This window comes from Pelobates fuscus, chromosome 9 (genome assembly GCF_036172605.1).
Source record: "Pelobates fuscus isolate aPelFus1 chromosome 9, aPelFus1.pri, whole genome shotgun sequence".
Lineage (NCBI taxonomy): Eukaryota > Metazoa > Chordata > Amphibia > Anura > Pelobatidae > Pelobates > Pelobates fuscus.
Genome location: NC_086325.1, coordinates 60,597,265 through 60,741,443, shown reverse-complemented (window position 1 = coordinate 60,741,443; position 144,179 = coordinate 60,597,265).

The following is a 144,179-nucleotide window of genomic DNA, read 5'->3' as shown; positions in this document are numbered from 1 at the left end:
GCGCAGTGCAAGCAAATTTAATAACATGCTTGCGCTGTGTTTGCTTTTAAATTGTCTCTGGTGTCTCCACAAGTGGGATACCAGAGGACAAAAGGGCCAGGAAAGTGTATGGTGCATGTGTTTGGAGCCTGCTTGTGGGATTGTGTGTGTGTAGAGTGTGGTGTGGTATTGTGCAAATAGGTCAATTTCATTTGTGTTTGTGGTGTAATATGTGTGGCTAGGGGCTGTAGAGAGTGTGTGTATAGGGGGCATAGTGTTATAGGGGATGTAGCGAGTGTGTGCATACGGGCTGTAGTGTGTGTGTATAGGTGACGTAGTGTGTGTAGGGGTTATAGAGAGGGTGTGTTTAGAGAATGTTGTATGTGTTTGCTTACACGGAATGTAGTGTGTGTGTAGGTGGTGCAGTGTGTGTGTGTGTAGGAGATCTAGTGTGTAAAGGACCCAGAGTGTGTATAGGAGATTGTGTGTGTGTGTGTGTGTGTGTATAAAGGATTAAGAGTGCATATAGGGTAAGGGATCTAGCGTGTATCTGAAGCGTAATGTGTGTAGTGCTGTAGTGTGTGTGTGTATATATATATATATATATATATATATATATATATACACATATATATATTTGGATGTATTGTATGTGTGAGGGGCGCAGTGTGTGTGTATGTAAGAGGGGTGCTGTGTGTGAGGGTGTTTTTATCTGACGTCACATTCTAAATTTTTTGTCTGTTAACTCACTGAGGGTTATTTATATATATATATATATATATATATATATATATATATATATATATATATATATGCACATATATATATATATATATATATATATATATACACACACATGTGTGTGTGAGCGAGGGTGCTGTCTGTCTGAGGGTGCTGTGTGCTGTGTGTCTGAGTGTGCTGTGTGTGTCTGAGGGTGCTGTGTGTGTCTGGGGGTGCTGTGTGTGTCTGGGGGTGCTGTGTGTGTCTGGGGGTGCTGTGTGTGTCTGGGGGTGCTGTGTGTGTCTGGGGGTGCTGTGTGTGTCTGAGGGTGCTGTGTGTGTCGGAGGGTGCTGTGTGTGTCTGAGGGTGCTGTGTGTGTCTGAGGGTGCTGTGTGTGTCTGAGTGCTGTGTGTGTCTGAGTGCTGTGTGTGTCTGGGGGTGATGTGTGTGTCTGGGTGCTGTGTGTGTCTGGGTGCTGTGTGTGTCTGGGGGTGATGTGTGTGTGAGTGTGATTTTTTTATTTAAATGTAATTTTAATAATTTTTTAATAATTATTTTTTATTAATAATAATAGTAAAAAAAGTTAGATCCCCCCCTCCCTTCTTACCTTTAGCCTGGGAGGGGGGGAGCCGTTTTGCCTGGGGGGGGGAGCCGTTTTGCCTGGGAGGGGGGGGAGCCGTTTTGCCTGGGAGGAGGGGGGAGCCGTTTTGCCTGGGAGGAGGGGGGAGCCGTTCTGCCATTGGAGAGCCATGCTGCCTGATCCCTGGTGGTCCAGTGGTGAGAGCGAACTCTAGCCTGCAGGCTAGAGTTTACTCTCGCGAGATCTGAGCGTTGCCACGGTAACCGCGGCAACGCTCAGAATCCCGCGAGAGGACCCGGCGGAGCTGCTGGATAGAGCTCCGCCGGTCCTCTCCTCCCTCCCTCTGTTACACCCCAGCAAGCGGCCGCCTGGAAGTGTCTCTGGGTCGGTAAAGGGAGATCTTTGATCTCCCCACCGGCCCATGGAGGCACACAGCAGGGCTGGCGCTCGTGTAGCGCTGGCCCTGCAGGAGCCGGCCGGGGAGATCCTGTGATCTCCCTGCCGGCCTCGGCCCCACGGCCATCGCGGCCCACCGGGCATTTGCCCGGTATGCCCGATGGCCAGTCCGGGCCTGGAGCCAAGTACATATAAAATGTTCAGTTAGCAGCATGACATTTTTTTTCTAAATTATTTTTTGTGCATAGACATAGAAGCAGTAGCAAATACATTACCCAGAAATGCTTTTTACATTTTGTTAACTTGTATTCTTTTGAAAAAACAAGGGAGTTTCTCAAGGGAAACTTGAGAAACATGATTGCAGGTTTGTTCGAATCAGCTAATTCTAGCTGTACCATTCATGGGAAAATGGTTTTGCCAAATTAAGTCAACCTAAAATACAGAACAAAATGGTTTCCAACTCAATAGCAAAAGCAAAGCCCCAACCAACTCCTTTATCTGGGGTGCTTGGATCATAAAATAAAAACAGCAAAAGAGAAAAATATATATAAAAACAGTCATCGGTCCTCATTCTTTAGGTAATGTAACTTATTAGAACAGTTGTGGAAATATTTTGGAATTCACAAGGAAATCAGCATATCATATGTATGATCACGTGCCATTCTCATAACTTAACCCAAAACACAAATAATATTGAAAAAGCATATTACAGCAATACATCATCCAAAGAACCAAACCTTACAACACAATTCTAAAAGAGTATAGAAAATTTGGATACATTTTCTTTAAAACTCTATTGCTGTGACAAAATTCAAAGCAACACAATGAAAAAATATGAGCTAGGTCTCAAATGTAAGTGTCATATAGTAATACATATAGTAATACACCTACATGTATTATCTATAACATACCTTGGCTAATAGCTCAGAATTAACAAATCACTTTAAATGATGCATTAATAAAATGTTGAAGGCTAACAAAGTGATTCACAAAGTTTAAACAAGCTAACCTACTAAATACACTTGATCCAGCCTGTATACTAATATTTAAAATATAGGATATATACTTAAATAGGTAGAAACCCTGGTACCATGCTTTCATAGACACAAAGGCGTGAGTGATTGCGATGATAAAATATTGTTTGATAATCCAGTTTAGGAATACATAAACATCATAGGCCCTAGTTACAACTAATTAATTATGTGTGGTCGAGTGTGGTTTGATAATATATATATATATATATATTTTTTTATGTATATATATATAATATGTATATGTGGGTGACACAGTGGCTACCATCTTGCTCATTCGTCATTCTCCTGTGCTCTAGTGCAATGGTTTCCAATCTTCCAGGTATACCAGGAGTCCATGATTTAGTAGTTTCTAAGTTATTTTCCAATATATCCTTGGTGTGTCCTGAAGATTGGGTTGGGAATCCCTGCTCTTGGCTTTGGGATCGCTCCTTTCACCATATAACTGTCCAAGTCTCTAAATATCACACAATGGAAGCCTAATTCCCCAGACCCTGCCCCTAAAATAAAAAAAAACCCAAAAACATACGGACTGGGGCTAACAATTACTCAAGTGTTTAGTGAGAAAACATCTCTCTATGGGGTGTGACTGTATTCACTTTGACATTATGTCAAAGGGAATCTGCTCATTTATATATTTTTCAGTGGTCGGTCTGGGTTGACTAGTGGATGATCCGATTGGTCCAATATCTTAAATTTGTCAGTGGGGATATTTTTCATTAGCTAACGCTAACAGTTTACATAGCCTTGATGTAATATGCTGTAACTCCGTTACTGTTTTTTTTATTTTATTTTTATTTGCTATCATGTTTTGGACATTTTTGTGGATTAAAATATAAAGTAATTTATTTCATCTAAAAACAGCCAGGAAAGAGAAAAAATAAAGAATAATAAAAAAAAAAAAAAAAAAAACACAAGACTGATAACTTAAAAGTCATTCAATAAAAGCTCATTATTTTTCATATGAAAATTATTGGCCCTTTACAGAAGATTAATAGAAAGTAGTTGTTATCTTTTTCTGTCACCAAAATTAATACACAAAGAAACCTTTTTAGCAAACTAAAAGCAAAAAGGTGGCGTGAGCATGTATTGCTGTATAGCCTAATTAATTCCCAGAACTTATTAAGTGAAGATGAAAAAAACAAACAACTTTAATTTCTTTAATTAATTAACTACCCTGTCCTAGTTAATCAAATGATAGTTTTTGTTGAGGATGACAAATCTATATGTCATGGCTGGTATGATACAGAAGATAAAGGTCATATATTTTCACTTCCCCAAAGGTCTGACTGAAGAAACCTTAATTACACCAGGTAATGCTGAGACATTAATTAAGTTCTGTCAAAAATAATTAGGTGTACGTTAAAAATGATTTAATTAAACAGTTTTAAAGTTTTTAATTTTAAATAATGACAAGAAAATTGATATAAGTCCTATTGTAACCTTGATTTGATTTTTTTCCAAGCACCAAATCATGTATACATTATTGTATGTTTTAGTATAATTATTCAATTTTATGATATATTTTAAAATGCACAGCATTTTCAATTCAATGCTTGTTTAAATAAAAATCATTTTATAAATTGCCTTTAAGTTTCCTTTATGATCTTAAAATTATATTACAGTTTTCTTTGCTTCCATGAAATATAGGTAAGTACATATATCTAGTAGTACATATATCTAGTAGTTTCAGCATATGTAATATTTTATTAACTATTACATATAATTTAAATTTTAGCTCATGTTTCTAAGTGTTGATATTTATGTAATAACAACTAGAATTTTGCTCACTTAATACTCTGAAATGAAATATCACCAATGTCTATATATTATGTATTTTCTTCTCTTTGCAGTACTAACAATATGTTTCCATATAACAAATGCATGATTTTTAGTATTAAATACATATGTATTAACAGCTGCCTAATAAATAATAGCTTAACATAGTTTGGGTCACAGAACATTAATATTAATTGTTAGTAATGTATCTGTGTAAATAGAATGACATTTATTAATAGATATTGTACAAGGCTTATATCTCCATGATATAGTCTAAACGATGTAAAATTTAAATATTACAATTCCAAATATATATTCCATTCAGTGTTAACTATTATGATGAGTAAAACATTAAAATGTATTCGGTATTAATAAGATCAGACAAGACTTTGTTGGTTTGCAAACAATAAACAATTATTAAGATTTAAATAAATAAAATAAAAAATGTTCTTTTTGCCTAAAGCTACAAACGTTTATTATTACATTGTACTAACAAACACATATTGTATAACATAATCCCTTGTTCTGAGACATAATATATGGTTTGAACAAATAGAATAAAATATTCCGTTAAATGCATTTAACCTTTTAAAGAACATTTTTCAGAGCTTACTTTATGTTGCTGTTTTTCGTGTATGCCGTGTGCAATAATTGATCCCAATTTAATTTTATTCATAGTACTCAGACTGAATATTGATTTGAAAAAAAAAACAAAAAACGCATTGGGTCAAATTTGCATCACAAAACCAAGTTTCCTTGGCCAAAGTGCAATGCATTATGACAACTACAGTCAAGGGACAAAACACAGGTTCATCTGCTTCAAGTAATGTGTACTTACCTAGGTGTCTTGCATTAGTTAATATTTGTCCTTGGAGCTTTGGCTAGTACATTCTACAGCTTTAGTCTAATGAGAAAGATAGAATTTTTTCCCCATTATCAGTCCCTCACATTGAAGCAGAATTCTGTGCTGCACACTAGATATAACTATAAGCTCTGGGACCTTCTCATTGAGCTAAGATTGCTTCATACAAAAGTTGACAATACGCTAGTGAAATCCATTGTTGATATTCAACATTTTTTAAATAGCTCAACAGAATAGACAATAAGGCTTGCGGGAAAACTTGGTCAGGAATCTGAACTGGAGCCTGGATTATAAAAACAGAGAAAATACATGGAATGTTTGAAGTAGATTCAATAGTTTAAGCAGATTGTAGAACCCCCCTTTTTCATGAACACTTAGGTTAAAAAAAAATATGTGAATATAGGACTGATATTCAAACATGTGACCAAAAACTACTAATGATTTCAAAATATTTCTTGGCCACTATTTGCCAAAAAACAAAAACAAAATAAAAAACAGAAAAAAAACATGCATAATGTTTGGCTGCTATATTAGTAAAGACTTAATTTAAGTTCAGTCTTAATTTTGTTAATGGTTAAAAATCTACAGGGTCAGAAAAAAAATTGTTTTTGGTGTCCCAAGTGAACTGTGCTCTTTGTGCCCACTCAACATTTATTTTATTTAATGCCATGTGTTTATCAGGGCTGGAATTGAAAACGTGCTCACTTCAAATGGCCAACACGCTTTCCTTAGGAAACTGAAGTTATTTTACTTATTAAATTGCTATTTTTATATTTAACTGTAGCGAGATAGGCAATTCTTTGAAGTGATGTAAAATTATTTAAATTAAGTTTTTAATGAACTACTGTAAGTTGTATTTTCTTAAAATGCTGAAATATGGGGATTTGGGTCTCTATATGCAAGTACTTATATTTGTTTGACAAGTTGCGGGATGTTTTATATATTTTTATTTATTCTAGATTTTTATCGTAGCCTCAGGTATAAAGCAAAACAAAAGAAATACCAATAGTACATATTCTGTAAGAAGCTTATAATGTCTAAAAAAGTCACAGGAAGTAGGTAATTCATTGACATGTTATACAAATCAACCTATCACCTTATATACCTATATAATATAAGGTATCAGTTTGGACTATTTGTAAACTGTTTAACCCCTTAAGGACACATGGCATGTGCGACATGTCATGATCCCCTTTTATTCCAGAAGTTTTGTCTTAAAGGGGTTAAATAGTTTAACAACAACGCAATTAGAAATGAATAGGAATAATACAAAGGGCTATGGACTAGGGGGGAGGAGTGGGAGGAAGGAAAAGGTGAACACTCTTTCTCCAGAATTTAATAAGGTAGGAATATATAATTAAAAATAAATGTAGTCATTAAGTGATAATATTTTTAAAGTGGCTCTGTCATGGGCATATGCTCTTTTTTATTGTCTCCGTGAATCTTTTTCTCCTCCTAGCCCCCCAATTTTTTTTACATTTCTGCTTCCCTATTTTTACCTTGTAAATGTTCTTTGTTTGTGACGCTGGATATTCTTCCATCTTTAATATCCTGGCAGTGACGTTTGTTCACTGCTCTCTCCCCCCACCTCTCCCCTCAGGATTCCAATCTTGTGCATTCCCAGTAATTCACTCTCATAACTGACCAAACCTGAGTCTTAGTGAGGTTGTACTGGACACGTTCAATAAACAGTAGAAGAATGCATAGTCTTGGAGCAGAGAGAGGCGATGGGATGTTAAGTATTAGAAGTATAAGGATGCCTTTGCTCCACCCTTTGTCATGTTTTGTCAAGCCGAGGAAAATACATAAGCAAAATAGCCCTTATGTATTTTAACCCCTTAAGGACCAAACTTCTGGAATAAAAGGGAATCATGACATGTCACACATGTCATGTGTCCTTAAGGGGTTAAGAAAAATAGAAGGGAAAGTAAGAAAAGAAGAACGGATTGGGAGACAGGAAGAAAAGAGGAACTGAGGAAAGTGAGGAAAGTATTCTGTGACAGTTCCGCTTTATAAGATACAAGAAAAAACATTGTAATGGAGAGGTGTGTCACTTTATAAAAGATAGAAGTAAAAACATTGTAATGGAGAAGTGTGTTACATTAAGCTGAAAATAAGGGAACAGTAATGGGAAAGGTAAACTTTAAGAAAAAAAAAATATTACAGAAAAATGAGACTATGATGGGGCCTTAATGCCGAAACCATTAATTCCAGAATCAGAGACCAACAGCGGAGTAACACAGGTTACAATGAGCAGCACATGGTGTGAAAAACAACTATTAGATAATCTGTCAAGCAGTATAAACGAATATATGTATAGATTGCGTTAACAATGAGAACAGTCTATATTTCTGTTTCCCATGAGCAAAGAGAAAGATGGACGAATGTATATTTGTTTAATATCCTGTGGAGGGCAAGGATTGTGCTGCCATTCACCAGTATTTCAAAACCTTTTATTGGATATACTGGGCAATATTTATAAAAGTGTTCTGTTTAACAAAGTGGTGCAAACATGTAAAAGGGGAGGAGTTACCAATTAAATATGACTTCTGGTTCCTTAGATTTCCATGGCGATCGCCCCACTTTTAGTACTTTCCACAATATAAGAACATATAAACAATATAAGAACATATAAGAAAAAAAGCAGAACGTAGTACACAAAGGTATGCAAAACATTAGACCAACATACAATGCCCCAAAAAATGCTAGTTTAAATATCTGTGGACTTCCTAACCTTCTAAGCATCATAGATTTCAGCAATGAGCCCATCTTTCTCGTAAAAATGTTTCATAATGTAAGATAAACACAAATACACTGTGCAAAGCTTGTATTGAATCTGAGAATTTTGTCCTGATCAGCAATCTGTCCAAGCAGATTAAATTGGGGGATATAGGTAATTACTGTGTAGAATGTTAAACATGTCTAATGGTAATAATAATGAGAAGTAAACACATGGTATTTGTCAGAGAGCCCCAATATATGAGAACCTGATGGCTTTGAGCAAGCTTCACACATATTCTATTGAACATTAAATGGCTCAACAAAGCTACTAACTATACACAAAATAAATATTCAATTATCTATTGCAAACAAGGGCCGTTATTAAACCAAAGAAAGACTCAAGTGCTCTTAGCTTTAGTCTAGATGTGGTTGACAATGCTTTGAAAAGACTCGTTCTTCTGCTGTACACTGAATGCTTTTCTCATGTCTTCAGTAGTTCACTGTGGGAACATACAATGTTTGTATTCAGTAAATTGCTAGCTTAAGATTTAAATATTAAATTATTCACATAAATTCACTAAGTGACATAATAATGTTTATATTTATAACAATATAATGTTGTTTATATATATATATATATATATATATATATACACATACACATACAAATATATATATAAATTATGTGTGTATATATGTGTATGCATGCAAACAATAATATTAATACCCAATATTGTATACGTATATGGCTACATAATGCTTGAGTAAAAAAAAAAACACACTAAGTCTTCAGGGAAATGCCAGAATATCTGTTAAAATGCTTAATGTTAGGTAAAAGGGACACTATAGGTACTTAGACCGCTTAATATAAATCAGAACTGGCCTTAGGACTTTAGGCTCCCTGTGCAAAAAATCTTCACAGCGCCCCTCCCTAGCCACACTCTCTTCATCAAATACCTCCCACCATTTAAAACCTCACATTATTATTAACCCTTAAACAAAAACTATAGAAAAAAATATAGAAGTGATAGGGATGAACCATTACACTGCAAATCATTTGTGAGATTTTTCCTTTTTAATGATGAAATAAATAAACCTTTTTGTTACTTTTATAAATATAAGCAGTGCAGATTTTTTACTGCTAAAAGGTAAGAAAAAACTATTTTTAATTCTTGGGAGTGTCACCTAAAGATGACTAGGACACTAGCATTGGGAATACACATTTGCATTTCTAATGCTACAGTGTTTCTTTAATCTTATTATTACCATTATATAACAGATTAATTTGTAAATTAGGTATTATCTCACCCTTATGCCAACATTAAAGGGACCCTCTAAGCACCAATGAACTTTAGCTTAATGAAGTGGTTTTGGTGTATAGGTCATGCTCCTGCAGTCTCTGACTTGTTGGGCTCTGCCCATTTAAACCTATTTACTCATGAAAGCTCACATCCTGTTCACAACAAAAATCTATATAGATACATGGACTTGAGTATCAACAACTTTAAAAACGCCCAACTCTTGATGCCATTACCCAATGACAGCATTAGAAGACAGATTAAACATGTCTGCAACGTCTATACCAGGAGAATGGAGCATTTTGCTAAGAAATACTCCTACATTCTGACATAGTTAGATTTTTTTTAAATCCCCTTTGGCACTCCAGATATTGTGCCCCCCCCCCCCCCCCCCCCGGGTGATTTCCCAGCAATATGGCTTTAAGGGCATAATGAGAGATTTAGTCCACAACATATCAAGTACCAAAGGCTCAATCTTCACTGTATCTTGTGCTTATCAAACTTGTTTATCTTATGTATTTTCAATACTCTGGACATGCTTTTGCATATATGAATGTGTGTATGTTTGTTTATATATGTATGTATGTAAATATATGTACATTTGTGTGCATTTGCATATGAATAGATGTAGTTTTCTGTTTATTGTTTTTTATATTTGTTATTGTTGTGCATCTCTATGCTAATCTGTATTTATATCTAGATATTTGCATATAATTGTGTGTATATATATATATATATATATATAATCAACAATAATTTTGTCATTACATTTTCTATACTTCACACAGTCTTTTGCTCTTTTACACTTTACTTTCTCATCCTCAATCTAAATATTTGTATTTTTTTCTCCTGCTTTGTTTAGACCTGTGTATCTGGTATACTGTTGCTTTTAACACCGTTTCACAGCTATGGCATGATTACATATGTTATTTAATTCTGATAGGCTTTAGTCTTGGTTAGAGGAGGATGTCATAAAAAGGTTTTGTTCTAAAATTCTGTTAGTCCAAAACAAAAACGATTACTGCTTTTATTTGGTATCTAACTTGTCTGCATTGTATCTGCCTAAGTGAACTGAAAGAACGACTCAAACTGTTTACATGTAATAACCCATATCCAAGGCTATTGGTGCATAACTTGTAAAGCTGGTTTAACGGACGCACAACACAAACTTCTCATTGATGACACATATGGTGTAGCTTTAACTGCAAGCCTGCAAAATGGCCAAGGGATATGAGGTAAGTTTTCATGTCAATGTGCAAACACTAAATTTCCAGTATTCAAAACTGATAATGCACATATGTTAAACAAATCAATAATTATTTTGTGAACACCAGAATAAAATATAACACCTTCCGGGACCTCCTAATTCAACAGATATACATACACAATTGAGAGGTACATAGATTTCTAGAGACTGATATCCAAATATGGAAGGCAAGTTAAACACCCACACCAGAGTCACTCTTGTCTTGACGTTGATATGAGGAAGAGGAGATAAAAATAGGGAGTTGCGATTTGGAGAAGTCCTCAAGTTCAAGGTGATATGTGTTGGAAAAAGAAGACAAGAAAATATATGGTGTAGTATGTAAAAGCTTAAAATAGAGAGAAAAGAAGAGACACATTTACAGTGTTAGCTCTAGATGTAGTGCTTGGGTGGCACAATCCCCACCTGTGGATATAGATCTGAGATATTTCCTGGAGCCCGTGTGTAAAGCTTGAAGTGGAATGATGCCCAGTACTGGATATATGTGCAGGATCCACTCTCAGGTGTGGGTAGATTAGAATCCTCACTGTGATATAAAAACAGTAAATACAATATAGTGCACAGTGAGTTGTTAAAAAAGCATAAAACAATTGGAGATGTACTCACTTATTTGAGATCAAAAAATGGTTTTGCCCAATCCAAAAGCATGGGTGGTATATTTCAGTATATTCCACACTGTCAGGATTGGGGTAACCCCTACACACAGAGAGAAGGATATTAGCTAAAATAGAAGGAAGAACAGGATACGTATACCAGACCTCAGGGTTGCCGGGCTTAACGTATACCTAAAAACGCAAGAAATCGTAGTAATAAAGGGTGATTAGGTCAAGGAAAACAGAGGTACACAAGAACAAGAAAACAAGTCAAGGTCAAAGGAATACAGAGAGTCAGAATAGTCATAATACGAAACCAAGTCAGCAACAGAAAAAACAGAATAATAATAAATGCACTCTCAGGCTAACAAGAACCACGACAGGGCAATGATTCCCAGAGAGGGGGCGACTTATATAGAAAGAACACTATTGGACACCATCATCACTCTGCACCAGGACACACAAAGGGGTGTGACCTGTGCAAGATGTCCAAATAATATGACATCACTAAAAAGGTGAGTATAAAGTGTTACACGTTATACTCATCTTTTAGTTATGTCATATTATTTGGACATCTTGCACAGGTCACACCCCTTTGTGTGTTACACCCACAGGGTCCTGTAATTTCAAAGGACAACTATAGGTGGCGTGAAGCTGCAATGGAAATCTGGCAATCTTGCAGTTAGTGCAGAGCTGTCTGCAGTTCTATGGAGAGAACAGCGCATTACCTCCGAGCTGGAGGTATCCAGAAATGCGGCGTTCACCCCAGTGAGAAAGGTGTGAGACCGGGATCTTATTGACAGCCACGAGGCACCCCTAGGTATAACACCCACCTAGGAAAACAATGTTCTGCTGTCATGGGAATCAGGAAGGTCCAAAGGTTAGAATACAATATAAACTTCATTACAACATTAAGTTAAAAATAAAAAATAAATAGTACACAGATTGTTTCACCTTATGAGTAGGCTTTTCCAAGCGCATTACAAATAATTGGAACCTTCTCTGTTCTTATATATGAGAGTACATTTGTGGACATTTTGAAAATAGTGGTCACGACATCATAGGTATAGGTGTAGATATACATACGTCATTAAATGTTTATGAGATATTCTACAGTGCATAGTATGCTATGCATAATACAGTATATTTCCATGTCCTTCATCTTATCTTCTTAGGAAATAGAGAAATATCCAACTAAAAACAATTCAGTACTTGTTTGACAACATGTGAACAGGACTGAAGCTGATCCAAAAGTAAAACAAATAAAAATGAATACCAACACACTATTTGTAGCCAAAAACACATTTAAAGATCCACTATGACAACAATTTTAATGTTGCATAATGCATCTCAAAGTTTTTTTAGTTACTTGTTGCTTCCTATGACTCCTGTTTCCAAGACTTTTCCCATTCTAGTATTTTCCTCTTTATTCCCTTGTCTCTCTGTGTTAGACTGTACCCATACCCTGCAGCTTCTAAAATTCTCTGAAATCTGTTATTCCTTTAGTAACAAATTCTTACCCAATCCTTGCCTTAGCCATCACTTCCACTAGTGCATTGATGTCAACATCAGATTTTCTCTACCATAATATCCCCTTTACCTTCCATCTCTTACACTCACCCCCTACTAGACTGTAAGCTTGCAAGAGCAGGGTCTTCTATCCTTCCTTACTAGGATAAAGATAAGTATATCTTAAACATGTAGGTTAGGGACAGGCAACCTTCGGCACTGCAGATGTTTTGGACTACACTTTCCATGATGCTTTGTCAGCATTATGGTTGTAAGAGCATTATGGGGGATGTAGTACACAGCATCAGGAATGCCGAAGGTTGCCTACCCCTGATGTAAGTAATGCCTATTATACATTGACTTATCTGTACCCCTGCAATATTGTATATAGCTGCAGAATCTGCAGGCACTATATATAAAATAATAATAAAAAATAGTAACATTTTATAAAAACTGTATTTTATAGAATTTTTCACTCTTTATTTGATGCACTTCCAAAGCTTGTTAGCGTTTAGTTCTCTGTGTAAGTCTAAAGATTGGCTAAGCATTATGGGAAGTGTAGTACACACACATCTACAGTGCCTAGTGTCTTAGCCTTCACTGAAATAAACTATTTTAGGAACAATTAACAAAAAAAAAGATGAAACGGCGTTGTATCACAGTTTATCCAATAACGGGAAAATCACTTGGTAGTTGAAACCTGGCAGCAAATATATATTTGTCAATCCAAGTCCACATCAATTTTAAGATAACATTACATGGCTTTCATTCTTCTTGCCATGTACGGAGCCTCTGAATTTGTGGGAAAAGGAAATTTAATATGAATGTATCCAAGGCAAAGGAAAATAATGACAGATGTCTACCAGAACATGAACAACTTGCCTACATATTACTCAATAGGTGGAGATTTTGTTCTTGGTCTAAGTGTGCAAAATTCTAGGTATCAAATAATCATTAATTTAACTTTCTAGTTTTATGTTTCATCTTTAATTGCAGTTTATGGTTAAACTCATTTCTGCCCATTGTTAACCTAACAGTCTGAAAGTTTTTTTGGTCTTTTATTTCTGCCTGTTTATGATGTTACCTGCATTGTTTCTCAAGTAATAGAGGCTATGAATTTGTGTGTTTGGAGATTTTTTTTAGATCTCAATGCCAAGTAATCAATGCCAATTAATATCAAATCATACAACACCTTTAATTGATATATGCGTTTGCTGTAGTTTGTAATTTTAATCACAATAGCAATATCCCCAAAAAATCGCTCTGCAGCTGAAAAACTTTTGAACACAGAGGACAAGTGCTCATGAAATTTTCCCATAATTATATTCAAAAAGTTTATAAATGTATCTTTATATATATGGATATATAAACCATACAAGATCCAGCGTATTCACTCATTCACTAAAACAGCAATTTCAAGGCTCACAGAATGTCATAGTTTTATTTAAAAACACCTCACCTAGGCAAAAATAATGGGGGTTTACTTACAGTATCAGATCATACATTTCATAAACCTGCCACAACGTCAATGTACCCCATTCTTGGCAGGTCCTACTCTAGCAATCTAATGCCTGCTCTTATCAGACCAATCCACTTACTTGGGAAATACTTCCTCCTGGGATTCTCTGCAGGGCAAAGTTAAATAGGGCCCTGGAATGAGGCACCTGTATATATGGATATACGAGATAATGGTCACTTAGCAAAGACTGATGTTAAAAATCAATGCATTCATTGATTGTGCTACTTCTTTAACACCTGTATTAATTTTTGTGCATATATTGTTTTATTTTGCAGTAATAACTACACCTAAATAATACCAAGCAACGGCTCCCTTATTTTATGTGTATTATGTATATATATATATATATACTTATTATATCTATAAAATAAAATGCAAATGCATTTAGATTCATGCATGTCAGCATTTGCATGTGAGTCACCGAACACCAGTTTATTATTTGTAACTAAACTGTTATTGACAGCAGTCATATATGGACCATTCTCAAGTGCCTTTATTACTCGGAAAACATGTTGGAACATGTAAGCTTCTATATGCATCGCATTGTAGTAAAGATTGCAGAAAATGGGCCAAGTAAAGCAATATTTTGATCCATTTTGTTTCTTTTAATATCAAATTGTCAAGTAATCTCGTCTAGTAAAAATACTACAATTTAAAATTTTGCCTCGTGCTATCAGGTCCAACTGGCTTTTTGAGCTATCCTTGGTACCTAGCTTGCACTGCATGTCAAATTTTAATGAGTGTACCCGTTCTAAAATAATTGAATTTTCATATCAGTGAGGACCAGGGTTTCGCAGACAATAAAAATGCTGAGTCTTGTACTGTAGTGGCAAATACCTTTTGCTTTGCTCATGAAATCAGTATGTAAATGTTCAGGGTTTGTATTTAAGGCATCTTGCATTCTGAGTTGTATAAGTTGAAATAATTTCAAATGGTGCCATTGATAAGTAGATGATTATAATGCTCAAAATGTAATTTGTTTGGTGAATCGGGATAAGCATTTGGTTTATGTATTATATAAATGTTAATGTGGTAGGAGTTTAATTATATTTCCAAACTTTTAACCACTGCTCAAGTAGAGTTTGAAGGACGCAGCTCAATCAGATGATTTGCTTTCAAAAATGATTCAGTGTTCATTTGATGACCTGAAATTTTTAAGTGTGCTGAAATTCAGCATAGCAAATAATAAGCCTATAGAAAAAGTTACACAATTATTCAAATTTTTCTGTCGAAGGTAAAGCGGCTCAATAGTTTAGGTATGGAACCTGAAGTTTAAAAACATAATGTAAGTGCATTATTTAATTAAAAAGAAGTAAAATCAAATTAAGCATTCCTGGGTTTTACTGCTATAAATATCCTCTGTAGCTACAAATCATTATTAGGGAAAATAAATGAACTTTTACAGCCCATGTTCTATAGATGGTGGGCTAAATGTTCTATTAAATGAGTTGTGGCATCTTTAGAACCAACATCCAAAATTTAATACATTATCCTTAGCCTTTAGCCTTTATATTGCCAGGAAATTCTAAAAGTTTCACTTCTTACTAGTATATCCCTATACGTTAATGACATATGATTCGTGAACAAGGAATCAATATTGACTTGTAAAACCAGGTTATTATGATTTGTTGGCTTTAGCAATATGTTGAAAATATGCCAATTCATTTGATTTGTTTATACTACAAAAGTTCAGCTATCCAATTGAACTTATCATTTATAGATCTATGTGGTTGTACATAGTAGGACAGAGCTCTAATGAATTTATATACTAGATATCAATGCCAGTTAATCAATGCCAATTAATAAAAAACATCTTTAATTGAAATGTGCATTTGCTGTCATTTGTAATTTTAATCACAATAGCAATGTCCAATAAATCTCTCTGCAGCTGATATACATTTGCAAAACAGAGAACAAATGCTAATAAAGTTCTTCTACAAACAAACAGTTCTGCAGCAACTTAAAGGGATTCGAAGTCCTCATGCAGAGTGTAAGGACGTCCAGTGTCGTTTAGCACCTGGAACTCCCTCTAGTGGCTGTCTGGTAGACAGCCACAAGAGGAGGTGTTAACTCCAAGAGTTAATTATTACAGTTTCTCAGAAACTGCAATAATTACATCTGTAGGGTTAAAGGACATGGGACATAACACCCAGACAACTTCAATGAGCTGAAGTGGTCTGGGTGCCTACAGTGTCCTTTTAATATCTCTTCAGAATGTGCTTTAAAAAAAGCAGACATATTTTGTATATTCTATTACAATGACAATCTTCAATAAATCTCTCTGCAGTCCTATTTTACTTTTTGCTGTAATACATAATGAAGATGTGCTAATCAAATCCTTCTACAAACAAAAAGACCAGTGACGACCTAAAATTTCTTTATGATGCATAAAAAAAGCGGGCATTAGTGATGTCGCGAACATGAAATTTTCGGTTCGCGAACGGCGTACGCGAACTTCTGCAAATGTTCGCGAACGGGCGAACCGGGTGAACCGCCATAGACTTCAATAGGCAGGTGAATTTTAAAACCCACAGGGACTCTTTCTGGCCACAATAGTGATGGAAAAGTTGTTTCAAGGGGACTTACACCTGGACTGTGGCATGCCGGAGGGGGATCCATGGCAAAACTCCCATGGAAAATTACATAGTTGATGCAGAGGTTTTAATCCATAAAGGGCATAAATCACCTAGCATTCCTAAATTGTTTGGAATAACGTGCTTTAACCCCTTAAGTCCGGCGGACGTATATTTACGTCCTTTTAAAAGCGGCTCTAAACGCCGCAGGACGTAAATATACGCCCGCCGTTTTTTTTTACTTACCCGGTCGCCGGTGGTCCCACGCCGGCGATCCCACGCCGGCGATCGCGGTTGGGGGGACTCCCAGGGAGCCCCCCCGCGGCAGATCTGCCTCCTCCGGTCCCTCCCGGTCAGGTGAGAGTGAGGTCCTTGCGAGGACCTCACAATCACATGGCCGGTATAGCTGGCTCAGGCATTGCCAGCAGGGGGACCAACTGTAATGACAGTTGGTCCCCCTGCTGGCTGAAAATAAAATAAAATAAAGTTAAAAGTGTAAAAAAAAAATATATATATACTTAGATCATATATATATTATATATATATGATCTAAGTATATATATACACATATACACACATACACATACACCGTCTAGGTGTATTTTAATATTAATATATATATAATTATATATATATATATATTAATATCAAATTACACGTAGACTGATACTGATTAAATATATATATAATTATTGTTATATATATATTTATAAATAATATAAAAAAAATAAATATGTAAATACGTAAAAAAATTAAATAAAAAAATAATTAAAAATAAAATATAAAAAAATATATAGATGTGTTTTATTTCATTCTAACTGTATTGTGATATTAATATATATATTTATATCAAAATACACGTAGAACGAAATATATATATCTATATACATAAATAAATATATACGTATATATCACTATATATATACCTATATATAAATAAAAATATTTAAAATATATATATATATATATATATATATACGAAAAAATCCAAGAGCCAGGCACTCCTCCTTTACAAAAAACTTTCAAGTGTATATATGGGCCTAGGTGCAATCCCGCGTTATATATAGAGAGAAAAGCAATGAAGGGAGCACACTAGGTCTTCGTAATAGTGCAAAGTTATTTACTGAACAGTAAATAACTTTGCACTATTACGAAGACCTAGTGTGCTCCCTTCATTGCTTTTCTCTCTCTATATATATACGTATATATACACATATGTATATATATACATATATTAATTCTACACATATATTTATGTAATAATTTTACATAATTAGGTATCCTAATTAATTACAATTAGCGGGACCTGCCTGACAACCCATGCCGAAAGTATAAGGAATTTAATTTGCTAGCACTATATTTAACCCTATAACTTTCCAAGACACCATAAAACCTGTACATGGGGGGTACTGTTTTACTCGGGAGACTTTGCTGAACACAAATATTAGTGTTTCAAAACAGTAAAATGTATTACAACGATGATATCGCCAGTAAAAGTGACGTTTTTTGCATTTTTCACGCACAAACAGCACTTACACGGACGATATTACTGCTGCAATACTTTTTACTGTTTTGAAACACAAATATTTGTGTTCAGCGAAGTCTCCCGAGTACAACAGTACCCCTCATGTACAGGTTTTATGGTGTTTTCAAAAATTACAGCGTCAAATATAAGGCTTGTGTTTCATTTTTTTCACATTAAAATTCGCCAGATTGCTTACGTTGCCTTTATGACCCTATGGTAGCCCAAGAATGAAGATTACCCCTATGATGACATACTATTTGCAATAGTAGACAACCCAAGGTATTGCAAATGGGGTATGTCCAGTCTTTTTTAGTAGCCACTTAGTCACAAACACTGGCCAAAATTGGCGTTTTTTGCATTTTTCACACACAAACAAATACTAACGCTAACTTTGGCCAGTGTTTGTGACCAAATGGCTACTAAAAAAGACTGGACATACCCCATTTGCAATACCTTGGGTCGTCTACTATTGCAAATGGTATGCCATTATGGGTGTAAATTTATTTCCTGGGCTACTATACAGTCTCAAAGGCAACGTAACCAATCTGACAAATTTCAATTTCAAATGTAACACGCTATATTTGACCCTGTAACTTCCCAAAACACCATAAAACCTGTACATAGGGGGTACTGTTTTACACGTGAGACTTTGCTGAATACAAATATGTGTATTTTATTGCAGTTAAAGCAAACAGTATTATGACATTGATAGTTAAAATGTCATGTAGAACTAAAAAAAATAAAAAAAAATCTTATTTTCTCCCATGTTTTTCATATTAAATTATGTTTCATAGCTAAATATTTGATATTAAATGAAAGCCCTGTTTCCCCTGAATAAAATGATATATAATAAGGGGGGGTGCATTTAATATGAAAGAGGTGAATTACGGTTTGACAGACATATAGCGCAAATGCCAGGTTTTGTTTACATTTTGTTTCGTTCACAACTTGTACATTTGGCTGCGGTGTTAAGGGGTTAAAACATCAGGTATGATGTTGTATCGATCAGGTAGTGTAAGGGTTACGCCCGCTTCACAGTGACAGACCAAACTCCCCGTTTAACGCACCGCAAACAACCGCAAACAGTCCATTTGCACAAGGTTGGATACCAAGCTAGCCATGTCCCGTTCCTTGTCCTCACTGATGTCATTGAAGGTCTCTTCCTCCACCCAGCCACGTACAACACCAAGGGTCCCCGAAAGGTGACAACAAGCCCCCTGTATTTTTTTTAAATGTACACTACTGTTACACCAGATATGAGTTGTACTGGTGTGACACTGTGCCCTGGCAGGCCCTGAAACGCACACGTGTGAAGTAAACTGACTGCTATTATTTCACAGTCAAATCTCTAGTTTTTTTTTAATGTACACTTCTGTTACACCAGTGATTGGCCCACGTCATGCCTACGCCCCCAAAACGTTCGTGTGTGGGGGTGCTGGAATGACGTGGGCCAATGGGAGCCTGAATCAACTTTTGGCTACCACTGCCCCTTTAAGAGCGAGCTCGTGACTCGAGCCGTGCTCCTAGTGCCAGGCGGGCCACGTGACCGATCACTGCGGTCAGTGCACACGGCTAAGTCAGAAGAGGAGATCAAGCCGCATGCGGCTTGTGTGGAGGCAGGAGTGATCCAGCCACGCGTGGCTCAAGCTTAGGAGCCAGGTCAGTCCCAGGATAAGGTAAATACAGACACAACCACTTATCCCAATCACACACACCTTTCCTAACGTCCTATCCCATTAAAAGCATATTACCGCGTATTTAATAAAACAGATAGACTCCCTACTTCATCCAGGTTACCGATCGATGGTTCGATATTCTGAGCCCTCTCTGATTTACTGTACACGACTATTCGATATTCCGACAAACTTTATATAGCATTTTATGCTTGTTTGAGATCACCTTAAAAATATTGGATATCGCTAAAAATCATGATCACTATATACTTTCTCTACAAACCTCTAAAACGAACCAAACTACTCATCCATCCGCTATATCACTTTATCCCACCTAGAACTAGTGCCCAGTTAAAATACTTGACTCTTACTTACCCACACTCAGTCATGCCACACACATTTCACCACTACTCTCACTGAATCCCTCTGACTATGGCTAAATTCCTCTTCTACATCAGAACACTACTCCTAAAGTATAATGTATAATAAACACAGGTTACTGGCTATGGGAGGGATAATATATAATAAACACAGGTTACTGGCTATGGGGGGATAATGTATAAAAAACACAGGTAACTGGCTATGGGAGGGATAATATATAATAAACACAGGTTACTGGCTATGGGGGGATAATGTTTAATAAATACAGGTTACTGGCTATGGGGGATAATGTATAATAAACACAGGTAACTGGCTATGGGAGGGATAATATATAATAAACACAGGTTACTGGCTATGGGGGGATAATGTATAATAAACACAGGTAACTGGCTATGGGAGGGATAATATATAATAAACAGAGGTTACTAGCTATGGGGGGATAATGTATAATAAACACAGGTTACTGGCTATGGGAGGGATAATGTATAATAAACACAGGTTACTGGCTATGGGAGGGATAATGTATAATAAACACAGGTTACTGGCTATGGGAAGGATAATGTATAATAAATACAGGTTACTGGCTATGGGAGGGATAATATATAATAAACACAGGTTACTGGCTATGGGGGGATAATGTATAATAAACACAGGTAACTGGCTATGGGAGGGATAATATATAATAAACACAGGTTACTGGCTATGGGGGGATAATGTTTAATAAATACAGGTTACTGGCTATGGGAGGATAAGGTATAATAAACACAGGTTACTGGCTATGGGAGGATAATGTATAATAAACACAGGTTACTGGCTATGGGGGGATAATGTATAATAAACACAGGTTACTGGCTATGGGAGGGATAATGTATAATAAACACAGGTTACTGGCTATGGGAGGGATAATGTATAATAAACACAGGTTACTGGCTATGGGGGATAATGTATAATAAACACAGGTTACTGGCTATGAGAGGGATAATGTATAATAAACACAGGTTACTTGCTATGGGGGTATAATGTATAATAAACACAGGTTACTGGTTGTGGGGGGATAATGTATAATAAACACAGGTTACTGGCTATGGGAGGGATAATGTATAATAAACACAGGTTACTGGCTATGGGAGGGATAATGTATAATAAACACAGGTTACTTGCTATGGGGGTATAATGTATAATAAACACAGGTTACTGGTTGTGGGGGATAATGTATAATAAACACAGGTTACTGGCTATGGGAGGGATAATGTATAATAAACACAGGTTACTGGCTATGGGAGGGATAATGTATAATAAACACAGGTTACTGGCTATGGGAAGGATAATGTATAATAAATACAGGTTACTGGCTATGGGAGGGATAATATATAATAAACACAGGTTACTGGCTATGGGGGGATAATGTATAATAAACACAGGTAACTGGCTATGGGAGGGATAATATATAATAAACACAGGTTACTGGCTATGGGGGGATAATGTTTAATAAATACAGGTTACTGGCTATGGGAGGATAATGTATAATAAACACAGGTTACTGGCTATGGGAGGATAATGTATAATAAACACAGGTTACTGGCTATGGGGGGATAATGTATAATAAACACAGGTTACTGGCTATGGGAGGGATAATGTATAATAAACACAGGTTACTGGCTATGGGAGGGATAATGTATAATAAACACAGGTTACTGGCTATGGGGGATAATGTATAATAAACACAGGTTACTGGCTATGAGAGGGATAATGTATAATAAACACAGGTTACTTGCTATGGGGGTATAATGTATAATAAACACAGGTTACTGGTTGTGGGGGGATAATGTATAATAAACACAGGTTACTGGCTATGGGGGGATAATGTATAATAAACACAGGTTACTGGCTATGGGAGGGATAATGTATAATAAACACAGGTTACTGGCTATGGGAGGGATAATGTATAATAAACACAGGTTACTGGCTATGGGGGATAATGTATAATAAACACAGGTTACTGGCTATGAGAGGGATAATGTATAATAAACACAGGTTACTTGCTATGGGGGTATAATGTATAATAAACACAGGTTACTGGTTGTGGGGGGATAATGTATAATAAACACAGGTTACTGGCTATGGGAGGGATAATGTATAATAAACACAGGTTACTGGCTATGGGAGGGATAATGTATAATAAACACAGGTTACTTGCTATGGGGGTATAATGTATAATAAACACAGGTTACTGGTTGTGGGGGATAATGTATAATAAACACAGGTTACTGGCTATGGGAGGGATAATGTATAATAAACACAGGTTACTGGCTATGGGAGGGATAATGTATAATAAACACAGGTTACTGGCTATGGGAAGGATAATGTATAATAAATACAGGTTACTGGCTATGGGAGGGATAATATATAATAAACACAGGTTACTGGCTATGGGGGGATAATGTATAATAAACACAGGTAACTGGCTATGGGAGGGATAATATATAATAAACACAGGTTACTGGCTATGGGGGGATAATGTTTAATAAATACAGGTTACTGGCTATGGGAGGATAATGTATAATAAACACAGGTTACTGGCTATGGGAGGATAATGTATAATAAACACAGGTTACTGGCTATGGGGGGATAATGTATAATAAACACAGGTTACTGGCTATGGGAGGGATAATGTATAATAAACACAGGTTACTGGCTATGGGAGGGATAATGTATAATAAACACAGGTTACTGGCTATGGGGGATAATGTATAATAAACACAGGTTACTGGCTATGAGAGGGATAATGTATAATAAACACAGGTTACTTGCTATGGGGGTATAATGTATAATAAACACAGGTTACTGGTTGTGGGGGGATAATGTATAATAAACACAGGTTACTGGCTATGGGAGGGATAATGTATAATAAACACAGGTTACTGGCTATGGGAGGGATAATGTATAATAAACACAGGTTACTTGCTATGGGGGTATAATGTATAATAAACACAGGTTACTGGTTGTGGGGGATAATGTATAATAAACACAGGTTACTGGCTATGGGAGGGATAATGTATAATAAACACAGGTTACTGGCTATGGGAGGGATAATGTATAATAAACACAGGTTACTTGCTATGGGGGTATAATGTATAATAAACACAGGTTACTGGTTGTGGGGGGATAATGTATAATAAACACAGGTTACTGGCTATGGGGGGATAATGTATAATAAACACAGGTTACTGGCTATGGGAGGGATAATGTATAATAAACACAGGTTACTTGCTATGGGGGTATAATGTATAATAAACACAGGTTACTGGTTGTGGGGGGATAATGTATAATAAACACAGGTTAATGGCTATGGGAGGGATAATGTATAATAAACACAGGTTATTGGCTATGGGAGGGATGATGTATAATAAACACAGGCTACTGGTTGTGGGGGGGATAATGTATAATAAACACAGGTTACTGGCTATGGGAGGGATAATGTATAATAAACACAGGTTACTGGCTATGGGGGGATAATGTATAATAAACACAGGTTACTTGCTATGGGGGTATAATGTATAATAAACACAGGTTACTGGTTGTGGGGGATAATGTATAATAAACACAGGTTACTGGCTATGGGAAGGATAATGTATAATAAACACAGGTTACTGGCTATGGGGGGATAATGTATAATAAACACAGGTTACTGGCTATGGGGGGATAATGTATAATAAACACAGGTTACTGGCTATGGGAGGGATAATGTATAATAAACACAGGTTACTGGCTATGGGAGGGATAATGTATAATAAACACAGGTTATTGGCTATGGGGGGGTAATGTATAATAAACACAGGTTACTGGCTATGGGAGGGATAATGTATAATAAACACAGGTTACTGGCTATGGGGGGATAATGTATAATAAACACAGGTTACTGGCTATGGGGGGATAATGTATAATAAACACAGGTTACTGGCTATGGGAGGGATAATGTATAATAAACACAGGCTACTGGTTGTGGGGGGGATAATGTATAATAAACACAGGTTACTGGCTATGGGAGGGATAATGTATAATAAACACAGGTTACTGGTTGTGGGGGGATAATGTATAATAAACACAGGTTACTGGCTATGGGAGGGATAATGTATAATAAACACAGGTTACTGGCTATGGGAGGGATAATATATAATAAACACAGGTTACTGGCTATGGGGGGATAATGTATAATAAACACAGGTTACTGGCTATGGGAGGGATAATGTATAATAAACACAGGTTACTGGCTATGGGAGGGATAATGTATAATAAACACAGGTTACTGGTTGTGGGGGGATAATGTATAATAAACACAGGTTACTGGCTATGGGAGGGATAATGTATAATAAACACAGGTTACTGGTTGTGGGGGGATAATGTATAATAAACACAGGTTACTGGCTATGGGAAGGATAATGTATAATAAACACAGGTTACTGGCTATGGGGGGATAATGTATAATAAACACAGGTTACTGGCTATGGGAGGGATAATGTATAATAAACACAGGTTACTTGCTATGGGGGTATAATGTATAATAAACACAGGTTACTGGTTGTGGGGGATAATGTATAATAAACACAGGTTACTGGCTATGGGAAGGATAATGTATAATAAACACAGGTTACTGGCTATGGGGGGATAATGTATAATAAACACAGGTTACTGGCTATGGGGGGATAATGTATAATAAACACAGGTTACTGGCTATGGGAGGGATAATGTATAATAAACACAGGTTACTGGCTATGGGAGGGATAATGTATAATAAACACAGGTTACTGGCTATGGGGATAATGTATAATAAACACAGGTTATTGGCTATGGGAGGGATAATGTATAATAAACACAGGTTACTTGCTATGGGAAGGATAATGTATAATAAACACAGGTTACTGGCTATGGGGGGATAATGTATACTAAACACAGGTTACTGGCTATGGGAAGGATAATGTATAATAAACACAGGTTAATGGCTATGGGAGGGATAATGTATAATAAACACAGGTTACTGGCTATGGGGGGATAATGTATAATAAACACAGGTTACTGGCTATGGGGGGATAATGTATAATAAACACAGGTTACTGGCTATGGGAGGGATAATGTATAATAAACACAGGTTACTGGCTATGGGAGGGATAATGTATAATAAACACAGGTTACTGGCTATGGGGATAATGTATAATAAACACAGGTTATTGGCTATGGGAGGGATAATGTATAATAAACACAGGTTACTGGCTATGGGAAGGATAATGTATAATAAACACAGGTTACTGGCTATGGGGGGATAATGTATACTAAACACAGGTTACTGGCTATGGGAGGGATAATGTATAATAAACACAGGTTACTGGCTATGGGGGGATAATGTATAATAAACACAGGTTACTGGCTATGGGAGGGATAATGTATAATAAACACAGGTTACTGGCTATGGGAGGGATAATGTATAATAAACACAGGTTACTTGCTATGGGAGGGATAATGTATAATAAACACAGGTTACTGGCTATGGGAGGGATAATGTATAATAAACACAGGTTACTGGCTATGGGAGGGATAATGTATAATAAACACAGGTTACTGGCTATGGGAGGGATAATGTATAATAAACACAGGTTACTGGCTATGGGGGGATAATGTATAATAAACACAGGTTACTGGCTATGGGAGGGATAATGTATAATAAACACAGGTTACTGGTTGTGGGGGGATAATGTATAATAAACACAGGTTACTGGCTATGGGAAGGATAATGTATAATAAACACAGGTTACTGGCTATGGGAGGGATAATGTATAATAAACACAGGTTACTGGCTATGGGGGGTAATGTAAAATAAACACAGGTTACTGGCTATGGGAGGGATAATGTATAATAAACACAGGTTACTGGCTATGGGGGGTAATGTATAATTAACACAGGTTACTGGCTATGGGGAGGATAATGTATAATAAACACAGGTTACTGGCTATGGGAGGATAATGTATAATAAACACAGGTTACTGGCTATGGGGGGATAATGTATAATAAACACAGGTTTCTGGCTATGGGAGGGATAATGTATAATAAACACAAGTTACTGGCTATGGGGGGATAATGTATAATAAACACAGGTTACTGGCTATGGGAGGGATAATGCATAATAAACACAGGTTACTGGCTATGGGTGGGGATAATGTATAATAAACACAGGTTACTGGCTATGGGGGATAATGTATAATAAACACAGGTTACTGGCTATGGAGGATAATGTATAATAAACACAAACACACAAAAAATAAAAAAATATATTGATAAAAATGTCATAAAAAGTTATTCTCCACTTTCAACTCATATAGAACATATTTTGAATTATAAGTCTTTAAACAAGGTTACTTCAATTGCCAACCATATGGTGGATTTATTAAATGTCACTCCTTATAAACTTATTAAAACATGGGAACAGGAGTTAAATATAGAGATTTCGGAGGCAGATTGGTGTATTTCACTAACTCATATCGCCAAACATATCCATTGTTTAAACTTTGTGGAATGCCTTCTTTTTAAATGGTATTTCACCCCAGCAAGAATCGCTAAGATGTATGAGAACTATGACCCTACATGTTGGAGATGTGGAAGCCACACAGGGTCCTATATACACATATGGTGGTCCTGTCCGATGGTTCACCCTTTTTGGTCTTGGGCTTTCTCTGCTTTTCAAACATTGTCCCACAGATCATTAGAGCAAAACCCGGCAATAGCTCTTCTGCATTTGAATTGGAACTTCAAATTAACAATTTTAATTGCCAGAAATTGGAGATTGTCTATTTCTTTCCAAAAATCTCTCTTAATTAAGCAAATTAGGTTCCAGGTGACAATGGAAAAAAGTCTGATAAACAACATAGGACTTCTTTCAAAAAGGAAAGAAGAATTGTTCTCTGAACTATTATCAAAGCTCTTCTAAATATTAGGCTAATTGTTCTTAGTAACGGCTTATCTGTAGGAATCGATTGGCCATGCAACTATTAGAAACAACTATATCAACTTTCGTCCACATATATATCTATATATATTTATTAGTGTCAAAGGTCATCTTGAGACATATGGTTTATCGCAACTTGTATGTGAGGTATTTGCTAGACTGTGGATAGAATTTTGATACGACATAATCAGCAACTCTCTCCTGCTCTGATGGGGTGTGGGCGTATTTGTTTGTTTAATAATTTTCGTCTGTTTTTCATTTTGTTAAATTCTAATATTATTATTGCCATTGGATATAAAATAACTCCGATGTATTATTTATTGATACTGAAATCTGTATAATATATTCATTGTTATGATACTCGTAATGATTTTTTTGTATATGTTTTATGTGTAAAAAAACAACAAAATTCTTAATAAACATTTATTACAAAAATAAATAAATAAAATAAACACATTTTACTGGCTATGGGGGATAATGTATAATAAACACAGGTTACTGGCTATGGGGGGATAATGTATAATAAACACAGGTTACTGGCTATGGGAGGATAATGTATATTAAACACAGGTTACTGGCTATGGAAGGGATAATGTATAATAAACACAGGCTAGTGGCTATGGGGGGATAATGTATAATAAACACAGGTTACTGGCTATGGGGGATAATGTATAATAAACACAGGTTACTGGCTATGGGGGGATAAAGTATAATAAACACAGGTTACTGGCTATGGGAGGATAATGTATATTAAACACAGGTTACTGGCTATGGAAGGGATAATGTATAATAAACACAGGCTAGTGGCTATGGGGGGATAATGTATAATAAACACAGGTTACTGGCTATGGGAGGATAATGTATATTAAACACAGGTTACTGGCTATGGAAGGGATAATGTATAATAAACACAGGCTAGTGGCTATGGGGGGATAATGTATAATAAACACAGGTTACTGGCTATGGGGGATAATGTATAATAAACACAGGTTACTGGCTATGGGGGGATAATGTATAATAAACACAGGTTACTGGCTATGGGAGGATAATGTATATTAAACACAGGTTACTGGCTATGGAAGGGATAATGTATAATAAACACAGGCTAGTGGCTATGGGGGGATAATGTATAATAAACACAGGTTACTGGCTATGGGAAGGATAATGTATAATAAACACAGGTTACTGGCTATGGAGGATAATGTATAATAAACACAAACACAAAAAAAAAGAATGCAGCTTCAGAATTGATCTAAATTGTATGCTGTCTAGGAGGGTCTGGGAGGGAGGGTCTGCTGCTGACTGGCTGGAATGTGTCTGCTGACTATGAGATACAGGGTCAAAGTTTACTCAATGAGGACGAATAGGGGGCGGACCGAACATCGCATATGTTAGCCGTCCGTGACGAACGCGAACAAGCTATGTTCGCCAGGAACTATTAGCCAGCGAACCGTTCAGGACATCACTAGCAGGCATATTTATTGGAATTATGCCCCCTGCCAACCCTTTCCAAAAAAACAGCAAACATAACTATACAGTTTAAAATATGTATAGCACTGGATCTCAAGTATATAGACGTGCTAGATTAAAGGAATGAATGCAGCAGAAAATGGATTAGCAAATTGATCACTTTAGAAGAAAGGAATTCCATTTCGACCCTCAAACAGCAGTTATTACAACTTTTTCAATACCATGTCCTCCTCATTCTGGAGGGATAGTGTACTGTAATCTAGAAAACCTAGTTAACGTGTAGAACATTATAGATGACCCAGCAGTATCCTTTATTCAATGTCCCTACTATATAATGTGTAATTCACTGACAAATTAAAATGTTTTGAGAAAATCTGTCATGACCTTAAACATAAAAAGCAAGTCTTTCCTGTAGTAGTCTGTGCAAATTACATTTATCAAAGGAAAAGAAGGCAAACTAGAGACATGAAAACATGTTTTTACTTCAAAGATTAATTCTTTTGGGTTATCATTTTAATTAATGGATTACCACATGCATTATAACCACTACAACCTGGAGTAGACCATTACAGTCGAGAGTAGACTATGCATTGACTCTAGGTCCATCAAAAAATAGTAATGTAGGACAGCACTTCATCAAGTGATCCTTTTTTACTGTGTTCACAAAGTATAGCGATTAGTGAGCATTAATTAACATGGGATCAGCTTATGATCTATAGTTTGAATTCTGTATGCACTTAGCCAATGTAGAATGGAAATCATGTCAATTCATTCTTTAGGGTGTTGTTATATTGGATAGTATAACACCATGAGAAAATCATTATGAATTTAGGACATTTATTATGATATTAACAATACATAAAGGAGTTTTATCCCCTTAAGAGGGGCATGTAATAATCAAATATTTATTCTTGAAGTAAGATAATATACTATCTATAAATATATGAAATTATCATGACAGCAGTTCTGTCTTGGAGGTTAATTACTGTGCTAGGTAATAATGTTACTCCAGTTTATTGTTTAATGCCAGTACATCTACATCCATTCTCTAAGCAAGGCATTCGGACATTAGATAAGCATTATTCCCTGCATAATAGATATTGTTTAATCCATTAGCTCACCCATTAACTGAATATATGGGTTGTATGGATGCTGGGATATATTATACAGTATAGGTGTAATTGATATGCACACCAAGTAACAATAAGTCAGCCGAAAGAAACGCCCCTAAGGGGTGGAGTCTGTTATAGTCAGACTCACTATGATGAGTAATGTATCCCTCGGCTCCTAACACTGAGCAAGGTCCGCCCCTGGTTTACGCCCAGGGGCGGGTCAAAAGAGGATTGACAGCCATACACAGTGCTTCGGATTTTGGCGCGAATGAGGCAGATATGCCGGCACGTGGATTGGCTAATACACTCATGCCGCTCGGTATAAATTGCATTTTAGATCAGTACCATATTTACCTTTGACAAAGGCGCTTTAGCAGTGCCGAAACGTGCGTTAGGTCCTATGCTTTATTTTTTGTTTTAAATCACAGCACTGTTTGATGTGCTCACTGGGTGGGGGAGATGGATTCCATTTAAGTCCAGTCTATGTTAGATCTAATCGTTAGGCATTTATATCTGAGCAGATTTCTTGGAGTGTAGAATCTTACTGCAGTATTTAAAGATAGCTTAGTTACTTTTGCTACATCTATGGATACATTGTTCACCATATATGACCCTTTGGAGCTGTGACATATTGAGAGATCCTAGTAAGGGATACCTTGTATTTACTACTTATTATGGGTTCCCTTATTTATTTTATACAGACTAGTATCCAGTATTCTTTGTCATTCTAAGCTATATACTGTGAGTTATTCTGCATTCATATTTTGAGTCTAAGTTTTCTATTGAGGATAGACTCATTAGTTAGTCACTTATCATTTAGACTTATTTCTATGACGTCAGTATAGATTGTGGAGTATTCATTCACTATAATCCAGGATATTATATGATTCTCTACCTCATAATACCACTCGTTATCTGCCAGTTCCTACATGTAACAAAGTCTCCCCTGTGTGTTCATAGTTGTGATGGTGTATTAAGTTTCATTTTTCTCTGGGGTCTTTTGATGCCTTATATTAAAATGTTTTTTTAATTGATTTTTATATATATAGTACAACACCCATAGAACTCTCTTCTTGGTGCTCCCAAAGCTTATTTGGCTAGGGATCACCTCTAGTTTAAGTGTCTTTGTATACATTCAGGGGTTATCCCCTGCTGAGTTCTGTTGACACACTTTAGATCCCACAAGCTGGGATCTTGTACTTTTTTGTACTCCTTCGTTCACAAAGACAAGCAACGTTTCAACCTTATACTTTTCTTTCAAAAATAATATATTAAAGTGCAATGTACACATAACAAGTGTACAAGCAGAAATCACATGACAAGTACAACATCTAAGATGTAATACAAAGCGCATATATAATTTGGAGTTGACTAAGTGGCACTTTGAAATATATAATATATAAATAATGCACACACACACACACACACACACACACACACATATCTTAATTTAGTTCTGGTTTATGTTGAGAGAGAGTCGGCAGAGGTGTGTCAGTGTAGCCTCTTGAATCACTGATGATGCCCAAAATTGGTAGTTTCACCTAGATTTGAACTAAAGAAGGGATCTGTCTGCATGGAGTGAATGCGCCAGACCATAATTGCCAGCCTTACTTGCAACAGAGTGTGTGCAGAGTGCTTCCAAAGCTCTCTGCTTCATCCTAGTACCCTGACACTTTGCAGTACAGTGTGAGCGTGAGTCATTATGTGCTTACGTTATTTTTGATCGGGACTAATCCCTGTTCCCAGATATGGGTCCGCTGGTGGATGTGGATCCACCAACGGACGCAACTCTCCTTGACTATTGTTGACTATTGTTGGGAACCAGCCTGACTCTCACTGTCACCCAGTCACTAAGCGAACCCCTGGGCGAAACCCTAAACCAAAACGGTCGACGCGGAAGCAGAAGTTAAAGTCATAGTAGACACCTCGATGCAGACAATGCAGCTCTGCTGTGAACCACCACCCTCCTGGCCCACGGTCCACCTCAGTACACTGCCCCGTACAACTCCCATGCCTATGAAGGGTCCTTACCCACTTTGAGCGGAAAAAGCAAGTCAGAAGACTCAGAGAGACCGAGACCAAATCCTGGAGAGAGCTCAGAGGGGGACCTGTGGGTCAGGCATCTCAGACCATATAGCAGCCTGGGGCTGGTGGGGTATGAACTTGCAGGACTTGGGTTTGCACCACAGTCAAGCCAGCACACACAACATGTTAGGCTAATTAACCTGTTTACCTCATAATGCTTTTCAAGCCTCATTTTAACTGGTTCTTTATATTATACAGCTCTTAAGGCAATTCTGTCTATAAGTTAGTTTCATATAACACATAATACTGTGGATGGAAGCCAGTGGGGGTGTGGAAGTGACAGGAGCCAATCACATTAGTTTGAAGGCTACTTATATTTACCCTTTTCCCTTAGTTCCTTGCCCTATCGTGGTTTCTGCTACAGTTCCCTTTAGTGCTTGTTGTGTTCAGTTGTGTTTCTCCGTATTTGACCTTGGCTTTGTATTCTGACTTAGTTTTCGCTTTATCCTTGTCTGTTCTGTTTGCCGGCTTGCTGATTCCTGTGTACCAGACCCCGGCTAGTTCTCGTTTACGCTGTCTCTTTGTGCCCTTGACCTCGGATCGTTCCTGACTCTGTACTTCTCCTATTACGTCGAGTCCGGCCACTCTAAGGTCCGGTAGACGTATCTCTCCTCTGTGCTGTCTTCTGTTTGGCTGGATCCTGCGTGTAGGGGTATATTCTCGTTACACTGGGAGAATAAGGTCTCCCCTTTGTAGGGTAAGCTGCCACTGGGGAGAGAGGGCAATATGCTCCTCTCCCTGAAATACATACTGCCGCTGGAGAATGAGACCGACCGTCTTTACTCCCAATAACTTGTCCTGCTGCTGGGGAGAGAGACAACTGTCTCTGCTCCCTGTAGGACACACTGCTGCTGGGGGGGGGGGGGGAAGGACGACACCTTCAGCCCCCTGGAGTGCATTCTGCTACTGGGGAAGGAGATTGCTTGTCTCCAATCCCAAAACGATTCTCTTCCGCTGGGGAGGGAGACTGATTGTCTCCACTCCTTGTAGGGAACACTGCTGCTGGGGAAAGAGGCCAGCTGCCTCCTCACTCTGCAGCTTACCGGTTGTCTCCTCTCCCTGGGACTCACTCTGCCGCTGGGGAGTGAGACCGATTGTCTCCACTCCCTACAGAGAACACTGCCGCTGGGGAGAGAGGCCGGCTGCCTCCTCTCCCTGTAGGATACACTGCTGCTGGGAAGAGAGACCGGTTGTCTCCTCTCCCTTAAATGCACCCTGCCGCTGGGGAGTGAGACCAATTGCCTCCACTCCCTGTAGGGAACACTGCCGCTGGGGAGAGAGGCTGGCTGCCTGCTCTCCCTGCAGCTTACACTGCTGTTGGGGAGAGAGACCGGTTGTCTCCTCTCCTTGAAGGACACGCTGTCGCTGGGGCGCAAGGACGGGATACTTCGTCATCTCTGCCCGCCATTCTGCTTTCGCCTGCAGATCCTCGATCAGTCCTTTCCTCATGAACTGTATACGTTTCTCCATTGGGTTGGATCCATAGAAAGCCAACCGCTCCTTCAGTATAGCGTCAAACCTTGCTTGACTGCAACAGAGCGCCATGCTTGCTCGGTGTCTCCAGGATGCTGCTCCTCACACTAGAAAGCCATCCCACCGCTGCCACCACTGTAACGGATCCCCTGCACTCAGACCGAGTACCTTCCATTGATGGACGCTTCCTAGCTTGCGCCAAGGACCACAAGCACCGCACCGAACACCACAAACACCGCAGACTCTACAACCGCCGTAGCTTAACTGGTAATCTTGCCGACTTCCTTCCACCTCTGTCCTCCAGGACCATTTGGGAAAGGCCTTTTTTAGAAACAGCATAACTAGGGAACAAACATATCCAAATTTCATTCGAATCCATTCAGCCGTTCGGGAGTTAGCTGGAAGTCTCTTTTGACCAACCGCAGGCACGCACATTTTCATGCCCAAAACAGTTCCAGAGATTTGAGCTGTATTATATTCATTACAATTCAAATGCCGTTCGAATGTACGAATGAGTGCCGTTCGTGCAAATAGCCATATTACTGTTGCGTTCGACTCCATTCGAATGTAATAGTTCCAGGGAAGGTAAAACTTCAGCGGTGTTCGTGCCGTCGAGTAGATAATTTTAGTTCCATGAACTCGACGCCAAAACACAGCTGACCGCATTCGGCTGAATTCACATGTTCGTTTGTCGAATGGCGGCCATTTTGACTACTTCAGCACTTCGGCTGCATCCGAAGTGCCATAACAAAAGTGCAGATCCCTTCCCAAAGTATTTCAAAGGGTACAAACAGTACAATAAAATCCAATATGCCGAAATAACGTGTTTAAAGGGCAATCCATCCCAGGGGCCATAGTCACAAGGCAAGAGGCTGGCAACTAGTCCTCTCCAGGCACAAGTGGCGAAGGGCACTTTGTCACACCTGCGTCTTTATGTCTCTGTATGACTGCACCTACGTCTCTGTATACCTGTATGTCTGCGTATTTATGTCTCTGTATAACTAAATCTATGTCTCTGTGTCACGGGAGTCGTACCCCAACACGCAGGAAAGGTGGATCCAAAAGACGTGTTACCAAGCTTTAGCATGGCTGGACTTAACATATTACTATAGCGAAAATCAAGGTCCGAAATACACAAAGTCAAGACAAAGGTGGGTCAGTATACTAGAAAAATCACAAGTCAAATACCTAGTTGGGTCAGGATACCAGAAATCACAAGTCAAATACGAAGCTGAGGTCAGGATACCAGAAATCACAAGTCAAATACGAAGCCAAGATCAAAGTCATGAAATCACAAGGGAATATCTAGTATCACTAAATGAAGATCTAAAAAGAAACCATGACAGGGCAATGAATGGGGGCTAAAACAAGCCTTAAATAGGCTTACCTATGTTCTGATAGGTCTAAGTCATCATTGCGACTCAAAATAGATTAGGATCACAATGATGACGTGGTCACTTTAAGAATGGGCGTGATGTCAAGCCTACTTTCTATATATAGATGCCCTGCCACGCGGCCGCTTGGATCGGTCCGACCACGCGGCAGGAGGAGGGCTGCGTGGCTCGAGGGAGATAAGTACACGCTACAGTATAACAGTACATCTCTGTATGTCTCTGTATGTCTTTGTGTGATTGTGTCCGTATGTCTCTGTATTCCTGCCACTTTATGTCACTGTATGACTTTATCTCTGTATCTGCATGTCTCGGTAAGACTTTATGTATGTGTCTGTATGTCTCTGTATGACTGTATGTCTCTGTTTGTATTACAGTGTACCTGTAGGTGTAGATTGTATGTTTGTGTCTTATTACTGAGTGTCTGTATAACTTTGTGACTGTGTGCCTGTATGTCTGCGTGTCTGCATGTTTGTGTATTTGTGCATGTATGTCTTTTTTTCCTGTATGTCTCTGTCTGCATGGCTTGGGAGGAAAGAGAAACACCAAGGGACCTGGGAGTGAGGGACACACAAAATTGACTGAGGGGAGAAAGAGCCAGACAAAGGAGCTGGGAGAAGAAGAGACACATTAAATGGTTGAATAAAATGCAATAAAGGAGGAGGTGTAAGACACAGAAAGGGGTAAGGCATTTAAAATAGGGGATTTAAAACACTAAAAGGGGTAAGAAATTAAAAAATGTGGGTTACAAGACACACAGGCTAATACACTTTTTTCCCCTTTACAAACAATAGTATATGACTTTAAAAAAGGAGAAAGAAGACAAATAATGGTGCAATATATTTTAACAAGGTGAACATATAATCGGGGTGAAAATGCTAACACTGTATAGAGCTACTAAGACCTCTGCTGTATATTGATGGTACAGTCCTCGCCTTGGGTTATGGAATGATGTCCAGAAGGACCTATGGTTTCCACATCAAACAGCAGCAAATTATGTGAAGAGAGAAAAAAACTCCAAAACAAATAGTGCAGTATAAAAGCAATACAGATAAGGTATAAAAGTATGCGGCTCTGGTGGTGTGAAGCTCTGACGGTATGATACCCACCTTAGATATGCATAAAATCAGGGAGCCAATTGGTGAAATAAAATAACGTGAAAATCCTCAAAGGATTGTGTATGGTGAAATAAATTTTTCTAAACAAAGGTAATCAAACAATATATCTTTAAAAAAATAAATAAATTAGATAAAAATCCCATATAATGAAATAACAGTCCAGATAAGGTGTTAACTTTGCTCCTGTGAGGTACTTTCTCTTTTATTTGCAGTTTTTGCTGCTCTAAGGTACTTTTTTGCACCAGAGTGGCAGTTTTTTCATTGGTTTGCTTACTTGACTATTTAAAGTAAAAATATTGCTTCGTATGCATTTTGATTTATTTATGTTTGCTTATGTATACCACATTAACAAGTTCTATAGTTATTATTTATTTCTAATAATATTAACATGGGATTTAGGATTTCATTTCCTTCTCAGTTTTTTTTCCATGTTAATTTAAATAGAAGCTATTTAAATTAGCTACAAAGGGATAGAAGTATATATTTTTGGGTAATAACCAAAGAAAGGAAAATGTTACTTGCGCTTTCTCCTTAATCCCTATGTATATTTAGACAAATGGAGGTCATTTAGTTGCTCCAATGGCCATTGGAGGGATGCCCGCCTGCCAACGTCAAGGCAGACCCCCCTAAGCGGGTCCTAACACTGACCCTTCAGCCTGCTTCCTTGAGCTTCTGGCAAAGATATCTCTAATGAGACAGAAAGGGGTATTTTTTATATACACCCCTTTACTTATTAACCCTTAATAGGGAACACATGGGATGGGTAGCAGCATTGTAACCAGGCTGTGTGATACAAAGTAAATACAAATACAAAAAGAAGTCCTGCGCTTAAGCAGCAAGGACTACAACACACATCAGCCCCAATATATAGTAAAAACCAAAGAAAAGAAAATGTTACTTGCGCTTTCTCCTTAATCCCTATGTATATTTAGACAAATGGAGGTCATTTAGTTGCTCCAATGGCCATTGGAGGGATGCCCGCCTGCCAACGTCAAGGCAGACCCCCCTAAGCGGGTCCTAACACTGACCCTTTTGGGTAATGTATGATTCCTGGATAGGCATACTAACACATGTTTAAGAAGCCAATATGATGGAAATGTTCAAGAAAGATTGTTATGGACATTCTTCTTAGGTCTTTATGTGATTTGTGTGAATGCACACAGTGCTGTGACATTCATCAGACTGTGATTGAGCCAGAGAGAAAGACAAAATTGTAATGAGGTATGTGCTGTGTTCTCACCCCCTCTACACACACTCTACTTCAATCTGCTTTGAGCATTGCTTGTACATGCTACAGAGGGTTTTCAAGGAAGTGTCAGACAAGGCCACAAACATGCAGCTCAGTCATGCTACAGGTGGAGGAGTGATGAAAGAACATGAGAAAAGAAGGTGGTGGGTACAAAAAGCCATGTGGGGAATGGAAGGAGCCACCAAATAGAGGATGGTGGACAGAAATAGTCATGAGCCACACATGGGGGACTGAAATAACCACAAAAATGTATAGGAACTTTAAAGATATAGGGGAAGTGGACAGAAAGAGACGTAAAAAAATAAGGGGGCAAAAAGATACACATTCAATTATACAGAATGACATAAGCACACAAGTGTTAAGAAATTAATGAAAGCACACAATGTGGAAGAGAATGAGAAAGGCAAACAAGTGGTGACGGCATGGGCGTTCGCAGGAATTTTTCAAGTGGGGGAGGCACAATTGTAATGACATCCATGCTCAGCCCCTTTTGGCAGGGCTGGACTGGGGATACGAAGCAGCCCTGGAAAAAAAATGTATGTCAGCCCCATAAGTCATTGTGCTATTTAGTAGTTTGTGTGTGTGTGTGTATATATATATATATATATATATATATATATATATATATATTTTGGTATATATATAAATATATATATATATTTTTTTTTTTTTGCTTAATGGCACACACAAACTTAGTACAAACTCTGACACTCACGCAAGGTTACTACAGACCAACTCATTGGTATACAAACACAAGCTTACTACAGACAAGCTTACTGTCACACACACACACACGCTGACACGACATGCTCACTACAGACAAGTTTACTGTCACACACATGCTCACTACAGCCAGGCTTACTGACACACGCACACAAGCTCACTATAGAAAAGCTCACTGACATATTCATGATCACTGCAAACTCACTGACACACACATGATCACTACAGAAAAGCTCACAGACACACACATGATCACTACAGAAAAGCTCACAGACACACAAAAGCTCACTTACAGACAAGCTCACTGACACACGTACACATGCTCACTAAAGTAATGTTTAATCACACACACGCTCCGTACAGAAAAGCTAGCTGACACACACAAGCTCGCGTACACATAAGCTTTCTGACACACATGCTCCCTACAGAAAAGCTCACTGACACACACACACACACACACACACGTGCTCACTGTAGAAAACCTCACTGACACACATGCTCACTATGTCTGTAACTACAGACAAACTCACCGACACACACAAAAGTTCATTGGCACCCACACATGCTCACTACAGAAAAGCTCACTGACACACAAGCTCACATACAGACAAGCTCACTACAAACAAGCTCACTGACACACACATGCTCCCTACAGACAAACACACTGACATACACACAAGCTCACTACATACATGCTCACTGACACACCCACACACAAGCTCCCTGACACACAAGCTTACTGACACACATGCTCACTGACACACATGCTCACTGACACACATGCATGCTCACTACAGAAAAGCTCAGTGACACATACAAGCTCACTTACAGACAAGCTCACTGACACATATACACATGCTCACTACAGACCTGCTCACTGACACACATAAGCTCACTGACACACACACACATGTTCACTACAGACAAGCTCACTGACACACGCTCACTACAAACTCACTGACACAAACATGCTCACTTACAAACACACTCACTAACACACACATACACAAGCTCACTACAGACAAGCTAACTGAAACACACATGCTCACTACAAACTCACTGACTCACACATACTCACTTATAGACAAACTCACTGAAACACACACACAAGCTCACTCACTATCAGACACATGCACACACACACTCACTGTTCGGCTGAAACGTACCTGTCACAGAAGGCTGCGGGAGACTGGGAGCACTGAAAGGTGAAGTCTTCATGTTCTGTCCTCTTCCGGCGAGGTCAGCAGCGTGAATGTGGGGGCGGAGCTTGCGAGCAAGAGGCGGGGCCTGAATACAGGGGTGGAGCATAGCGGCACCGAATTGCTGGGGATTACAAAGGGAGCTTAACATTGCTCTCTCCAGCTCCCTGGCAGCCTAAATGCGGCTTCCAGCACCTCCCTCAAGCCCCCAGCGCCGCCCTCCTTCTTTTAATTTTTTTAAAGGCACTTTAGGTATCCTGGTACCAGTGGGGAGGAAGGAAGCTGAAAAATCCAGGGGGCAGAATGAAGGAGTGTCCCTCCCTTGCCCCTCCTGCGGACGCTTATGGATGATAATAAGGGACAGATAGTGGAGTGGAGAGAGCCAACCAAAGATGCAATTGAGAGTGATGCAAGATGGGATAGAGATTGGAGTCAGTGAGAGACATCTATATAAAATATTCAAAATAAATACATGCTTTGTATGACAAATGATAATCAGAGGTAATGATGGTTGAGGGGGGTCACTACTACATTTTGTGCAGGGTTCCCAAAGGCCTAAAGTTGACCATGAGTCTGCTATCCTGAACATAATACTAAATAAAAAAAAATCTGCCTTTATTAAGAAATAAACAGTACATTAATCAATCATCAAAACTATGCTTCTAAGTATACCTGAAAAATGTTTCTGTCAGCCCAACTCATGGGAGGTGGGGGTTGCTATTAAATATACAAGGGGTTGGACTTAAAATCGTTTACCACCAAACAATTATCACTAATTCCCCTCCTGGGTGATGATGGGGCTGTGAGTGTGGGCTATGTGGAACATTAGGGCTCTCTGATTTATTACTATTATATAGCCCTCCCTCACAATAGGTTTCCTCCTAAGTTATTTAAATTTGGTCTGATACCTGCTGCTCATGGGTGGGGGCTTTGGGGACATTATATCTCCAACATTCCTCATTAATTTAATAGCACCCTACCCACTGCCACTTAATGAGAGCTAAGTGGCAATAGATGTCCCTAGGGTATATAAATTAGAGCTCCTACCCACTAATAATGTGTGGGGCTTCTGGGGGAGAACCCCCCCCATTTATTTTAATCTGAGATCCAGCTTGTTGGCCACGTGGGGGACATCATGACCCCTTACCTTAATTGTTTAATTATAGCTCCACTGTAGGGACATTATGTCCCCCTATGCCGTTGTTGTTGTTTTTTTTTTTTTTATAATAGCCCTACTGTGTATACTTCCACTCGTTACAGCTACTACTTGATTGTGCTTGGATTATCTCTTTAACTTTAAAGTGCACCCAGTTTATATGAGCCCAAAATAAAAAACAAATTGTATGGTTGATGAACATTTCCAATAAATATTTTTTATTTTAAAATTAAAGAAAAGATCAAGAAAACAGTGGCATGTATAAATATGCCATTTCTACTATACAGTTTGTAACCTCTCAAATTGATATTAGAAATGTCCAAATTAATTATAAAATGCATTATTCATGCATGTGTAAATATCTGCCCACTGTTTTCACATGATAATATTAATATTCTTCCTGATGAACATTGATTTCTGGGACTAATAAAATTAAACGTAATTTTTGTTATCTGCAATCTGCTTTCATTATTAAACTATAATTATATATAAACTGTAGATAATGTAATGCCAATCACATTTAACCTTCTCTGATCCCTCCAGATTCTTTTGGACTAGAGGCTCAAGGCCAGGTCCTTGCTGACTGCTTGATAACTGAATGAATGATTATCCTTCTTGTTAGTAGACAATGATATAGAAAATGCATCACGATGTACGGAATATTAACGAAGCACTGGAAAAGCTCTGATAAGGAGACACGATGCTAACATCTTATATTGTAGACATGGAGACTTGGGACGTCTACCGTGTTGGCTGAAAATGATAAAATAGTGTGCATTTGGTCAGTTATGATTCTCATAAAAAATAACCCATTTACTTTATATATTTTTTTTCCATAAAGTAAACAGGAAAACTGCGGCTATTTGATCTTGAATAAAAAATTCTAAAGTCCAACTATTGAGAGATTCGTATATGCTCTCATGTATAAATAAATAAATTATTATTTCTAGCAAACAATGCGCAAGACAAGCTTAACAGAGAGCAGAAAGGGTGTGATAACTTATTAATGCTCACTTGCAGAAAAAAAGTTTAGATTTTCCTGAGATGCCATTATCGGACAGACGTTCTGTCACATGCTATATACTATTGTGAATGCTCCTAGCAGTTTTTCATAAAAGTAAATGGTATGTATATATGAAGGTTTCGTGATTAAGCTATCTTTAACGCTTGAAGTGCAGGCCTGTGAAAGTTATAACTTACCTGCATTAGACGCTGCCCTGGCACCTGCTGGACTTAGACTAGATATACAGGTTCAAGGTTGCCTGACCTTCTTGTCACACAATAGCTCTGATTCACTGTTGAGTCAGTGCATAGACATAGAGGTTCATTCTGTTTCAGTTGCTAATACATTATAGTAGTTCTACAACATCTAGTGGTATGCTTTATTTCCCACAATATAATGTGTCTTTGTTGTTGGTTTCATTAGACTCCGAAAAGGTATGGTTGGTTGTTGTGACATCAGAGTATCCTATTGAAACACTGCCAGTGTTTTGATTGTTAGATGATCAGCAGGACTGGTTCTGCTGCATATCGTCTAATTGTTAGATCCCATTTTTTTGTAGACCTACAGCTCCTTTCATGCAGCATAGACATGGTGCCAGGGATCATCAGGGTTGTACTGGAAGCGGTACCACAGCAAAGTAGCACTAAATACCAGTAATCAGGTCCATCTAGTGTGGATGGGCAAAAGGCTCCACCAACATCCAGGTTGAATTCAATGCTTTCCTAGGAGCTAGAATCAATGTTGATCGAGTTTTACTTAGACCAGGGGTAGTCAACCTTTTTCTACCTACCGCCCACTAATGCATCTTTCTTGATGGAAAAATTTCCTTACCGCCCACCAGTTTTCGCGCAAGTGCGAAATATTTTTTAGAAAGGAGGGTGTTTTTAAAAATAAAATAAATGTACGTACATTTATCTTTTTATTTCTACTTTATCCATGTTTATAATGTTTTTTAACTTTATAAAGTTTAATGAGAAAAAGTAAATTGAAATTACCTTTACTAGTGATTAATGAGGTCCTTGAGGTTGATGCTGCGAGACTAAATATTATCTGGTTCGATTTTCGTAAGGTGGATAGGGGGGGCTGTAAGGTGGGTAGGTGTTCTGTAAGTTGGGTAGGGGTTCTGTATGGTGGGTAAGGGTTCTGTATGGTGGGTAAGGGTTCTGTATGGTGGGTAGGGGGACTGTGAGTTGGTATGGGGGCTGTGAGGTGGGTAGGGGGGCCATATAGTGGGTAGAGGGGCTGTAAGGTGGGTAGAGGGGCTGTGAGGTGGGTAGGGGGACTGTGAGGTGGGTAGGGGGCTGCATAGTAGGTAGGGGGACTGTGAGGTGGATGGGGGACTGTGAGGTGAATAGGGGGGCAGTATAGTGGGTAGGGGAGCTGTGAGGTGGGTAGGGGGGCTCTATAGTGGGTAGGGGGGTTGTATAGTGGGTAGGGGGGCTGTGAGGTGGGTAGGAGGGCAGTATAGTGGGTAGGGGAGCTGTGAGGTGGGTAGGGGGGCTCTATAGTGGGTAGGGGGCTCTATAGTGGGTAGGGGGGCAGTATAGTGGGTAGGGGGACTGTGAGGTGAATGGGGGGCTGTATAGTGGGTAGGGGGACTGTGAGGTGGGTAGGTGGCAGTATAGTAGGTAGGGGAGCTGTGATGTGAGTAGGGGGGCAGTATAGTGGGTAGGGGAGCTGTGAGGTGTTTAGGGGGGCTCTATAGTGGGTAGGGGCTGTAAGGGGGGGTAGGGAGGCTCTATAGTGGGTAGGGGCCTGTGAGGTGGGTAGGGGGCCTGTGAGGTGGGTAGGGGGCCTGTGAGGTGGGTAGGGGGGCTGTGAGGTGGGTAGGGGGGCTGTGATGTGGGGAGGGGGGCAGTATAGTGGGTAGGGGGGCAGTATAGTGGGTAGGGGGCTGTGAGATGGGTAGGGGGACATTATAGTGGGTAGGGGGCATTATAGTGAGTAGGGGGTCAGTATAGTGGGTAGGGGCAGTGAGGTGGGTAGGGGCAGTGAGGTGGGTAGGGGGGCTGTGAGGTGGGTAGGGGGGCAGTATAGTGGGTAGGGGGCTGTGCGGTGGGTAGGGGGGCATTATAGTGGGTAGGGGGCATTATAGTGGGTAGGGGGCATTATAGTGAGTAGGGGGTCAGTATAGTGGGTAGGGGGGCTGTATAGTGGGTAGGGGCTGTGAGGTGGGTAGGGGGGCTGTGAGGTGGGTAGGGGGGCAGTATAGTGGGTAGGGGGCTGTGAGGTGGGTAGAGGGACTGTCTGTGAGGTGGGGGCATTTGAATGGTGGGTAGGGGGCTGAAAAAGGTAAATACCTTTCAGGGTCCTCTTGGTATGGTGGGCAGCTTCCCAGTAACATGTGTGGGGGTGGAGCTTGTGGGCGGGAGGCAGAGCTTCTGTTTGGGGGCGGGGCATGCGACCGGAATGATTTTAGAGTGTGCAGGGAGACTGAGAGGTCTCCCTGCAGCTGCTGGCAGCCACACCAGCCCCTAGCTCCTCCCTCCTTCCTCCCCTCGGACTGACAGGCTGGCACAGTCTGAGGGGAGGATTAATCAGAATGATTAGGTCTGTCAGCCCAGCCCCAGCCACACCAGCCCAGCCACCCACTCTCTCAAACAGAGGATATAGCCTCCGAAATCCCTACCGCCCACCTGGAATCCTGAAACGCCCACTAGTGGGCGGTAGGGACCAGGTTGACGACCCATGACTTAGACATTGTGGAGGAACCGCCTCTAGTGGCTGTCTGGGAGATAGCCACTGGAAGACAGCCTAAGAGGTTTGTTTAAACCTGCAATGTAATGCTGTTTTATCTAGTCTTTCACATCCAGTAAAGAACTTTTTAAATTTGTGATATGAGTGTATATATGTCAGTAGATATGTTAGTGGGGAATTTAAAAAAAAGTAAAACATCTTCCCACTCCAATTTTCAAAATGCTGGTACCACAATGCATGTTATAATGAAGATAGTTGCATGTAATGCTGATCTTTGAATTTTATTTTTAAGGAAAAAAAAAAGTTAAAATATATTTTTTTGTCATGCAAATGTATTGCTTACCATTTGTGGGCAGAAAAGTTGTAATCATAAAATCACTTTTTTTTTATCACTAGAATAAAGCTTGGTTAGTTGCTCAAAAAACTGGATTAACCAGTTACTCTGAATAATTATTTATTCTAAATTGAGCCTATTTACTTACAAAAGAACTGGGTTCTCTAATTTTAAAACTAATGGAAATTCTTGAACTTCAATTAAGGACTGCTCTATCATTAGCAATTTGGGTGTCATGCTAATTGAGGGCATAACCCTCTTGGCTTCTGTATCCCCCTTGGCTACTGTATCTTCATTTGCATTACAAACAAAATAGCTATGGCATGAGGCTCTTATGGCCCCATTTATATTTGGTTCCAATGCACCACAGTGCTTGTTCAGTGAATATAACAGGTTTTACCTTAAACGAAGTGAGAAGTGTTTAGGTAAGTTAACAGTTTAGGACATAGTGTTACTAACTATAATCAGGTCACAGCATCGTATTTTTATACCATACCCTGAATATACAATATTGTGATTGAAAAAATAATCAATTTAAGATAATATAGTTACAAAGTCACATGCCATACAACTTGTAAATCTATGCATCCATAAAATAGGGAGAGGTAGAAAGACAGTAATGTCTTAAAGTATTATATTACTCTATGGGGACACATTAAGCTTTCTTTCCATCACAAACCAGTTAGAGGAACATAAAACTTGACAGCTGGTCAATTGGGTCAATCAAATGACTTATCCAGCCTTCCAATTTTCTATTCGAAAGACCCAAGACTTCATTTTTTACTTAAAAAGTATCAGATTTTTATCCCTTCATTTTCAGTGATGTATGACTCACATATTGTGAAAAGGGAAAGGCTGAAAGAAACATGACATGTGAATGACTAACATGGCAAAACATTGGTCATGTACTCTATTAAGGGGATAAATCAATGCAATCGAAGAGTTCAGTCTTTTTAGAATTAAAAGGGCCTCCATGAGAATATGAGGAGAATGTTACGTTATAGGCCAAGTAATGCCGTGGATTTTACAAGGGAAGTTAATACAATAAAAAAACGGAACAACAAAAGAACAAAATCAGATAGCAGATAGGCATAGAAATACAAAGGGAAGCACAAAACGGAACAAGGAAAGGAAAGAACAAAGAAACAAAGTAATACAAAAAGGGGAAGGCATTTGAACAGAAATAAATTAAATAAGATATAAAAGACTCTGGTTAGTGTGAAGTAAAAGTGAATATATTTCTTAATTTGTTTTTCTGAATAGATTTTTATAGAATATACGTTTACTCTCAAATAAAAAAAATATATTTTTGCTTTCTTTTCCATCTCTTTTGTATGTGTAAATGGTAAAAACAAAACAAAACAAAAAAAAACACTTTGAAGCTTTCAGCTTGGTTATGTAAAACTGTCTTAGAGTCCTCCATTTTTGCCTTGGGCTTGAATGATCTTCTCGAACACACCCTTATTACCAACTGCCTGCAGCCTATAGCAATATTCATGTGTGCAGTATGTGTGGACAGAACAAGACATGCCATTGTGTACTTAAAAACTTTGGCCTTGATTTAATAAGCTTTCTAAATCCCCCCCCCCCCCCCCCAATTATCCCTACAAAAAACATTCCAAATGATTTATCTACGAAAATCCAAATAGACTTAAATAGTGATTTGTGTAGATAAATGATTTGGAAAGTTGCATACTGTTAAGTATATGCTTTAGTCTAGAAAACTACAATTGAAAACACATTTATATGAATAGATATATATATAGAAACACATGTGTGAAATATGGGCACTTTTATCATGATCTATTACAATGTATTAATATAGCAGCTGAAACACTGTTTGGGTGCTCCAAAATCACCCACTTGGTAAAATACTTAAAAACACACAAAACCAGGTGTTTAGGTGGCTAACCCTTAAAACACCAAGTATAAATAGTGCGGCGCTTGTGAAATAGACAAAGTATAGTGTAAACTTACCCTTCAATAACCAGGGTAGGTCAAATCATACATAGAAAGAAAAACAGAAATCTATAGTATAAATCTGTTGTGCAATAAGTCACCTATATTAGTGGGAGTGAGTGAAAATGAACTCACATGGTAAAGAGCTCTTGGATATAGGCTCTAAACTTGGAAGCAGGTATGCCTTAGGGTGGTTTTACAACTGTTTTTTAATACAGCTTTTAAACCAACCATTTGAATTAAATTCTGGCACTCATTGAAGGGTAAGTTTACACTATACTTTGTCTATTTCACAAGTGCTGCACTATTTATACTTGGTGTTTTAAGGGTTAACCACCTAAACACCTAGTTTGGGTGTTTTAAAACATTTATATGAATGTACAGACAGACAAGCAAGTGCTGGCCAACCAACCCGACATCATGGTGGTAGACAAGGAACGAAAGACTGCAGTCATGGTGGATGTGGCAATACCCACTATAACACAGACTATAACATCAGGAATTACATCAGGAAGGAACATGAGAAGGTGGAAAAATATCAAGGACTGAAAGAAGAATTAGAAAGGATGTGGAAAGTGAAGGCAGTAGTAGTCCCAGTTGTGATAGGAGCACTTGGGACTGTGAACCCCACGTTGAGGGAGTGGCTTCTGCAGATTCCAGGTGGGACATCTGAGATTGCTGTCCAGAAGAGTGCATTTCTTGGAACAGCTAAGATACTGCGCAGAACCCTCAAACTCCCAGGCCTCTGGTAGAGGACCCAAGAATGAGGAATAAACATACCACCCAGGAGGGATGAGAAAATCTATTTTTTATTTTTATATATAAATTGATTGTGATTTTAATACTTTGAAATAAAGATTGGACTTATTAAGACCGTGACTGATGCTACCTCTTTGGAAATGTATATGTATATATATATATATATATATATATATATATATATATATATATATATATATATATATATATATATAAAATATAAATAGAAGGTTGCACTCACGGATTAAAAGTCCAAAGTTTAATGACAAGTAGTTAAAACATCCAAGATCAACGTTTCAGTCCTTTCAGACTTTCATCAAGATCATAAGAGTCTGAAAGGACTGAAACGTTGATCTTGGATGTTTTAACTACTTGTCATTAAACTTTGGACTTTTAATCCGTGAGTGCAACCTTCTATTTATATTTTTCGGATATTGAAGCTGTTTTTTGGTTGGCACCCGGCTATTAAGGGATATTGGAGCGTGTGTGCAGGAGCAAATTCATTTATATATATATATATATATATATATATATATATATATATATATATATATATATATATATATATAATTTTTAGAAGCACTTTTGGCTATGTTACTTGTATGCAGTAACATTTGGCACTGTTATAAATATTTTAGATGTTACTCTGAACTTAATTCCTGTTCATCAGATGTTTTACAAAGTATATTCCCTCACCACACGATATCTTTATGTGACCCACTCCCAACGTTTACTTTGCATGCAGGGTTACAGCATTTAAGGTTATTGCTTCATAATATAAAGGGCCCACGGTCACAATATGCGTTTTGAATGCACACATGCAGCTCTGGCCTCGCATGCTCATTCGGCTCCACTTGGGAGCTGATGTCGACAGGGGGAGGAGAGGTCACCAGCGCCGAGGGAGCCTGGCGCTGGATTAAGGTAACTGGCTTAATGGGTTTTTACCACTTCAGCCCAGCGGGAGGGGGCCCCCGAGGGAGAAGGAGGGGCCTAATAACCCTATAGTTCCAGAAAAACGGGTTTGTTTTCCTGGCACTATAATGCTCCTTTAATATGAGAGGCTGTGACAAGTGAGAATATGTATGAATAAAGTATGTGTGAAAACGTAATGTATGCCCATATTATATATGGACGCTACATAATTTCATCCAGTATGTTAACTATACCCCTGATCCAAATAGAGACTTTACATTATCCTTAATCATTTGATTTTAACTCTTCTTGTAGTTTTGTTATAGAGAGTTATAAAATATATGTGTTCCAGTGTTCCCACATCAAAAATGGTCAACTCCTGCTTTCCGGTTGTGTCCGAAATGAACAATCACTGACTTTACTGTTATCAATGGAGTCTGCGTTTTTAATTTCATATTTACTCCCCTTATGTTTTTAATAATGAGAGTACAGACACATTTTTATTTTTTATTTTACTTTATCATCTCTTTTTAACCTCACTGATTATTATATCACCTTTATTAATAGGTTGTACTGTGTTTATATGCACACATGTGATATATACCGCATATACTCGAGTATAAGTCGACCCGAATATAAGTCGAGACCCCTAATTTTACCCCCAAAAAATGGGAAAACTTATTGACTCGAGTATAAGACTAGGGTGGGTAATGCAGCAGCTACTGGTAAATTTCTAAATAAAATTAGATCCCAAAAAATATTTTATTAATTGAATATTTATTTACAGTGTGTGTATATAATGAATGCAGTGTGTGTATGAATGCAGTGTGTATGTATGAGTGCAGTGTGTGTGTGTGTGTGTATGAATGCAGTGTGCATGTGTATGAATGCAGTGTGTGTGTATGAGTGCAGTGTGTGTGTGTGTGTATGAATGCAGTGTGTGTGTGTGTATGAGTGCAGTGTGTGTGTGTATGAGTGCAGTGTGTGTGTGTGTGTGATGCAGAGTGTGTTTGTTTATGTGATGCAGAGCCTTGGTGGGGGGTGGACATTTTTATTATTTTTTGGTCCATAACATTATTATTATTATTATTTTAATTTTTTTAATATTATTATTATTATTATTATTATTATTTTAATTTTTTTTATATATAATTTGAATGTTTATGTTATTTTGTATTCTTCCCCCTCCACTAAGAGGGGGGGAGAGGGAGGATCAATAAGGGGTTCGGGGAGAGGGAGGACTACTAAGAGGGGGAGGGAGGGAGGACCACTAAGGGGTTGGGGGAGGAGGACAACTAAAGGGTTGGGGGAGGAAGACCACGAAGAGGGGGAGAGAGGGAAGACCACTAACGGCGGTGGAGAGAGGACCACTAAGAGAGGGGAGTGAGAGGACCACTAAGGGAGGAGAGGGGGGACTGGAGAGGACCACTAAGGGACAGGAGGGGAGTGCTCTAAGGACAGAGGGGACAGGTCTAAGTGAGGGAGGACAGAGCATTAAGGGACAGAGGGGTAGGGGAGATCACTAAGGGCTAGGAGGGGAGATTACTAAAGGACAGGAGAGGGGAGCTCTGAGGGATGGGTGGGGAGATCCCTAATGGACTGGAGGGGAGGGAATATCACTAAGGGACAGGGGGACAAGGGAGAGCACTAAGGGACAGGAGGGGAGGAGGGAGCACTAAGGGACAGGAGGGGAGAACACTGAGGGACAGAAGGGGAGGGAGATCACTAATTGACAGGAGGGGAGATCACTATAAAAAAATTAAAATAAAGAGCTGATCCCCTCTCAGCCCCTATCCTACCCCACAAACCCTCTCTTTCACACTACACACATACATAATGCATTCATACACATACACAGAAACACACAATGCATCCCTACATACATACACACACACACACACACACACACACACACACAGAAACATACAATGCATCTCTACTCACACACAGACACACCGAAACACAACACGCATCCCTTACACACACACACACTGCTTCTAGTACACACACACAGAAGCAAAATAAATCTCTTACACTCACTCAATGCACCCCTTACAGACACACACTGCATTCAATTACATATACACAAACACACCTCCCATCCCTTACACACACACATACACACACAGAAACACACAGTGCATTCCTTACACATAAACACACACTACATCCCTTACACAAATTGGTATCCCTATACACCACATTCCATAAGAACACACACAGTACATCCTCTATAATAACACATAACATATCTCCTACACACATACACTCCACTCACTGTGAGCGAACTCATGGGTGGGCCATGTAGGTGGACTTATGGGCGGCCCTTGTAGGCATACTCACGGTCAGGCCCTGTGGGCCCAGACCTTAAGCTATGTAAGGGGCACCAAAAAATGGAGCTGCTTCCTGTTTGTTAAATGTGGTGAGCACTGTTACAAACAGTCTCCAGACAGCCTCTTCTACACCAGACCAGTGGAGCCAGACTACAGCCTGAGCCCATCATCATTCTCTTGTCCTCATCTGGTGGTAAGTAGGCAATTCAATATATTATTAGTGGAACTAATCTCTAATTTACCTCACATTTAAAGGGCCACTGTAGTCACCAGAACCACTACAGCTTAATGTAGTGGTTCTGGTGTCTATAGCCTGTGTCTGCAGGTGTTTTAATGTAAACACACTGCCTTTTCAGACAAAAGACACTTTGGGCAGAATTGGCATTGGCCCATATGGCAGATCATATGGAGGGGGCATTGTGATGTCACATGGTGGGCAGAACATATGAGGGGGCAGCAAAATGTTGTTTGCCCAGGGCGGCAAAATTATTTGCACCGGTCCTGACTGGAATTGCACCAATGGAATTTTGAGATTATACACCATCATTTGTTATTTGTCAGCTTTCCAAGGTTCAGTTGATAGATTTTAGTGTATGTTTTATTGTTTTCATTTTCATTTTTTTACCATCGATCTTATTGATTGTGCGATTATTACCTAAAACACAGTACTTTTAATGCAGTTCATCATATTTCCAGTCTTCCAGTCTCTTTAAAAGTATTGAATCATTTGGAAACCTTATTACATTGGTACCTTAGTTTGTTATACCTTTTCAGTTTATTTACAGTTGACAGATACACAATCTGTAACTAACTATGTACACTGATCAGTCACAACATTAAAACCACTGACAGGTGAAGTGAATACCATTGATTATATCATTACAATGGCACCTGTCAAGAGGTGGGATATATTAGACAGCAAGTGAACCGTCAGTTCTTGAATTTTATGTGTTAGAAGCAGGAAAAATCAGCAAACGAAAAGATCTGAGTGACTTTTGACCAGGGCCAAATAGAGATGGTTAGACGACTGGGTCAGAGGATCTCCATAACGGCAAGTATTGTAGGGTGTTACCAGTATGCATTGGTTAGTACCCCCAAAAGTAGTGCAAGAAAGGGCAATCGGTTAACCGGCATCAGGGTCATGGACGCCCAAGGCCTATTGATGTATTTGGGGAGCGAAGGCTTCTCCACCTGTCTGATCACAAAGTAAAGCTACTGTAGCTCAAATTGCTGGAAAACTTAATGCAGGCCATAAAAGAAATGTGTGAGCATGCACAGAACCTCAGAGAACTTTTTTTTTCGCAGCACCAGGGGGACCTACATATATTAGGCATGTGTTTTTAACCCCTTCAGGACCGCTGACGGTTCAGGACCGTCAGCGGTAAAACGTGCGTTTGGACCGCTGACGGTCCTGAACCGTCATAACGGTCTGGGGCTACTTAACTGATCGCCGTCGGTCCCACGGCGGCGATCAGTGCTCCACCCGGTCCAGGGGGACTGCCTGTCTGCCCGGGCAGTCCCCCCTCGGCAGATCAGGACCCCACGGCCATGTGATCACTCGATCACATGACCGCAATAGGGGTCTGTGTATCTGCCTGCAGGGGGACTGTCTGTGCTGACAGGCAGTCTCCCTGCAAGTAAAAAATCCAAAAAATAAAGTAAAAAAAAAAGAGTGTAAAATCAGTGTAAAAATAAATAAATAATATGTGTATATATATATATGATATATATACACATGTATTATATCTATATATAATATATGTATATGTATCATATATATAATGTCATATTAAGTGTATTTTTATATTTATATATACGTATATTAATATAAAAATACACTTATATTTAAATTACACACGAATATATACAATATATATATATAATTGCTATATATATGGTATATATATTATAAAATACAAATAATATGTTAATAAAAATAAATAACAAAAAATAAAAATAATTTTTAATAATTATAAAAAAATATTTATATATGCAATTTTATTCTAACAGTATTTTGATATATATATATATATATATTTATATCAAAATATACTTAGAATGTAATGATATATATATCTATGTATAAATAAATAAATAAAAACAATACGAAATATACATATGTCCATATACATAATTACATAAATAATTTCATAAATATACACGTAGACGTCAAATATATAAATATGTATATATATTAAAATTCTACATGTGTATTTATGTAATATTTTTACCTAATTAAGTAATTTTAATGATTGCAATTTGAGGGACCTGCCTGCCAACCCAGGCCGAAAGTCCAGATAATTTAATTTGCTAGCACTGTGTTTAACCCTGTAACTTTCTATGACACCCTAAAACCTGTACATGGGGGTACTGTTCTACTCGGGAGACTTCGCTGAACACAAATATTAGTGTTTCAAAACAGTAAAACATATCACAGCGATGATATTGTCAGTGAAAGTGATTTTTTTTGCATTTTTCACACACAAACAGCACTTTCACTGAGGATATTATTGCTGTGATACATTTTACTGTTCTGATACACTAATATTTGTGTTCAGCGAAGTCTCCTGAGTATAACAGTACCCCACATGTAGAGGTTTTATAGTGTTTGTGAAAGTTACAGGGTCAAATATAAGGCTTGATTTTACTTTTTTTTTTTAATTGAAATTTGTCGGATTGGTTAGGTTGCCTTTGAGAGCGTATGGTAGCCAAGGAATGAGAATTAGCCCCATGATGGCATACCATTTGCAAAAGAAGACAACCCAAGGTATTGCAAATGGGGTATGTTCAGCCTTTTTTAGTAGCCACTTAGTCACAAACACCGGCCAAAGTTAGCGTTTCTTGCATTTTTAACACACAAACAAATATAAATGCTAACTTTGGCCAGTGTTTGTGACTAAGTGGCTACTAAAAAAAACTGGACATACCCAATTTTGAATACCCTGGGTTGTCTAAAAATATGTACATGTTAGGTGTGTTTCGGGGATTTATGACAGATAACGGTGTTACAAGGTCACTATTGATACATTTAAAAAAATATATATATTGAAACAGCAATTTCCTACTTGTATTTATAGGCCTATAACTTGCAAAAAAAAGCAATAAAGCATGTAAACACTGGGTGTTTTTAAACTCGGGACAAAATTTTGAATCTATTTAGCAGTTTTTTTCATTAGCTTTTGTAGATAAGTAAAAGATTTTTCAAGTAAAAGTCCAAAAACATGTTTTTTTTTTTTATTTTTCACCATATTTTATTATTTTTTTTAAATACAATATTGGACATAATACAAATAATGGTATGTAAAGAAAGCCCCTTTTGTCCTGAAAAAACCAATATATAACTTGTATGGGAACCGTAAATGAGAGAGCGGAAAATTACAGCTAAACACAAACACCACAAAAGTGTTAAAACTGCTCTGGTCCTTAACGTACAAACTTCGCAAAAACAGGCCGGTCCTGAAGGGGTTAATGTTGTGGCTGATGAGTATATATTCTTTTCAAATGATGTAGTACAAACAGTAAGTGTTAGAGCAGACAGTGGGAGGACATGTTATATGAGGTGAGCTTATCTTAGACTGCTGTAGGGAGATGTGTTAACAGATATGTTGACATTTTAAAGAAGTGTTTCTTCATGGATTTTTAAACAGTTGTAAACTAGGAGAAAGTATGATATAGGGATATAAGAGATATCACAATAAAGATTGCAGCAGTAGGGAAGCTCTGTAGGTTAAAGTTAGAAGAATCAGTTTAGACAAGAAGATAGACAGGGTTCATAAGGTAGGGGACAATGATATACATTCTACATGATAATTATAAAGTCATACGTTTCATGTAATAAGCTCGGGAAAGCTGTTTAGGTGTGAAACTGTATTTTAAAGAGAATCTTTAATGGCTTGTCTGCGTCTTCGTACCTGTGCTGTCTGACCTGACTTTTTGCCTGCCTGAACACGCTTCTGCTGCATCCTTACTTGTGCTTTGGTCTGGACATTCTCAGTTGATTACATTATTCTGGGCTCCATTCAACAGAGTGGCACTCTGTTGAATGGAGCAATCAAAAAGCCGATACAGACAGACTTGGAATTGGTGTTGAAGATGCAGGAGGTGATTTTGCACACTAGCTGTCATAGAAAATACTGGGTTGCTGCCTGTCCTCTCCAGCTCTCCTGTGTAAATTCCTGTGGCTCATCATACTCAGTCTGCAGTGGTTGTAGAAACAGAATGATCATCACCAGATTCATCAGCACCACCAAGACCAGACATTGGGGACACTACTTTGGTACCCTACTCTACCACTTCTGTAAAGAAGGCCCCACAAGGCCCTTATGGCCCCACAAAGTATTCTCTGCTGCACTTTACTGTGATTTCGGGGGTCTTTAGGATGGTATCATGCTTAAAATAGCTGTGTTAGAAGGAGCTGCAGTGCCATTAAAAGTGTTACAAAAAAACTGCTAGTATATGGATTATTATTATGATATTTATAGAGCGCCGTCAAATTCCGCAGCGCTTTACAATGGGTGGACGAAAAGACGTAGTTGTAACCAGACAAGTTGGACACAGAGGAACAGAGGGGTTGAGGGCCCTGCTCAATGAGCTTACATGCTAGAGGGAGTGGGGTAAAATGACACAAAAAGGTAAGGATAGTATTAGACTAGTGACAGTTGCAGAAGAGGGAGTTGGGAGCTATTAACAGTTTAATTGATACGCTTTTATGAAGAAGTGGGTTTTTAACAATTTTTTGAAGGGGTGAAGTGGGTGAGCATCTAACGGAGGTTTTGTGTATAAGGGAGGATAGATAGGTGGGAGCAGTATTATGTAGAGATTTGAAAGCAAGAACCAGAATTTCTAATTGAGCTATGTATTTTATAGGAAGCCAATGTAGGAACTGACAGAAGGGTGAGGCATGGGAGGTGCGGGCGGACAGAAAGATGAGCCTCGCCGCCGCATTCATTATGGACTGTAACGGCACAAGTTGGGAGCACGTAAGACCACTGAGAAGCAGATTACAGTAGTCAAGGCGAGAAAGGACAGTGGAATGGACCAACACCGTAGTCGCATCTGGCGTTAAGTAGGGGCGAATAAGCGCAATGTTTTTGAGATTTTGAGATTTAAATGACAGGATATTGCAGAGGATGAGAAGAAGCTGTTGATGATCAACAGTGTCAAAAGCCGCAGACAGGTCAAGGAGAATTAGGATAGAGTAGTGACCACGAGATTTTGCAGCGAGTAGATCATTGGATACTTTGGTCAGTGCCGTTTCCACAGAGGGCTTAGCGCGGAAACCAGACTGAAGCGGGTCTAGCAGAGAGTTGGACTCAAGGAAGTCTGTCAATCTCGCATACACAATTCTTTCAAGGATCGTGGATGCAAAAGGCAGTAGCAAGATAGGACGATAGTTGGATGGGGAATTAGGGTCAAGATTTGGCTTCTTTAGAATTGGGGTTACAGTTGCATGTTTGAAGGGCGATGGAAATATACCAGAGGAGAGAGAGATTGAGAATTTTAGTGAGAGGTGGAGAAAGAGAAGAAGACAGAGTACGGATGAGATGCGAGGGAATTGGATCAAGGGAGCAGGTGGTGAGGCGGGAGGACTGGAGCAGAGCAGAAACCTCTTCCAATGTAGCGGGTGCGAATGAACATAGAACAGCATAGGGAGTGAAGTTAGGGGAAGTATTGTAAGGGGAAGAAGAAAGATCTCTTCTCTGATTGTAGAGATCTTGTCAGTGAAGTTGCAAAGTCTGAGGCGGTCGAGTTAGTAGGTGGTATCGAGTGAACTTGGTGTGCCAAAGTTGTTGTTGGGGGGGCTTGCGGCATTTAAATGTACAAGGTGCCATGATGTCTAGTTGAGAGGAGAGGGTGGAATTGTAGAAGGAGGTTGCAGAACTAGGACAGGTGAGGTTTGAGATAGGTAAAAGGAGAGTTTGGAGATTAGTGGAGAAATACTCTAGGTCAAGACATTGGAGGTTTCTGTGAGAGTGATGTTCAGACGGTGGTGTCAATTGGGTCTTAGGTATGGCAATGTCAAAAGTCAACAGATGGTGGTCAGATACCTTTTAATAGCACATGCCTGCAGCTGCACTATAACCACTGAATGGTCAATATGTGCACACCTGACAAACTGATTTTGTGGTATATCTTCTAAAGTGTCCTTGCAGCCTGGGCTATATGGACAAACTGTTTCCAGCATAAAATATCCATTTGTAGTGTAACATCTGATACATGGTCACAAGTCACTTCAAAGAAGGGCACTACAATGTGTCACAATTGAGGTATTAGACACTGGAACATGTTCCCCTCCAACTAGAGTAGGTAACCATAAAAAATGTTATTGCAAAAAGAAGCTCCATGATTCTGTTTAGTTTTTATAGGGGTGTTTTAGTTCTAATGTTGTGTCTCATTTTCTACTTGATATGATACTTTTTTTATAAAAGTCTATCTACTTTTGACAAGGTAACTCAAACTCTTACCCCCGCAGATAAGAGATGTTCGACATTCCATAAATCTCAATTAACCAGTTGGTGCCTCGTGTTTAACGAACAACAAAGTAATACAAAAAGCTTAACTAAACAAACAACTAAACAAACAAAAAACAGTAAAAGACAACTACATACATTTTGCATGAACTGACAGAAGCATTATTATCTTTCTTGAAAAATTAAGTTTGTAAAGCAGATTATTTGGCAAAAAAACATAGCCAGGTGTTCAATCTGCAATTTTCTCAAGGACTTCATAGAGTTGATTATCACATGCTAGAAATGTATCTTTCATCTAATGCATTTTGTAAAGCATTTCTGACAAATTACACAGTATTTTATGGAAATGTAACATTTTGTATGAATGGACAAGGCCAGCTTTATTGCATACTAATGTTTAGACAAGTACATGTACTCGGATTTGCAAATGACCCAGACCCTTCCATTAGTAAATTAAAATCTGTTCAAATATATTTAGTAATACATTAAGAAAGTCTTTAAGATAACCCCAAGACCTATATTGTGCTTCATACAGCTGTACTAGAGAAAGTCATTAATTGAATTAAATGAAATCTGTTTATTTTTTCACCATGACCAAAGGTCTCTTCTGCATTGTAGCAAAAGGTTCTCTTTTGAAAGTCTTTATATGAAGCTTGTTAATTAAAATAGATTCTAATTGGAAACCTCAGATGTGTAGATAATACACTCATTCTCAGCAAAAAAATAGAAAAAAGAACATTGAGTACCACATAATGATGGTGATAACCTTTTTTCGGCCTTATACATATATTAGAGAACTTACAATATGTTAACAACATGCTAACAGTACGGAACTTGCTCCTTATAAATGTGGATATGTCTGTCTATCATTTAATCATTAATATTCTGTGCCATGGTGCATCAGATTGCAAAATTTACAACTCTACTTGCAACAAGACTACAGAAATAACTAATTTTATCCTGTATAATATTTTAACACAGCTAATTATGTTGGAAAATATAAATACATATATTTACATATGCTTCTATGAGATCGATGTATACGGGTATTTAGTAACTTTTGGTAACCTCAAAGAAAAAGAAAAAAGACAACAAATAGTGCAATATATTACAATATTTGTAATATTTTATATAAAGTGTATAGAGGGCCAACTCATACTTTACTGAGCTACTAAAAGCTCTGCTGTAAATCGCCTGGATGGTACAATCCCCGTCTACGGATATGGAGCTCTGTTGTACTTGCCGTCCAATATATACATAGAGAGAAATCAAAGCAAAAAAGCCTTTTGGTGTAGTATGTCTACATACAAGATAGGTAGTAAATAAGTGGTATCATACTTGCAATAACTTGCTCTGGTTTGGAGAGCATTGGTGGTATTATCCCCACCTGGGATATGCAGGATGAACTAGGAAATATGATGACAGATATGATATGATAAAATCATAAAAATGAACTCTTATATAAATTAAAAATACTTTATTAATATGTAGTAAAATGCATTTCCTGGTTGTGCTTCGGTCGTGAGCGTCGCCCAGAAGCGATGCGTCGCGATCATTAACTAGCATGGGATCATGGGGGTATGTAGTCTTGCATCAGTGAGTATACAAAGATATTCAGTATTTCATGGGGGTGTAGCGTCTGTCTGTCTTTGTGTAGCTTTGCGCCTTGTATTACGTCGGGAGATAGTGAAGTATCGGCAGTTCTTTACTAAATATATCTAAAAGTCCCAAGAGCTCCGTCAGCCATACTGAATGATGGCAAAGTGTGGGAAACAAACGGTGCATTAGTATAAATGGACTAACTGTATTTAAAATACCAATAGATATTAAACTTTCCTTAAAAGAGAGTAACATACATTATTTAAAAAAGAGAGGGGTAACCTGAACTTTTTTTTAAAAGGGGAGAGAGTCTGAGCATATTTAAAAACATACCAATACAATTAGATAAAACTATTCCATTCCAACTCAACACTGCATATAAATAAACTTTGTATTCATAAAAAATGTTTATGTAGAAGAATTATTTGATACAAAATTTGAATTCCACGCAGTGGTAACTATAACAGCATGTTTCCCAATAAGACATACCAGTATATTTCCCAGTAAGGCATATGTCAGAGTTGTATGAAGAGAAATACAATGTATACGTTTTTCATTTTTACACTGATCAATTACAACATTGGTGAAGTGAATAACATTGATTATTGCCTTTGAGACACAGGATGGAAATGTTCTGTCATGTGAGTCCTACCATTAAAGACATATGATGGAAAGTTGTATTGTTAATGCTGTTCCTGGGTGCCTCGATGTCTGAGGCAGACCAGCAGCAGCAAATTATGATGTCTCAGGCCATGTGATCAGCCAGTCGCAACAATCACAGTGCTGCTGGGACATCTGATCTGACCTTGTTGTGAGTTGTGAAGTGGAAGGAGATGTATAGGTGTGTACAGGGGAGGGCTGGCAGCCTTAGGCCTGGGGGGCAAAACCAGTCAAGTGGCCCATTGCGCCACCAAATCAGTTCACCATCCATGCCCACCTTTTTCTGGTTTTATAACGGATATTGATGTAATGCTAATCAGTAGCTCTTTGCCATACCCGCTCCTTCACGGCTCTGACTTTCAATGTTGTCAGAGCACAGGCTGAGAATCTCTGAGCCTGTGCTCTGACTCAGTAACTGAGCGCCGGAACCACGAGGGAGAGGATATGATCTGACTGCACCTACTGCTGGTGCGCACCAGTGGACCACCAGCGAATCGTTTAAATTAAATATGCTGGTGTACCCAACTTGTGAGCTGTGTTGGCCGCCGGGCGCCTCTGTGGTCATGGCACCCTGCGTGACCGCACAGCTTGCCCACCCCAACGGCTGGCCCTGCTGACACACACTGATGTTACTACTTAGACATCCCTCAATATTAATACAGAGATGAGAGTAAACACAAATAAACTGTGGAAACTAGAGCTGATCCCCCCCAAATTTATAAAGGTTTGCTTAGAGGATTTATTCAAGATTAAATCATGCCTCCTCCTCTCTCCCCCATGCGCTGCTCTGTAGGCTGGGAGGAAATGAAGAGTAATCACAGTCTCCCAGCACAACGCCACCTGTGGCTGCATGGGGAACAGCTGTTTAATGTAATGCTTGCAGGACGGCCAGCTGCCGCAGAACCTCTTTGTTTCCGTCTCTGCAAAGGGCTCCAGGCACTGCTTGTTGTGAGTGTGAGCCACTGTAAATTAGGGGCAGAGGGCACTTGCACTGCGGTCAAGACGGGTCTGGGCAGGAGGAGAGTGCAGTGCAATCAGTGCACTCCCCTCCTGTGGGTCACCAGTAGACTGGTGCACCTGCCCAGGATCAGAGCCGGTGCAAGGATTTTTGCCGCCCTAGACAAAATATAAATTTGACGCCGCCCCCCCCCCATGTGACATCACAATGCCCCACCCGTATGATCTGCCATATGAACTAACGCCAGTGCTGCACACAGTGTGTGTTTACATTAAAAAGCCTGCAGGGACCAGCTATAGACACCAGAACCACTTCATTAAGCTATAGTGTCCCTTTAATGTGAGGTAAATTATAGATTAGTGTCACTAATAATATACTAGATTGCCTACTTACAATTAGATGAGGATGATGATGGGCTGCAGTTTGGCTCCACTGGTCTGGTGTAGAACAGGACCTCTGGAGGCTGTTTGCAACTGTGGTCACAAAATTCAACGTTCTGGGAGAATTGGAAGCAGCTCCATTTTTTGGGGGCCTCTTACACAGCTCAAGGTCTGGGCTCCAGTGCCTGACGGTGAGTATGCCCATAAGGCCCACTCATAAGTCCACTTGTATGTTCCACCCACCCATGAGCTCGCTCACAGGGAGTGGAGTGTGTAGGGAATGTGTTATGTGTTATCTAATATGTGTGCTTATGGTATGTAGTGTATAGGGATACCAGTTTGTGCAGGTGATGCAGTGTGTTTGTGTGTAGTGGAAGCAGTGTGTATTTGTGTATAAGGGATGTATTATGTGTTTCTGGTTGTGTGTGAGGGATGCATTGTGTGAATCTGTGTTTGTATGCATAAGGGATGCAAGGTGTGTGTCTGTATGTGTGTGCATTGAGTGTAAGAGATGCATTGTGTTTCTGTGTGTATGTAAGAAAAACAGTGTGTGTGTTTGCATGTGTGTGTAAGGGTTTGCATTGTATGTTTCTGTGTATGTGTGCAAATGATGCATTGTCTTTGTGTGTAAGGGTTGCATTGTGTGTGTGTGTAATGGATGCATTGTGTGTTTCTCTGTTTGTAAGGGAAGCATGTTCTGTTTCTGTGTATGTATAGGGATGCATTGTGTGTTTCTGTGTATGTATAGGGATGCATTGTGTTTCTGTGTATGTATAGGGATGCATTGTGTGTGTGTGTGTGTGTGTGTGTGTGTGCGCGTAGTGTTAAAGAGCTCCCTGTCTTGCCCCCTGTCCTATAGAGCTGTCCCTTCTGTCCCTTAGAGCTCTCCTCTGCCCCTTAGTGGTCTCTCCTCTCCCCCACCCTCCCCTAGCGGTCTCTTCTCACACTCACCCACCCTCCCTGTGCTCTTCTCATCCCCCCTCCACCCTCCACCCTCCCTGTGTTCTTCTCACTCCTCCCTCTGTGTGTTCTCACCCCCCCGTGTTCTTCTTACCCCCCTCCTCCCTGTGTTCTTCTTACTCCCCCCCTTGTTCTTCTTACCCCTTCTTCTTATTACTCCCCCTTCTTCTTACCCTCCTCCTTCTTCTTACCCCTTCCTTCTTCTTCTTACCCCCCTTCTTCTTCTTACCCCCCTTCTTCTTCTTACCCCCTTCTTCTTCTTACCCCCTTCTTCTTCTTACCCCCTTCTTCTTCTTACCCCCTTCTTCTTACTCCCCCCTCTTCTTCTTACTCCCCCCTTGTTCTTCTTACCCCCTTCTTCTTATTACTCCCCCTTCTTCTTACCCTCCTTCTTCTTCTTACCCCTTCCTTCTTCTTCTTCTTACCCCTTCCTTCTTCTTCTTACCCCCCTTCTTCTTCTTACCCCCTTCTTCTTCTTACTCCCCCCTCTTCTTCTTACTCCCCCCTCTTCTTCTTACTCCCCCCTCTTCTTCTTACTCCACCCTCTTCTTCTTACTCCCCCTTCTTCTTCTTACCCCCCTCTTCTTCTTACCCCCTTCTTCTAATTACTCCCCACTCTTGTTCTTACTCCCCCTTCTTCTTCTTACCCCCCTCTTTTTCTTATCTCCCCTTCTTCTTACTCCCCCCTCTTATTATCCCCCTCCCCTCTTCTTACTCCCTCTCTTCCCTCTTCTTACTCCCCCCGCCCCTCTTACTCCCCCCTCTTCTTACTCCCCCTCCCCTCTTCTTACTCCCCCCTCCCCTCTTCTTACTCCCCCCTTCTTCTTACTCTCCCCCCTCCCCTTTTCTTACTCTCCCCCCTCCCCTTTTCTTACTCTCCCCCCTCCCCTCTTTTTACTCTCCCCCCTCCCCTCTTTTTACTCTCCCCCCCTCCCCTCTTTATACTCTCCCCCCTCCCCTCTTTTAACTCTCCCCCCTCCCCTCTTTTTACTCTCCCCCCTCCCCTCTTTTTACTCTTCCCCCTCCCCTCTTTTTACTCTTCCCCCCTCCCCTCTTCTTACTCTCCCCGTCCCCTCTTCTTACTCTCCCCCCTCCCCTCTTCTTACTCTCCCCCCTCCCCTTTTCTTACTCTCCCCCCTCCCCTTTTCTTACTCTCCCCCCTCTCCCCTCTTTTTACTCTCCCCCCTCCCCTCTTTATACTCTCCCCCCTCCCCTCTTTATACTCTCCCCCCTCCCCATACTCTCCCCCCTCCCCTCTTTATACTCTCCCCCCTCCCCTCTTTTTACTCTTCCCCCCTCCCCTCTTTTTACTCTTCCCCCCCTCCCCTCTTCTTACTCTCCCCCCCTTCTTCTTACCCCCTCCCCTGTAGGTGGCCGAGCTGCACTCCGGTCCGCGGTCCCGGCCGGAGTGACAGGAAGGTGCTCAGTGTGCACCTTCCTGTCAGTCCGGCCGGGTACAGGAAACAGAAACTCCTGTTCCGCGCGGAACAGGGGTTTCTGTTTCCTGTACCCGGCCGGACTGACAGGAAGTGCACACTTAGTGCACTTTCCTATCACTCCGGCCGGGACCGCGGACCGGAGACCAGCTCGGCCACCTACAAGGGAGGGGAGGGAGGGGAGAATCTGTTCTGCAGCCGCCTGAGCGCTCTTTACAGAGCGCTCGGCGGCTGCAGCATTTAAAGGGCCGGCCCGCCGCGGCCGGTCCTAAAAGAATTTCGGGCGGCCTGGGGGGCAATTGCCTCCCTGCCCCCCGGCCCAGCCCGCCCCTGGGTGTGTAATGGTTTCTCCCTGCAAAGTAAAAAATGTTATAAAAGTTTTAGAATCTCATTTACCTTAGTCTATTAATAATTAATCATTTTCCTACCCTTTGATCACTGCAGTGTTCAAAATTCTGAAGTTAGTGTTAGGCTACTCAGAGGTTAAAGTAAAAAAAAAAAAGTACAAAAATAAATATAAAACATTTAAAAATAAATAAATAAAATAAAAATGTTTGATGAAGTTAAACTTTATTTGTACACCATGCTTAGGAAGTTTAGTCCCGGGGAGGCTTATAGAATTTTAATGGCTGACTCAGAGGCAACAGGCACTACCTCAGAGATTAAATTAAAATTTTATTGTATTTATTTATTTTTACATTTTATATATACACTGAACAAAATTATAAACAACACTTTTTTGCCCCCATTTTTCATGAGCTGAACTCAAAGATCTAAGACTTTTTCTATGTACACAAAAGGCCTATTTCTCTCAAATATTGTTCACAATGCCAAAGGCACACCTGGGCAATAATCATGCTGTCTAATCAGCATCTTTATATGCCACACCTGTGATGTCGATTGATTATCTCGGCAAAATTGCTCACTAACACAGATTTAGACAGATATGTGAACAATATTTGAGAGAAATTTTGTTCAGTGTTAATATATAAAATTAAAACATGTGGATGTTTATTGGAGAAGTTAGTGTTAGGCTACTCAGAGGTTAAAGTAAAAAAAATGAAAATATACACACAAAATGCTAAAGGTTTAAATACCCTTCATAAAAGATGAATATTAGTGGAAGATGCACAAAAAAATAAAATCGATGCGCTATGGGTTCAAGAAACACAATTTGTACAGAGCAAAGTGCCGAAATTCTGACTACCCAATACAATTTCATGCCACTCAAACATCTAAATCATGAGGTGCATCAATATTCATTCACAAATCTTTGTCCTTTGAACTATTACTAAAAAAACTTTCTTCTCTTACACTGCATACCAAATAACATTACTTACACGCTCCTTAACATATATAGCCCAAATTAACATTGAAGAAACTTTCTTCATAAGGCTCTAACTAAAATCCCCCAAGACCAATTAGGTCTCCTAGTAAATGTTCAAATTGAAACAAAATCAGGAGTATCAGTATCCACAGGGCATATATTGGTAGGGAGTGTGAACCACCGGGTCCATATATTTCCGTATATTTCTCTATCATTTGGGGAGTTTTATTATAAAAATATCTATCTGAAGCAGCCTGATAAGAGATTTGGGATAGAATTTCAGACCACTTAAGGACTTCCTTTTTCCCCCAATACCTGGCCAGATAGGATTTGAATACTTATGAGACTGGAGAAGCCATTATAAGTTGCATTTTCAATTGTATTTGAGGAAATCACTTGAATCATTAGTTGTGTTGAGTTATTTCAATTGCATTTTTTGATTTGTTAATTGCAAACTGCTGAAAGTCTGTACATTTGGACAATTAACTTCATTTGCTATGGTTTCAATGGGGGTTGAATCATTTTGATTGCAACTGTATATTGATAGTAAAATTCAGACCATATAACAGTAGACTTATTCAAATGCCTTTTTTCAGTTTTTGTCATGTGGGTGTGTCATTTAGGCAATGTATGGTTCAAGCACTCTTGCAAGTTTTTCTTTGTAGCCTCCAGACAAACATGTCTAGTGGAAAATTGTATTCTGTGTTATCAAGGCCTACTAGTACAGAGGTTGCTCATATGTAGGCAAAAAGAAGGATGGGAAGAGAAATATTTTGTTCAAGTAGGGATACAACAGTTTTAATGATCCCATTAGAGAATGTGCCATGTGAAGGTTGTCTTTTTCACCAAAATATGTCTTGGGATATGCCAAGACCACAGACCGCATCCAATTTATATCACGAGGGGTGGGGTCAGTGAAACAATGGGGGGATGACCACATAGCTTGCCCCCAACTGTGACAGCAGGTGGGGGATAATTAAATAAATGTGGCGGACATCCTAATGGGTGGGGGCTATAATAATATAAAGTTGATTTATAAAATAAACAAGGGTGGGGACATCATTGTAACATATAGTGTTTAGTTAACCACCTCTCTAGTCTTACTTGTGGAACAAAGGTAGGAGTCTATTCTATCCAGGGCCGGACTGGCCTACCGGGATACCGGTAAATTTCCCGGTAGGACGCCGGCCCTGGGGCCGCTTTAAGATGTGGCTGCACTCAGCCACAAGATAAGAAAATATATTTTTCCTGTTACTTCGTACTTCTGCGGCCTGCCGATGCGTCTGCGGCTCATGATCAGAAGAGCCGAGCGAACGCAATGATTTTTTCCTACGCCAGTCGCCGGATGTGTGCGACATATGACAACATGACGTCAAATCTGGCGGCTGCGCAGCAGCGGATCTACACTGCACAGCATGGCGGCATCCCTTCCCTCCTGCACACAGTCACCGGCATAACTGAGCTGAGCTGCCCTGTCTGCATCTTGTAGTTCAGGTAAGAGTAAAGGGGTTTGGGGGACCTACTGTGTATTGCATTTGAGGGGTGTATTAGGGGGAGGGGGCCCAGTAGTGTATTAGATAGTGGGGAGGGGCACAGTAGTGTATTAGATAGTGGGGAGGGGGGCCTGTAGTGTATATAGATAGTGGGGAGGGGGCCCAGTAGTGTATTAGATAGTGGGGAGGGGGGCCAGTAGTGTATTAGATCGTGGGGAGGGGGGCTAGTAGTGTAATAGATAGTGGGAAGGGGGGCCACTAGTGTATTAGATAGTGGGGAGGGGGCCCAGTAGTGTATAAGTTAGGGTGAGGGGGGGTCAGCAATGTATTAGATAGGGGGAGGGGGGGCAGCAATGTATTAGATAGCGGGAGGGGGTGTCAGCAATTTATTAGATAAGGGGAGGGAGGTCAGTAATGTATTAGATAGGGGGATGAGGGGGGCAGCAGTGTATTAGATAGGGGGGGTCAGCAGTGTATTAGATAGGGGGAGGAGGGGGGCAGCAGTGTATTAGATAGGGGGGTCAGCAGTGTATTAGATAGGGGGAGGGGGGTTCAGCAGTGTATTAGGCGCAGTGACTTATGGGACTGGCAATTTTTTATTTTTTCCAGGGCTGCTTTGTATCCCCAGTCCGGCCCTGATTCTATCAGTAGTTGATTGCTCTGGAGAGGAGGTTTTAGGAACACATTGAAGAAAATTAGAACTTAATTGAATTTTTAAAACGATGTGTACAAAGTTTGCTGAAAGTCTTGCCTTTCTGAGAAGCTAAGGAATATTCTTGGTTGATAAGAATGTAAAGTTGATTAATTGATTTGCTTCATTCAGACAATTGAAAAGTGAGATCCAAAGGTTAATCTAAGAGCTAATAGGTGATTTTCAATTTTTTATTCAATGGTGTAATTTCCATTGCAGTGATTGATCCCCTTTATATATTCACAGCTTTCATAGCTATAGAGCAAGAGACAAAAGTTGTAAAACTATTGTTTAATTCCAATACATTCATATATTTAATCTAGAATTATCTTACTACCGAATTTCTCACAAGAAAACTTGGAGTTGTTTTTGAGGCTATTGATTTTAGGAAATTGAGAATGTTATATTTGCATAATGATGACACCTTCTGGCCAAAAGACATTATTGCAGTAAATATACGCAAAATAAAGAAATTCTATTGAAGACAATCAGTAAAGTGATGTTATGGCAATACTTGTTTTCCTACTTAATTAGCAATTATGTGCGGTTGAATTGTTTTATTGATTTAACTAAGATTTCAATTAGTTGCTTTAAACTACAGTTTCTCAGTCAGCTGTGCTTGTTTTATGCTGCAAATTCTATGTGCTCCAAAGATAAAAATAAAATAAAAATAAAATAAAATATATATATATACACATACACACACACACACACACACACTCATATATACATACACACACTCATACACACACACACTCACACAGATACACACACAAGTGATTTTTTTTTTATATCTCCAGCCACCTTCTTGTTAGCTTACCTTATGTGCCAGGAGGGTGGCTTGGAGTCCTACTGCTGTGGGAGTGAGGGGTTTGGCGCTCTTCATGCTCCACTGCCCTCACGCTGTGACTGCCCCTTTTCCCTTCCGCGCTGTCTCCCTGCAGGATACACACACACACACAAACACACATTTAATATATGTTTTTTATACGAGAGTGTTTTAAATACTTTTTAATGGAACACTCCAAGCATGTTAACAACTACAACATGCTTTAGTGGTTGCGGTGCCAGGACTGATCTGGTTTAAGTAGTAAAACCAATTTAAAACAGTTTGACTTCCTACCTAGGATCTGCCAGATGCAGCGTCTCTACACTACTTTTGATGGTGAGCCAGAAGCTCCTAACCTGAAACTTCTGTTAGTTCTCCTGAGCTAAGCCTGATCAGTTCAACTGATCACTCTCCACCAATGAGCAAAAGCCCACACCACCGGGCTTAGCTCAGACAACTATTTTGGCTGTTGTGGAGGAAGGAAGCAGCAATTGGTTGACTAGAGGTAAGAAGTCAAACCATTTTTAAACAAATTTGACTACTTCCAATGGTGGTAGGTGCCAGAACACTCCTTGAACTAAATTCACTAGTAATACAAGTAATATTTATTAGGTAGATCTTTATAAGTTTATCTACCAAGGATGTCTAAAACTACTTTTGTATGCTATTTTAAACAATAATATGCTCTTTCTATTCATTTCCTGTATTTATCTCAGCCATCTCTAAACTAGAATTCCATTTTTTTGAAAGACGTTTCATTAATCCCCAGCTTTTCCATGGATACCAAAGCAAAATGACATTGCCATAGTGTCATGTAGACATCCCAACCACCCCTTTTTGTAGGATAATTGCCTATCACTTTAAACTGTGTTTTTCACCTACTTATGGATTAACATCATAAAAAGAAATGCTTAAGGTTGAACTTGAGTATTATTTCAACCTAGATTATTACTATATAATTATGTAACTAAATTGCTTAATACCAAAATGTGCCTACAATTTATAGCTATATTGAATAAAAATGACTGGTCACTAAAGGCAAAATGGTTGATATTTCGACCACAATTTGCATAATCAGTTTTTGTTGTTTGTGTGATCATTGGAGATTGGGGAGAATAAATAAAAAAAAATACAAGAATTTTAGTAATTCAGCTGCTTCTGTACATATTGGAATGAATCAAACTTCAGCTTATTAAAAATGCACTTGTGATCCAAGGACCCATTATTACAGTATACTGGCATGCATGGATCACTGTATTCCCTCAGGTAGGGGTGCAGACCCCAGGAGCAACCACCGTAAGTAGCAACCCAAAATACAAGAAAACAAGAACAAACAAACACACACACAATGTAAAGAGGAAAGCAAATGCATTATATGCAAGAACAAAAAATAACAAATGTAAAACAATTAACTCAATATGAGGATGGGAGCAAGGTCTCTGGATACACGGAGTAGGGTCTTTGGAACACTGTGGGAAACACAGGATTTCAGCTTGCTTTGGAACACTGAGGGTAAGACAGTATAAAAAACAAGGATAACATAGGATAGCAGGCTCCAGCTGTTATGCTGTTTAGAGTGTTTCTTTGGCTCAATCAGCAGTTCTCAGAGGAAGGATGCTTTGTCATATTTACTTTTCTTTATTCAACCCTTTGTATGCTTTTTACAATATTTTTATAAAATATAAAGTATTTTTTTTTTAATCTAACCCATTTACTTGTATTTGTAACTTGCAGCACTGTACCGTAATGGATAACTGAATGGTTTGCAACAATTGTAGTAAATTGAAATCTGGAAAAATGTAGGCATTAATAACTGAAATAAAATTCTCATTTCAACTATTGTCTCATCTTGGCTATTTAAGCCCACATTTTGCCATTCTTTTTTTTCAATGCACTACAATTCACAGTTTAGTTATTAAACCACTGAGATAAAAAGGCTAGGGTGAGTGAGATACATTTTGGGGTGTAACACAAAAAGTTGGTGCAGCAAATGATTTAGATGTGGTAACATAATGATACTGAGATTATGGAATTATTGTGTATGATGTTGATAAAGTAAATTGCAAAACGTTGCAAATGGATATGTTTTCTTTCTGTCTTTGTTATTTCTCATCAATTCTTATGTCTGAACTTGTTTGTTATTGTTGGTGCAATTGTAATTACTGCTTTAAAGCAGACTGTCGGTGTCAGTGAATTAAATGTACATTTTAAATTTTATGCCAAAATAGCCAAACGCAAACCATAGCATACTTGCAGATTTTTTAAAATTTATTTTTACATTTTAGCTAGTTTGCTCTAAAATTTTAAATTGAATTCATGCAAAATTACTGATGATTCATACTTTAGCGAATAAACGTGTGTGTATTTTCTGTCAATTTACATATAGTTTATACCTATCTCAAGCAGACTGCTGTCATTTTCAACTCAATATAACCATAGTCAACCTGAAACCCTGACTATGTTGCCATAAAGGATTATTTTGTCGCGAGTAAAGCTTTTTATTTATCTGTTTCTTTTTTTCCCCAATATGTCACATTTGACATCTCACTCAGGCACAAGAATAAAAAGTAAAGACACTAGTGACATGAGCCATCAGTGATTGACTGCTGATGAAGCAGCGAAGGATCACTCATTTTGGCAATCTTTAACAACAACATAAAAAGATTAGTGTCCAGGTCCAGTTTGAATGATAGTGTTAGGTGACATAATGTACATCACAGACATGACACAAAACACAGTAGATATGAGACCAAGCAGTCATAATATGTGAAATGCAAGTATAAGAGAACAGACATATGTCTGATATAACCTGCAATAATGTGACAGGTATGTTACAGATATTAGAGATGAAATCCTACAAGGAAGAGAAGGCTTAAATATAAATATATGCTTTCTATCTAGGTGATTTTTTTTAAATCTAGTTGTTTTTAATAGCTGTGTGAAATACACAATTTGTGCACTAGAGGGAGCTGTGTAACTCTTCTAGGAGAACATTTTAGAAGCTTTATAACATATACCTATATGAATTCTCAAATATTTCAGTATGAATATTTCAGTATATAAGCATAACATATGATGGCGTGTGGTAAGTGGTGTGGGGAAAATTAGTATATGTTTATGGATGATGGTTGAAGAAAGGTGTTCTATATTTTATTATGGGGCATGTATGAGGAAAGAGAGTATATATGACTGTTACATAGTTACATAGTTACATAGCTGAAAAGAGACTTGCGTCCATCAAGTTCAGCCTTCCTCACATATGCTTTTGCTGTTGATCCAAAAGAAGGCAAAAAACCCAGTCTGAAGCGCTTCCAATTTTGCAACAAACTAGGAAAAAATTCCTTCTTGACCCCAAAATAGCAGTCAGATGTCTCATTGGATCAAGCAGCTATTACCCCACTAATTAGAAATTGTATCCCTGTATGTTATGTTTTTGCAAGTATTTATCCAATTGCAATTTAAACATCTGTATAGACTCTGACAAAACCACCTCTTCCGGCAATGAATTCCATATCCTTATTGCTCTTACTGTAAAAAAACCTTTTCTTTGCCTTAGATGAAATCTAATTTCTTCAAGCCTAAATGTGTGACCTCGTGTCCTAAGTATAGCCCTGTTTCTGAATAGATTTCCAGATAATGGTTTGTACTGGCCCCAAATATATTTGTATAATGTTATCATATCCCCTCTAAAGAGCCGTTTTTCCAAACTGAGGAGATTTAAATTTTTTAACCTTTCTTCATAACTTTTTATCAATTTTGTAGCTCGTCCCTGCACTTTTTCTAGTGCCATGATATCCTTCTTTAGAACAGGTGCCCAAAATTGCACAGCATATTCAAGGTGTGGTCTTTCCAGCGATTTATAAAGAGGCAAAATTATATTTTCATCTCGAGAATTTATGCCCCTATTTATACATGACAAAACCTTACTGGCCTTAGCAACGGCAGATTGAAATTGCATATTGCTACCTAATTTGTTGTCTATAACAATTCCCAAATCCTTCTCGTGTGTGGTTATCCCTAGTTCACTACCATTTAGGGTGTAAATTGCTTGTGCATTCTTAACCCCGAAGTGCATAACTTTGCATTTTTCTACGTTAAATTTCATCTGCCATTTTAGTGCCCAGTCCCCCAATCTATGCAAATCCCACTGCAGCAAGGCAATATCCTGCTCACATTTTATTACTTTACAAAGTTTTGTGTCATCTGCAAACACTGATACATGGCTTTCAATGCCCATTTCAAGAACATTTATAAATATGTTAAATAGAAGCGGTCCCAAAACAGAAAAAAAATTAGTGACACCTACTGTCCTCCCCCCGCCCCCACCCCTGCGCGGTGGGTGGGGGCCATAAAAATAATGAGGGGGGGACCTACTGTCCCCACCCCTGCACGGTGGGTGGGGGCCATAAAAATAATGATGGGGGGACCTACTGTCCTCCCCCCGGCCCCCACCCCTGCGCGGTGGGTGGGGGCCATAAATCACAATGGGGGGAGGACCTACTGTCCTCCCCCCGCCCCCACCCCTGCGCGGATGGTGGGGGGCCATACAAATAATGAGGGGGACCTACTGTCCTCCCCCCTGGCCCCCACCCCTGCGCGGTGGGTGGGGGCCATAAAAATAATGAGGGGGGGACCTACTGTCCTCCCCCTGCCCCCACCCCTGCACGGTGGGTGGGGGCCATAAAAATAAAAAGGGGGGACCTACTGTCCTCCCCCCCCGGCCCCCACCCCTGCGCGGTGGGTGGGGGCCATAAATCACAATGGGGGAGGACCTACTGTCCTCCCCCCGCCCCCACCCCTGCGCGGTGGGTGGGGGCCATAAAAATAATGAGGGGGGACCTACTGTCCTCTCCCCCTGGCCCCCACCCCTGCGCGGTGGGTGGGGGCCATAAAAATAATGAGGGGGGGACCTACTTTTTAGAACTTTTACGCATCCTCACACTAATAAGAAGTATTCTATTAAGAGCACTATTACCTGTAAAACCACACATGTTGTGTTCAAACTCACGTGCCCATGTGGCCTTGTATACATCGGGAAGACCGAAACAGCGCCATGTGGGAGAATCAGAGGACATCGTTCCAGCATTAGATTGGCATACAGGGATGGGACATCTGATAAGCCTGTAGCTAAGTACTTTCTGGAGCAGAAGCATACGTTGGCCTCACTTAAATTCATTGCTATAGACCACGTCCCCATATTAAGAAGAGCAGGGGATCGGGGCAAAATCCTACTGAATAGGGAGACGTTTTGGATATTTGAACTTGACACGGTATCTCCAAAGGGTCTGAACGAAACCATTTCTTTTCATTCTTTTTTGTAATCAAGTTTTTTTCTTTTTGCCGCTTTTTCCTATTTTTGATGCACTATAGTCTGCCTATAGCTACTTTCTGATGTTTATATCAGTAATGCTCTGTCTTGTAAGATTTTAGTCAGTCCTGGTTTCATTACACTTAGCTTTAGCCATTATTACATTACGTTTAAAATGTCAATATAGGATACCTTTTTGATAAAAGTATATGTAAATATAGACCACAGATTTATTGTATAGGAGTCAATATCCGCTTACCTGTTTATGGTCTATAATAGCAACAAGGTTTGTTTCTGGCAGCCGAGTGACCTGGACATTTTAACATTTTTAGTATGTGTATGTAGTGAATGTTTGTTATAAGTGATTTATATACAGTAACAGTTGATTATGTCTCAATTTTTTACGAATTTTCAGCATGATCACTGGTCTTTTTCTTTACTTAATAGTGATTATTTTTTTTTAGTATGGCACTCAGTATCTTTACTCATAAGGTTTTTTGCACCAGCACTTTTTTATTGGCACTAGTCACATTATTTAATTATGGAGATTCATTATATATAGCAATCATGCAATTTTCCAATATGCATCTTGCTACTTTAAATCAGTACCACCTGCTCTTTTAGCAATAATGTAATGGTACTTTAATGTCACTGTTTACACTAGTATTACACTTTCATCATGACTATATTTCACTTAGTTCGTCCGTTGGATCACACTGTTCTTAGTGTTGATCCGAATAGGCTATATACTTATTGCCCGCTTCCCCGGTATTGTGTTCGTCTCCATGGTGAACAAATAGCTATTCGCGTTACCATGGATACTGTTTGGACGTCAATACGTAATGACGTCGTTTGGGGGCGGAGCTTATTCGCGCATGCGCACTGGGAACGGCAGGACGCCGATCACACACTGCACTTTACTTGGGGGTAAGTCATTTATCTTGATATTTTTGTGTATATAAGCAATACTTGTCTGTATTTCGTTTATCTTTGATCCTGATGAAAGTCCTCTGTGCAGGACTGAAACGTTGATCGTTTTTTTAAAGATGTTAAAATAAAATTTGGATTTTTAACAAGTGAGTGCTCCTGCCTTTTTGGATGGATATATCACACTAGCTATGGCATGCTAGCACCCAGATTTTTTGCGATACTTTAAGCGTGAGTGCAGGATTACCTTGGATTTTTTGTATATATATATATATATATATATATACACATAGATGCACACCCTGACACACACACACACACACACACACACACACACTCATACACACATCTTTGTTAAATCTCCAGCCACCCTCCTGTTAGCTTACCTTATGTGCCAGTAGGGTGGCTTGGAGTCCTGCTGCTGTGGAAGGGACGCGTCTGGAGCTCCACTGCCCTCACACTGTGGCTGACTCCTCTCCCTCCCATGCTGTCTCCCTGCAGGATGCTGGGAGGAAGTGACAGAATGTCACTTCCTCCCAGTCATCTGACATTACAGGGGCCTGGTCGCTGTCTTAAAGGACCGTGGCACTCAACCGGGTCTCTGTTGAGCAGTAATGTTTCCCGGTGCTATAATCATAGCACCAGGGAAACATTACGCAGCACCCCTGTATGCACGTCGCGGCGCATAGGGTGTCGCGGCACACAGTTTGGGAACTGCTGACATATAGAAAACAATGTAAACAAAATATAGGTTGCGCGACCATAGTCCAAATTAGTCTACAATTGCTGTAGTGTGTTCTCAACTGGTGACAATATTGTCACATTGGAGGAGACAACATTTTTTATTTTATTTTTTCTTCCACGTATATTAACAAGTGCATCTGCTGGTCCCACATTTATGCAGATTCCTTGAAAGGAATACACTTGGGGAGAAATATGATTTAAGGCATACTTCAGAGCTTGGATACACATAGATTTCTGTAAAAAAAAAATTCAGTTTAAAATTGGGAAGATGTTTATAAATAATATTAACAATTAACTTGAACTGATCACTGAGCTCGGTACAGTAAAAAGGGAGTTCCATCTCTCTTTCGGTTTGTGATCAATACTGCTATCTAGCAAGGTGGCCCTGCCTTTATTTTTGGCTAATTCAAAGCTTTGTCGATAACTTTACTGCGATTCCAAGTTGTCAATTGAAGAATAATTTCTTCTGAGCCTGATAAACTCCCCTATATGGATGGCCTAAAAGTGTGGAGAGAAGAGGGAAATTGCTGCACAGATGCTAGAAAAGATCATATTACAAAGGGATGGGGCCTGTGAAATAATAGGTGGAACGATAGTCACCCCATGCACCCATCTATAGATGATAAAAATAGCATGTGTTTCCTGCCCTCCACCTAGGCATGGTCAGTGGGTGAGGGGCTATTTTAAGATTTCAGGTGGAGGACCTTGTGTCCAACCCCCATACCCCACCCACCGGCCACTAATGGAGACCCTAAGAATAATAACTAGGCAGAGGACCTAATTCCACCTCCCCCAGCCACTAACCATGGATGGCTGGTGGGGACCCAATTTAATTATAAAATGGGGGCTGGGTATGCCATTGTTCACCCCAAAATAATGGTATGCTTCCAATATCCCCCTGGGTGTCCCCAACACCATAGCCGCCCCAATAAAATAATTACCCTAACTACTTCACCTCACCGTAATAGAAGTGAGAAGCAGGAAATGAAATTGATATCTGTCCAAAAAAATAAATGTGTGTGTGCGTGTAAGAGTGCATGTCAGTGAAAGTGTGTGTTGGTTAAACAGTGTTCTTGACACAACTGTTTAAAATAAAAATGTACAACCCCCCTCCACCCACCCCACACCTAACACCTCAATTATAGGACTCCAGGGGTCTTATTTATCTCTATAGGATTTTTATTTGTTCATTTATTATTTTTTAAAATACTTTTTTAATGTAGTGGTTGGCTAGAAATAGCCAACTGCCACAAAATTAACCCTCGTGCCACCAAGGGTTTTTATTTTTGTATTTTTGGATTCAGTTTTTTTATTTTTGTATTTTTTTTATTCAAGCCTGGATTTGAAGCCACCGGGTAGATTTCAGTCACCCTGTGGCATTCGGTCTGGCCTAAATCCTGACCAAATTCAGACCCGTATGGGGCTTGAATTGCAATATCCGGACGTTGTTGAATTCCATGAACAATGTCTGGATTTTGAAATCCAAATGGTTCTGTATGCCGACAGATTGTTTTGCCCCATCCACTACAGGGCCATTCAGAATTTAGTAAATAACCCTGTTATTAATTTGTTAGAATGTTCAAGTAAAGTTATAGGTGACTAAATTACTACACATAGAAAATAAGTGACTGTTAACAGTTTCATATTTAAAGAGTTATTGTCTTGTTACAGAAGTTATTACATGCAAATATTATTTGCATGTTACACAAATCACCATGTTTATCAGTTGTATGCACACAGTCTTAACTCCCATCAGCAACGAGTGAGCGCTTTTTAATTCACAACCTGGCTGAGACTGTTAGAGAAACTTTAAGCAGTTAGTGATGTTCTTAATATATTTTTTCCCCTGGGTGTCCTCTTCTTCTAATCAAGTTGCATTGTAGTTTTTATCATTCAGCACTGTCAGAAGCTGAGCTGTGTGCATACATTTGATAACAAAGTCTTTTTCTGGAGTGAGGAGCAGGTTGATGGTGTAGCATTCTGCAAAACAATTGTTTTTTTATGCAAAATTATAAAGATTTGAGCATACAACGAGCATATCAATGAGGCCAACACTCTTCAGATGAGTTAAAGTTGTATTGGTGCCTTGCGTGTCCTTTACACAAAGTCTGTAGTGGTGGGGAAAAGAGTGATATTATCTTCACCAGATTTATCACCACCACTCCTACCACCAAGACCAGACACTGGCAACTTGAGTACTCTAATCAACTTTTTCAGTGTAGGCTGTCTCAGATAGAAGTGTCTACTGAGCTCTTCATTAGATGCTTTCTTGGGATTACATGAAACAGGAGTAACATAGCAATGGAAACCTGTACACTGATTTCACTGAATAATTGTTCTTAGCACTGTAAAACACAGAAGTTGTAAAGCTTGAAATAACTGTGGTAAAAAGAGCTGCAGTGCCAGTGGAAGTGGCAGCCGACGTGAGCTGGTGGCTCGTGAGCTAGTGGCGTTCTTCGTGAGACTAGCTGACTCTACTGTTGCAACTACAAATTATTTAGCTACTTTAGACTTTGAGTCACCAACTGCATCATAAAAAGGCTGATGTAAAACCATTTGCCTGCTTGGTGGTGAATCTGATACAACTGACATGCTGCTAATAGCTCTTTGAAGAGGCTAAGTACTACTAACAGTGGCATTGGCCATGGTGGTGCTGATGGTGGAGGCAGCGATAGTGGAGATGTCAGCAGTCCCTATGGCTGATGAAGAGGTGTTCAGACTCTCAGAGGACATGACATTACTGATAATGTTGTATTGAAGAACTCTACCCCTTTCACAATTTCTTCTTGGCATCGGTATACAATAAGAATTAGGCGGTTTGTTTTTATTATTAAACAGCATTTGGGATATGAATGATTATGCAAACTAATACAATTTTGTTCATCAGACATTTAAAAATGGGTTGCTGCTTGGTGGATTTAGTAGTGTAATGTTTTTGTGTTTGACTTTAAGAAACACAGAACAGAGCACACAGGACAAAACACATTAAATAAAAAGACTTGTTAAACTGTAAATTGGTGATTCCAAGATTGTTTTAAAAACTAACCTAAATGGTAGTTTCACACTATGATGAATGAAACAGGCTATCTCCCACACAAATTTTAATTGAGTGCCACTGTGGCAGTAGCTACTCAAGAGGAACGATTTATTTTCTACAAACATTTAACAAAAAAGTAAAACTGTAAATTGGTGATTCCAAGTTGTTGTTAAGTGGCTAGCAGTAGGCACAGCATTAATTGTAATCACCAGTCCCACACTAGGGTGAATGAAACAGGCTGCCTCTCACTGCTTTTTTTTTTAAACATGTTTGGACGTGCCAATGGCAATAGCTAACTAGGTAGCTACGGCAGTCACCTAAACCTACTCTCACACTAGGATCAATTACACATATGGCTATCTCCCAGTTCCACACTGGCACAGCAATTGTAAAATACACAATCACTGCTGGTTTATCTCCCTCTATAGCTGCAGTCAAAGTGTCGGAAGAATTCTTCTAGGAAATATAGGTGTTTTACTACTCTTCCTTTCCCCCCTCTTTTGGTCAATTATCCAGTTCTGACAGCTACAGAAATTGAGAATTGGATAGGTAGGAGGGGCCGGGGCCCCTTATAAGCCCATAGATATTCATTTTGATTGTTTTTCCCTGATGAAGGTGCTCTGTAAGCACCAAAACACGTGTCCAAGCTATCTTAATTTCCTTTTTTAGTACTATATCACAAATTTACTATTTTAGTTTGGGTGTATATTTTAGGAGGGTGATTCTGGGTATTTCTGTAGCTGCCAGTACTCAGAAAGGGTGTTTGGAGCTATCACTGCTCGGGACAGCCGAGGTAATCTAGTCTTTACAAGTGCTCTGCTAGGACTTCAGGATTTTTCAGTGTATTTCCATCTAGTTACTCGAATTAAAAAGCAAACAGAAGGATCAGCGATGTACAACCAAAAAGAAAAGAAAAAGCATTCCCACCTTGGATTCTTTTGTGAGATCCCCTCTGGAGTGATGAACAGGATGCCAAGTAAAAATAATAAAGCAATAAAAAAGGAACATGGCACAATCACATTATAAAAGTAGCCAAAATCACTCTAATGCTTTTAAAAAATCCTCAACATGTTTTACCGCCTAGGACTTTCTTGTTTTCCACTTGATAAAAAAAGAAAGCTCTATGTGGCTTCCTGTCCATCACTCCAAAGAGGATCTCAGAAAATAATCCTAGGTAGGGGATTATAACACTCACGCCTTGTTCTTTGAGCGGTGTGTCTGCTCAATTAAATGTGAGTAAATTCATTTGTATTTCTTACTCCTGGTTTAGTGTACACAGTGAGCACTATTGCAATTTTTATGTCATTTTTGGGCTCATGGTCCCTATTCTGCTGTGAAAACTGGGCTGCTGACTATACATATCCTTGAAGTGGAGATTATACTAGGGCTGGTCTTGGAACATTGGAATATATGATACTGTGGGCATTCTTCTTTATTTTATTTTGTATATCTATGCGGTTCCCAAGAAACTTTGGATCTGGTATCCTTTTAGAAAAGGTCAAAAGAATCCTCTAGGGGATTTGGCTGCTACTTATGCAAGTTTACACATTGACTTTGGATTTTTTTATATTTGCTACTTGTTCTTTGTTGATTTGTTTTAGTGTTTTAATATTCTAAACACATTTGTTCATAACTGGTGCAACCTTTTCCTCTATTGCTGCATTAGTAACTAGAATCGGTTAGCATATGTTGGGACAGTCAATGTTACCTAGGCTTCATAAGCACTGTGCTAGGATTCAGCAATTTTCAGCCTATTCTAAACCATTTACAAGAGTTGGTTTCAGCAATTTTAGCGTACTCTAAGCTATTTACAGGAGTTGGTTTCAGCAAATCTAAGTGTATTCCAAGCGACTTTCAAGAGTTGGTTAGAATCTATTTAACAGAGGGCAATTTAGGAGGAACGTTTCCCCTTTTTTTTATCAATATGAGTAGTTTTATTTATTCAACCTCTTATTCTTATTTGTCTCTATTACCATAAGATACATACCTCTTGCTGTAGTCTACACTCGCTGTAGATCTCTCCTTATATATTAATCCAAGTGGACTGCTTATGGATAGCCATATTATTCCTACTTTATATTCCAATAATTCTAATTATATTATTCTAATTTCAAATATAATCTTGTAGTCCATCTGTGCAGGCCTTTGTTACTGGGGAAATATTTCCCTTGTTATAGCATATTTATTCCAACAGCACTCTCTTTTATCCTGGCCAAAGTTTTCCTCCCATCTTTTTCTCTTCACAGAGTCCCCCTTTTCCAGTGCTAATTTTATATCTAATTCAGAAGAAATAGTTTAAACACCTATTTTCTGCTTTTTGATTGGGTTCTATTTTGCTTTATCAATTGGGTGGTTATTGAGCAACTAACTCATATTTACCTGGATAGGAATCCTTGAGACGTGTCATCCAGACTACCAAATTTCCATTTTGCAGCTCTCATAATCCTGTTAATAGACAGGGACATATCCTATTACCAGAGTTTCTTGTTGGCCATGAATAATAAAGCCTGTATGAGTCATGGGATACATTGTTAAAAAATTTCATAAAACTGCTGTTAAATTGTATCAAGTTCCGTGGATATTTTCTACTGATAAATTATTTCAAAGTGTAATTTTGTTCACTCTAATACCAGATTTTGGATCCCATTGTTGGGATCACATTTATTGTTAATTTTATTCTTTGGGGTAGGGCTGGTTCTACCCACATTGACTAACCCTTATTTGGTGTATCTACCAAAAAAAGAGTTTATAATAAGTGGATTTATTTGTTAATACATTTTATAGGTGCAAACTATACGTATTGTGTATATTTTTATGTAGTACACTTATAGGCACATTTTTGCATTTTTCAGTTAAAAAAAAAATAGTAGGATATAACAATAAGAGTGGTTCAAGGGAATCTGAGTTAATATTAGATTGACATAGTTTATTGGGACAAATGACAAAAGTAAAATCAGAACGTAAAAACAGTACTATTACAAGACCAGGAAACAGATTTTACTTTTATCATTTATCCCAATAAACTATGTTAATTTAATATTAACTCAGATTCCTTTGAATCACTATTATTGTTATAACCTACTTAATACTGGGTATTTAGCGCCCTCTTGTGTACGTTTGGGTGCTCACCCATCTATACACTATTTGTTTTGGTTGCTAGTTCACTTTTAGGCTTTTTGGGAGTGTGCCTATTGATTGGCAGCTTTCTACCCTTACATGTGTCTATCCTTGTATTGTTTACTGACCATAATTTTGTCTCAAACCCCATTGCCTATTATCTCAGCACCCTGATCCAGATCACAAAGCCTTTTATATTTAATTGACCTTTCTGCTTCTTGTGTTAGTCTTCATGCTACCACACAGTTGCTGGGAGCCTGTAATCATTCCAGGAAGTGGTGATTTACAAATGTGTGCTCTGCCTTGCATCGGTGTATCAGTACCACCACGCAAGGTCACTTGTTGCGGACACACTGAAAACATCAGGTGTTTGTGTGTATGGCATGAGGGGGGAGTTAGGAAAGTGGTATGCCTTCCAACAGTCCTGATTCCAGTGATACAGACTCAAATTAGGAGTTCTGGCAGACCATCACAATTTTCTTCCTTGGTGTCCGCATCTGGGGACATCAGGAAAGAGTCCTCAGATAGCACAGCATGAGCACAGCATTAGTAGTGCTCTCTGCAAGGTTTTGCAAGTGGGTGTTGGCCAGACAGGCCCTGTCACTGGGTGAGCCTGCCTCTTTTTTGGATGTCCATTATGGATGTTATCAGTGACATGGCTCACATAACTGGTGGTGCTCTATTAAGTTGTGCCACCCCCCCCCCCTTCCATGCTGATCTCATACGTTCCAATGTTGAGAGGAATTTTAGCATAGCTACTCCACTGGATCCGTGAAGACAGAAACTGAAATATGATATGCTCTATCCCTTCCCAGTAGCTGGATCACACACAGTCTGGGAGTACAACCGATTTATTCAGCTCAAGCACAGCCTTTTATGCACAGACCCCCAGCATGGGGTCTCCATTCAAAATATACACAAGCCCCTCCCAGGAACCCCACAAGTCTTATATCCTAGAACAGCCCAGATCTGAGCGCCCAACATATCCAATAGTGTTCAGATCCGTTCAGTAGAATGGTATCACCATTCGGGTAAAGTTCTGACCAGGTGGCCACGAGGCGATGGCTCAAAGGAGTTCCAGAGAAATAAGTGCAATGGCCGGTGGGTTCCTGTGCAAACACAGACGAATGTTCCACCTGACTTTTAGGTAGCAAATGTTCCCACTAGTTGGTAGTTGATATCTCCTGAACGTTGTTCGTCTAGTTGGTCGGGAAGTTGAACAGGCAGCGGTACCATATTTGTCCAGGTTCACGAGACCGTGTGGCCAAAAATAATTGCAGGCATTCGCAACATGTACCGCTAAATGTGTGCGGGAGACAAAATGGCTGCAATTTACTGAACCACCCAGGGAAAGCACTTGAATTAATGACTTAATTTCAGTTAACAGTCAGGGATGGTCAGTGTTCGGGGAGATATGAAAGGGGGGACAACACACCATCCATTCTGGAAACGAACAAGGCGGTACGGACAAAAGGCGAATGAGTCTGCCACAGGTACGAAGTAGGCAGCATAGGTACTCAAGATATTCTAAGCATGTACTAGATAATTTTAGCTGCTGGACAAGCTAATAAAATTCCTGTCAGGCCAAGTATGCAGCTACACAGGTCAAAATACTAGACATATGGCCAGACATAGGACTGACATTTTGAGTTATTATTATTATTATTATTTGTATTTATATAGCGCCAACTAATTCCGCAGCACTTTACAATATTATGAAAGGGGGGGAAATTTACAATAAATGAGACAATTACACAATGACACAGGAACAATATATAGATGAGGGCCCTGCTCAAACAAGCTCACAGTCTAGAGGAGTTCTGTCTATAGAATGTTTTGAATTCCAAATTTTGTGATGGCAGCACTGTAAATACATTTATTTTAATTATGTACAATGCTGTAAACTCACAAGTATGTGCATGTGTTTTCATTATTAGAATGCTTCAATTAAAAATAATATCCTTATCATGCAAAAATGTATATCTGTGACTGGATTCACAATCTATGTGCATCTCAGTAGACATTTATCTCCATGACATTATTTTTCCAGTCACTGAGAAATTATTTTCTCTCAAGGTTGAACAGTATCCTAACTTGCAATTACTAACACTTAACAAGAGTATCTTTATGGCCAATTACACAATTTAATTATATTCTTTGTGTGGCAAAATAAATTTGCAGTTAAGAATTTAATTGTACTTTGCTCTTATTTAACTGACAGTAATTAGATCATTATCTAAATTTAATTGAACCTAGGTCATTACTTTATGTTTTTGTTCATATTATATATAATTTTCACAACCACGTAAAATTTAGAGCAAGAAAAAATGTCACATGAATGCAACTATAGTGTTTGGCCACTAGGTGGCAGTTTAACATAAAATATACAAAATAAAAATCGTTTGGTCACGCAGTGCATTGTGTCAAATATTATGTACACTTCAAGTTGAAAATGCATTTTCGTCTTTCCTAAAGAAGGCTGATTGCTTTGTTGCTTGGACACAGACAGAAGAGGTGTGTATTGACCTATGAGTGGAGCAGAGTATTTCAGAATATTATTGCTATTCTGGAACTAACATCTTTGAAAGATTTTTGAAAATATGTGCTTAAAAAAATAACTATAGCAACAAAGAATATGCTAATAAAAAATCTCGGCTTTTTTTAAGAACTAACACAGTTTATAGCATGCGCTGATCAGTGCAAACAATAGTCGTATACTGCGTTGGAGGTTTTAATAATGTACTATTAGTCCAATTATACTTGCCATAGGACATTGTACTACATTGTGATATCCCATTGAAATAAAAGTTTTAGAATAGTGAAAAAATGCTTTTAGTTTCTTTGAAACTTTTGTGAACAGAGGTCACAAAAAAGGTTAATTTAGGGAAATGTGCTGTCTTGTTTTGTGCAGCAGTTTATCTGAATAGCTGCAAATTACATGTCAGTCAAATAGTCATATACAAAACTTGAAATATATACTTGATTGTGAAACAATCTTAAAAAGGCGTTAAATATAAAAAATACAGTATTCTACAGTATATTAATATTGCAGATTAATGTGTTAATGTGTGTTACCTATTGATGCATAAAATCGGCAACCATAAATTATATATATCTTAAAAAACAGAAAAGAAAAATGCAAAATATAGTGTATACTGTGTTAGTAATGGAATAAAATGTGCGAATTTAAAGGTGTACACTCACACTTTTCAGAGTCAGTGAATTCTGGCTCTGAATACAACAGTTATTGTCTCAAAGGTTCCACCATACCTCTCTGTAGTAGTGACTCCATTTGGCGGGATCCTCAAATAAATGGAAAATATGCCAATAGTGTAAATAGGAACACAACAGTTGACTTGAATTAGTATAGTAATTGGATGGAGCCTAGAAATCCAGCTCTGTGTTATTAGAGGTAACACTCCCTTTGATGCTGAATACTGGAGCAGAGACAGAGGCTATTAAAAAATATGCTTTATTCCAATGTATTAAAAAAATGGCATGCCGATTTACAAATGTAGATAAAAACAATAAAAGTAATTATTAGGTGCCCACAGGATTCTTCCAAGATGCGTTTCACCACAGTGTTTTCCTATCTGTGTTTGTCCATGCTTCCAGGTTTAAAGGACTCTCTGCTGATGTCATCGATTTGTATTTATGCCTCCGGAACATGTGTCATTTCAAGCGCTTTGTTACATCAGTCTTTCATCTTGTCACTAGGACGTGTGCTAATCAGTCAACATTATTTAAAGTTATATGTGTGTTGGTTGCCTAGGATACTCAAACTCATGTAGTTCACAGAGGAGACTGTCATATTAATGAAATAGACAAAATATTTAAATCAACTAAATCGGTTATGGTGCACATTGCTAAAAGTGTAAATATCACAGTTATGAATAATAAATACAAAACCTTAAAATGTAAATGTCATCCTTATAAATTGAAGTCATAGTAAAACATATTATGAATATTAGAAGATGGATTCCTGAAAAGACTTCAATTAAGCCCTTAGTGACCAGACCGTTTTTCAATTTTCTTACCATTAAGGACCAGAGCTCTTTTTACATTTCTGCGGTGTTTGTGTTTGTGTTTAGCTGTCATTTCCCTCTTACTCATTTACTGTTTACATTAAATGGTCTTTTTAAAGATACCATTATTTTCATCATATAGTATAATTTACTATAAAAAATTATAAAATATATATTTTTCTAACTTTGACCCCCAAAATCTGTTACGCATCTACAGCCGCCAAAAAACACCCATTCTAAATAGTTTCTAAATGTTGTCCTGAGTTTAGAAACACCCAATGTTAACATGTTCTTTTTGCAAGTCAAAGGGCTACAATTAGGGCATTGCTGTTCAATATATATATATATATATATATATATATATATATATATATATATATATATATATATATATATATACACTGCGTGCAGAATTATTAGGCAAATGAGTATTTTGACCACATCATCCTCTTTATGCATGTTGTCTTACTCCAAGCTGTATAGGCTCGAAAGCCTACTACCAATTAAGCATATTAGGTGATGTGCATCTCTGTAATGAGAAGGGGTGTGGTCTAATGACATCAACACCCTATATCAGGTGTGCATAATTATTAGGCAACATCCTTTCCTTTGGCAAAATGGGTCAAAAGAAGGACTTGACAGGCTCAGAAAAGTTAAAAATAGTGAGATATCTTGCAGAGGGATGCAGCACTCTTAAAATGGCAAAGCTTCTCAAGCGTGATCATCGAACAATCAAGCGTTTCATTCAAAATAGTCAACAGGGTCGCAAGAAGCGTGTGGAGAAACCAAGGCGCAAAATAACTGCCATGAACTGAGAAAAGTCAAGCGTGCAGCTGCCAAGATGCCACTTGCCACCAGTTTGGCCATATTTCAGAGCTGCAACATCACTGGAGTGCCCGAAAGCACAAGGTGTGCAATACTCAGAGACATGGCCAAGGTAAGAAAGGTTGAAAGACGACCACCACTGAACAAGACACACAAGCTGAAACGTCAAGACTGGGCCAAGAAATATCTCAAGACTGATTTTTCTAAGGTTTTATGGACTGATGAAATGAGAGTGAGTCTTGATGGGCCAGATGGATGGATTGGTAAAGGGCAGAGAGCTCCAGTCCGACTCAGACACCAGCAAGGTGGAGGTGGAGTACTGGTTTGGGCTGGTATCATCAAAGATGAGCTTGTGGGGCCTTTTCGGGTTGAGGATGGAGTCAAGCTCAACTCCCAGTTTCTGGAAGACACCTTCTTGAAGCAGTGGTACAGGAAGAAGTCTGCATCCTTCAAGAAAAACATGATTTTCATGCAGGACAATGCTCCATCACACGCGTCCAAGTACTCCACAGCGTGGCTGGCAAGAAAGGGTATAAAAGAAGAAAATCTAATGACATGAAAATCTAATGGCCTCCTTGTTCACCTGATCTGAACCCCATTGAGAACCTGTGGTCCATCATCAAATGTGAGATTTACAAGGAGGGAAAACAGTACACCTCTCTGAACAGTGTCTGGGAGGCTGTGGTTGCTGCTGCACGCAATGTTGATGGTGAACAGATCAAAACACTGACAGAATCCATGGATGGCAGGCTTTTGAGTGTCCTTGCAAAGAAAGGTGGCTATATTGGTCACTGATTTGTTTTTGTTATGTTTTTGAATGGCAGAAATGTATATTTGTGAATGTTGAGATGTTATATTGGTTTCACTGGTAAAAATAAATAATTGAAATGGGTATATATTTTTTTGTTAAGTTGCCTAATAATTATGCACAGTAATAGTCACCTGCACACACAGATATCCCCCTAAAATAGCTATAATTAAAAACAAACTAAAAACTACTTCCATAAATATTCAGCTTTGATATTAATGAGTTTTTTGGGTTCATTGAGAACATGGTTGTTGTTCAATAATAAAATTAATCCTCAAAAATACAACTTGCCTAATAATTCTGCACTCCCTGTATATTTAAATGTATCATTAATGATACTGTAACACTGTTATGTGTCATAAATCTCTGAATCACACATGTACATATATACAGTATAGGCAGGATAAATAGTGAGAAAACTCACAAGACGTCAGATAATTCAGGCTCGTCTACCCACATAAGGGGTTACATGAAGATGGAAACTTCCACTGGTCACTGCAAACATTAAAAAAGCCAATAGCGTAATACAGTAAAAATTGGACACTTTAATATTAAAAATTGCACTTACAAGAGGGCAATAAATGCAGGCTTGTCTCCACACAGGGTGGATCTAAAACAGTAGACTGCAGCAGATGAATGGATCAATCTTCAGCAGCTCAATAGTAGAAACAGTAAAACAGCAAATGCAAAAAAACAATAAAATCAAATAAGAGTCCCACAATAAGTATCCAGGTATCCAACGCGTTTCATCTGCTCAACAGACTTCTTCAGGGATGTGGGGACTTGGATCACAGCCTTCGCTTAAATATGCCGCCTGATTTCAGACCTTCCGATCAGCTGGCGTTCGCGTGTGTTCCAACGTGGAACGCAATCTGCTTCATATATCGTGATGTCACTTCCGGCTTGTGGCTACGTATCAGATCCTCATATCCCCGCAAATAGTAAAAAAAAACAATGCAGGCAGAGATATTTATAACATGATAAAATACTGGGACATACTAATTAAATGTATACATGAACAATATTATCACAGATTATGCTGTACTTAAAGGGACATAATGCACATTTTTATTCATAACAGCCTCAATACGTTCTATATGTTATTATGGATGGATCATAAATGGAACTGTACAGATATGCATAAGATGATTATAATTCATAAGACCTAAAAACCTAAATGAAAATAAAGTCTAAGAAAAGAATAAAAATATGAAGAAATATTTAATATATGGGGTATGTCCATATAAAAATATGAAGAAATTTACTGGTGATTTCATCATGATACGTTTTACTGTTTAAACACTCATATTTGTGGTCAGTGAAGTCTCCCGAGTATAACAATACCCTCCATGTACAGGTTTTATGGTGTTTTGGAAAGTTACAGGGTCAATATAGGGCTTGTCAATTAAATTCTCTGGACTGTCTGCCTGGGTTGTCAGGCAGGTCCCTCAAATTATAATTACACACGTTATAATACGTGTGTATGTGTGTGTATGTATGTATGTGTGTGTGTATATATATATATATATACATCTTGTATATCTTATATATACACACACACACACTTTTATTTCCTATGTATGTATAATATAATATAATTAAACCATTTTATAATATATTATACATATATATAATGCATATATATGATTTCATTATAAGTGTATTTTGAGATATTTGTGTATATATATGGTGATCACATATATATATATATATATATATATATATATCTGGTGTATATTTCTGGTGATGGCCCTAGAGGGTCGGAGCTGCTGAATGGGCACTGCTGGACTCTCTGGCAGTCCCCCCCGACTGGGATCGCCGTGGGTAGCTAGTCCAGGTAAGTAAACTGGGCCGATTTGCCTCATCCGAGGTCGTTAATGGCTGTTTTTTGTCGGACGTACCTGGTACGTCCAAGGTTGGGAAGGGGTTAATTTGTGAAGAGGTAATATCAAAATATAAAAACATTTAAATAAATCTTTGAGAAGCTTATCCAAAAAATATTAAATTGAGGCCAATGTTTGTGGCTAAAATAAGAACCACCAGGTTAGAGGTTCTGTTCCCTCTCAGGTTAATTTTATTCTTCCAATGTTGATAACATAAATACCATTAAGTTGTGCAATTAGATCTTCTAAACTCCAGGAAATACTTGAGAAGCAGTGGAAGAAATACAACATTTAGAGTAATTTACAATAAGATTATATTATTTATTCTTGTTAGCCATATGTTTAATTTTCAGAGGTCCAGCTCAAAACCTCCAGAAAGACTGAAATCCTCTATGCCCTAATAAATGAAAGTTACCCTCCACACCTGTACCAGTTTGCTATCATTCTTGAATATTGTATTGTTAGTTTAAATGCTGAGAAAATAAAAATGTCTATATTGGGTTGATTAGATGTAGGAGACTTTCACATCAAGTATTCAGATTCTAATTAGTAGATGTTCAAACCAGATTGTCTAAATCTGAATTTAGCATCCAGGGATGGGATGGAGGGGTCTGGATACATTATCCACACTTCATGGATTTTTTTACAGGCTGCAGGATTTTGCTATTTAGTTTTCAATTCACTAGAGTTCACTGTTCATGGAATAATCTGTTCATGGAATAATCTGTTCATGGAATAAACTGTTCATGGATAATCTTTCATGGCTACAGGTAGATAACTTTCATAAAAGAGATTCCTATTTCCCTGTGTCATTGGATATCAGTCACTGCATGCATTTAACCATAGAATAGACATTCTGCACAATAGCAACAAACTACATACTGATTGTTCAGAGAACTAGATACTGTATTGTTTGGGAATATTTGCATCTGTCCTGAGTATTCTCAGAGTATGTTCAGTGAAATATTATCGTAAACTTTAAATTAACCTGTTTCATGAATCTCCACAAAAATGTCAGTTTGTGGTTTTTTTTGTGCAAAATATATGAACAGGTGACAAACTTTAAAAATAAAACTTAAAACAACAAATACTATAAAAAACGAAAAAAAAACCAAAACAGTACTTTTAGTACTTTATTTAAAAATGGATACATTGCCAGGGAGTTATATCTCTTTAAAACCATTTCTACATTCATATTTATCTATCAAGGTATTCATATCTCTCTCTATAACCATTTGTATATTTATATGTATCTATCAAGGTATCTATATAGGTATATGTTCCCGAATAATTCATATAACTAATAATACATCAGTTATGCATTATACAATACAGCAAGTTATGTATTAGTTATAAGTTATAAACCTTTCTTGAGGAACTTGCCATCTGGTATGTTTTATGCTGTAATAAATTACAGAAACTCACAGAAAATAGGGTGTGAAGAGAGAAGATCTTGTCTCGTTAAAACTTATACCCTCATTTAAAACTAATGAATTATGTTCCAGAGTCTTTGTTTGAGATCTGATTACCTCACTTTTCCATGCATATATTTGGCTCATGAAACCGACTGATAAACATACTATTATTTACTGTGTTCATAAATCCAAGTGAATGCAATCAGCCTTTTATAGCCATGTTTGTGTAAGCTTTGTCTAGCAATTGATATAAAACTGTTGTAAATATTTTCTGGTATAATTGGTCTTTCACTTTTAAATGAGTTCCATATTTCATAGTGCCTCCTCCTGAGAACTATCTTGCAACAAAACATGTGTTGATAAAATTCTATTATTTCCTGTGCAAAAGGAAAACAGGAATTATTAATTCCTCCTATATAAAATGGTATGTTGTCATACTGGAGAGAATATATGTCATTGATTTACATTTATAATGCTGATTTAAAGGTAGAAGACACCATATTGATTTTCCCATCAAAAGCTCTAATAAGCAGGTTGGTGTCACTTTAAATTTCCTCATCATATATCATATATGTAATATGTACAAACATCTATATAATATGCATATAACATAAAAAATAAAGATAAGTTGTTCTTGCTCTTAGGAGCCTATATTAAAATATAAACTGTTGTTATTTGGACCATTTTACACTGTTTGAGGGTATGCAATAGAGACTGACTAGAACTGTCCAGTACACCCAGGGAAATGTTAATTCTCGTCTTTTTGTTAATTAGGAGTGACCAAGAACTCTAAAGCAATTCTTATTGATGCTGTCATTAGAAACAGATATGGAGAGGGAGTGGCCTGGCTAGTAGCCAAGATGGGCTAGAAGTGAATAAGCTCTGTTACGATCTGGGCTAAAAACCATCAAAATTGCAGTGAAAACTACACTATCTCATTCTATTTTGTTTGCTACCTACTCAAGAAACATGCATTCATAGAAGATGATCGCTAAATCAACTGTGGAACTGTAAAACTCATGAAATAACATTTCCCCCATGGAGGAAAGGACTGTCTCCTAAATCTTCTTCAAGCTCCAGCAGCTTTAAAGTCCTGGCCGTAACAACATTTCTGCAGATGGCTATAGCCTTATTCGATCCAGCAATTCCCTCAATCTGCAAAGATACCTAGGTCTCCGGGGCAACGAACGGTATCCCCACTTATTCCATCCCTAATGCTCACTTCGCTCAGGTACTTTATTAACCTGCTGCAACAACTGGCTGCTGTTTGCCATGATATGGCGGCTCTGGAAATTTGCATCTCTCTAATGGAACAGACAAATTTGGACCAAATTACGGAAATAGGTGAATTAACTGGAGAGGTGCAAATGTTAAATTCTCGATTGGAGTACATGGCAGCTAAGAATATTGAGATGGAGGACAGGAGTTAGATGCACAATGTATGAATTTGAGGTATTCCTAATTCAGTTGGATTGAATGATTTAAAAACACATGTTCAGGATATAGTACATTCGGTTCTGCTAAATTTACAAAACATTGGGCTAACCTTGGAGAGGTAACACAGGCTTTTTTTATTTCTTTATTTTTGTAGTGCAGTTAAATACACATAGTTGGATAAATGACATAGTAGGAGGAGAGATATCATGAGACACATTTAAAGCGATACACAATATGTCATAGATGCTGCACTATTTTATATTAATAACAGAGATCAAGCTAAAAGAACAGGCAGGTATATAGATTGTCATTAGGCTAGTATCTTAGCTAAAATATAGGGTTATTTTATATTAAAGCACATTCAAGCTTTGTTTGCATGTCTAAACGAAGAACTGAAAATAAATTTGCCAGAGTAAGGATTATCTTGACATGAAGAGTTGGGATAGTGGTACATCAATGCTGCAACCAGCTCATTTAACTACTAATATCAGTTATGTCAGGCTAAACATTTCTAGGTAACAAATATTCCTATTAAGGGATAGAAGAGTGGGACAGCTCTACACTGTGTAGGTATTTGGAAGACAGTTGACACATACATACACAGTCCCTGTGAGTAAATCCCTTTTAGCCTATGCCCACAGTTGGCAGGATACAGTCCTCTAAGGAAGCGAAGTACCGTCTGCTGAGGGACCAGAGTGCGGTAGGTGTAAAGATGGGCAAGTCTGGTAGCCCCCCTGATTCTCCCTGAGGGCTTCTCCCCATCTTCATCCACTTGATGGTCCTGGGACACATCTCCAGACAGGGCCCATTTGCAGCCCGTCTTGATTTTTGCTGCCGCCAACGGCGTCCCTTTTGCTGGTCGGGGATCTCGTGTCTGGTCCGAGGGCGTCGGGAGATCTGCTCTTGTGGGTGGGCAGTACGGGCTTGTGGCCGCAAGCGGGGTAAGAAGCGAGCCTGCAGTGCTTTATAAAGTGGGTCCCTCCGCCGCGGTGGTCTCTTGCGCCTTCTCCTGGGGTGCTTCTCTTGAGTGACACGTGAGGGATGCATCAGGTCTCGGGGTCGAGCGTCAGGACGGCTCTGAAGTGCCACTTCTTTGTCAAGAGTGGAGGTAAGTCTCTTTTCACTTAGTTTTGCCCAGAATAGGTCACAGACGCGGTCAAACGCTGCTAGCATCGGCTCCCCAAGTGCAGGTGATATCATGGATGTGCCCATGGTTTCTGGCTTTAGCGAGGCAGCCATTTTTATCTCTAAGTCTCGATGTTCCTGCTGGTGTTGTTTGGTTTGCCCGTGTGGACCGGGTTAACCCCCACCGGTCCGGGGGGGGGCAGCCAATCCCCGTTCGAAGACCTGGGAGAGCGGCCGTCTCGTCCCAGCTCAAGCCTGGTAGGCCTCAAACCTCGATCGGGTTACTCCGGTACCGTGCTGAGTCGATGCTGGTACCTTCGTGTTCGCCTGCAGCTTGTGGGTAGTTAGTGGGTGCTGGTGGTATGGAGTTGGCTCCGAAAGTTTAGTCTAGGCGCTGGAGCTCAGACTAAAAGCGTCTGATCCGTTTGGCGGCTTGCCCCGCCCCCAACACAGGCTTTTTAAACTTGATTCAGTTCCACTAGAAACTCCTAGAGACATTTTCTTCATGCTAAGAATACATTTCTAGTCAATTTTCTTCACGACTCTAAGTTGCCTACTGCATTTAAACATTGAGTCTTTTCAAGACCTATCTTCTGCAACTTTAAAAAAAATTGCGTTAATTTGCTATGGTCACTGCAGAAATGAAAAAGCGTGAAGTGAAATATAGATGGTGATTTTTTGCAAAGCTACTCCTTCGTCATGATGGAAAAAAATGTGACATTTAATAATATCGAAGGACAGACGTTTTTGCAAAATAGGAAGGAGCAGGATGTTGGGATGCCAAAAACTTTATTAGAAACCCGCAGAAAAAAGACTTAAGTTGGGACAATTTGTATATCAAGGTTGAGATTTTCCAGCAAGATTTTGTTTTTGGAATATGTGCATATTACCTTTTTTTTCTTTTTTGTATGCTTTTCTGAAAATATTTCAATCTTCTATATAACAGTTGAGAATTGCTCTGGACTATGATCTCTTACAATTCCTGTAGAGTTCCCGGTGGGTCTTTATTCTTGGACTGCGAGACTACTGTATCAAACTTGCTTCCAGAGACTTTGTTATAAAACAGTTTCATTTTATTGATTTAAAGTTAATTTGTGAGTTGTTTCTTTTTCTTTTTTCTTCTCTCGTGTGTTTTCTTCTTCCTGTGATGCTTAAATTTGTTTTGCATCTGAGTTGTATGTGGGAATTGAGTGCTTGCTATATATTGCTGTGCTGTGTTATAACTTGAGTTTAATACCAGTATATTTTCTAATTTTGATATGTAATAATGCCCTGATCTGGAAATGTATTCAGATATTTGTATTTCCCCCGCAACCATATAGGCCTGTAATTTTTTAAGGGAATGTAATATACTCATCCCCTTATGATCTTTTTTTTTTGTACATACTTTTTTTCTTCTTAGGAATATTTTTTTCCTTTATTTATTATTTTTAGTTTTGATATCTGCAGTTCATACACATTTTTGTGTCAATATTTTTGAGGAATATGGGACGTTGAGTTTTATGATGCTATGGATGACATGTTGATTTAGCAATTCTGTTTCTCATACATTATATATATATTAACATTTATCTTGATTATTTCTCTGTCCTGTATTTCGTTATGTATACTATAAGCATTTGAGATGGGGCATCATTTTTTCCCAATTTTTTCTCCTTTTTGTCTTATTCCCCTTTTCCATTGTTATTTTCCTATAAAATATAAAACCTTTTTAATGAAAAATATTTGAAACGAAACAGAAAGGAAAACTAAAACATCATATTACAGTCATCTTTGTAATTACTGTAGGTAGTAGACTTATGTACAGCAGAAAAATTGGTTTTGCTGAACCATTTTGTTTAAAAAAACAAAAAACTTAGTTTGGTACCCCCGACACTCGTCATTTAATGGTTCGGCTCATCCAAATATAATGCATGAATTTTGTGAAAACTATTTTGTTGAACAGAAAAATGCATGAAAATGGCCAATCAGCATACTGTAAAATACATACATAATATACATATTAGATATGTATTATGTATTTTTATGCTATTTGTGAGATTAAATTGTGAGAAAAGTAAGCAATATAGGGAAAAAGAGGAGGAACAATTAAAAAAACCCTTATATTTATATATTATACATATTTATGAAATATTTAATACCTAAATATAAATTTCCTTTTTTTTCCATTAACGGACCCTTCTCACTTGACCTGTGAACAAAATTAGCATTTAGTGCCTGTCCCCTAAACATAAATCATTATTTTTTCTGTATTTTTGTGGTCTTTTTGCAATCCAATATGTTTGTCCATATGGCTAGTTGTTAGCTCAGTTTATGTTTGAATGACACTTAACACAGTAAAGGAGTTTAAGCATGCGTGGGATAGGCATAAGGCTATCCTAACTATAAGATAAGGCCAGGGACTAATGAAAGTATTTAGAAAACTGGGCAGACTAGATGGACCGAATGGTTCTTATCTGCCGTCACATTCTATGTTTCTATGTTTACTTAGGAGATATGGAATTTGGTTGAAGTCAAATACCAAGTCTAGTAGGTAGCATCTAGCATCCCAAAAGAAAAATACTATAGAATTCAATATCAGGGGAGTCGAAAAGAAAGATTTTCTTCAAGCTATTAAAAATCATATTGGGTCTGCTTTTATGCATCACTTTGCAACTTACACAGCTGGAGCACATGTATATAAGTCATTTTAGATTAATGATAGGTGTTGATGCCTAGTCAGGACTATTTCCTATGACAGTTATTAATAAATTAGTGTGTTTATGGTTAACTGGTCTAAACACACTACCTGAGGGTGTGTGTGTTTGTTGTTGGCGGAAGGAGGGGGGAGAAACAGATAGTAGGAGGGAGAGAAAGGAAAAGAACAAATACTGTGATAGAGACAGAGAGAGATAAGAGTGAGTCACGAAGGCAAGAGAAAGAGATGGAGAAAAGGATAGAGAGGGAGAGAGTGGGAGGCTAGGATCACACCTTGGCAAGCAGAATGTGTTTTGTGCAAAATATATAATTGCTACACTCGTTACATGTGTGCAGAGAGAGGGCCTAATTTGTTTCTGGGTTTAAAGTATGTCTTTGTTTATGTTTACTATGATTTATCTAGTGTAACTCTGAAAACCGATGAAAGTTCCCCTTTTAGTCACTAATTCAAGCACATCAAACATGCCAGCACATATTATTATTGTTACTATTTTATATAACGCCAAAATATTCCGCAGTGCTTTACAATTATAGGAATGGAATATGAAGTGAGACCTGCTCAAACACATAACCATCTATGAGGCTTAGTGGTAAGGTGGATATATATTGTTAGGTACACTTAACTGTGCCTGACCCCCTCTGCAGAAACGTATTCCTTCTGCAGAGACTGCCTGCAATTCTGAAATTGTGATGTCATGAAGGGAATGGGAATTAGCCTGGCTAATCACTAGTACTAATTCTGATTATCAGGACGGCCTGCTGGAACTCTAGGATAGAAGCTGGGATAGGGATTCTTGATTGGATATCAAATAAAATCATTATTATTATTATTATTATTATTATTATTATTGTGTAGTGCCAACAAATTCCACAGCTCTTTACAATGATTTAATTGATTGGTTTAAATGATATGATTTTGTGAAGAAGTGGGTTTTTATTGATTGTTTTAAGGAATAGAGACTAACGGAGAATTGAAGGGAGTTTTTGTATATTTTAGACATATGATCCAACTGAGAATCTCTCTTCCAAAATGAACATCTCTTGAAAAGCAGCACTCAGGACAATTAGAGCAACCATGTGCAAGTAAATCGCTGTTTTCTCTTAAATCCCACACAAACTGACTCAACATCCTCACATAAACATAACCATCTCCTCGTCAGTAGCATCACAGCTGCACAGTTCATGCAGACTACCTCAGACTGCAGCATAACTCTACAACCCTCGGTGAGCTTTGGGCACAGCCTAGTGCAGGGATAGGCAACCTTCGGCTCTCCAGATGTTGTGGACTACATCCCCCATAATGCTCTTACACACATAATGCTGGCAAAGCATCATGGGAGGTGTAGTCCAAAACATCTGTAGAGCCAAAGGTTGCCTATCCCTGGCCTAGTATGAGAGTTGTGTCCTTTTCTCATGGCACACTAAAAGTTGGTCCACAGCACAATGGTTGAAAACCTTTGGTCTGGAATAAAAAAAAACCAAAAAAACATTTCATATTAAAAGGCAACATATTACATGTTTCTCTTCAGAGTTTAAGCTCCGATTAAGGTATGAATCGATGCACATTTTTGTTCAGTTTTTAAAGATGTGTTAATGAAAGTAACTTTTTCAAAACCCAGCATTATTTTGATACTTTTAAATATAATCCATTTTAATACTTGTGGCTTATATTGCCAAAAAATAATTTTTTTCTTACATACATGGTGTCAAATCTTGTTTCTTGCCCTTATCTGAATTTATCTGTTGAAACTCTGAAGATTTCATTAAGATCTATAAATTCTCAAATGAGATTACTTAGAGCTATCTCTGTCTTTTTCTTTAAAAATGGTCATCTAAGCAGTATATATGTGTATGTAAAGACAAAAACCAAACAATAAAAGGGATTTATACATTATTCTAGTGTACATAAAAGCAAATGTACACATGAATAGAAATGCATCGATGTGTTCTTCTCCCAATTTGCTGTGGGTTCCAATAAAATTGCCTATTCTGAACCTTGGAGTGCCTGAACCATCTTTGTATTGTATAACTTCTCCCAATTTGGACATCCCTGCCAGTACAAAATCTTTTTTATTATAATTATTTTATTGCATTTCTATGTTATTAATGCTTTTCTTTTTTGTGATTAATTTTCAAGCATGCAATTTAGAGATAAAATCAATCAGTTGCTCTATATTTTGATTGGTATGCCTGCAGTCCTACCAGTACAAATGTCAACTCATTTTTGTGCTCAATGTGGAAACTGTAGGCATTGATTTAATAAGAAGACTTCTGCAGTTGGTCTTATTCAATAGAAAGAAGCAGAGAGTGACCATTTTTCGGTTGAAATGAAACATTACACCAAAATAGACAACTGGAATCAAATCTTCACATTAAATAATTTGGCGATCTTTCTTTGTTCATCTATTTTAACCTAGTATTTGGAGGTTAATACATAGTAACTTGTCAACCACAAGTTTATTCAATGACTGCCCACAATCTGGAATGACAAAATATATCTAGCAGAATTCAGGATATTATTACTTTAACCCCTTAAGGACACATGACATGTGTGACATGTCACGATTCCCTTTTATTCCAGAAGTTTGGTCCTTAAGGGGTTAAAGGACCACTATAGGCACCCAGACCACTTCAGCTTAATGAAGTGATCTGGGTGCCAGGTCCAGCTAGGGTTAACCCATTTTTTTTTATAAACATAGCAGTTTCAGAGAAACTGCTATGTTTATAAATGGGTTAATCCAGCCCTCAAATCTTCTAGTGGCTGTCTCACTGACTGAAAATCACAGTGAGAGCACGCAAGTGTCCATAGGAAAGCATTGATAATGCTTTCCTATGAGACCGGCTGAATGCGCGCGCAGCTCTTGCTGCGCGTGCGCATTCAGCCGAATGGGAGGAGAGGAGGAGGATCGGAGGAGGAGAGCTCCCCGCCCGGCGCTGGAGAAAGGTAAGTTTTAACCCCTTTCCTCTCCCCAGAGCCCGGCGGGAGGAGGTCCCTGGCACTATAGTGGTCCTTTAAGTTATAAAGCACCAACAATGAGTGGACTAATAGACATGTATTTGTAACCAGACGAGTTAGACTCACAGGAACAAAGAGGGTTGAGGGCTGTGCTCAATTGGAAAAGAGGCAAAGCAAGAGAAAGAAGCACTGAAAGAGGTTGGAGGAACACCAGGAAAGAGCAGTATCTTGTAGATCGAGATTACAATGTGTGATCAACAGTGTTCAAAGAAGCAGAGATGTCAAGGGGAATTAGGATAGAACAGTGACCACAAGATTTTGCAGCAATTAAATAATTGCATACTTTGGTCAGAGCAAAGTGGCTAGCATGGAATCCAGAATGAAGGAGGTCAATCAGACAGTGGAATTTGAGGAAGTCTGTCAATCTCATGTCCACAATTCTCTCAAGGACCTTGGAAGTAAATAGTAGTAGCAAGATGGGGCAATAGTTGTATTGGGCGTTAGAGTCAAGGTTAGGCTTTTTCAGAATCAGTGACTGTTGTGGGTGCGAATGAACATAGAACAGCGGAGGAGGTTGGGTTGGAGGAAGTAATGGTAAGGGACGGAAAGAGATGAGAGATCTCATCTCTGATTGAAGAAAATTAGTGGTGGTCAAGTTGGTAGGAGGTGGAAGAGGAGCAATAGAGAATTAAAAATGTGAAAAAGGTGTTTAGGTTCACTGGAGAGTATGTTTATGAGGGCATTGAAATAGTTTTATTTTGCAGAGGAAAGATCTAAGCTGTACGACATAGTATACATTTATAGTTGAGGAAGTCAAACACATAATTAAACTTTCTCTCGCAGCGCTAAGCAATTCTGGAGCATTTTTGGAAGTATGAGGTCAGCTTGGTGTGCCAAAGTTGTGATTTGGTTGCTACGTTTAAATGTAGGAGGTGCCATTATATCTAGTAGAGAGGAGAGGGTGGAGTTGTAGTGTTAGGGCATGTGAGTTTAAAGATAGGTAAAAGGAGAGTTTGGAGGTTGATGGAGAACTGCTGTAGGTCAAGACATTGGAGGCCTCTGCAAAACTGATGGGCCGAGTGTCGTATAATTTGGCTATGGGTATGCCGATGTCAAGCTCAGCAGATGGAAAAAATAGAGGAAATTGAACATTGGAGAGATTAGAGGTGGTACAGAGATTGCTGAAGGTGAGATCAAGAGTGTTACCCACTGTATGAGTTTCTGAAATAGACCATTCCGTGAGGAGAGGCATCAGGGCAGTTGGGGTTGTTGATTGGGATATTAACATTCCTACGTATAAGGAAAGGGGTGCCAGAGGAAGTGGGGTAGCCAGGAAGAAAAGTATTCAATAAATAACTTTGAATGACAAGGGAATTATTAGCAATTCTTAAAGGGTTTGAATGGGTGGACAGTGTGAACTTCAAAGGAAGGAAAAGATAAGGCTAGTGCAAGTGTGTAGCAGAGAGGGGGAAATGTTGATGGTGCTGGGGGTTAAGGAAAGATGTTGTAAGGAGAGATTTTAATACTAAGGGAGGAGATGGAAAATAAGTGGAGGAGAAGATAGAGCTTTGCTCAGGTGAGTAGGAACATTCAGAAAAAAAAAGAGAAGGTAAGGAGAGGCAAAGAGAGGAGATGCATGTTACGACACTCACCGCCTGGAGAGTGAAGCCGCCGTTGAGTCGATAATCCCCTTTCTCCAGAAATGCAATTCCAGTATAACCGATCATAAAACTCCCGAACGGAGCATACGAATGCGGTAACTCCCGATCAGCAATCCATCCGAAATCCTTCCACAGCCTGAAATAAACGAAAGCGCTGTCCCAATAGTCAATCCCTCCACAAACGAGACAAAGCTCCGTTTTGAAGGTCAAGCAGAATGTGTTTAATGGGGGCTACCTGCCCAGTATTTATGCAGGTCTCCACCAGGTAGACACTTCCCTAGGGGACCTGGTGGAAGACTGAAAAATATATTAAACAGTAGCCAATCACAGTGGCTATAACACAAGCCCTTCCCATTTTACCCATAATACATCTCTTCCTATCCTGGAGATAATTAGGGAGAAACCTAATTAACTCCGAGGATAGGAACCATCGCCATTTTAAACTCAAACACAAAAAATGCAATAAAATACATAAAATCAGAAGTACCGAATATATAGTGTTCGTGCCACGTATCCCCAGATAGCCTGGATCTGAGGACATATTCCTACCGAATAGCGCTCAGGTCCGATGTACACAGTCCAATCGCCATGGAGTCAAAGTCTCTCATAAGTCCTTCGGTATACGAATGACTCCATGGGACGGCTATCTGGGTAAGTTCATACGGATGAAAGAAACTCTCGAACGGAACAGTGTTCGTATGCCTCCAAGGGAATAGAAGGGGAGACGGCCGTCTCCAGCGGTGTTCGGTAGATAAAGAGTCCGATTTTAGATCCATGGGTTTTGCACCGAACACCGCTGATTCGCCTCGTGTCCAAAATGGCCGCCGCCTCGTGTTCGGCATACGAACGACGACCACCCGTACGAAATGGAATGGAGAGGTGTTTGCGGTTAACCACAACGTTCTAATTTGTGGTCAAGGTGTTAATGAGCCGCACACTCCTCTCCTGGGTGGCCGATGTTCGGTAGTTCCAATCGGTACTTTAGAAAACGTACGAACAACAGCGTACGGACAGGAAATCCACGAATCCAATGAAAACAGACGAACCAGCAATACAGGTCTATGCAGCAGGGTTCGTCACAATGCAGTTATGTAGAAAGCTGGTTAAAATGTAGTTTTCAAATATAACAATACAAAAATAGGCAGCTATCATTGACACTACTGTGATATCTAAGTACATGGAAGAATTATTTAACTCCGTAGATTGGTCCAATATACCCAATAATTACAACACATTTATTTAGGTTATTACATATATATATAATACTACTTATTATTTATTAGGATGATACTATTATAATAATTATAATTTTACCCCTTTGCCCACTGATTAATTGCTATGACCGTGGGAAAAATGACAGATTTCTTCTGTAAACTTTCTTTACCTTTAACTGCCAACTGCAGGTGTATTTTTTGCAAATTTGACTGTTAATGGACTTGTTCAGTGTGAATTAAATTGAAATGCCCTTTTTGTAAATATGCAATTTCACTAAAATAACAGAATTTAAAATGTATTAGTCATTGCTTAAAATGAAAAATGCTAGATTGGTAATTTTAACCAAATTTAGCTAACAGAAGCAACTTCTGGGTCTTGGGAGATGGCACTGGCGATAAGGAGTGTTGCTCACTGGCCCCAGCTAAGAAGTCAAAGCATTCAAAAAACAGTCTGAAATTTTATGAGAGGGTAAGTGGTACCATGGCACTATTACCACTACAGTGAGCTGCAGTAGTTTTGGCTCCTGGAGTGTTCATGTAATCTGTAAAAAAAAAAAGTTTGAAAGCCATGTTAACAATGACCACTACTATAAGCTTTAGTGTTTGCTGTGTGCAAAGTGTAATAATTTCAGGCCTATTCACTTAATTGTGAATGGTCAGGAACTGAAAGTGAATGATACATGTTAAGCCAAAATAGTTGAACTGAAAACATAGTTGAATTACAAAACGTTTAACCTTTGTGGCCTAAAATGTAAATGTCCAGCTATTCACACTTTAGTAAATAACTGTGTCAGAGTTATGTTACCTAGGCTGAGAATGGAGAGCTGTGTCAGTCTGAAAGATATCGGTACAATAGAAATACTAAATTGCCTGTTTGACATATTTCCCTTTTTCACAATTACAGATCTAAAATGCAATCAACATATATTGCTTTAAAAATATGGCAATCCTTCCTGTTCATTCTTACATGTACCGTATAATCCGGTGAGTTAAATTTAACAGCTTTCATCACTCTCAAACATTGACTGAATAATGGAATTTGCCTCTGGGAATATCCTGATGACCTGCAAAGTAACATATCTGGTTCACATATTAATCAACATCTATAATTCATTTCCCATTTACACTGGAAAACACAAATATATATATATATATATATATATATATATATATATGTAACCAAGAAGGCTGCACTCACTCGAACATGCATACATTATAAGGGTGCTGTCAATAAATGCTACGCATGAGATCCAGCGCACTCACTCATTCACTAAATGCCAATTTCAAAGCTCACAGAATGTTTTTTTTAAACACCTAATCTAGGCAAAAATAAGAAGGGGGGGGGGGAGGTTTGGTTACAGTATATGATCATACATTGCATAAGCCTGCCCCAACATCAATGTACCCCATTGTTGGCAGGTCCTACTCTAGCTCTTCTGAGATGAATCCACTTACTTGGGAAAGGCTTTCTTTTGAGACTCTCTACAGGTCAAGGTTAAATATGGCCCTGGAATGATACAGGCATACAGTTACACACACATACAGATACAGATACACACTGACACAAGATACACAGACATACAGATACACACACTGGCATACACAGACATACAGATACACACACTGAGACACATGCAGATACTCAGACGTACAGATACACAGACATCCAGATACACACACTGAATCAGCCTTGAAATTGCTGTTTAGTGAAAGAGTGAGTGTGCTGGATCTTGTATGGTATATATATATATATATATATATATATAATATGCACAATACAAACACATTTGGTTTGCATTAGCAATTTACTTGCCAAATGGATGTTGCTGACAGTGATATTTTAGAATTAATCTCCGAATCCAGCAGAGGTCATACTTGTTCTACAACTAGTGGATTTGCAAGCCTATTTTATTTTAAAATGTCCTTTTTATTCCAGTGTTGCCTTCAAACCAGCACAATTTTCCTAACAGTGTCCTTCAAGTTCACACAAGGCAAACAAGATGTAAACAAATTGTGCCAAATCTATGTAGAATAGCAGGACAATTGAACCTATTTCATATTGTTAATATTCTAACTAATAGAATTATAATGATATTCATTTCAACCACAAAACAGCAGCATACGCAAGATTGTCTACAGCTTAAAGAAACTCCATTGGTAGCAATTGTATCTAAAGACATGCTATTATTAGGAAAAATACAAAAACTGAAAGCCAAAAAAAAGAAAAAAGAGCAAAATCTCCTTGCATTCTCTGTATATTTTCTTTGTTTGTTTTCTATACCTGCTTACTGATTCCAACTGACATTGAGAAGGACCTTATTTGTCAAATTTTTAAAGGGGGAGGCAAAATGGCACGGGGGTTTGACGTAGCTGCTTTTCTATACTCTTTTTATCTCTCATCTGCAATGCACAAAGACGATTTAAATCCCTGTCCTTACTGATATATTAGCATGAACAATACCATATCACAGTTATTTCCATTGACACAGTAAGGTACCAGAAAACTATTTATTCAGAAAATAACTGGTAGGGAAATGGGAAATTGACCATTTGTACCACTTCTCCTTGGTGTGTGATCAGATGTGTCTGTGCTAAGGTACACAAAAGGGACGCTCCACTGCCCAAACACAAAATACATAAAAATCACTGTTTAATAGATATAGCCTAAATGAAAACTTACATGCATTTAATTATGCATTTTTTTTTCATTTAAGTTATATCTAAAAACGGCTTGCAAAAACTGCAGATTTCTTGTCTGCTGCCTTTGCAAGCCCACCTCTTCTAACCTGGCCCAGATTTTCTGTGGCTGTCCAATCACAAACTTCCCAATGCAGCTCAATGAGAAGTCTTTGCAAGGCAGGTGCTATATGGGCTATTGCAACCTTTTGAGTTAAGCTTCACTGAGCTAACCAAGCCAGCGCATAACAGCATCTGTTGTCTGCTTTAAAAGCCAGAGGGTGTAACCAGTATAATTTATAAAAGTGTCAATTTGTATTGAAATATGCACTATTTCAAAATGAAAAAGAGGACATCTTCTTCACAACAATGGGGTGGCAGGGGGGAGCGCATTGAGAGTTCTGTCACAGGTTATAGAGTTTGTTCTGATTTTGAATTAGAATAATTAAAGCTTATAACATGAGAGTTTATGTGACTTAAAAGTGAATTTTAAATACAAGGACAAATAGCATTTTTTAAGACATGTAATTAAACAAACAAATAAATAAATAAATAAATACATAAATAAGTACTACTCCACCCTTTTCCTATAATTGGTGTTAAACTGGAAGTATGTCTGGAGGTTTGGGACCAGACTTAATAGTATTTGTAACAATCAACCCTGTTTATTACCATGTTCATTACATTTTCAATTTGCAGTTGACAATAAATGACAGACGCTTCAAATGCAGGCTTTTGTAGTGATGTGTGATTGATAACGATTCATACATCCAGTATTTACCTCACTAGCGAAGTCCATTAATGTAGGCCAACCAGGGTAGATTATTATTTAATGACAATGCATGTGAAGACTTTCGACCTTGGATAGATTGATTCGATCTTGGTGACATAAAATCACAGTATGTCAATGCATATTTACTAAAGTGAGAATTCAAAGTGAATTTCAAATTTAAGGCCAAAGTAGCCAAATTGGAAGAATACCACATTTTGATTCTTTGTGATTCGGTAACATATTTAAAGGAACAATTTATGCACTATAACCACTATAGCATTATTACTCCCCCATTGTAAGGTCTTAAATAGGGTTTTTAAAGAACCATTTGCCTTCTTACCTGGGGTCCTCTTGACTCCAATTCCCACTTTCTCTACAACTTTATGACAACCACATGCTTCTATTCAGGAACTTCCATTATCTCTCCTGAGGTAAACCCAGCAATGCATTGCTAGCGCATTGGCTGAGAGCATAAGCTTTTTACTTTCAGCCAATGAACTAAGCTCTACACCTCCAGCCTTAGATACGTGTTGATAACTTTAGTCTTAAACTGAGAAGCAGTGAAGATGGAGAGAGGCTCCCACCAGACCTCATATAATCAAACCATTCTAAACCAGTTTGACTCCATACAATGAAATGGGGGGGCCACCAGGACACCATGATCACTAAAGTGCTTGGATTGTTGCGTTAATAGAAAATCAGGGGGAAAAAAAGTGCAAATTGTCCACACATAATACATTTCCAGTGGTACGAGGAGTTTCCTTCAAACTCACATCCATGAGCACTGTAGATCAAACAAACCATGACTGTTAACTGTGAGAATGGAGAATTGCCTGCCCTAATGATGCCAGGATAGTGACATGAATGGAAACGTGGGATTGTCCCTGATAACTAGCATTGTTGACAAATATGTTGTAACAGAAGTTAATCTAAAAACTTCCAATCCCAAAAGAGAATACAAGTTATTGTCAGAAGGAAAATGTAATCATTAGCAATGATGAAATGGGTAATTATTACGCTGCCTTATATAAATGATGTAATCTGTCATTGACAACAATCTAATTTGTGTAATAGCCCATCATCTGGTAAAGTAAAATCATTATCCATTGCATTTTTCTATTTAATATCACAGCCCTCTCTTCCAAATATTGTTTTATATAAAATTCCAAATGCATGGGCATTTTTTCTTGTATTATGTTTGTCTAATAGAGACATTCCTGAAATGATGATGTTACTGCCGTGTATATCCACACCGGAATACTCTGGAGTTTTTTTTTTCCAGTATCACGAGAATTCCTTGGGGCCTACTGTATGTATGAGAAAAGATAACATTATACTCTTTCCTGCTACACAATACACAAAACGTCAAGAACAAGAAATAGAATTTATCACCACTTTCCAGGCATAAGGGGAGGTTTAACACTACCAACTTTCCAAATGATGATAAAATAATATGCTATACAGCTTGGAAAAGCTTTCATATCTTGGGAGTGCTGTTAAAGGGAAAAAAAATAACATAGACCTGTAAACTAGAATGACTTTAATCAATACATAGAACAAATAAAAACTGCTTCTTTGGTGTACGGATGTTTTATTTTCCAAACAATCCTTTGTAGACTGATTTAATAATACATTTACACATAACTGTCAATGCACTTTTTTAAAGTTTATTTAATTTCATTTGAACCGAGCAGGCATCTTGCATTGTATTGATGATTGGTTAATCAAACTTTTTCTTGTAAATATGTACTTTGTTTCTAATGAATGCCGAACTCAGAGATGAGTCGTTTTTCAATAGAAGGAGTTAATCAGCATGCGTTCCGTTCAGTCCGCTAGCAAAATAGGTGGCCGAGGCAGTAACAGGAAGAATGTTACTTAATAGCGAATGCTGGTGGCCCATTATTTCATCATCATTTATTGAAAATGAACAACAGATAAAACCAAAAGACTTTTCAAGTCACAGTCCAGTTTGTTAAATTTTTGTCCACTGTGCAAGATAGCATGTGGTGAGATTTTGAAGCAGGAAGGGAGTGAGAAGGGAAAGCAACACCAGTTTACATCAAGAGCTTAATTCATTTTATCATTCTTCAAGATCCTTTACACACACTTCAAAAGTATTTTTTTTTTCCTAGATGAAGTGAGTCCTTGAATGATGTCTGGAGGCAGCAGTAATTTAAAGCAGCATAACTCACGAGATAACCTAGAAAGGGAAGCAGCAGTATGCTGAAAGAACTTGCATTGAGGAATCCAGAAAGATATAAACAGCCTATGGCAATGATTGCTAACCTTTGGCACTTTGCCACAGAGGTTTGGACTCAGTTTCGCATGATGCTAAGACAGTCAATCAGGCTGAGTATTATGGGAAATAAAGTTCAGAGCAGCTGGAGTTCCAGGAGACATCTCTGGCCTATAGCTCCGCAATACTGGTACGTTGTTCCGTAATAGTTAAAAGCAGCATAAAAATATGTAAAGCCTCCTTGCGTTATTAAATAGATTAAAGGGCCTTGATTTGTTACTGACACCATGTGTGCAGCAAGGAAATGTTTCACAGTTTAAGTTAATTAAGCATGTCAGCCTTTTGCCATATAATATATTATTTTTCGTAACAAAGGCGATCTTAAGGATAAGAAAAATAAATCAGAACAATTTTTAAAAAAATGGGATAATAATCTGCATAAACAAGCTTTCCTAATGTAAAAATTGGATCCAGATTACTTTTAACTGGAGATAAAGATTTCATCACTTTGTATAGTATTGTTTTATTTTATGATTTTTTTTTTCCAAAATTACAGACCTTTGCACAAAAACATGAGAAAAAAATAAATATAAGGAAAAAAAAACATGAGAAAATCTGATAAGACTTATTTCCAAAGCTCCTCTTTTCCACAAAGGTAAATCAAATGTTTGAGTGACTTCAAAAAAGACTAGACCGCAGGACCTGGTTTTCAGGAGGATTAGTGCAACTCTGTATGTTAGGAAACAAGAAATAAATCTTATTTCAGCCTGCCAAAACAGTTATATGCTTTATTTAACTCTTGGTATAGAAGTCTAGTCTGAAAAATGTATTATATAAAATAAAATCCCACGTACTCTGAGACTTTTAAATTGAAAGAGGACAACATCATTTTTTTTATTATACTATACAATCACTAAAATGAATTGAATGACAAGTCCAGTGGGTAATTGTAACCCTGAACAATAAGTGTGCAAAGGACAGTGACAACTCACATATAGTGAATGCTTTAAAGGGACACTATAGCTCATTGAAGAGGTCTGGGTGCAGTGTCCCAGCACCCTTAACCTTGCAAAGGTAATAATTGAAGTTATTTTTATAAACTGCAATAATAGCATTTATGTGTTAAAGCCACCACTGCTGGCAGTCTACCATACACCCACTAGAGGGACTTCCGGATCGTAAGGCGAGTTTTGGCACCTAACTGATGCTGGACATCCTCATGCTATGCATGAGGACTTCCAGCGTCACCGGATACCCATAGGAAAGCACTGAATGATGCTTTCCTATGGGGAAATCCTAATGCAAGCGTGGCCATTGCTATGCATGCGCATTAGGAGAAGAGAAGGCGAACCCAAGCCAGCACTGAGGAACATCAGCACTGGACACAGATAAGTTACAAAAGGTTTCTTTTCCTGGCACTATAGTTACCCTTTAACTTAAAGATTGCATGTAAGAGAAGGGGCACCCTAATAAGTTATGGAAAAAATGCTATTAACTTTAGAGCTTACTGCCTTATTGTACATAATGTTTCCATACCAACTTCCAATTTACCCCCAAACTTATATCTTGAAAACACATTTTTAATTTTTAGGTTACAGTCTAGTCAACAATCTTCTCCTATTTTCATAGCATATTATGTCTCACTTCACCCTTGAGATTTAGGCCAAGGCTCACATTTTAAGGGGTGTCTTTTGAAAATACGAAGTTCGTGCATCTATGAAATATTTATACAGTTTATATAGAGTACAGACATGAATTCAAGTTATTGCTATGTTTCAGAATGCATCTACTCTAAGAATCTCTAAGTGTGCTCTGGGCAATGCGCAAATAAAGCAAATGCAGACATAGATCTTGTAATGCTGTTTCATCCATTTGGTGTCAAAAAGATAACCAACACATTGCTCTATTTTGCAAAATGTTAATAACCCCAAGCATTTATAAGGTTAACACTGTCAAATTTTGAATAAAGACATCTTGTCCTGACAGAGTTTATACATTTCTTTAATTATTGTACAGTTAATTAACTAACTGTGCTTTCTCCCATGTGAAACCTTAGCCTGAATTGATAAATTATATTTTAATTAAAGTTGTTTAATTATATACAGCATTTTTATATTAGTGAAAGAATAAACCTTCACCGGCAACAATATTGTTTGCAGATACAATGTTCTATAAATTTATATGTCAATATAAATCCATACAATAAACATATACCACTAGGCAAAACTGCCTCTAACCTAGTGGTAGCCGAAAGGGTAGATTCTTTGTGGTAGAATTATGTTACCCTTGATGACACCCATAAACTTTCTTATTGGATGAGTTTTTGGTTTTGTTAATCAATTAACAATTTTAAGCTTGCTTTTGTTAAGCAATTTGGATTAATGAGTTAGTTTAAGTGCTTTTGCGAAATTGAAAACTGCATGGTGTTTAGAGCACCCAAAACTCTGCCGCTATAAGACAGCCCACCATGGCTCTCAATCAGGCAGCCTAAAACACTGTTTGATTTACTAAAGTGAGAATTGATAGGAATTCAAAGTAAACTTCAAAGTGTAGTTTGAATAACAGAATAAGAAGAAATATGGCCTTACATTTGAAATTTCCTGGCAATTCTTACTTTAGTGGGTAAACTTGCTAGTTCTATATTGTCAATGTAAATTTTGTTTCTATTGAGTGTGTGGCGTTCGCATACTTCATTCAAAATAGGGATGACTCTCTTGGCCAAGGAATGTGTACTGAGCATTAGTGTTATCAGGTTTTTATAATAGTAAAACAGTGAACTATATTGTTTATAAACTTAATCAGTCATAATTTGTCTGCTTTTAATTTTTTGAGCGGTTTCAGTCATCCAATGTGACAATTTGAAATGCTTTTTGATGATAAACTACTCATCCCATCATTCCAGCATCAGATAATGGACCGAAGTCTGTTACGATTCCGGAAGAGCCCCAGTGGCTGTCTGGTAGAAAGCCACAGAGGGCAGACTTAGTGCTCCAATGTAAACATTGCAGTTCTTTGGTTTATATTGCAGCACTAGGTGCAAAAGGGAAACAACACACAGACCACAATAATGAGCTGAACTGGTCTGGGTGCCTACAGTGTCCCTTTAAAGCAGGAGTTCTCAACCTAGTCCTCAAAGACCCCCTACCAGTCGAGGATTTAGGGATTACCTGGGTGTGTATAAGGTGTTTAGAAAAAGAAAAAAAACCTTAGACTCTAAGGTGTTTTTTTTTCTTTTTCTAAACACCTTAGACACACCCAGGTAATCTCTAAATCCTGGACTGGTAGGGGTCCTTGTCCATCCATAGCTCCAGGTTTATTGCTCTTCAAAGCACCCAATACATTTATAATGAAAAGCAAACAAACAAACAAATGAATAAATAAACAAAAATAGAAGTGGAAAATATCAATGCATTAACACATTTAGGCTGTGTTATCATCAAATAGGTCTGTAGTCCTAAGATTAGCCATCAATATTACATGCTACTGCAGCACAATAGCCAACAACATTGTATCTGCTGTCCAAGGTACTGAAATCGTTTAAATTCATGTCTCACTGGACAGCTTCCCTTCCAGGCATACACTTGGTATCTTCAAAGCTAGAATACTCAGTTCAGGATGCTGTTAAACAACAGTAATTTGTGCAAACTACTTTTGAACTGTTAAGAGCCAGAGATAATTTGCACATTTGTTCCAAAATCAATTTGACAGTTTTATTATGATTATTCGAGTGCCTGACCAGGATTTTTATTTCTTTATGATCCTCCTGGGATCTCCCTGTATGCATTGGGTAATTACCACCAACCATTGCGATGGTAATGCGGGGATCACATAATATGTCATGACATCATCACACAGAGCGTTCTGTGTAATCTGAACATTCTCTTGTTGGAATTTTGGCAGTTTTATGTGCTCGGAGCCTTATTTTGATGTCTGTTGAGGTTTATATGTCTGCAGTTTGTGGTGGGGGGAATTTTTTATCTAATGCTGGTAAAAGTGGGTAAGTGTTCTTGTTTGTTTAAGGGAATTTCACATTGCTAGAGGGTCTACAACCCAAAACACTTGTTTTCCATGTCCTTCATTAAAACTACAGCAATAAAGGGAACTTAAAATACTTGTTTGCGCTTGTTCTCTCCTTCTTTTTTGTGTTTTCATTAAAAAACAGTACTGACAGCCCAGTGAAATCATTATTTAAAATGACTGCAGCACTAAAATGTGCCCTGGTGTAGTACATCAGTTCATATACAACAATTAATCTTAGAGTCAAATTGGAGTGGGCCAAGAAAACGGTGAACTGGCTGAAAGAGTTACTAACATTATATCTGCTGCTCTCCAAGTCTCACCATTAATTTACAGTGATCGCAAATCCTACAGATGCATGGAGGCATGATTCATCCATAAAAAATAAAATAAATGAAGCACCATCACCGTATTATGCACAGTTTTTAATTAACTAAATTGAGAAATCAAGGTGAATTCAAAGTATATATCAAATTTATTATAAAATAGACCTATTGGAAAAAATCTCTACGTGAGCTATGCTTTCCACTTAGCTACTCTGGCCATACATTTTAATTCAGTTTGAATTCTCACATTAGTAAATAACCCTGTCAATATTCACAGGCGCTTACGTCTCATTCTCAAGAGCAATAGCAGAGAGTCTGCACACAATTTTTTAAATAAATATTACTGTTATAAAGGTAATGGCTAAAATATAAAATGATCCAGCTGTACTCCGAAACCTGTGCTCATTTACAGTGATTGTGATTGATTGAGAGATGCAAAGGTATCCCCACTTTAAGAATGATGTATTAATGGGGGTTATGGTGCCAGGAGTGTTCTGGTGCCACCCCATTGTAAGGAGTCACACGAGTCAAAGACACTACCATTGACCTAGAACCAGGTGCTTCCAAGTAGGAAATTTCATTAGCTGTCTGAAGCATAGCCATGCACTGCAATACTTCCTACATCTACGGCTCTCCTGATACCTTAACTATTACAGCTCTCTGTATTTAATAGGGAGGTTGGAGTGTTTTCCTTTAATTACTATATTTTACAGTGATCAAGGAGCATGTTTATACACGTTTGCACATGAATGCCTCTGTACCGTGAAAATGTTCATGCATATATGTTCATGCATGTCTGACTATACATTCCAACATGACATCAACGTATCCTAATCTTGAATTGTCCTACTGTTAGTTTACTGAAAGTCATACACATTTACTACTGAAACTGCTAAAGAATGCTGCTCTCAAATGTATACAACACAGTCAAATCTAATGCATTACACACAAGTCAAAGAAACATGTCATTAAATGCAGTCTCTTAAGATTAGCAACAACACTTTTTGTTTGCGCTGTTCACGTGCACATTTTGTTAATGTAAGAATTTACAGCTGTAGCTCTGCTAAGACTGACCTGCGATTATTTTTTTTACATATACAAATCTGGGGATTCAGGATTCTGAAATTCACAGCAAAAATACAATGTTGTATATGTGCCTCTAGCTGTGTATAATTAACATACAAAACCCCCCATAACATGTTGCTGTATGATTATGGAGGAAAAGGGATATGACCAGAGGATAAGGCATATGACAATCACTGGGGCAGTGACAGATACCAGAAGGGGGGAGAGAGAAACATTCTTTATTTATATGCTACTGCAAACTCCGACAGCTGAAAAATTAAACAATATAATAGCTGCTCTCATTTTCTTTAAAAGGTTACAACATTGATATCTACCACCAAATTATACGTAATACCAATTCAATTTATTCATGAGTTAATGGGAATGTTCACATTTTTTTTACAGAATAATTTGCTGCATATTTTAAATGTGACATTAAATTTGGCTGACTAGAAAATGTTTTGTACAGTGAACAATTTGCTTCTCAGGTGCTTCAACATGAGAACTTTCCTGTTGTGAGAGCTGGCAGGTGGTCATTTGATTGATAGAAGAATACAGAATCTTGGTCTTTTTCCCTGCGGGATTCTAAGGCCCTCTCAGTTTTGTTTCTAATTTCAGACTTTATTACTCTATGGTTTACTTTTATGACTGCTTTCTGTTAAAAAGTCATTTCCAACTTGTAATATGGTTCTTAGAATTAGGTAGTTAATTTAAACTGCTGAGAAATTCTTTGACATAAAAAACAATTAAACTGTTCCCTTTCACCGTATTACCCATTTCTGTCATTGTTACTGGTTCCAAGCTTTTTATTTGTTCAAATATAGTAAAAAAATGTTGACATACAGAAGCCAAACTAAAAAAAAAGTTATATATAGATAAATGTTGGTTAAACATTGTTAGGGTAGGTTTTTGGCATTGATGAAACTTGAAATATACATCTTTCACCAAGCAGTGTCCAAGCAGTTCTAATAGGTTTGAATGCTCTTCAGTATATTTGTCTAAATTCTTTCATCAGGGAGTAGATGCCCCCTCAGCCAGTTCTCCCAACTCAGCCAGTGCTGGATTAAGAGCCAATATGACTTGTGCTGACAATTATGATGGGCCAAATTCTAGTATCTTTCTGATAGAAAGCACTATAACAGATATACTCCCAATGTGTATTTTGTTTGGTAGAGGTGATACTGGATGGACACTTTGCTGGATGTATTTTTAAGAATACATATACCGTATGTCAATCTCTTCCATCTCTCAACCCAGTCTACCAGTCCATCTTACAAACCCCCACAGCTATTGTCTCCTCTCACACAAAGCACAAACTCTGAATTTTCTGTCCTTGTCACTTTATCAATCTTCTGCTTCTCATTTTTACTTAGCAGTTGGGTGCTTCCTCCTCAAATTCAGCTTTGAACAGAGAAAAATGTGAAATTAATGAATGTTACATAAAGGGGGATATGGCACACTGTCACATGATATCTAGAAGATGTTGGGCTGTTAGAGAAATAGAGGTATTTGCACACAACGTTTGTTCCCTCCTAAGTTCCCATACTCAGTTTCCACATAGAGCAAGCACTTATGGAGAGTAGTGAAGCAAAACAAGTAATTTTTTCATTAACTTGACCTGTTCTATGGGCATGGGCATTGGTCTGGGCCTGTGCTCTATTATCCCATATGTTAATCTGGTGCTGCCCTCAGGAACCAGGAATATAAAGATTAAATGAGCATGTGATACGTTGTGATAATGCATTTGTACCAAGTTGAACATTGTGGGTTACCATAGAAATATATATTACCCTTTACTAAGCATCAATAACTGAACATCTTAAACTCAAATCAAAATGGAAGAATGGATTTTGCCCCAAAAGCTGTCATTGGTAGGAGGCCTCAAATTAAATCACATTGCATTTCCATCTAAAAAAGAAAGAAATACCAAAGTCCACTTTTAATGAGTTGGAGTACAATCCTAAAATGAATATTTCTACCTGGTACTTATTTTTTTCTGGCAATCACTCTTTCCCTCTGTATGTTCTTAGGGTGGGATGTATGCATATTAAATCAAGTGGATGGTTAGCAGCAAGGTTAATCACTATAGCATGAATTTCAAATTTAAGGCCAAACTAAAAACATAACTTAGAGAGATTTTTCCTTACAGCTATGGTGGACTAAAATTTTAAATTCACTTTGAATTCCCAACAGTTCCCACTTCAATGAATAACCTTGTCCGCATTGAAATGGAATGTGAGCAAATACTGAATGTATCAAAGGGTGTTCAATCACACAACATGATATTATCCCCGTGAAATCTGAAATAAATGAAACTTAAACTCAAACAAAGGCCATGTGCTATACTTCACTCTTGAAATGGCCAAACGCACTTAAAAATACAAGAAGGTAGGAGAGCAGATATACAAGATAGATCGAAACCCAGACAGTCCTGTGCTAGAACAGTCTCTGGCCTTTCAAACTGTGGAATGCTCACTATTCGTTTTACCTTCTACTGAGTTGAAAGTTATATCTTTGCTTCCTTTGTGCATTGTTCCTTTTTTGTGTCTCTTGACAACTTATCTTCTTTCTATTGATCTAACTGTTGTTACTCTGAGCTCAGTTCTGCATCATAATCGTTCTCTCTTCTTTCACATGCATTTGAAACATTAAATATGTATGCAACTTTAACTCTAAACTATCTCTATATAAAGTTACTTTCACTAAAGCACATTCTATATTTATGTCATTGGTGATTGAATGCAGTCATGTTCTTTGCAAGGGAGAAGATCGAGGTAGACGAGTGCTGCTGGAATATCGCAAATCTGACATAGGCCTTGATTTTATATTTTTGGATAAGCTTTTCGAATGATTCAATATGTTTGAATAAACTTTACACTTTACTTTTATATACAGAAGTAACAATTAAAGTCTATGGGAATTTTTGTAGATAAGTAATTTGAAACGTTTATCGAAACATTTATCCAACTTTAGTAAGAAATTTAATATAACACAAAGAGATACAGAAGTAAGAGAATGTAATAAAATAAGATAATGAGATAATGAAAGAAACCTGGTAGTATTCAAAAAGCATAAATGTTAAGATCAAAATTTATATATTGTGATTATTTCCACTTAAGGTTGCATAAGAGAGAAGAATGGGATCTGTGTTGCTGGCTAAATTTACATATTGTGATTTTAGCTACTTAATGTTATTTCTTCATTAATGTACCCTTACACACAATTATATATATGAGGAAAAGGAAGTATCAGCACTCCAAGGGTTTCCAACAAAATAGGTTTACTAGAAAAAAGTGTCAAATTAAGTCAACTTTTCAGTTTCAATAGGAACTTTCTTCAGGACAAGCACAGTAAATTCATTTTTAATAAGTGGCACTTACCTATTGGTTGTGTCCTTCAAAAACAATTCAAGAGCCAAGTGTGAAAAAAGAAACATTTCAAGAAATCAAGTGTGACGAATGTCCTATTTGACCTATTTCCCTTTCTCCATTCGAGAACTCCCATCACATTTTGCTACCATCACTAGCGATGGAATGTGTGCAGGCGAAGAATTAGAGTGTATGTAGTTCATAATGCCACTACCAAGGCTCACATAAGCAGGGCAGATGTATGATGACCCAGGACAATGTTACATTGTAGATCTGTGTTCTAACACATTATAACATGTAAGATCACAAGAGGGAAATGGAACTGCTTTGCTAGTTATTGTAAAGCACTGAATAATAAGTTGGCATTATATAAATACCAATACCAATATTAATAGTACATGTGTAATGTGTTCAGTTACTCTTGGTCTCCTATGACCTCAACCAGCTGCTGCAAGAGGTAGCTCTAACCACAACCCCACTGTAATTACTGTACCTGCATACTCCTCCCTTTGTCATGCAAACAAGTGTGTTATGCCTATAAATGTAAAACAACTATGTGCTCATACAATAAAACAGTTCATTGGAGTTTGCTTTTACTTCATGAAGAAGCTTATTTGCCTCTTTCTGTGTTGTAACTATCTATGGTCTGCTATAGTGTGATTGCTCATAGGAGAATTGCTAGCAGTTTTTAGTTAGATATATCCTTCAATACCCAGAGCAACACTGCAGTGTATCCTGCTTTGCCAGGGGATTCAAAGGTACAAAAGATAGAGCAGGTTTAACGCTAATCAACCAGATAAAAGCAGGGCTGCAAACCAAAAAAGTGATTCCCTCCAACCCTTTTCAGAATCAACAGAAACAAACAAAAACAAATAGGTTGCGCCACAAAAATACAATAAAATATCGTTGTCAGTAATCAAATGAAATAGTCCAGAATAAAAAAGAAACACCCCTTTAAATACAATATAAGTTCTTGGGTAGATGGTAGGGATAGATAGTAGATTTGTCTACGGTTCCTTAGTAAGATCCCTTTAGATATGTAAACAGAAAGAACAGGAAATCCAATAGTGCAATAAATCAATATGAGCCTGGTGTTTATAATAAAACAGCAGTATTTTACTCACATTTAATGGAGCTATGACCAGCTCCAGATGTAGTTGCATACAGTGGTATAATCCCCACTTACGGGATATGTGGAAAAGTGTCCAAAGGTAGTTTTGTTGAACCCAAAATGACAAGAGTATAAAAAGGCACATAATCAATAATAACAAACTGCTAAAATAATAATTGTAGTGAATACTCACAAATATAGAGCAGGCAAAATGCTCTATGGATAAGGCGTCGGTGGTATGATCCCCACCTAGGATTTCTTTGGAGTAGTCAGGAAGCCAGGAAGTAGATAAAATAAATGAATCTAAAACAAAAGGTAATTTGGCACAGTAAACAAGTATAGTGACCAATAAATCCTTTATTAGATAAAAAAAACAAGAAAGTAATCATTTCCATAACACGTTTAACTGCATAGGGCTTTAATAAAATGGAAGCAATCATTCAGCCAGGGGAAGCTAGCAGAAGTTCCCGTGATACAAAGTCAAACTGTTATGCCTTTAGTAACAAAAATACCTGGACCATATTGCTTCCAGGTGAATCAACAGCTAGGAGAGATGCTGCGTTCACTAGCCAGAAAAGTACAGGCTAATGCAAAAAATCCCACAGGCAAAAGTAGGCCTGAACTTGTCCACATTCAGGGCCTGAGACACCAGGTCTGTATAGTCACACCAGGTGAAAAACAACAAATACTTATCTGAAAATATTGTATACTTCAATATAGCTCCAAAATTAAAGAAAACTGAACAATAATGTGTATTTTTTTTAGCACTATATATTACCTTCTATCCACTCCATTTTTGTTTACAATGTTTAGTTAATTTACTATTAATCAACATGTTTCTAGTGCCAGAACTCCTCTTCTGTAGCCTCCAGCTCTTCCTTCAAAGACATCAACATGACTGTTGACATCTTTGTGATCTCCTCCAACCCATTGCATCTCATAGAGGGCAAGTCCACATAATATAACACTTATTTAGAGTCTTTTTGAATGACATTTTAATGAATTTACACAAGTAACAGATTTGCTTACATTTAGGTTGATCAGATGAATTTTATTACTGCGGTTTTTAATTACATTTTAGCAGATAAATTATTGAAGCGATAGTACATATCATTTTAAGCAATTAGTAGATTTATCTAGTAAAGGTATACATAGGGACTACAACTGTTCTCTCGCACAAGGCATCGGGATACATGAGATTGATATAGTAGATCTTGATTCGGGACCGTAAAATTCTTTATAAAAGAAAATTCTAAATATTCCATGTAAAATATCTCAGATTGTCTTTTCTTGCAAACTGTATGGTATCTTCAGGGTGATTTGCAGGTATACTGTATATGTGTTGCCAAACTTTGAAACAATTCTAAAATATAAATGAAAGCTGCTGGTTTATTTTATCACTATCTATTAGATGTGAATTTATTTCAACATCTTTGGCACCAACACCTTTTAATACATAACATATACAAAGCTTTACATTCACTTGTACTCTACAATAAAATGCAAGTGGTGTCAAGAAGAGAATGGGTAAATATTTTTTCCTTCTTAAATTCCTTATATTTTTCCATTTTTTATTCCAAGCATGTCTACTCTTTGCATCTTAGTTAATAATGCACATGGACTATCTCATTATGGCATGTGATGTAGAACAGACAAACAGGGACAATTGAAAGAGAAATAGCAGAAGAAGGGTGGAATGTTGTGTAACTCTCTGGTTTGAGTTTAATATCAATCTAATTACAACCAATAAAGAGTAAAAAGACAGGTAGTGCAGCATGTCTGTGAATGTATTGATTATCTGTTCATCAACTATACAAATTACAGTAATTCCTGAAACACCAGACTTGTGACTCATGGCAAATTTCTATTTACAGCAATTCCAATGTACTTTGTACAACTGAGACATTAAGAAATTATCATTTTTTTCCTTATGTAATTTGTCTTTTAATATTCAAGATGTTTTTCAAGATTTAATAAAGCTCTTAATGTCATTATATTTTTACTTCGCTCTACTTAATCTTACCTGCTACTCCAAATTGTTATTACCAGCTACTCCAAACTATGAATTAGTACATAGTTTCAAAAGAGACGAGTCCATCAATTCAGCCTTAAAAAAAAATCTATTTGAAAATTTTAACATTATTTTGATTTGTATCTCATCTTAGACACGCCTGAAAAACAAACATATTGATCAATGAGAATAAATAGTTTTAGTACCCACTGTCTTTACAAATAAACTTTTTATGGCTCACAGATCCAACTGATTACATCCCTCACCAACAGGACCACAGACTCGTTGCAATTCTACTTGTATAACACTGTTAGAGTGGGCAAGAAAATGCCAAATGCTTTGTTCAACACTGGGACTAAAACCCTACATTTAACTTTTGCTGTCAAACTAAATAAATAAAACAAAACACTGCAGGGAAACATGCAATAGAACATGATCATACAAAATGGTGGGAGAAAGACAGTTAAATGCAGACATTGAAAGCATCCAAAAGAATCATGCTTGCAATGACCATAATATGTGCCCTGGCAACCCGCACTGCAAGGAGCCAAACCATTTTAGAACAGCTTGATTTCTTACTTAGGGTCTGTAGGGTGCTGCTCACTGCCTCTATTACAATACGGGCACTACAGGGCTTAGTTATTTGGCTAGAGCAATCCTCTAATGCTTTCAGCCAATGAACTAGAACTGCATTTCTCAGACTAAACTCAGAAGAATAAATGGAAGCTCCTAAGCAGGGTCTCTTGGCTCTCCTTTAGCTGTAATGGAGTGCAGATAAGACGTCGGCAGACAGCAGATAAGACGTTAAACAGTTTTAAAATGGTTTGACCGCTTACAATTAAGGGGCACCAGGACACTCCTAGAACTATAGGCACTACAATGTGCTGTAGTGGTTATTATGTTTGGAGTGTTCTTTTAACTCCAAAAAAGAGAGTTTGTATCCTCTGGACTCATGCTTTTTTTAATGGGCACTTGCTGTATTATTAACCACTCACTTTCCCCATATAAGGCAATAGAAGAGGAGGGGGCAAACCCCCTACGCTTCTTCCTTTCTATTCCATTTCCTTCTCTACCATTTTCCCATTTTAGTCTCTTCTTTTCAATTCTAACCTTTCTCTGACAGATTTTGCACGACCTTTGTCTCAGCTGTAAAGCAGTTGGCAAAGTAGTCCTGATAGTATCTGAAAAGTTACATGTAACTTTTTTATCCATTCACATAACAGTCAATAAAAGGTTTTACCTCCTTTACAGAAGCAAAAGTCATGTCTGAAATTTAGTGGCACTTTAATCTGCATTGAAATACTGAACATTCTGCCAATTGCAAAACTGGGTCTATAAGTGAAGCACATATGAGAGATTAACTATTATTGAAAGAAATTGTACCGCTGTGAAAATCACTGCCACATTCATTAAAATGGAGTACAAAACATCAAGCGATAAGCCATTGTCATAAATGTTACTTAATCACAATTCAAAGAGCAGTTAATTTAGGAATTCAGCGTTTCAGTATCTTCAAATTGAGTTTCTTTAAATCTACCATTTCAATGGATGTCTACAATGTAGCTTGAACAAAATTTAGGTCATGAAAATTATACATATGGATCAGAATCTTCAGTGAGGTGAGCTTTAAAAATGAACTTGACATTTCCTCCTTAAGTCTACCATATTCACATTTATAGGATATATTTTCTGGATCACAGGTGGGTAATCAGAAACAGCTACTTTTGACAGAATCATCTGCATTAATGACATATACCTGTGATTAAGTAGGGATATATTTTAAACCCTGTTGTGCTGTGAAGCTTGAAGAATAGGACTGGAAGTTACGACATGGGCATCAGAGAGGGGATTACTGCAACTGTTTGAAAATATTAATATAAGTTTAGTAGGAAAATGTTCCCAGTCTGACATTTTGGTAAAATTATTGTATCTTCAGAGAAACATATAGCCAAGGTTGTATAATTCTCTTGCAAACATGGTTATCTCAGCATCTCACATAATTACTCTGGTACTTAGCTTGACTGAGATCTCAAAGGGGATCTATCATATTGTATCTTTACTAGGGCTGCCAAATATAAAAAATAGTTAGGATGGGGCTCAGTTATCCCTTTAACCATTTCCTAATGCTTCTTAGGTTCTGGGTTAACCACTAAAGATAATGTCCACCAGTTATCTGTAACATCAATGTAAAAGATATGCACTAAAAATGGATATGAAAGTATGTTGATAGTTAAAATGTACAGTGTTTGCTAGATGAGGGACATGAGGAAATGTAGGGTGGCAGGGGAAATGAATCACCAACTGGGGAGGTGTAATAGAAATGCACGAGTTGCACAATAAGTTTACACAGCACTACAAAACTATATCAACGACTGCAACAAAAACCTTTGCCACATTCAAGCACTGCCCACCATAAAGGGAGTCTTTGGCACTATTGGTAGTCTGTTGGTATACTATGTGTAAAGTGGACATGGTGCTGGGAGTAACCCTTTAATGTGCCTGAAGGTGCACAATTTAGAAAGAGCACCCGACCCATCTAAAAATAAAAATAAAAAAAATAAGCAAAGTAAAAAATAAATATATATATATATATATATATATATATATATATACATTATTGCAAACACATGCATACACATTCTCATGCACAGCTGCATACACATTCTCGCACACAAATATTAATACATACAATCACACACATTCTCCAAAATTTTCACATATACACAGACTGACACAAATTCCCTTATACAAGCAAGATTTTTATTGTTTCTTATTGCTGTGTAGTGATGTCGAGAACATAAAATTATCCGTTCGCGAATGGCGAACGCGAATTTCCGCAAATGTTCGCGAACGGGCGAACCCTGCGAACCGCCATAGACTTCAATAGGCAGGCGTATTTTAAAACCCACAGGCACTCTTTCTGGCCACAATAGTGATGGAAAAGTTGTTTCAAGGGGACTAACACCTGGACTGTGGCATGCCGGAGGGGGATCCATGGCAAAACTCCCATGGAAAATTACATAGTTGATGCAGAGTCTGGTTTTAATCCATAAAGGGCATAAATCACCTAATATTCCTAAATTGTTTGGAATAACGTGCTTTAAAACATCAGGTATGATGTTGTATTGATCAGGTAGTGAAAGGGTTACGCCCGCTTCACAGTGACAGACCAAACTCCCCGTTTAACGCACCGCAAACAACCGCAAACAGTCCATTTGCAAAACCGCAAATTCCCCATTTGCACAAGGTTGGATACCAAGCTAGCCATGTCCCGTTCCTTGTCCTCACTGATGTCATTGAAGGTCTCTTCCTCCACCCAGCCACGTACAACACCAAGGGTCCCCAAAAGGTGACAACAAGCCCCCTGTATTTTTTTTTTAAATGTACACTACTGTTACACCAGATATGAGTTGCACTGGTGTGACACTGTGCCCTGGCAGGCCCTGAAATGCACACGTGTGAAGGAAACTGACTGCTATTATTTCACAGTCAAATTTCTTTTTTTTTTTTTTAATGTACACTACTGTTACACCAGATATGAGTTGCACTGGTGTGACACTGTGCCCTGGCAGGCCCTGAAACACACACATGTGAAGGAAACTAACTGCTATTATATTACAGTCAAGGGAAAGTTTATTTTTTTTTAAATGCAAGCTATTGTGACACCAGATATGAGTGGTGGCACTGGAACCACCTTAAAAATATTGGATATCGCTAAAAATCATGATCACTATATACTTTCTCTACAAACCTCTAAAACGAAGCAAACTACTCATCCATCCGCTATACCACTTTATCCCACCTAGAACTAGTGCCCAGTTAAAATACTTGACTCTTACTTACCCACACTCAGTCATGCCACACACATTTCACCACTACTCTCACTGAATCCCTCTGACTACGGCTAAATTCATCTTCTACATCAGAACACTACTCCTAAGATTGGGTTGTATCCATGTCTCGGGTCTTTCATTTAGAATAGGGGCAGCTTCGGTCTCCTTCAACACTGACACTCCAGTGCATTTTATTAAAAGATTGGGCAGATGGAAATCCTCAGTCTCCAACTGATATATTCCTCATCCCGAGAAAGAAATGAGGAAAGCTTTTAAAAGTTTGGCTTTGTAAATTTGATGCAATAAGTGTGTTTTTCTTTAATACCTTTTCACCCTCTTTGCATGAACCCGATTTACATATATTACTAATATGTTTCTGAACATATATATTATATTATTCACTCACTCACTCACTCTCTGGGCCGGCCTAAGACATCATGCTGCCTAGGTCCAACGATAAATGACTAAGGGGATAATGTATAATAAACACAGGTTACTGGCTATGAGGGATAATGTATTAGAAACACAGGTTACTGGCTATGGGGGATAATGTATAATAAACACAGGTTACTGGCTATGGGAGGATAATGTATAATAAACACAGGTTACTGGCTATGGGAGTATAATGTATAATAAACACAGGTTACTGGCTATGGGGAGGATAATGTATAATAAACACAGGTTACTGGCTATGGGAGGATAATGTATAATAAACACAGGTTACTGGCTATGGGGGATAATGTATAATAAACACAGGTTACTGGCTATGGGGGATAATGTATAATAAACACAGGTTACGATAGAAAAAGCATAGTGGGGAGAGTGTTCAGAGGCACGGTGTGTTGACGTAGCGATGCTCACGCCGGGAGGGGAGGGGTCGAGAACGGAGGTGAGGTGAGGCGAGGCAACGAGCGGAGGTCGGAGATGGGACGCCGTCTATCGCTGACCGGGTATAAACGCTGGCTGCATTCGCTGATATCGCCGGCTGCGAAAGATCGACGGCTCTGAGTAGAACTTAGGCGTTGCAGGCTTGGCGGATCATTCTGCTGCTAGGAGACTCTGGTGGACCTGGATTCGTTCTTGAGGGGGGTCCAGATCGACACCTTGAAGTAGCATTGATACAGTCATTAATCCTCATACTGAAGGGGGTGAGTTAGTGAGGAGTCAAATATTTAAATACTAACAACTCAGCTGACGGTTGAACCCTATATAACCTAATGTTATGGATATATTCGGATATCACTCTGATTTGGTTAACTTAAAGAGAATATTTTAGTCCACTGTTTAGTGGATCCACCTGCCATTTGACTTTCTTCCTTTTTTATGCACACTGGGGCCCTGTAATACAAGGGGTAATATAGAACAACTGCATCAGAAGGAAAGAAGAAAAGAAGGAGCAAGAGGGAGAAGGAAAATAAAGACAAAAAGAAAGAGGGAAGAAGGGGTAGAATCTGAGGGTCTTTGAGGCTAATACCCCTCCAAACTTTAAATTTCTCCTGATTGTTAAATCACTCTCCAGGTATCTTTGTATTTTTCCTTAAAGAGAAATGTCTTCAAAAAAAACACAAGACAGTAAAGCGTCTGCTAAGGCAGATAAAAAAGGCCAGAAACAAGAAAAGAGACTCTCAGCCTTTTTTGTCCCGCAAGATAATCAAGATGGCTTAGAAAAATCAGTTATAGAGCCTTTAAATATAGGGACGTCCTCCTCCCCTACGGGGACAGACAAAGATATAATTACTCCTATCTTCCTTAAGAAATGTCTGGAAGATATCTCAACAGACATTAAAAAGGAATTGAACAACAAATTCTTTGATATTAAAGCCGATTTAGCCATATTAAACGGACGCATCCAGATAATTGAAGAAAAGGAAGAGGCCTTAGAGTTTCAGCTTAAGGAATTAAAGGATTCTCAAACAAAAGTGGTAATCAAAATCAAAGAATTGGAAGACAAACTGTGCGACTTAGAGGACAGATCAAGGAGACTGAACCTACGGTTCAGAAACATACCGGAGGAAGTGTCTGATGCACAATTATATGATTTCTTGCTGGAATTCTTTGGGAGCCTGGGGATTACAATGCCACAGGAAGACATAAAACTACCCCGATTCCATCGGCTCTCACAGAGAAAACGAGATCAACCTTATCCTCGAGATGTGATAGCGGCGTTCGCGTCATTTGAGTTGAAGATACAGATTTTTCAGTTGGCGAAGAAGACGAGGTCAAATGAAAAATTTAAAGCTATAAGAGTTTTAGCAGATGTCTCCTTTAAATCTTTTCTCCTCAGTTTTCCCCTGTCTGAAGAAACACAATTTAAAGTTTAGGTGGAACTCCCAATCTGTGTTATACATTTTCTATAGGGATACTTGGTCCCCTTTTAAGTCTGTGGAGCTTCTTCAAGCGTGGTTAAAAGATAATGACTTGTAATGTATTTTCTTACGCTGTTTAGCGGTAGAGGTTTTTCTGTTTTTTTTTTCTCCTCTCCTCATTGAAAGATGTGGTTTGAAATATAATCACTACTAGTTACTATATATTTACTATTATAACTTTTATTAATTCACCATTTAGTAGAGATGACTAATGATATTTACACTGTCTGATAGATTGGTAGGCGATACATTCTCGTTATAGTTCTATCGGAAGGAGTATACACTCGTAAAATAATTACGCTTATTATTTTAGATTTATATTCACTGAATGTCAATTTAATCATATCACGTAATAGAGTTGGATAAAAAAGGAATAATGTACTTTCTGGTTGTCAGAAAGGGGAAAAGGGAGAAGAAAGGGAAAAATAAGAGATAAAGGTGAATGGGAAGAGAGTTGGGGACAGGGTGACAATTTTTTTTTTTTTTGTGGTTCGTGATATAAGCATTACTTGCAATTAGATACTCACTCTCATAAACTTTATTTTTATTCACCTCCTACTTATCAGAGATGGGTAAAGATATACTCACCATTTGATTGTTTTTTGGATGATACCCTTTTTAAATGATGGAGTATAAACTCTGGATATAATTATGTTATAGTTATAGTTTTCATTGGTGAAGTATAGTATCTTCACTTACACGGGGTTTAATATTTTGGATTTATATGAACGAGAGGCATAGTTACGTTTAGTGAGTTCTTCTTCCACTGATATGAGATTTACCTACTATGATAAATTATATACTATATCAATTAAAAATACTCTATTTTATTAGAGTTGGATAAAAAATTCTACTCTCTGCTTGGCAAGGGGAGAGAAGGGAAAGAGAGAACCAAAGTGGAGAATTAAGGGTGAAATAGACGATAAGTGGTTCTTTTTTTTTCCTCTCTTCTCCTTCTCTAGCTGCCTCACTGGTACATGACCCTCCGTAAATGTATGACCCTCCCTGTGGGAATTTGTATGATTCCCAGCTCTTGGAAAAAGGGAAGAAAGCTTTCCTTTTCTCTTTCTTTTTCCAGGTTATTTGTTGTTATGACTGTATATATGTGGTATTTTGTGATGTGCTGTGTCTTCAATTGGTCTTACATGAGCAGTTTTTTATGTCAAAGAGCCCTATAAAGGATGGAATAGGTCTAAACAGAACGACCTATGGTCAGAGTGATCTCTATTAATGCCCAAGGCCTTAACTCTCCCATCAAAAGAGGCTACTTGTATAATACTTTTATTACTCAGAAAATACAAATTGGTTTTGTTCAAGAAACCCACTGGACAGGGGAGTTTAAAAAACTGTGGTCTTATAGGAAATATCCAACTATCTATACTGCAGCCTTACAGGGAAAAAAATGTGGGGTTTCTATAATCTTTTCTAAAGAAGTTTCCTTTGAATGCAATTATAACCATTTGGACCCGGAAGGGAGATTTATCAATTTGGTGGGACAATTAAATGGGTTGGACTACACATTAGTTAATGTGTACTTACCCAATAAAGATCCGAAAACTCTGAGTAAAATTTTGAGGTTGCTCGAACAGGTTAAAAAAGGCCGACTTTTGATCGCAGGCGATTTTAACTGTATATGTGACACCTTATTGGATAAACAACTGTCAAAGAATCAGCAGATAGACAAATCCCTGAAACGGCAGGCAGCTTCACTTAGTAGGATAATAAAGAAAGCGGAGCTATTCGACTGTTGGAGACTTTTCCATCCCAATGAAAAGAATTTCACGCATAGATCTATCCCCCATTGTTCGGCTGCTAGGATAGACCTGATTTTAGGTAACTTAGAATTAGTTAAGGAGATCTCTTCAATCTCTATTGTTGAAAATACTTGGTCCGATCATGATATGATAATTGCTGAGCTGGTGATGACTAATATTAGATCCCCTCCGATATGGAGACTGGCGGATTACTTATTAAAAAATAAAAATAATATTGATCATATAGATAATTTAATTGATCTATTTATTAAAGAAAATTCCTCTGACGAGATTTCTAAGGAATGTCTTTGGTGTTCTTGCAAAGCAGTCATCAGAGGATATTGGATCAAATTAGCAAACCAGCAGAAAAACAACTTAAATAATTCTCTGTCCGATTTATATATTGAATTTTACAATCTTTCTAAAGCCAACAAACATTCCTACTCTGATCAGAGAGCCCTATCTATTAACCGATGTCAAGAAAAAACGAATGCTCATATTAAGATTAGGATTGAGCGCAACATTAATAAGCTTAACATTAAATATTATTATAAGAACAATAGAGTGGATTCTATTCTAACAAATAAGTTAAAAAAAAGAGTGGCTGATCAAAAGATCTCTAAATTGGTAGATGGAAACAAATGTATTTATAGGCCAGATGAAATTGCCGATAAATTCAGATCTTTTTATGCGAGCTTATATAATTTGGGAACAACTCCTGATATAGTTAAGATGGGGACCTATTTGAATAACTCTGGGTTGACAGAACTGTCTATTGATCAGAAGGCAATGTTAAATAAAATTATTTCTCAAAGTAGAAGCAGCAATCAATAAACTTGCTATCAATAAAGCTCCTGGCCCGGATGGCTATACGAACCTTTTTTTTTACATTTTTAGAAAACATCTAATCCCCCTTCTAACTGACACCTTTAATGAAATGGCGTCTAAAGGCTCGGCATCTCCTGAACTATTAAGGGCACATATCACTCCAATTTTGAAACAGGGAAAAACACCCTTTGATGTGAACAACTACCGCCCTATTTCTTTAGTTAATGTAGACGCCAAACTTTATGCAGCTATTTTGGCCGAACGGCTGAAAAATGTCCTACCTTCTCTGATTCATGATGATCAGATAGGATTTATAACGGGACGTCATTCTTCCAATAATACTCGCAGGATGCTCGACCTATTGGATTGGGCTAGACAGGAAGGTACTCCCCTCCTGACCCTGTCGGTGGATGCTGAGAAAGCTTTCGACAGGGTCGGGTGGGAATTCATGAAGAGAACCCTTTCCCAGTTTGGCTTCGAAGGGTGGTTTATGACTGCTGTAGGTGCTTTATATTCGAATCCTACTGCCTGAATTGTAGCCTGTGATCTATGTTCGGAGTGGTTCTGTATTTCTAATGGGACAAGGCAGGGCTGTCCCCTCTCTCCCTTACTTTATGTCTTGTCCATAGAACCACTGGCGAACAATATTAGACTCAATCCACAGATTAAGGGTATGGGAGGTCAGGAGGATGTGTGGAAGCTGTGTTTATACGCGGACGACATTTTAATTTCTATTACTGATCCCCTCAGCTCCCTCCCGTATCTAATGCAAGAATTTGTCAATTATAGTAGTATATCTAATTATAGTTTAAATTTTAACAAAACAGTAGCTATGGCTGTCAATATTAATAAAGATAATCTAACGCTTTTAAAAAGCGCCTATGATTTCAAATGGACGAACAAAGAGATCAATTATTTGGGGCTGATTATTTCCGCGGATATAACGCGGACTATGGAAATAAATTTCCTGAAACTACTAAAAGAGACCAATGCCTTATTGAAGGATTGGCGAGCTCATGAGATCTCTTGGTGGGGAAGAATAAATACTATTAAAGCCTACATAATTCCCAAATGGGCCTACCTTTTTAGAATGCTTCCCTTGTCGATTTCTTGCTTTTGGCTGAATATGGTCCAAAGTAGTATTACATCATATATATGGAAGGGGAAACGTCCCAGAATTAATACATATACTTTATCTAGGAAGACCCAACAGGGCGGATTGGGATACACCCTGATTATACAAATTTATCAGGCTAATATGTTGTTAATACGCTTCTCATTTACAAATAAGTGACTCAAGAAATCAAGCCTAGTATAAAATCGAATCAGCCAGAATTGGTCTGGATAATATGGAGCTCCTTTTGTGGAGAGAAGCAAGCCAGAATAAAGATCTACATTATATTTCAGTCCATCATGTTTTGCCCTTATCTCAAACACTTAAAGAATGGTCATATTTAAAAAATATCTTGAAAATAAAAAAAACACTTTGTGAGAATCTCACTATAAGTTCTTTAGAACAGTTTATGTTAGAGATAAATCTACAGCACTGGCATAAAAAGGGTAACTATAAGATAAAAGATATCCTTGATGGTCAGCATATGAAAAGTTTTGAAGCTCTTAAGTCGCTGGATATACCCTCTAAAGAGATATTTAATTACCTACGTCTCAAAAGTTTTCTTAAAGACCATATTGTTTCTTTAGTTGGCGATAGGGACAAATTGTTCAGGAAGATTTTTTCTGGCTTAGATGTAAAAAAGGTATTCTCTCTTGCGATAGACTTGATAAAACTCACGGGGGTCCCGGATATACCTAAAGCTCTAACTAAATGGGAACAAGACTTGGGTATTTCCATCCCTTACAATAATTGGTGTACAGCATTTCTGATGACAAGGAAATACATACACAATCTGAATATTCTTGAGACTTTCACAAAAATCTTGTTTAGATGGTATTTGGTCCCTGTAAGACTTTCTAAAATATCCATCTCCAATCCTTCAAATTGTTGGCGATGCTTCCATTCTGAAGGGACATTTCTCCACATTTGGTGGACTTGTCACAGAATCAAACCCCTCTGGAATATTATATTTGATCTAATTTTTAGAATTGGAGGTATACGTCCTGAGCTTAAAGCGGATCTTGCACTACTCCACCTCTTTGGCTCAGAAATTCATGGTAACTTAAGATTGATTTTGGTTCATTGTTTAATGGCAACTAAAACTTTAATTGCGAGAGTTTGGAAAAATACGGAGATCCCATAAAAAGGCCAACTCAAAGCACAACTATTATACCAATTGGAGATGGAGAGGGGCTTACTTCGGAGTAATAACTTCCATAACGAGGGACTTTGTGAGTTTTATTCTAAGTTTATTGCAGATATTGCAGACTGGTAAAGGGTTGGAATCTGGGTTATGGACATACTATTTCCTGTCAAGCCGGTTTGATAGCTAGATTAGGATAGCTCCATATGAGTTCTCTGATCCTTTAGTAGATATATAAACAACTTTGTGCATGGGTAATTCGACTTTTTCTCTTTTTTTTTTCTCTCTTTTTTTTTTCCTCCTCATGTAGGACCAATTGTGTGTGTCCGGTCTACTAGCTATAGCCCATCTTTGTCCTCTTGTGTAGATGTGGTTGTGGCTATTATTTGCTATTATTGAATTTAATAGTGTAAATTGACTTTTTTTTTGTATTAAATGATATGTGTACTTGAATTGTATGTTATTTCCGGGTTAAAATGCCTTCTTTGTCTGTGGCATCTTGCCCGTTTATGTGACACATCTGTATTTTTGTATCCCTTTATAAAAAAGAAAAAATAATTTTTCAATAAAAAAGAAAAAGCATAGTGGGTGGAGGAATTATAGATACAATGGGGGTTTTGTGTGCTTCTAGGGTGAAATTGTACATTTGAAGTATTCACCATGGAAACAATGCAATATTTCTGCTGAACTTTGTCACAGAGTTACTCGTTATTCATAACCCCCTAACATCTCATTATGTCGTCCTCTGAAGAAATGCGAAAAAAATAAAATAAAAAAATAAATAAACACAGGTTACTGGCTATGGGGGGATAAGGTATAATAAACACAGGTTACTGGCTATGAAGGGATAATGTATAATAAACACAGGTTACTGGCTATGGGAGGATGATGTATAATAAACACAGGTTACTGGCTATGGGGGGATAATGTATAATAAACACAGGTTACTGGCTATGGGAGGATAATGTATAATAAACACAGGTTACTGGCTATGGGAGGGATAATGTATAATAAACACAGGTTACTGGCTATGGGGGCATAACGTATAATAAACACAGGTTACTGGCTATGGGAGGATAATGTATAATAAACACAGGTTACTGGCTATGGGGGATAATGTATAATAAACACAGGTTACTGGCTATGGGAGGGATAATGTATAATAAACACAGGTTACTGGCTATGGGGGGATAACGTATAATAAACACAGGTTACTGGCTATGGGAGGATAATGTATAATAAACACAGGTTACTGGCTATGGGGGATAATGTATAATAAACAGGTTACTGGCTATGGGGGAATAATGTATAATAAACACAGGTTACTGGCTATGGGATGGATAATGTATAATAAACACAGGTTACTGGCTATGGGGGGACAATGTATAATAAACACAGGTTACTGGCTATGGGAGGGATAATGTATAATAAACACAGGTTACTGGCTATGGGGGGGACAATGTATAATAAACACAGGTTACTGGCTATGGAGGGATAATGTATAATAAACACAGGTTACTGGCTATGGGAGGATAATGTATAATAAACACAGGTTACTGGCTATGGGGTGGATAATGTATAATAAACACAGGTTACTGGCTATGGGGGGATAATGTATAATAAACACAGGTTACTGGCTATGCGGGGATAATGTATAATAAACACAGGTTACTGCTTGTGGGGGGATAATGTATAATAAACACAGGTTACTGGTTGTGGGGGATAATGTATAATAAACACAGGTTACTGGCTATGGGGGAGATAATGTATAATAAGCACAGGTTACTGGCTATGGGGGGGATAATGTATAATAAACACTGGTTACTGGCTACGGGGGGATAATGTATAATAAACACAGGTTACTGGCTATGGGGGGTAATGTATAATAAACACAGGTTACTGGTTGTGGGGGATAATGTATAATAAACACAGGTTACTGGCTATGGGGGAGATAATGTATAATAAGCACAGGTTACTGGCTATGGGGGGGATAATGTATAATAAACACTGGTTACTGGCTATGGGGGGATAATGTATAATAAACACAGGTTACTGGCTATGGGGGGTAATGTATAATAAACACAGGTTACTGGTTGTGGGGGATAATGTATAATAAACACAGGTTACTGGCTATGGGGGAGATAATGTATAATAAGCACAGGTTACTGGCTATGGGGGGGATAATGTATAATAAACACTGGTTACTGGCTATGGGGGGATAATGTATAATAAACACAGGTTACTGGCTATGGGGGGTAATGTATAATAAACACAGGTTACTGGTTGTGGGGGATAATGTATAATAAACACTGGTTACTGGCTATGGGGGGATAATGTATAATAAACACAGGTTACTGGCTATGGGGGGATAATGTATAATAAACACAGGTTACTGGCTATGGGGAGGATAATGTATAATAAGCACAGGTTACTGGCTATGGGAGGATAATGTATAATAAACACAGGTTACTGGCTATGGGAGGGATAATGTATAATAAACACAGGTTACTGGCTATGGGGGGATAACGTATAATAAACACAGGTTACTGGCTATGGGAGGATAATGTATAATAAACACAGGTTACTGGCTATGGGGGATAATGTATAATAAACACAGGTTACTGGCTATGGGAGGGATAATGTATAATAAACACAGGTTACTGGCTATGGGGGGATAATGTATAATAAACACTGGTTACTGGCTATGGAGGGATAATGTATAATAAACACAGGTTACTGGCTATGGAGGATAATGTATAATAAACACAAACACACAAAAAAAAATAATGAATGCAGCTTCAGAATTAATCTAAATTGTAGGCTGTCTAGGAGGTGGAAGGGTCTGGGAGGGAGGGTCTGCTGCTGATTGGCTGGAATGTGAGGTACAGGGTAAAAGTTTACTCAATGATGACGAATAGGGGCGGACTGAACATCGCATATGTTCGCCGTCTGCGGTGAACGCGAACACGCTATGTTCGCCAGGAACTATTCACCAGCGAACCGTTCGGGACATCACTATTGCTTTGTCATAAGCCAAAACTTTGCAGTTTTCCACACCTAATAAAGGGGACTGACACCTGTGGTCGTGTTGGACATTTTTTTGTATTTCCTGGTCTGTACTTGACTTTGGACAGGGCTGTTATTCCTTGCACCCTCTATGATAGGTGTTGTGTGGGCTTAACATTTATTTTAATTATGTTAAGGACAAATTCAGTAACAGCCTGTTGCAGTACTATAACCCTTATTCATTTTTTTTTCTAAATATTGACTTGATGTGAATTTAGAACCAAAAGTTAAGGATAATTTGTACTGATTTATCTGACCCTCTTCTCCCCCACTGTGATCTTCTTATACAGGTGGGTATTACACTTCTGAAACCCCTGCCTCCAGTCTGCACTCCACTTCTGCAGTTTTCACTGATTTGAACTGCTTGGGGACACTAACCCAAGCAAAGCAAGCCTCATCCTTTCGGTGACACGCTGGTATCGTGGCTATCATGTAAGCATCTGAACAGAGTGACGTTAGTTACTCCATTCCTATGCTCTTTAGCCAGAACTAGCAGTGCTGGCTAAGAAGTTACCATAGCAACTACAGCACATGTGCTATGGTTGCTGTGGGAGGTGCACAGAATGACTGCCTGTAGGTGCTCTCCTTTGCTCTCCTTTATCAATTAATTCATCTGTATTGAAGTTATGCTGAAAAATTGATTGACAGATGGAAGAAAAGCCTATTTTTAAATAGGTCTTTCTCCCACTCTATACATTTGCCAGCAAAATTGCTAGCACAATGCAAAGATATAATTTTCTGATCTTTAAAAAAGAGTAGTTTTGGGCACTCCTGATGCCCTTTAGAAACAATACAAAAATAAATGTTATAGAGAAATTCTAAAATCCAATTCAATAATATCTTATGTTAAGTGAATAAACCCCATTGTAAAACCTATTTACTTCCAGCTTATTTTGCTCCGGAGGCATATATAGTGTGATATCTGTGAACTCTACAGTTTAACAATCCCAGCTCGAGTAAAGATCGTAAATCATTAATCTGTGACATCGCAACCTTTACTTCTCCTCAGATTTTATGGAACATCTAAGAAGACTAACATAAGTGGTGATATGAATGATTATATGCAAATAATGATATGGTCAAAAGAAATTTCATTAATTAACATAAAATGCATTGTCCTAGTTAGGTTTTAAAATAAATTGGATTATACAAATAAAGCTCAAATAATTAGAACTTTCGAAAACATCTTTCAGTTGGCTTACAAAATCTAGATTTGTGTCCAAGGATTTACTAGTTAATCCTGTATTATGTATTATGTTAACCTGTAGTGGTATTTACCATCAGACTTCTACTGATATCACATTTGCAGACTCCCTGATCTACTGTGGATTAAACTGACTTAAATTATACAGAGTATATCAGCAGATCAAGTGTGTACCTTGGAAATCATGTTGCAGTATAAAGTGACCTGCACTGTTGCCAAGGATAATTTGCACATATCTAGTCAAAAGCCTCTTAGTTTTCTCCATTCACCTTATGACACTGCTCTTGGCTATTTCAAACATCCACATATTACCTGGCAGCCCTTGATTCAGTCAGTGAATTTTGCTGGACGTTATGAGTCTATTGCTCTTTCTGGCTAATGTGTAAATCATTACCGCGAGACGAAGAAAAATCCAAGCACTGTATAATCAGTTTTTTGTCTTACATTTTTCTTGCATCCTAGCAAATAAACAAACAAACAAACAAACAAAAAGAAAACATACTGTTCTGTGAATAGTTCACATATTTTTGCAGAAAAAAAAGAATCAAGACGTGACCCAAGATGACCCAAGGTAATGAACAAAAATAAGTCATTTCTCTTTAGAATATATTTTCACTATTGTGGACTCTTTTCTTCAATTTGTTCCTTCCATTCATAGAGTGGCAGGTAACACTTGCAAGCTGTGGTTTCTTTAGGTGTTTTAAAGATTGGAAATTGACCAAAATAGTGCACTTTGTGGTAACGGTGTTTGTTCAGAAAGGGATCACGTGACAGCCGAACAATTGATACAAATATTTTTAAAATCATAGAGTATATTTTGTGTCACTTTACCCCACTCTCTCTAGCATGTAAGTTCATTGAGCAGGGCCCTCAACCCCTCTGTTCCTGTGTGTCCAACTTGTCTGGTTACAACTACATGTCTGTTCGTCCACCCATTGTAAACCGCTGCCAAATTTGTTGGCGCTACATAAATAATAATAATAATAATAATAATAATAATAATAATAATAGTTTACATTAAAAAGACAACAGCAAAGATTCAAACTATTGCATTTATTTAGTAGATTAATTTTAATTTTAGGTGCTCTAAACTAAAATTTATACTGGTCTCCAGAACATCTTGAAATGAAAAACAAAATAAAATCATGTCATGAAATGGGGGCAGACACAAAGACGTTCAGTAATTCAGTCCATCTGCTCAGTTACAGGTACCAAGATCAGGGAGACTGGAATGTAGGTTATAGTTTGCCCCACTTCCTCCCTATTACACCCCTCTCCCAAGTGCCTCACCTCCATAAAAAAAACAAATGAACCCCTTTGGTTACTGTGTAACTTAGTGACCAAATTATTCATTATTTTAAGATCCCAATGTCCATCTCATTCACAGAATGTAATGGAGGCTTTGCATTTAAATGTATTAAATCAGCCCTTAAATCAATAAACTTCCATTGTATTATACGATAAATGGACTTGCCATAAGCAGAGGTAGCATTTCTGGATGATCACTTCCCACCCACCCTACCCCACACCTCAACCCCCCATGGTAATCATTACATTTATAGATAGCTCAAATTACCTAGCTTTCCTGTTAAACCAATTATGTCCACCAAGCCCTCCACACCCAAAATAGCTATACTCACACAATACCTCTTTAACCCTTAACCCTCCTAACCACAGCTCTTAAAAACACAGCACCTACTCTCCTACTAATGTTCTCACTTCTATTTTTCACTTTCTCTCTCACTTCCCTCATCATTAAAATCTCTCTATCATTTCACTTACCTGTTCCTGCTAACACCATCTTCATTGCTCCCTCCCTGCTCCCCTCATCTCTGTATTCATCACATGCACTTTACTCATATTTATCCAGCCTTTCTCCACACACCCCTCCTAAATACCTTAGACACAAGCTCTCATCCCCAACATTTAAATCTTACTCGCACCTTCTCTTCCTTTCCATCCTACTACTCCTAGCAGCAGGTGATGTCTCTCCAAACCCTGGTCCCTCCACTACTCAGCCACCTGGTTCAAACACCAGAAACCACAACAACCTAATACCCATTCCATGTAATTCTCACTATAATTCCTCTTTTAAAGCTGCCCTCTGGAATGCACGCTCTGTGTGCAGCACCTTTAAATCTACTTCTATCCATGACCTATTTATCTCACACTCCCTTAACCTACTTGCACTAACAGAAACATGGCTCTCTCCCTCGGATACTGCTACCCCTGCCTCACTGTCCTTTGGTGGTCTTCACTTTACCCACAATCCAAGACAAGCGGAGATTAAAGGTGGCGGTGTAGGGTTTCTTCTCTCACCCCACTGCTCCTTTAAAACCCTGCCCACCCCCCCTTCCCTCTCTTTCCCATCATTCGAAATTCATTCAATTCACCTTTTCAAACCCTTCTCTGCTAACATTGCCGTCACATATCGTCCCCCTGGTTCCCCTCTCCTCTTTCTTGACCACTTTGCTGCCTGGCTACCCTACTTCCTCTCTTCCAACATTCCATCCCTAATTCTTGGAGACTTCAATATTCCCATTAACCCACCTTTAACCCCAGCAGCCTCTAAACTACTTTCAATTACTTCCTCCCTTGGACTATTGCAGTGGGCTAATTCTCCCACTCATGTAGCTGGCAATACCCTCGACCTTATTTTCTCCTATTCATGTACATTATCTAATATCTGCAATACTCCATTTCCTCTCTCTGATCACCACCTCTTATCGTTTGCTCTCAATTACCCCCTCACCCAACAACCTCAGCCTAACCCCCCTCAGCTCAGGAGGAACCTTAACTCTATTGACCTCCAGCAGCTGTCGGCTGACATTGATTCACAACTGCTATCCATCCCTTCCCTCTCCTGTCCCTCACTGGCCATCTCCACATATAACACTACCCTCACATCTGCCTTGAACACTGCAGCCCCACTCCAAACATGCACCTCGAGGAGAACACAACCCCAACCTTGGCATAATAAATCAACACGCTATCTGCAGAGTTGCTCCCGCTGTGCTGAATGCTCCTGGAGGAAGTCCCGCACCCAGGCAGACTATCTTCATTATAGATTCATGTTGCTTTCATACAGCGCAGCCCTTGCCCTCGCCAAACAGTCCTACTTTTCCTCTCTCATTAGTTCATGCTCCCGCAATCCCAGACGTCTCTTTGACACTTTTAATTCCCTTCTCCGCCCTACTGTGGCCACCCCCAAAACTAACCTTACAGCTGATAGCTTTGCATATTACTTTACTGACAAGATTGAACAGCTAAGGAAACAATTCTCCCCTCCTTGCCGTTCTCTTTCTCAACCACACATAAATCATGCTTTCCCTACCCTTCAGACTTTCTCCCCAGCTACTGAACAAGAGGTGGCTGCACTTCTCCGTTCCTCTCGCCCCACCACTTGCCCACTTGATCCTGTCCCATCTCACCTCATCAGATCTCTCTCCCCTTGTCTTGTGCCTATCCTAACACACATCTTTAACTGCTCTCTCTCTTCTGACACTGTTCCTGCTGACCTTAAACATGCCACTGTAATACCTATCCTGAAAAAACCATCTCTTGACCTGTCCTCCCCCTCTAACTATCGTCCCATATCCCTGCTCCCTTACTCATCAAAGCTTTTGGAAAGATTTGTCTTTACCCGTGTGTCTCACTTCCTTAATTCCAACTCTCTCCTTGACCCTCTTCAGTCTTGCTTCCGCCCTCCCCACTCTACTGAGACCGCTCTTATCAAAGTGACTAATGACCTAATCTCTGCTAAATCCAAAGGTCACTACTCCATATTAATTCTCCTTGACCTCTCTGCTGCCTTTGACACAGTTGATCATGCTCTCCTCCTTCAAACTCTTCAATCACTCGGTCTCTGTGACTCTGTCCTCTCTTGGTTTTCCTCCTATCTCTCCCAACGCTCATTTAGTGTCTCCTTTTCCAAGGATACCTCCTCCCCTCGCCCTGTCTCGGTTGGAGTTCCCCAAGGCTCTGTCCTTGGTCCCCTTCTATTTTCTCTTTATACTGCCTCTCTTGGAAAACTTATTGCCTCTTTTGGATTCAACTACCACCTGTACGCTGATGACACTCTGATATACCTCTCCTCACCGGACCTCTCCCCGGCCGTCCTGCAACGTGTCACTGCTTGCCTCTCTTCCATCTCTGACTGGATGTCGTCACGCTTTCTCAAACTTAACCTCTCTAAAACTGAACTCCTTGTCTTTCCTCCTCCTAATACTGATCCTCCTCTCTCACTCTCCCTTCAAGTCAGTGATATCCACATAAGTCCATCCCTACAAGCGCGCTGTCTTGGCGTCATACTTGACTCTGGTCTCACCTTTGAGTCTCACATCCAGTTTGTTGCCAAGTCCTGTAGGTTCCAACTCAAAAACATAGCCCGCATCCGCCCCTTTCTTACGCAAGATGCTACCAAGGAGCTTGTCCATGCTCTAGTAATTTCCTGCATGGATTACTCTAACCCTCTCCTGATTGGTCTCCCCAAAAGCCGTACTGCCCCGCTACAGTCTGTAATGAATGCTGCAGCTAGACTGATTTTCCTATCCAGTCGGTCCTCTCACACCTCGCCCCTCTGCCAGTCCTTACATTGGCTCCCTGTATCCTACAGGAGTCAATTCAAAGTGCTAACCCATACATTTAAAGCACTGAACAATTCCAGTCCCTCTTATATCTCTTCACTGATCCAGAGGTATGCCCCTCCTCGTACCCTCCGCTCTGCCCGCAACCACCTCCTGACCGCTGCTCGCACCCGTACGGCCAACTCGCGCTTGCAGGACCTCTCACGGGCGGCTCCTCTCCTTTGGAATAACTTGCCTACTGCCATCAGACTCTCCCCTAGTCTTCAATCATTTAAGAAGGGCCTTAAAACCCATCTCTTCAGGAAAGCGTATGGCCTCCCAGAGTAATCTCTCCCTTACATACCTGTCTCTTGTTCTCTCCTATGGGCAGGGCCGCCATCAGGGGGTGACAACCATAACAGTTGTCACGGGCCCGGCGGCCCTGGGGGGCCCGGCCGCCCGGGCCCCACGTGTGGGGCCCATCGGGTGGCCCACACACTTAGGGCCACCCGATGAGCCCCCTCCTTCAGGGGCCCGGTCAGCGCTGTGGCCGTTGTATAGCGCGACCGGGCCCCTTTAAAAAAAAAAAAAAGCAGCCGCAAGTGCTGCTGGGAGGAAGTGGTCACTTCCTCCCAGCTCACTCCGCGCGGGAGGAGCGCGCGCGGGAGGAGCGCGCGCGCGCGCCCAGCCGTGAAGAGGGAGAGCCAGGCAGTGAAGAGGGAGCAGCGCCGACTCCCATCATCCCCAGCCACCCTCCTGCAAAGAAAATGTAAGAGACAGGAGGGTGGCTGGAAAATGAGCTGTGTGTGTGCATGTATGTCTATGTATGTGTGTGTCTGTATGCATGTATGTCTGTCTGTATGCATGTATGTATGTATGTCTGTGTATGTCTGTGTGTCTGTCTTTATGTATGTCTGTGTGTCTGTATGCATGTATGTGTATGTATGTCTGTCTGTCTGTATGCATGTCTGTATGTGTATGTCTGTATGCATGTATGTATGTCTGTCTGGATGCATGCATGGCTGTCTGTATGCTTATGTCTGTCTGTATGTCTGTCAGTATGCATGCATGTATGTCTATGTATGTATGTCTGTGTGTATGTCTGTATGCATGTATGTCTATGTATGTATGTCTGTCTGGATGCATGCATGCATGTCTGTCTGTATGTCTGTGTGTATATCTATGTATGTATGTCAAAGAAACAGCAACCTCAAAACCTCACCCTACTGATGTAAATATTTCTACTTTAAACATCATATCATAATGTTCCTGGACATATTAAAAACCTAACTTGTTTGTTGCCACTCATATTATGTATGTATGTCTGTGTGTCTGTATGCATGTATGTGTATGTATGTCTGTCTGTATGCATGTCTGTCTGTCTGTATGTGTATGTCTGTATGCATGTATGTCTATGTATGTATGTCTGCCTGGATGCATGCATGGCTGTCTGTATGTCTGTGTGTCTGTCTGTCTGTATGCATCTATGTCTGTGTGTCTGGATGCATGTATGTGTATGTATGTATGTCTGTGTATGTATGTCTGTCTGTATGTGTGTGTATGTATGTATGTATGTCTGTATGTATGTGTATGGCTGTATGCATGTTGTATGTCTATGTATGTATGTATGTATGTATGTCTGCATGCATGTCTGTATGTCTGTGTGTATGTATGCATGTGTGTGTATGTATGTCTGTATGCATGTATGTCTGTCTGTCTGTATGTGTATGTCTGTATGCATGTATGTCTATGTATGTATGTATGTCTGTCTGGATGCATGCATGTCTGTCTGTATGTCTATGTCTGTCTGTCTGTATGCGTGTATGTCTGTATGCATGTATGTCTGTGTGTCTGGATGCGTGTATGTATGTCTGTCTGCATGCATGTATGTCTGTCCGTATGTCTATGTATGTATGTATGTCTGTATGCATGTATGTCTGTATGTATGTATGTCTGGATGCATGTTTGTGTGTATGTCTGTATGTATGTCTGTGTGTATGTCTATGTCTGTCTGACTGCATGCATGTATGTCTACGTATGTATGTCTGTCTATGTATGTTTGTGTATGTCTGTATGCATACATGTATGCCTGTATGCATGTATGTCTGTCTGTATGTATGTATGTCTGTATGTCATTATATATGTATATATGTATGTATGTATGTCTGCATATCATTATGAACGTAGGTCTGTGTGTATGTGTGTATGGATGTCTGTATGCATGTCTGTCTGTCAGTATGTCTGTATATATGCATGTATGTCAGTCTGTATGTATGTATGTATGTATGTCTCTATGCCATTATGAATGTATGTCTGTGTATGTCTGTATGCCATTATGAATGTATGTGTGTATGGATGTCAGTGTCTGTATGTATGTATGTGTCTTTATGTCCTCTTGCATGTGTGTCTGTATGTATGTTAGTATGTGTCTGTCTGTCACTATGTATGCCTGTGTGTATGTCTCAGTATGTGTGTGTCAGTATGTATGCCTGTATGCGTGTATGTCTGTTTCAGTATGTGTGTCTGTTAGTATGTATCTGTGTCCTTTTGTATCAGTGTGTGCGTTTGTGTCTGTGTGTGGACCCAGTGGGCGGTATTTGGAGGCGGGCCCCAGGGGGCCCAGACCCTGAGCTGAGTTAGGGGCCCCAAAATTTCTGGTGGCGGCCCTGCCTATGGGATAGTGCTTTGCTCTCTTCTCCAGCTCTGCTTCACTCCTACCTGATATTTCCTATCCTAATGTTTCTAATACCCCACCTCCTATAGACTGTAAGCTCATTTGAGCAGGGTTCTCTTCAACCTATTGTTCCTGTAAGTTTTCTTGTAATTGTCTTATTTATTGTTACATCCCCCCTCTCAAAATATTGTAAAGCGCTACGGAATCTGTTGGCGCTATATAAATGGCAATAATAATAATAATAATAATAATAAATAATAATATATATTCATGGATAATACTTTTGATTAGGAATTTTGAGTTTAGTGACCACTAGTAAACATAGATTGCAACATTTCAAAATATGTATTTGTTTTTTTCAAAACATTAACATTTCTTTAATTTCTTCTATGCTAAATGTTAAGTTATAAAAAAACAACAACTTGCTTTCAATATAACTGTATAACAGCATGCTTGTGCCCTAGACAATGAGCAACAAAATTACTGATGAACAAAAACAAAATTATGAAAATCTTCCTGTTTCCAATGTTTAAAATTACCACAGTAGTCTGAGATAGGAGTTGGCAACCATCAGCAATCTAGATGTTGTGGACCATGTAATACATGTGTAAATGTAAAGGGTAATTGGAATAGGTCTTTTTATGTATATACAGTATCTCACATAAGTGAGTACACCCCTCATGTTGTTGTAAATATTTTATTACATATTTTCATTTGACAAGACTGAAGAAATGACACTCTGCTACAATGCAAAATAGTAAGTGTACAGCCTGTATAACAGTTTAAATTTGCTGTCCCCTCAAAATAACTCAATACACGGCCAGTTATGTTCCACCCCTAAGTGGAAATGTCCAAATTGGGCCTAAATTGTCAATATTTTGTGTGGCCACCAGTATTTTCCAGCACTGCCTTAACTCTCATGGGCATGGAGTTCACCAGAGCTTCACAGGTTGCCACTGGAGTCCTCTTCAACTCCTCCATGATGAAATCATGGAGCTGGTGGATGGTAGAGATCTTGCACTCCCCTTCCTTCCATTTGAGGATGCCCCACAGATGCTCAATATGGTTAAGGTCTGAAGACATGCTCGGCCAGTACATCACCTTTACCTTCAGCTTCTTTAGCAAGGCAGTGGTCATCTGGGAGGTGTGTTTGGGGTTGTTATCATGTTGGAATACTGCCCTGTGGCCCAGTCTCCAAAGGGAGGGGATCATGCTCTGCTTCAGTATATCACAGTACATGTTGGTATTCATGGTTCCCTCAATGAACTGTAGCTCCCTAGTGCAGGCAGCACTCATGCACCATGACACACCCACCACCATGCTTGACTGTAGGCAAGACACACTTGTCTTTGTACTCCTCACCTGGTTGCTACCACACACGCTTGACACCATCTGAACCAAATAGGTTTATCTTGGTCTCATCGTACCACGCGACATGGTTCCAGTAATCCATGTCCTTAGTCTGCAGCAAACTGTTTGTGGGCTTTCTTGTGCATCATGTTTATAAGAGGCTTCCTTCTGGGATGACAGCCATGCAAACCAATTTGATGCAGTGTGAGGCCTATGGTCTGAGCACTGACAGGCTGACCTCCCACCCCTTCAACCTCTGCAGCAAAGCTGGCAGCACTCATACATCTATTTCCCAAAGACAACCTCTGGATATGACGCTGTGCACCCATCTTCTTTGGTCGATCATAGCGAGGCCTGTTCTTGGTGGAACCTGTCCTGTCAAACCGCTGTATGGTCTTGCCCACCATGTTGCATCTCAGTTTCAGGGTTTTGGCAATCTTCTTATAGCCTAGGCCATCTTTATATAGAGCAACAATTGTTTTTTTTCAGATCCTCATTGAGTTCTTTGCCATGAGGTGCCACGTTGAACTTCCAGTGAACAGTATGAGAGAGTGTGAAAGCGATAACACCAAATTTAACCCACCTGCTCCCCATTCACACCTGAGACCTTGTAACAATAACGAGTCACATGACCCCGGGGAGGGAAAATGGCTAATTGGGCCCAATTTGGACATTTCCACTTAGGGGTGTACTCACTTTTGTTGCCAACAGTTTAGACATTAATGGCTGTGTGTTGAGTTATTTTGAGGGGACATCAAATTTACACTGTTGTACAGGCTGTACACTTCCTTCTTTACATTTTAGTAGAGTGTAATTTATTCAGTGTTGTCACATGAAAAGATATAATAAAATATTTACAAAAATGTGAGGGGTGTACTCATTTTTGTAAGATACTGTATCTTCTTGGGTTAATGGTTTGCTGTAATATATTTCTGTATTCTTTAAAATAAAATATATGTTTATTTTACTCCCAATGCAAGCAGTAATACATACATAAAATCTTAACAGATGGTACAGCTAAACAATGTTGCAGAGAGAGATCTTCGATGGAGGTTAAACGTCTTTGTCCAGAAAGTTTGGGGAACAACCAAAAATAGAGCATGGTCCTTTGTCTAATGTTCTTTTATAGACATGACTATAAAGGTGTCAGAACTTTTAAATAAAACTCTGGCCATATAAGGACACATAATTACCCTCGAATACCAATCCTTACCACATTCCAGAGCTCATGGCACAGAATAGCAAACTACCATCTGCTCTTTTAGACACCCATACCTAATATGAAAATGGATTTGAAAAGGAACCTAGAATATGTAATATTCTACATACTACATCTCCCATAATGCACTTATGGTCACCATGCTGGCAAAGCATTGGGTAACAAATAGTCCACAACATATGGAGTGCAGAAGGTTGCCTACCCCTGGACTAAAGTGATAACACTGTCCATTGGTAACATCTAAGTTCTGTGGTGACTCTTCACGAACTTTAGTGTCATCAAGTGTCACCACTAGATAGTCACTTAAATCCATTCTGCCCGAGAATAACCATCTTTATATGTATTTTTAAATAGTGTGAGGACCCGCGATTATCACGTGCCACAGCTAATATTTTACATATTGTTAACTAAAACTGCTTCCTACAAGTATAAATTGGATGTGATAACTGTACAAATGTATTGTACAAATTAAGCCAATTAAACGCTGTGATGTTCCTTGTAGTCCAATACATTTAACCTTTAATAACAAGGGCTCCTTAAAAAGAGTACTGTGTGAAAAGCAGTGATGCCCATCAATAGTCACTGCTGTGGAATCCATTCAACAGCAAGGGGTAATTTATTGTGGACAGCTTTTTAGGAAACTTTTTGGAAACTTGCAATTTTCTTTTCAGTTCTTCTAAATTCTTGAATTTAGTGAATAAAGTACCGCATTATCCAATAACACCTACTAAGGCTGTTAATGCTAAATGCACTTGTATGTTAGGTATTGCTTGGAAGAGCACTTAATAGTTTGGGAAAAAAAATATTTGTATCCCCAGACATAGGCAGCATAAATCAGCATTTAGTCACTGTGTTCTTTGCAATGCATTATCACACTGGTCCCATCACAAAGTACTTGTATGTCAGACAGAGCCAGATAAGGCGACAGCCTCCTGCTTTGCAAGCACTCTTTAGTGCAGAGTGTTGCTAAAACCTCACAAAGAATGGTCATTTTATGCTGTACGTGTCTAACAGTGCTGGTGATTTTTTTTCCTTTTCTTTTTTCAACCTTGCAAGTATATTTAAAAGTCCGAGGTTGTCTCTTTTTATCAAGTCCCTTTTCACACAGTATTACTGGCACCTTTTATA